This window comes from Kogia breviceps, chromosome 4, assembly GCF_026419965.1.
Source record: "Kogia breviceps isolate mKogBre1 chromosome 4, mKogBre1 haplotype 1, whole genome shotgun sequence".
Taxonomy (NCBI): domain Eukaryota; kingdom Metazoa; phylum Chordata; class Mammalia; order Artiodactyla; family Physeteridae; genus Kogia; species Kogia breviceps.
This window is the reverse complement of record NC_081313.1, coordinates 130,079,868-130,224,046: the sequence shown is the minus strand read 5'-3', so window position 1 is coordinate 130,224,046 and position 144,179 is coordinate 130,079,868. Positions and strand designations below refer to the sequence as shown.

General features: G+C 42.8%; 3 protein-coding genes and 1 pseudogene across 5 annotated transcripts; 1 reads left to right on the top strand and 3 right to left on the bottom strand.

The window, feature by feature from the left end:
• The first annotated feature begins 445 nt into the window (after positions 1-445).
• On the top strand, positions 446-3,685 carry NKX2-5 (NK2 homeobox 5). Its single transcript, XM_059061708.2, has 2 exons — positions 446-995; positions 2,572-3,685. The coding sequence occupies exons 1-2, from the start codon at positions 665-667 to the stop codon at positions 3,210-3,212; spliced, it is 972 nt and encodes a 323-aa protein (XP_058917691.1). The 5' UTR covers positions 446-664; the 3' UTR covers positions 3,213-3,685.
• A 25,035-nt stretch (positions 3,686-28,720) lies between these two features.
• Positions 28,721-47,783, bottom strand: LOC136794062 (small ribosomal subunit protein eS27-like pseudogene; annotated as a pseudogene).
• A 7,356-nt stretch (positions 47,784-55,139) lies between these two features.
• Positions 55,140-73,994, bottom strand: BNIP1 (BCL2 interacting protein 1). Its single transcript, XM_059061721.2, has 6 exons — positions 73,836-73,994; positions 71,023-71,115; positions 66,640-66,731; positions 63,266-63,367; positions 62,350-62,468; positions 55,140-55,781 (listed from the first exon to the last, which is right to left on the bottom strand). Exons 1-6 carry the CDS (start codon positions 73,917-73,919, stop codon positions 55,585-55,587), a joined length of 687 nt encoding a protein of 228 aa, XP_058917704.1. The 5' UTR covers positions 73,920-73,994; the 3' UTR covers positions 55,140-55,584.
• Positions 73,995-74,041: 47 nt separating this feature from the next.
• On the bottom strand, positions 74,042-142,175 carry CREBRF (CREB3 regulatory factor). 3 transcript variants are annotated; one of them, XM_067031887.1, is made up of 10 exons: positions 142,031-142,175; positions 114,137-114,333; positions 112,297-112,422; positions 109,300-110,386; positions 101,395-101,589; positions 99,570-99,759; positions 98,315-98,388; positions 90,926-91,048; positions 83,575-83,710; positions 74,042-74,111 (listed from the first exon to the last, which is right to left on the bottom strand). In XM_067031887.1, the coding sequence occupies exons 2-9, from the start codon at positions 114,143-114,145 to the stop codon at positions 83,595-83,597; spliced, it is 1,920 nt and encodes a 639-aa protein (XP_066887988.1). In that variant the 5' UTR covers positions 114,146-114,333; positions 142,031-142,175; the 3' UTR covers positions 74,042-74,111; positions 83,575-83,594. The 3 variants fall into 3 exon arrangements, with proteins under 3 accessions (XP_066887988.1, XP_058917680.1, XP_066887989.1); XM_059061697.2 differs by lacking the exon at positions 74,042-74,111 and having other exon boundaries at positions 83,507-83,710; XM_067031888.1 differs by lacking the exons at positions 74,042-74,111; positions 114,137-114,333 and having other exon boundaries at positions 83,507-83,710; positions 142,031-142,163.
• Between the last annotated feature and the right edge of the window lie 2,004 nt (positions 142,176-144,179).

The window sequence follows — 144,179 nt, the reverse complement described above, 5'->3', positions numbered from 1 at the left end:
TGACACCCTCCTGCCATTGCCCCAGGGCAAACCCTTTCCTCAATGCTTCTCTTCTTATTCAGACTCTTCCAAGTCGGACAAACCATACCGTTAGTAATAAATAAAGCCTTTCCGACTCCTGGAAATAATCCAGTCCCCCCAGCCCTCACCCAATCCTTCACTTCCCTGTTCTGTTTCAGGTGCTGAGGAACATTTCTTCAAATCCCAGATGCACCCAACCCGGCCTACAGGCCGGATTCGGAGAATAATCGGGTCCTTTCCTGTGCATGCATCCTGGTAGGATTTTCAGGCTAATGTTTTGGACAAATCTCAGGCTGCAGGAGCGAAAGGAGTCTTCCAAACGCGTTGCGGGCCCTTTAAAAAGCTGAGCGGGATTTTTTTTTTTTTTTTTTTTGAGCCGTGTGACTATATTAGGTGACCCGAAAGTGCTCATCGCTCCTGTCAACGAGGCCCCAGGCCCAATGGCAGGCTGAGTCCCCCTCCTCCGGCCTGGTCCCGCCTCTCCTGCCCCTTGCGCCCCGCACTACCTGCAGCCTGGCCACATCCCGAGCTGGAAGGCGGGTGCGCGGGCGCGCGGCGGGCACCATGAAGGGAGGCTGCCGGGGGCCGTGGGCAGCGCTGCTCTCTGACGCCCACCTGGCGCTGTGAGACGCGCGCTGCCACCATGTTCCCCAGCCCCGCGCTCACGCCCACGCCGTTCTCGGTCAAAGACATTCTGAATCTGGAGCAGCAGCAGCGCAGCCTGGCTGCCGGGGATCTCTCCGCGCGCCTGGAGGCCACCCTGGCGCCCGCCTCCTGCATGCTGGCCGCCTTCAAGCCCGAGGCCTACGCTGGGCCGGAGGCGGCAGCGCCCGGCCTCCCCGAGCTGCGCGCCGAGCTGGGCCCCGCGCCCTCGCCCGCAAAGTGCTTGCCTGCCTTCTCAGCCGCCCCCGCCTTCTATCCGCGTGCCTATGGCGACCCCGACCCTGCCAAGGACCCTCGAGCCGATAAGAAAGGTGAGGAAGAAACACAAGCTCCTTCTCCCCTCTGGGGTTGCTTTCGTCCCCAAACCTCGCGGCCAAGAAACTCTGGCTTGGGTAGAGGAGAGGCGAGTGCCTGGGCGGATGGTCGAGCAAAGGGGGTTCCGAATGTGAGAAGCGACGTTGTCGCCAGGGTCCCCCCACTCCCACACACGCTTCCAGTAGGAGGTTTAGAGGAAATGCTGGATCGTGACGATCAGAAACAAGAGACAGGAGAGAAATACATATATACTTTCCTGCGGCCTAACAAAGCCCCAGGCGGCGGCAGCCCTGCTCCTGGATTTGTTATGAAGTTGAAGTTGAGCGATCCGTTTGTGGTAGACAGAACAGAGGGAGAGAGAGAGAGATTCTGTATATCGGGTTTAAAAAAAAAATCTCTTGAGTGTCTTTTTGAGGATCTGACGAAAACCGCTAAACAGAAATCAAAATGCTGCACGCCAGACATACTTTTGCTCACAATTGGAGCAGGTCCAGAACCTTCTATAGCCCACCCGTTACCCGGGGTGTCTGGGGCCTTTCCTCCTTTGTGCCCTGAGAGTGGAATGTTTGAGAACAAGGATCTTTAATTTAAAATGGGATACTCCAGACTCTCAAGAATCTGACTTAGCAGCTTTATTTTTCCATAACAATTTTCCCACGCGGCCAGGGCCGAGAGGTTCTCTCCTGGAAAAAGTCAGAAAATGCCGCGCGACGAAAGGCGTGGGGCAATGGAGGAGATAACTGGGGAAGTCGGCCGGATCGCCGCGCGCATCCCGAGGTCCAGGGGGAGGCTTGCCCGCCGGTGGAAAGGGCGCATCGGGGAGACGGTGGCGCAACGCGGGGTCCGCAAGAACCCGGGGAGGCCGGGGACGCTGACTGAAGGGCCGCGGAGAGCCCAGAGGGGCTTTCTGTGATCCTACAAAAGTTTGTCTAGTTGCAGAGGGAACGCCCCAGGAACAGCTGCCGGAGGGCACGGCAGCTTGAATTGGTCGCTACCGATTCGAATTCAATTGGAATCCAAGGCCGCCTGCCCACCCGCTGCTTTTCGGGCGCTGCACGATCTCCGCAGCAGTTGCACGGGAGCCTTTGATAGATCACCAAACCAACACCTCTTGGCCTTCTGTTTCTTCGGTTCCGTAATTTTGAGATAGAGTGACCGACCCTGGGGTGAGGCCTAGGTCTCCTTCATTTAACTTCTCAAACCAAAGTAGTCCTAATCTAATTCACCCCAGCGCATCACTTGGCTTTATTTTCTTGCAACCTGAAGTCGTTAAGTCACTGTCCATCTCTTTCACCAGAATGTGAACCAACCCGAGGGCAGGGACCTGTCTTGTTTTGTTCTCCTGTGCCTAGAGCCTTGCCTGGCACATAGCAGGCAAACAACAAATGTTGACTGTCGAGCGGAAACCGAGCAGTCGCGGCGCCCAGGGCAGCCGGCAGAGTGAGCCGCAGTCAAGCTGGGGGCTCCGGGCAGGACGGGGTGGCACCCACTGGGGTTCATCTGACCCGGCGGGAGCTCGGGGGGTCGGGTCGCTGTGACCCAGCGTCTCTCTGCCTCTCTGTTCCCCCTCAGAGCTGTGCGCGCTGCAGAAGGCGGTGGAGCTGGAGAAGCCTGAGGCGGACAGTGCCGAGCGACCCCGGGCGCGACGGCGGAGGAAGCCGCGCGTGCTCTTCTCGCAGGCGCAGGTCTACGAGCTGGAGCGGCGCTTCAAGCAGCAGAGGTACCTGTCGGCTCCGGAGCGCGACCAGCTGGCCAGCGTGCTGAAGCTGACATCTACGCAGGTCAAGATCTGGTTCCAGAACCGGCGCTACAAGTGCAAGCGGCAACGGCAGGACCAGACTCTGGAGCTGGTGGGGCTGCCCCCGCCACCGCCGCCGCCAGCGCGCAGGATCGCGGTGCCAGTGTTGGTGCGAGATGGCAAGCCTTGCCTCGGGGACTCGGCGCCCTACGCGCCAGCCTATGGCGTGGGCCTCAACGCCTACGGCTATAACGCCTACCCCGCCTACCCGGGTTACGGTGGCGCGGCCTGCAGCCCCGGCTACAGCTGCACCGCCGCTTACCCCGCCGGGCCGCCCCCGGCGCAGTCGGCTACGGCGGCCGCCAACAACAACTTCGTGAACTTCGGCGTCGGGGACTTGAACGCCGTGCAGAGCCCCGGGATTCCGCAGGGCAACTCAGGAGTGTCCACGCTGCACGGTATCCGAGCCTGGTAGGAAAGGGACCGGTCTGGGACACCCCCCGACCGATCCCACCTCTAAAGAGGGGCACTGACTCTCGAGGAGAGGGAGGGCTCCCGACACGATCCTGCGTCCCTCGGATGTCACATTCACTCCCACGGAGGCCTCGGAGCTTTACCCGCCCCATGCGCCTTTGTCGCCACGCGAGGGAGAGTTTGTGGTAGGGTTAACGGAGCTTGCGGTGAGTGATCCCGCAGCCTGGTGCCTTAGCCGTCGCCCCGGGAGCGCCCTCCGAGAGCCCACGGGCATCCCCAGTCTGCCGAACACCGGCCAATTGGGACCGGGAGCCTGGGCGCGGCAGGCCTAACATCCGGCTGCCTTTTCCTCGAACCTGGGCCGGGCGCCCGGGCCCTTGCTGCCTTGCCGCTGCCCCCACCCCCCGTATTTATGTTTTTACCTGTTTCTGTAAGAAATGAGAATCTCCTTCCCATTAAAGAGAGTGCACTGATCCTCCTGTGTGCTTCATTCAGCTTGCGGCGCTTCAGAAACTGAATTTTGGAGGCCAGAGGCAGCCGGCCTTGAGTTGCAGGGATGGGTATTCACTGAGCAAATTGATAATAATGATAAATAAAAACTAACCTGTGCTGGGTCCCATGTTAGGTGCTTTCTGGGATTGCTCATGTAACCTTCAATAATCCGACAAAGGGAGGTCCTATTTTAAAGTTTAGCAGACTGAGGCCTGGAGAGGTTTAATGACTTGCCTATGAGCAAATAGCCAGTACTGGTAGAAATGAGGTTTGCTTCTGGGTCTCACTTCAGAGACTGAGGACACTGGCCCAGAGGTCCCAACCTCACCTCCTTAACCCTACTATGTACCAGGCACTGTTCCAGGTACTGGGCATTAAATGGAGGGCAAAGGCACCTAGGACCTATGAGACTGGAAGGCACCAGAACTCATCCTGCGTAGAAGAATGCTGCAGCCCATTTTATAGATGGAAAAGCCCAGAACCAAAACCCTTGTCAAGCTCCTCAGAACTCCCCAGCCCAGCGATACTCAGATACTCCAAATGGAAGTGCCACTGGGGTCCTGTGGCCTGGTCTCACCAGCTGCTTGGCTGGGCAGAGTGCAGAGCCTGAACCACAAAGAGGCGTCTGGCAGACCATACTCACCTCCTTCTGTGGCTAGGCCCCATGAATTCACGTAGTCAGGGAACCCTTCTCCCCCATTTGACCGCCTCTCAGCATTTAACGAATCTTGCACTAGTCCTCACCAACGAATGCTGTTGTACAGATTTTACAGATGAGAAAATTGAGGCTCAGGGAAATCCAGCTAAAAACCTGCTCACTGTGGGAGTTTCTTGCTGCCTTCCCCTGTTTTTTCATCAGTAAAATTAAAATAACAAAAATACTCAGGTCCCGCCAGTCCTCAGGGGCTCGGACCTGACTTCCAAAGCTCCTCTACCTCCGGCTCATCTACTGCCAGCCTCCAAAGTCAAGAGGAGCTAATTCAATTCTTTAAAAGGGAGGAAAAAGGGAGGGAGTCAGGGGCTTTGTGTTCCTGTGGAATGTGGGTTTTTCTGAATTTTGCCTGGAAGGTACAGGCCTGGCTGCCTGGTCCCAGAGCTCTTGGTGGAAGGCAAAACATTGATCCTGGCATATCTTAATTCAGTACGCCTCTTAGGCTGTGGGGAAGAGTCCCCAAGCCAGGCCTGGGGCCATCCTTCTGTCGAGCCAGGGACCAGGCAGCTCTGCCAGTGCCTGTACCGTCCTCTATCCCTCAGGCTCACCCCACTGCCTTTGGGGATAGGGGAAGATGCCAGGATATTCTAAGTGCTAAGAGCTGAGCTGGACGCAGCTCGCGATTCAGGGATGCTGGGGTGTATGCAATCGAAAATTGCAGAGTTACGGGCTGTGCTCTGTAAGGAAGTGGGAAAGGCTGCCTCAGAGCTTGGCACGGGGCCCTTGGACTTGAATCTCTCTGCTGTAAAGTCCAAGCCAAGGACTGCGGGCAGGGGAAGTGTTCAGCTCAGCACTTGCATACCGCCTCCTGAGCCTACGACCCTACTTTGAGCTTTCAGAGCTCTCTGCCTCTCTCCGAGATGCACACCACGGTCCCATCTCATGGAAGGGCACCTGGAGGCTGTGCCAGACCACCAGACCAGCTCTGAATTCAGACAGCCCTTTCCTACCAGGCAGCCCCAGCAGGAGGCCTAACTCACACAACCAGGGAATTCTTCGACCTGGAGCTCACCCACATTCTCACCCTTAATTAGTGTACAGCCGCCCCCACCCCCCGGGGTCCTGCATGTCCGTGGGCCTTTCTCATCTTACACTCGTCTACGGTAACATTAGAGAGAAAAAAAATTTTTTTTCACAACGTTATACTGCTACGGTTTTTCTATGATGCCTCCGTCTCCTTCTTTGTCATCCTTCAGGGACCAGCTGAGTGACCCCAAGGTCTCTCACAAACGGATAACAATGGCTGGCTGGCTTTGGGCTCACCGAAAGCCAGGACTCCGGGCTAAATGCTTACCGGGGTTCTCTAATCTAATCCATCTTAATTTGCAAGCCAGGAAGCTGAGGACCAAAGGTTAAGGTAATGGTCAAGGTCATACATTCCCTAAGCGCGGAACTGGGAAACCCACCCGGTAGATACTGAAGGGCGCGGGTGGGGGTGGACGTGTTTAAGAACCGAGAGCCCGTTCACGTCCGTCTTCAAGATGCAGCGGGACGCTGCTCCCCGCGCCGAGCGAGCCTACGCTCTCACCAGTGGGGTGAGGATCTCAGGCTCGGTATCCAGGCTCATTATGGAGTAAACTGTAGTGCGCAGAGCCCTGGGAAGCGGCACACGGCTCCGGGAGCCAGGGGGCGAGGGGTCTCTAAGGGTCATTACTATCTTAAACTAATGACGCCCGCCTTCCCATAGCGATCCCTTCGCAGATCAAATCAGCAGTATTTGTTTTGTTTTTCAAGTATTCTATAAATGGAGAGTGCAGAGTGAGAAAATTCAACCAGGACAGAAAAGTGAGAAATGCTGGGGACCTCCGAGGTGGCAAAGGCCCCGGAGATTCGTGCGGTACAGGCGGACTCTGCATGCTCAGAGTGCCAGGGGGCACCTAGGGAAATAGTTATACTTAATAATTTTTTAAAAAAATATCAGCCAATCGCCGCGGTTAAAAATTAATGAGATGATAAACCGTGACATTAAAAAGAAAGAAGCTGGCTCCGCAGGCTGAGGTGGAGGGGTTCCCTCAAGCCCAGCGCCGCCCTGCACCAGCCGGCCGATGAGAGCCCCGGCTGACGTCCCCAGCACAGAGGCTGGGCCACCACGCCTCTCCCCTTTCCGCCGAGCTCTTGCCCAGAAGTCCTCTCGCTTCCTAGCGTTATTCCCAGCGAACAGACACAGGTTTGGCCAAATCAGAATAGCTCCCATTTTATTTTGTATAGATTCCCCATTAAATCGATGTCATGCGGCGTTTTCAACACTTGTATTTAAACGAACGCACAGAACACGCAGGGTTTCCTGGAACATTACGACTTGACAGGGACCGGGAACCCTGGCTGCTCCTTGGCAGGCACGCCCTTCGTGGGCCTGCCCCTCGCTTCCTCTGGGAGGTATTCCCGGCTCAGGCCGCGCGCGCTCCACTGCGGGAGCCAACAGCCCGGCAGCTCCGGGTCTTGCTGACCTCCCTGCTAGACTGGGCTCCTGGAAAAAGGGGCCAGTGGCTTAGGTTTCATTTATAACTCATGGAGCTTACTGCAGTACTAGCACTCTCCTAGGTCTTTACAATAAACCCGGGACTTCCCTGGTGGCGCAGTGGTTAAGAATCTGCCTGCCAATGCAGGGGACACGGGTTGGATCCCTGGTCCAGGGAGAGCCCACATGCCACAGAGCAAGTAAGCCTCTGGGCTACAACTACTGAAGCCCGCGCGCCTACAGCCCCTGCTCTGCAACAAGAGAAGCCACCCCAATGAGAGCGCACCGCAACAAAGAGGAGCCTCCGCTCCTCTCAACTAGAGCAAGCCCACGAGCAGCAACGAAGACCAAAAAATACAATAAACCCATCTAATCCTATTTTACACCTCTGAGTTCTGCTGAGGAAATAGATGAAGAATGAATCTTAGGCCCAAAGAGGAGGAGTAGCTTGTCCAAGGTCACACAGCTCATTAATGCCAGAGCTTGGTTTCAAACTCAGGCAGTCTGATTCCGGAGCCCAAGAGCAAGGTAACGTCTCATCCCCAGTTCAAAGAGGAGGCACAGAAATGTCTGTCAGCAATCCCACTACTGGGCATATACCGTGAGAAGACCATAATTCAAAAAGAGTCATGAACCACAATGTTCATTGCAGCTCTATTTACAATAGCCAGGACATGGAAACAACCTAAGTGTCCATCAACAGATGAAGGCGTAAAGAAGATGTGGCACATATATACAACGGAATATTACTCAGCCATAAAAAGAAATGAAACTGAGTTATTTGTAGTGAGATGGATGGACCTAGAGTCTGTCATACAGAGTGAAGTAAGTCTGAAAGAGAAAAACAAATACTGTATGCTAACACACATATATGGAATCTATAAATAAATAAATAGAAAATGGTTTTGATGAACTTAGGGACAGGACAGCAACAAAGACACAGAAGTAGAGAATGTACTTGAGGACACAGGGAGGGGGAAGGGGAAGCTGGGATGAAGTGAGAGAATGACATGGACATATACACACTACCAAATGTAAAATAGATAGCTAGTGGGAAGCAGCCGCATAGCACAGGGAGGTCAGCTCAGTGCTTTGTGACCACCTAGAGGCATGGGATAGCAAGGGAGGGAGGGAGATGCAAGAGGGAGGAGATATGGGGATATATGTATATGTATAGCTGATTCACTTTGTTATGAAGCAGAAACTAGCACACCATTGTAAAGCAATTATACTCCAATAGAGATGTTAAAAAACATATCTGTCAATTGATTAAAGGGTACAGTAATAATATTAGCTAACAATTCTTCAAAGATTTCTAGGTGCCAGGCATATCAAGCGTATGAGGCAAGGACGGTTATTTCTCACTGAGGGCAGAAGAGGAGACTGAGGCACATAGAAGTGGCCCCACCCCAGATCTCACAGTGGGGAAGCAGGGCAGCTGGGATTCCAGGGGGCCCATCTGTCCCCCTTGCACCACTCTGCTGCTTCTCAGGAGAGCTTACTGCAGAGGCGGGTAGGAAGTGAACAGGCCTGGTAGGCCGGTCACCCAGAGCCACCATCCACCCTGCTCCAACCCACAGCTGCCGAAGATAAGAGGGGATTATTGCCTAATATCTGTTCTTGCTTCCTTTGTGCCAGGCACAAGGCTAAGTGCTGAACCTGCAAATCTCATTCTGTCATTTCCCAAGGAGGAAATTGAAACTCAAAGGAGTGAAGGACATTGACTACCAAAGGTCACTCTGGTAGTGTGGTCTGGGGAATCCTAGATGAGAATCTAGATGGCTCCACTAGAGCCCTGGCTCTTTTTTTAAAAAAATATTTATTTATTTATTTTTTATTTTTGGTGGCATTGGGTCTTGTGCTGAGGGTGGGCTTTCTATAGTTGTGGCGAGCGGGGCCCACTCTTCATTGTGGTGCACGGGCTTCTCATTGCGGTGGCTTCTCTTGCTCTGGAGCACGGGCTCTAAGTGTGCGGGCTTCAGTAGTTGTGGCACATGGGCTTAGTAGTTGTGGCTTGTGGGCTCTAGAGCACAGGCTCAGAAGTTGTGGTGCATGGGCTTAGTTGCTCCGTGGCATGTGGGATCTTCCTGGACCAGGGCTCAAACCCGTGTCCTCTGCCTTGGCAGGTGGATTCTTAATCACTGCGCCACCAGGGAAGCCCGAGCCCTGGCTCTTTGAACCACTCCCAGCAGTTCTCAAACTTGCCTGAAGGCATAAACTGCTGGAGGATGGGACAAACCCAACCCCCTGCCTGCCCGAGCTCCCTTGAATTGGCCTCCCTGGGGATGTTGCCTGCAAAACTGCATTTGTAAACAGGTGATCCTCATCATCTGGCAAGTTGGAGAACTGCATCTTTCCCAGAGGCCCCAGATCCTTCAGGCTCCTCTCCTGATGGACTGGGAGAAACTGGAGTCAGATTTCCCCTCTCCAGGCCCTGCTTGTCTATTTCAGGGTCTCTGTGTGTTTGCTGGGATCCAGTGGCTACAGCACAAACCCAGCAGCCTGAGGACCCTGGGAGGGGGGAGGGGGACAGAGGGAGGGAAAGAGGAGTGAGGGAGGTTAGGACAGGTACTCTGGGACACACTTGTCTTGGCCCAGACCACAAAACCACCCCTGTGGCTTATGCAGCCCAGTACCTGCCAGCACTGCATAGGAGAGATGATGAATTTGGGGGGACTCTTCAGAGACAGTCTATCTGTTCTGCCCAGATCAGGGAGCCCCACAGGAAGGTGAGTAGGGGCAAACCAGCTTCCATAGGGGTTTACAGGGTGCCAAGCTTTCCATCTGGCCCTCTGTCCACAGGAGGCTTAAAAGGTTTTTGTTATTTACCCTGTTCCACACTTTAGAAGCAGCCAAGCTGAATTCTAAAACCAAACCCTCTTAAGACTTTCCAGCACACCCCAACTAACCCTACCCCACCCAAACTCCAGCCTACAGAAATCTCACTTGCTGCTCTGGTTCACATTAACTCTGCCACTCACCCCAAAGAAGTTTCCTTTGTCCTCAGATTCTTAGGGGAGGTTTGTCACACAAGCCTGGCACGTTCCTGCCTCAGCGTCTTTGCACTGGCTGTTCCCTTTTCTTGGAATGACCTCACCCAGATATCTGCCTGGCTGATGCTTCATCTGTTTCAAGTCTTTACTCAAATGTCACCTTATCATAGGCTTCTATTTAAAATTGCACCCCCTGTGGAGAAAAGGGAACCCTCCTACACCATTGGTGCAAATGGAAATTGGTGCAGCCACTATGGAGAACAGTTATAGAGGTTCCTCAAAAAACTAAAAATAGGGCTTTCCTGGTGGCGCAGTGGTTGAGAGCCCGCCTGCCGATGTGGGGGACATGGGTTCGTGCCTCGGTCAGGGAGGACCCCATATGCCGCGGAGCAGCTGGGCTTGTAAGCCATAGCCGCTGAGCCTGCGCGTCCGGAGCCTGTGCCCCGCAACAGGAGAGGCCACAACAGTGAGAGGCCCGCATACAGCAAAAAACACCCCCAAAAACCAAAAAACTAAAAATAAAGTGGCCATGTGATCCTACAATCCCACTCCTGGGCATATATCCAGAAAAGACAAAAACTCTAAGCCGAAAAGATACATGCACCCCAATGTTTGTAGCAGCACTATTTACAATAGCTAAGACTTGGAAGCAACCTAAATAAATAAATAAATAAATATAGGGCTTCCCTGATGGCGCAGTGGTTGAGAGTCCGCCTGCCAATGCAGGGTACATGGGTTCGTGCCCCGGTCCAGGAAGATCCCACATGCCGCGGAGCGGCTGGGCCCGTGAGCCATGGCCACTGAGTCTGTGCGTCCGGAGGCTGTGCTCCGCAACGGGAGAGGCCACAGCAGTGAGAGGCCCACATACCGCAAAAAAAAAAAAAAAAAAAAAAAAAAAATATATATATATATATATATATAGTGGAATATTATTCAGCCATAAAAAAAGAATGAAATAATACCATTTGCAGCAACGTGGATGGGCCTAGAGATTATCATACTAAGTGAGGTAAGTCAGACAGAGAAAGACAAATACCATATGATATCACTTATATGTGAAATCTAAAAAAAATGATACAAATAAACCTTTTTACAAAACAGAAATAGACTCACAGACACAGAAAACAAACTTATGAACTTATGGTCACCAAAAGGGATAGCTGGGGGGCAGGAAGGGAGAAATAAATTAGGAATTTGGGATTAACATATACACACTACTATATATAAAATAAACAACAAGGACCTACTGTATAGCACAGGGAACTATATTCAAGACCTTGTAATAAACTATAGTGGAAATGAATCTGAAAAAGAATGGATACATGTATATGTATAACAATCACTTTGCTATACGCCTGAAACTAACACAACATTGTAAATCAACTATATTTCAATTAAAAAAGAATTAAAACAACTGTAAATACAACAATATTTATTGACTATAAGATGAATTTATTTTCCTAATTTTCCATTTCATTTTCTTCAAGACAAAGTCCCAAGCTAATTTTTCCTTTTTTTTTTCTATAATTTGTTTTCACATTTTGTACTCTATTTTAAATAGCCTTTTTTTCTGGCATGAGTTTTCTTTAGAAAATGATCATTTTGTCTTAGGACAGAACTTTCTCTTATAGTCTTGTATTTGAAGTTCCTCCTTTCTATCAGGTGAACTCCTACTCATCCATCAAGGTCCATGTCATATGGCCCCCCCTTTCTGAGAGCATCCCCACTGTTAGAGAATTAACTTTATAACTTGGTAATCACCGTTGTATCTGATTCATCTCTATGCCCATAGTGCTTAACAAAGAACATGCTACATAGTAGGTACTTTCATCTGACAAATGAATGATTGAATAAGTGAATGAATAAAGCCTGCAGGTGGGAAGCAGTACACCCACAGATTCATCATCTCCTGTACTTCTTTTCTGTAACAGTCATGGCATTTGTAAGTCCTGTTGTAATTCTCTCTCCACTGCTAAACTGTGGGTTCCATGTGGGAAAGACAGTGTTTGTGTGCTCACCCTGCACAGAGGCTGGTCATAGCAGGCATGTAATAAATGTGCTCTGCCTGAATGAACAGATTTATTTATTTTGATTTTCAAGATAAAGAAATGCACTTCTGGAAACAGAATTTTAAAATATGCCTGTTTGCAATTACTCATCACCTTCTCAAACCCCCCTCCTCCGCTCCTCCTTGGCAGCTGTGAAATTCATTCAATACATACTTATTAAATAGTGTGCAAGGCACTGGGGAACCCACCAGAGAGTAAGATCCCTGCCATGATGATTTTCAGTTCTGGTGGGGGACAGACAATAAACAGATAAATACATATATAAGACCATTTGAGATTGTTATCAGTACTGAGAAGAAAATTCAGCTGGGTGATATGACAGAGGAGGCTGTGAGGGGTAGCTGAGGGGGAGGGGGGAGAGGTGTTTTAAACTTTGTGGTCTGGCAAAGCCACACATTGAAGGCAATGTTTAAGTTTTGAATGTTTAGATGCAGCAGCCATGGGAAGATCTGGTGAAGAGAGTTCAAGGAAGAGGGAGTAGTTTGTGCAAAGGCCCTGAGGTAGGAATGACCTTGGCATGTTTAAGAAACAAGTGTGGTCAGAGCTTAGTGAGCACTTGGGTGGTTAAGTGGGTGGGTGGAGGAATATGACGTGGGGTCGGAGAGGTCAGCTTCATAGGCATGGGACAGATTGATTTATCGGTTATAAGTCTCCACCCCCCTGTATAGTATTTTCACCCATACCCAAACTTCTCTGACTCTTGACTTTGGACTTGCCCATGGGAATTGCTTTGATGAATAGATGTTAGCAGATATGACACAGGCAGAGGCTTGACATGTGCTTTCAGGGTGGGTCTTGCTCTCTTGTGTTTCTGCCATCGCCATGGGAAGAAACTGCTCTGCCAGCCCACTGGTCCAAGGAGGAAGAGAGACACCTGGACGTGACCTATGGGCCAAGCCCCCAACCTCTGCCAGACTCCAGCCTACCCAAAGATGTGTGAACAAGCAAAGCTGATATTTTCAAGCCATTGTATTGGTGGGTAGTGTTGTTTCACAGCATTATTGTGGATGCAGTTAACTAATAGAAGGTCATTGCAGGAGGTAGGAGTGTAGTTCAAGGGTAATGAGAAGCCAGCTGAGGATGCTTCCTTCCACGGCCCATAGATGGCGGCAGGTGGGCAGCCATGAGGGCAGTTCACTCAATTTGTCCTCCTGTGGGGCACAGAACATGACTGCATTTCCCCACTACCTTAAAGTTAGCGTGGCCACGTGACTTGTGAGCAGAAACAATATTAACATGTCACTTTCAGATGAAAAGCTTTAGGAGCCAGAATACTGCTCCATCTGTCATTCTTCCTCTGTCAGGGCAACCAGGAAATCTCGTCTAATTCCCCAGACTTCGCTCCACTTCCACGGCTCCCAGCTTGGTCCGGGCTACCAAATGTCTCACCTGGGTGACCACAGTGGCCTCCAGCTGCTCTCCTCCTTTTCACTCTCGTTCCCTGTGTTAAGCAGAATAATGGCCCCCAACAATGTCCACGTCCTAATCCCCAGAACCTGTGAATGTGCAAAAACAAAACCAAAAAAACGACGACAAAAAGCCAAAACACTTGCAGATGTGATTACATTAAAGGTCTTGAGATGGCAGAGGGTATCCTGGATTCCCTGGGTGGGCCCCATGTAATCACAAGGGTCCTTATAAGAGGCCAAACAGCAAGAGTCAGAGGAGATGTGACGATAGTAGCAGAGGTTGCAGCGATGCAGCCAGGAGCCAACAAATGCAGGCAACCTCTAGAAACTAGATAAAGTAAGGAACAGGTTCTCCCTGGAGTTCCCAGAAGGAATGCAGCTCTGCCAACACCTCGATTTTAGGACATCCGACTCCGTTACTGTGGGATAATAAATTCGTACTGTTTTAAGCCTCTAAGTTTATGGTAATAGAAAACAAATGTACTTCCCTACAGTCTGTTCTCCACTCGGCAGCCAGAGTGATCTATCAAAGACCAGAAATCGGATGCTGTCACTTCCCTGCACAAGGCCCTCCAAGGGTCCATCCCCCTTACTTGTAGGGGATTCTGAACTCCTTGCCTGGGCAACTGGCCTTGCCCACCGCTCCGGTCCTGTCGCTCACTCCTGGTCACCAGCTCCTGCCACGTTGGCGTTTCCTCAGCTCCTTCCTACAGATCTCTTCCTGCTGTCCGTGATATTGCTCGCTTCGCTTGCAGCCTGTGTCTCCTCTGCTTCCCACAGGACTCCACCTGAATGCAGCTTTCCCAGAGAAGAAGTTTCTGAGTCCCAGTCTAAACTGGGTGGTCCCGTGTCCTCTATTTTAGTGGCCTTATTACAGTCTGTTGCTACACGTTTGCAGGTACATTGTGTACAGCCTTCCCTTCTAGACTGTAAACACCACGAGGGCAGGGACTTTGCACTCACAGCCAGTACTTACTGAGCAATTACAAAGTGTCAGGATGCCCTTGCAACATCATATTGAATCCTCACAATAATTCTGTAGCTGGACACCGTCCTTATCTTTGTTTCATAGATAAGGCCCAGAGTCTTAGTGCACAGGACACCAGGAGCAAGGGGCAGAGCCAGCACTGAACTCAAGACCCAGACAGGCTGGTCCACAACTCATTCTTTTTTTTTTTTTTTAATATATTTATTTATTTTTGGCTGTGTTGGGTCTTCGTTTCTGTGCAAGGGCTTTCTCTAGTTGTGGCAAGTGGGGGCCACTCTTCATCGCGGTGTGCGGGCCTCTCACTGTCGCAGCCTCTCTTGTTGCAGAGTGCAGGCTCCAGACGCGCAGGCTCAGTAGTTGTGGCTCATGGGCCCAGTTGCTCCGCGGCATGTGGGATCTTCCCAGACCAGGGCTCGAACCCATGTCCCCTGCATTGGCAGGCAGATTCTCAATCACTGAGCCACCAGGGAAGCCCCACAGCCCATTCTCTAGTTCACTGGACTCTACTACTTCTGTTTGATTCACCACTACCTGACACACAGTTGGTGCCCAATAGATATGTGGCAAACGAATGGCTGTTATCTAGAGGTGCATCCCAGGGCTGAGAATGTATGTGCCCTTATTAAAAGAGTAGGAAAGAGCTGGACAGAACACAGCTGCATTGGTTAAAAGAAAACACACAGGTGAAAAGCAAAAGATGACAACGCCAAACTATTTGGAGGCATCTATGGCCCAAATGCCCTGTGCCACCTTGTCTCTATTAAGTGTAAAGCTCACAAATGTCAAATCACTATGTAGTATACCTGAAACTAACATAATATTGTAAGTCATCTATATTTTAATTTTTTAAAAAGGTACAATCCTGAGATAAACCATAATGGAAAAGAATATTAAAAAGAATATGTATATGTGTATATATGTATAGGTATATACATATACATACATGTATAACTGAATCACTTTGCTGCACAGCAGAAACTAACACAACATTGTAAATCAACTATACCTCAATTAAAAAAAATTTTTTTTACGTGTAAAGCTCAAGGAGTTTCATCTTGTTAGAAGTGAAACCAAGCCCCTCCTTAAAAGTGTTTACAGACAAGGAGAGAGCCACCCAGCCTCACTGGAGAATGATGGCTTTCAAACCTGACAGCGTTCTCCCTCAAGGAAATGCACTGTTTGGTCTTGCAGGAATCATATTCAAAGCCAGAGAACCTGGTTTAAGCACTGCCTTTAGAAGAATCTAATCATGCCCCTGACTCCTGCCAACAGGATGGCTGGGCCATCTTCCCCTCCTCACAGTTGTCCAAGCTGGGGGCTGACATGAAGATGCCGGAATTCATCCTCTCTGCTCTTTCATCCGCAGCCTCTGGGGCCTGTGGTCCGGAGTCAAGTGTGGGGTCAGCCGCAGAGGCTGCAGCAGGTGAGGCCTCACCAGCAATTAGCTCCCATGCCCAGACACCTACTCCTTTTTATGTTCCTAATCTTTTTACCAGAAACACTCCGGATTTTGTTCTGAGCTGTTCTAGGAGCATCACCCTCTTCAGAGGGCACTGGGAAGTCAGGAGCTTGCAACACCAAGATCCCCTTGGAGAACGGCCCCCACTCTGAATTAACAAGTTCCAGAAACAACACCACTAGAGAGAATGGGCGGCGTTAACAGAGGACTCCTAAACAACAAGTTAAGAGAGAATTGTTGCAACAAGGAAAAAAATAGGTAAATTGGACTTCATCCAAATTAAAAACATTTGTACATCAAAGGGCACCATCAAGGACTTCCCTGGTGGAGCAGTGGTTAAGAATCCGCCTGCCAATGCAGGGGACATGGGTTCGAGCCCTGGTCCGGGAAGATCCCACATGCCACGGAACAACTAAGCCCCTGCACCACAACTACTGAAGCCCGCGCACCTAGAGCTCGTACTCCACAACAAGAGAAGCCACCACAATGAGAAGCCCGCGCACCGCAACGAAGAGTAGCCTCCGCTCGCCGGAACTAGAGAAAGCCCACGCGCAGCAACGAAGACCCAACACAACCAAAAATAAAAGAATAAATAAATAAGTTAATTTTTTTTAAGGCACCATCAACAGTGTAAAAAGGCAACCCACAGAACGGGAGAATATATTTGCAAATCATATGTTTAATAAGGAATCGACAATGCAGAATATATTAAAAAAATAAAATTTAAAAAAAAGGGGTTTCCCTGGTAGCGCAGTGGTTGAGAATCTGCCTGCCGATGCAGGGGACACGGGTTCGTGCCCCGGTCAGGGAAGATCCCACATGCCGTGGAGCGGCTGGGCCCGTGAGCCATGGCCGCTGAGCCTGCGCGTCTGGAGACTGTGCTCCACAACGGGAGAGGCCACAACAGTGCGAGGCCCGCATACCGAAAAAAAAAAAAAAAGAAGAATATACAAAGAACTCCTACAACTCAACAACAAAAAACAAACAACTGGATTTTTAAATGGGCAAAGGACTTGAATAGACTTTTCTCCAAAGAAGATATACAAGTAAGCCAATAAGTACATGAAAAGATGCTCAATATCATTAATCATTAGTGAGATGCAAATCAAAACCACACACACATTAGGAGGCCTACCATCTAAAACAAAAAACAGAAAATAAGGGTTGATGAGGATGCAGAGAAACTGGAACATTTGTATGCTGCTGGTGGGGATGTAAAATGATGCAGCCTTTGTGGAAAACAGTATGGCAATCCCTCAGAAAAATGAATCATAGAATAACCATATGATCAGCAATTCCACACCTGGATACACATCCCAATGAAGAGAAAGTAGGAACTCAAATAGATATCTGTGCAATGTTCATAGCAGTGTTATTCACATTAGCCAAAAGGTAGAAACAACCCAAATGTCCATTGATAGATGGATGAATAAATGAAATGTGGAATATACACACAATGAAATATTATTCAGCCTTAAAAAGGAAGGAAATTCTGACATATACTAGAACATGAATGAACTTTGAAGACTTCATGCTAAGTCAAATAAGCCAATCACAAAAGGACAAATATTGTCTGATTCCACTCATATGAAGCACCCTAGAGCAGTCAAATTAATGGAGACAGAAAGTAGAATGATGGTTTCCAGAGATTGCGGGTAGTAGTCATTGGGGAGTTGGTATTTGATGGATACAGAGTTTTAGTTGGAGAAGATGAAAAAGCTCTGGAGAAAGATGGTGTTGATGGTAGCATAACAATATGAATGTACTTAATGCCTCTGAACTGTCCACTTTAAAAATGGTTAAAACGGTAAAGTTTATGTTATGTATATCTTGCCACAATAAAACAAAAAGAAAGAATTGTCCTCCCAACAAATGAACTACAGGATCACCCTTGACATTGTCCTCCTCCTCAGCCCCAGAAGTGAACACATTAAGGATTACAAAGTTCTGTGTTTACATCCTTGATGTCTGTAGTAGAGTGATTGTAAAATAGCCCCAATTATCCACCTCTCCCCACATCCATGTCCCTTACAGTGTGACTTTGCTGCTCCTCCCATCAAGCAGTAGAGTCTATTTCTTTATCCCTAGAATCTGGGCTGGCTTTGTGGCTTGTTTAGAATCTCGTGGAAGTGGCAGTGTGCCAGTTTTGACCTTGTCCTCAGGAGATCTGCTGGCCCTGTTGGAATCCTGTCACTGTCATTAAAGACAGCCAGAGGTAGCCAGCTGAAGGATGAGAGACTCTGTGAAGAGAGCCCATTTATTCAGCTGAGGCCATCCCAAACCATCCCGCAGCCAGCGGGGCCCCAAACATGTGAGCGAGGCTAGCCAAGATTGGCAGAGCTCGTCTAGATGACATGTAGCTGGCTGCATATGCATGAGTAGGCCCTTCCCAGACCAGAAAAACTGCCCAGTTGACCAGTAAACTCAAGAGCATAATACATGTTTATTGTTCATAGCCATTCTTGGGGTTGGGGAGGGATAGTTGTTATGCAGCAACAGCTAACTGGTACATACAGTACAGAGACCTCAGAGATATTGTGGGTTTAGTTCTAGACTATTGCAATAAAATGAATATGGCAATAAAGTGAGTCATTGGAGTGTTTTTGTTTCCCCATGCATAAAAAAAAAAAAAAAGGTTCTGAAGAACCTAGGGGCAGGAGAGGAATAAAGATGCAGACATAGAGAATGGACTTGAGGACATGGGGAGGGGGAAGGGTAAGCTGGGGTGAAGTGAGAGAGTGGCATGGACATATATATACTACCAAATGTAAAATAGATAGCTAGTGGGAAGCAGCTGCATAGCACAGGGAGATCAGCTCGGTGGTTTGTGACCACCTAGAGGGGTGGGATAGGGAGGGTGGGAGGGAGACACAAGAGGGAGGAGGTATGGGGATATATGTATATGTATATCTGATTCACTTTGTTATAAAGCAGAAACTAACACACCACTGTAAAGCAATTATACTCCAATAAAGATTTTTTTTTTTTAAGTTGGGGCTTCCCTGGTGGCGCAGTGGTTGAGAGTCCGCCTGCCGATGCAGGGGACACAGGTTCGTGCCCCGGTCCGGGAAGATCCCACGTGCCGCGGAGCGGCTGGGCCCGTGAGCCATGGCCGCTGAGCCTGCACGTCCGGAGCCTGTGCTCCGCAATGGGAGAGGCCACAACAGTGACAGGCCCTCGTACCGCAAAAAAAAAAGTTATATTTACTCTATACTGTAGTCTATTAAGTGTGCAATAGCATTATGTCTAAAAAAAACTACATACCTTAATTCAAAAATACTTTATTGCTAGAAAATACTAACCATCCTCTGACAATGCAGGGTTGCCACAAATGTTCAATTTGTGAAAAAACAGAATATCTGCAAAGCACAATAAAGCACATGCAATAAAAAAAGGAGTGCCTGTACATTTTTCATCTATTCCCTCTGTCTTTTTTGCTGCTAATAACCTCCTTTGGACTTTGATTAACTTATGTATTTTTTGTTATTAATTTCTACTTCTTACGTGCTTTAAGTTTTTTTTTCTTCTCCTTGAATTGGAAGCATGTAATATTAATTTTTAGCATGTTAACTGTATGACTCAAATCCTCTATATTTTTGGTCTACTTGTTTAGACAACCCCCAAGAAAGTTTTGTTAAAGTCTTTCATGAAAATTGTGATTTTTGCCAAATTCTTGTATTTTTGAGAGTTCTTGTGTTGTATATTTAATGACTTGTTCTTTGGCATACAAAGATTCATAAATGTTACATACTCATATATCTTCACTTCCTATGTGCCACACAATATTCTAATATATTGTTTAATTAATGTCCCAATTTACAAATGAAGGTGCACAGAGAGGTTAAGTAACTGACCATGGTCACACAGGAGAGAAGTAGCAAAGCTGGAATTTGAACCCAAGCAGTTCTGGCTCCAGAGCCTACCACTTAACAACTACACTCTACTGCTCCTCATTGTGATGGGTAGAATTTTTCAACATGAATGAATTTGTACCATGTACTCCTCATTGCCTGAATCTACTTTGTCTGATATTGATGTTGTTTTTCCTTGCATTTACCTCAGGTTTTAGCCTCGTTCCTCAGAAAGCAGAGCTGAGGTCAAAGCTTACTACTTTGCAATGCAATAGGAGACCAGCTGGAGTGGTGCAAAGGAGGTGAGGTCAGGAAGGAGGGTGAGGTCATGGGAAGGTGGTTTCCAAGCTGGTCACCATCTGGTACCCAGCACAGTTGATCAATGGACCTCGTGGGACTGTCTTCCAGAGGTTGTAAGCACAACTGCATCTCCGGACAGCACATGGGGAAGAACGGAAGAGAATGACTTGCCAGCTCTGGTCCCTCGTTGGTGGAGGGTTTGCTCCATAGAGTATCAGCTCCCTGCTTTTCCAGCTTTGCCTGCATGGGGACCAAGTGGTCCTCGAGCATCTCACACCTCAGCAGCAACAGGGAAATCCCAGGACCCGAGGTGAGAGGCACACAGCGTGGGCATGAGGCTGCACTGTCGGGTTGTGCCCACAGGAATTTGAGCTCACAGAGGTGTGACTGGGGTGACCTGAAGACAGGTGAGGCGTATGAGAAGTCTGATACACCTTGTCAGCCATCTCTATTTTCAACTTTCCACATCATTTGATTTTAGATCTGTCATACTGTTTATTATTTATAAGGGGCTGATCTAAAATAAATAGAATGACCCAAATGTTTTTTAACCTAATCTGAATCTCTGCTTTTCTTTAGAGAATCTAAAGAAAAAATTCTGATCAGTCTCTCTGGTGATCTGGAAGTTACACATTATATCCACACTTTGCTAAGCAGGTACATTATATCAAATTCACAAACATGACACAAGAACTTATTTTTCTCTATTAACGCCCAGAATGAAACAGATTTATTGATTCTAATCTATGGAGGGTAAGAAATGGAGTGTACTCTTATTTAGTCCTTTCTTCTCATTATTCAAGAATTACATTTGACACTTGCACTTAACATCAAGATTACATTATCAACAGGTGTTTAGATTTAATTTCAATTTTACTGCTGACTGCCATTTGCTTTATACCATATTTTCCTAGTTTTTCTGTCCTCTATTTTATATACTCATTAAATGACAGAATTAAAAATGGAATATCTCGTGTAATTTTGTTTCAGGAAGAGTATGTAGATGGTATACTTAAATTGGTTTTTAATTATAAAAGCTCTGCCAGCTTGTGAGACATCAAACAGAATATCAATATACAACTCAGACAAAGAGGATACTTTCTGAGTTCCTGCATGTCTGAAAGTGACTTTATGTTGCCCTTGAACTTGAAAAATTGCTTGACTGAATATGGGATTCTTGGGCTATAATATTTTCCTTTCAATGTTCTGTAAACATTGCTCACTATTTTCTAAGGAAGCAGTCTGACACCAACCCTAGTTTTCCCGCCTTTCTGAGAACCAAATTTTTTCAATGACTAATGGGCAGGATCCTTTAAATCTAAAAACTTCACCAGGGTATATTCAGACACTGATTGATTTGCCCTAATTTTTTTTTCATAGTTTTTGACCTTTGATAAGTGAAGTATTTTTCAGGTGAGAATTAGCATTGTTATCTCATTGATTCCTGCTTCTGTTCCAGCTTTTCTTTTATGCTCGCTTCTCCTTCCAGTGCACATAAACTGGTGGATGATGGGTCTCTGGGGGCCTACACCATGTTTCCTGTGCTCTCTCCCGTTCATGTCCTTCCTTCGATCTTTTTCTCTGAGTTTTGGGAGCACTTCTCTTTAATTCGATATTTTGTAGGATCCAAATTCCTGTCACTTCCTCCGTGACATTTTAAATTTCTGATCATCATAATTTTAACCCCCAGGAATATTTTCCTGATTCTCAGATTCTTTTTCATGACTGCTTAGCTTTGTTTTCCAGAGGCTGTATCCTCTCAAATCTTACTAAGAAGATAAATGAGAGTTTGTCTCCCCTGCTCCCCACACCCATTTCTTTCTGTTTTTTCTCATAATTATGTTTGAAGGGAGATAGTTGCTTTAATTTATTAATTTTTTCTTTTTGGTCAGGTTGCACAGCTTGCAGGATCTTAGTTCCGCAACCAGGGATTGAACCCAGGCCACGGCAGTGAAAGTGCTGAAGTGCTGAGTCCTAACCACTGGACTGCCAGCCCAGGAGATATTTGCTTTAATTCCTCCAGGTAGGCCCTTTCTTTTGATCTATTCACTTCTTTCCATATCCAGGTAATTTTGCTGTTTGCTCATTCCTATAGGAATGGTGGTTTTGATAACTGCAGTGGAGTGGTGATGGTGCTGGTGATGATGAGGATGGTGGTGGTGGTAGTGGTGGCGATGGTGGTGGTGGTGCTGGTGGTGGTGATAGTGGTGGTAATGATGGTGGTGGTGGTGGTGATGGTGGTGATAGTGGTGGTGGTGGTGATGGTGGTGGTGGTGGTGATGGTGGTAATGGTGGTGGTGGTGGTGGTGGTGGTGGTGATGGTGGTAATGGTGGTGGTGGTGATGGTGGTAATGGTGGTGGTGGTGGTGGTGGTGATGGTGGTGGTGATGGTGGTGACGGTGGTGGTGGTGGTGGTGGTAGTGATGCTGGTGGTGGTGATGCTGGTGGTGATGGTTGTGGTGATGGTCGTGGTGGTCAGGTAGTGGTGGTGGTGGTGATGGTGTCACCCCAGGGTGTTGTCAATCTTTATTGGTTCTCTGCAGAGCAGCCTTACCTTGAGCCTATAGGAAATGTTCCTGAGGACTGTGGTCATCTGGTCTCTCTCCAGCTGGGCTGGGCCAGCATAGGGTTTATTCCCGTCCCTAAAAGCTGCCCAGCCAGCCCAGCCCAGCAGTGTCCATCCTCTTATCGCCACAGACCCCAGCCGTGGGTGGGAGGCCCAGCCACATCCTATGCTTGCCACAGGCAAGCAGAGCATGTAACTGACCAGTCCCGAAAAAAGAAGTCCTGTGGGACATATAAGGATTTGTCTGGGGAAGCACGAGGGGGGGGTGGGGGAAGGGTAGGGAGGTCTTTTTCTGGAAGGGGCCATGGGATGGTAGAAAAAGCACTGGTTTCAGCACCCACTGACCTACGTTATTATCCCAGCTTTGCCATCACGAAACCTTGGGCAGATTGCTCCACCTCTCTGAGCCTTGATTTTCTTGACTGTAATATGGGACTAACAATGCAGGTTCCCCAAAAATGTTACTTTCCTTCCCCACTGTCCATGAGTCTCTGTCTCAAGCAGGAGGCTGGGCCTAAGGCAGTTTCAGTCTCAGATTCTAAAGCTGAGATTCCCCACAGACAATCCCAGGCCAGTAGGATTGGAGGTGAGGTATAGTGTGGTTAGAACACAGGCTTTGGCCACAGGCGGCCCTGAGCACTGCTTACCAGTTACATGACCTTGGCCAAGACGCTTCACCCCTGCTGCACCTTGGGTTCTTATGCATCATTGGGATAATGCTGTCCTACCTCATGGAGATGCTGTGAGTGGACACTGGGACACGGAAGCACTCACTGAACGGTGGTTGTTAAAGGATTTGGGAACCCTTGAAGTGGATTTTTATAATGTGGTTTGAATGGAAAGACAGTGTTTGCTGTGTCTGCTCACTGGCCAGGAACCAGCTGGTCTGTCTGTTTCTTGCAAGAGGGATTGCCAAGGACACATATCCACTCTGCTGTCACACTGTCCCTGGTCACCTTGGCCCCATTCAGAGTAGGCACGATAGGCCCGGAAAGGGGCGAGTTAACAACCTTCGCTTGGTCATATCTGACCATCACACAGTTAGAAAGTAAGGGGCTGGGGGCACTGCTTTCATGTTGTTCTATATTTACCCCCCATTGGCCTGTCTGTGGGACCGGGTGTGTGCTAATCCCTGCCCAGCGCCTCCCTGGCTCCCTGGGGCACTATTATCATTGGACACAGACACCTTATCTCCTGGAAGGCTCAGGCGGCAATTTGCTTTCAGGTTGAAACCTCCTCAAATCAATATCGGATGCTTTCTGTGTGACAGTCTGTGGTAGCAGTCACCTCCCTGGTCCCCTCTGCTTTGGTCTGTGCCCCTCCAGAGTGGTTCAAAGGAGCTTTTGGAAACCTTTAACCCCTCCAACAAGTCATCGTTCATTCATTCATTCATTCATTCATTCATCCATGTACTCAATGTTTATTGAGACATTGTGTTGGGGGCTGGGGATATAAGCGCTAATAAGAGGTATATAAGGACGCTGCCCCTCCTGGAGCTTACAGTGAATAAAATAATGACAGGGTAATGAGTGCTCCTCTATGAAGAGACAGCAGAAAAATATTAAAAGGGGGATCGCCTTTGGATGGGGTGGTAAGCTCACAATGTAGCTGATACATTGGGGTCCCCCAGAGGCCCACCCGGGGGAGTAGTGTGGGTGCTCCACCAGTAACTTGGTGAATGCCCCCAGTCTTGGTTCTCCACCCCCCTTCCTGCTGGCTCAGAAGTTCTTTTTAAAATTTATTCTTTATTGAAGTATAGTTGATTTACAATGTTATGTTAATTTCTGCTGTACAGCAAAGTGACTCATTAACACATACACACATTCTTTTTTATATTCTTTTCCATTATGGTTTATCACAGGATATTGTATATAGTTCCCTGTGCTATACAGCAGGACCCTGTTGTTTATCCATTCTATATATAATAGTTTGCAACTGCTAACCCCAAACTCCCAGTCCTTCCTCCCCTACCCGCCTCGTCGCTGGTAACCACAAGCCTGATCTCTATGTCTGTGAGTCTGTTTCTGTTTTGTAGATAGGTTCATTTGTGCCATATTTTAGATGCCACACATAAGTGATATCATATGGTATTTGTTTTTCTCTTTCTAACTTACTTCGCTTAGTGTGATCATCTCTAGTTACATCCATGTTGCTGCAAATGGCATTATTTTGTTCTTCTTTATGGCTGAGTAGTATTCCATTGTATATATGTACCACATCTTTATCTGTTCATCTGCTGATGGACATTTAGGTTGTTTCCATGACTTGGCTATTGTGAATAGTGCTGCTATGAACATAGGGGTGCACGTATCTTTTTGAATTAGAGTTTTGTCCAGATATAAGCCCAGGAGTGGGATTGCTGGATCATATGGTAACTCTATTTTTAGCTTTCTGAGGAACCTGTATACTGTTTTCCATAGTGGCTGCACCAACTTATATTCCCACCAACAGTGTAGGAGTGTTCTCTTTTCTCCACACCTTCTCCAGCATTTGTTATTTGTAGAGATTTTTTGTTATTTATTTATTTGTTTGTTTGTTTGTTTATTTATTTTTGGCTGTGTTGGGTCTTCATTGCTGCGCGTGGGCTTTCTCTAGTTGCGGTGAGCAGGGGCTACTCTTCATTGCGGTGCGCGGGCTTCTCACTGCAGTGGCTTTTTTTAAAAATTGTGGAGCACGGGCTCTAGGTGCACGGGCTTCAGTAGTTGTGGCGCACGGGCTTAGTTGCTCCACAGCATGTGGGATCCTCCCGGACCAGCGCTCAAACCCGTGTCCCCTGCATTGGCAGGCGGATTCTTAACCACTGCGCCACCAGGGAAGTCCATTTGTAGAGTTTTTAATGATGGTCATTCTGGTTTATCAGCATCCCAGGAGCAGATCCTTATTTCAGAGGTTGCCTAAGTTGTTATGGGTTGAATTGTGTCCCCATAAAGATATGTCAAAGTCCTAACCCCCAGTACCTCGGAATTTGACCTTGTTTGAAAATAGGCTCATTTCTGATGTATTTAGTTAAGATGGGGTCATTAGAGTGGGCTCCAGTCCAATATGACTGGTGTCCTTATCATCTTCCCCTTATGAGAAGGGGAAATTGGACACAGAGATGGGCGTACACAAGGGAAGATGATGTGAAGACACAGAGGGAGAGGACAGCCATGTAGCAAAATAGGCAAGACTGGAGTGATGCATCTACCAGCCAAGGAATGTCAAAGGTGGCCGGTAACTACCAGAGGCCAGAAGAGGCAAGGAAGGATTCTCCCATAGAGCTGTTAGAGGGAGATGGTCCTGCTGACACCTTGATTTCAGACTTCTAGCCTCCAGAACTTCGAGACAATAATTCTCTGTTGTTTTAAGCCACCTGCTCATGCACCAAGTCCTTATTGAGCAATTATTATGTGCAGACACTGTGTTAGATACTAGGGACACATCAGGAGGCCTGGAGCCCGAGGTGGGAGGTAAGCTGGTGAAGGACCTGGGGCAGACGTGGCAGGACCAGGGCACAGTCATGGAAAGGTGTTTGTGTGTGAGACTGGAGCCAGAGACAGGGGGGGTGAGGACCCATTCTCCCTGATGTGCAGAGCTGGGGGGACTGTGAGATGATTTCTGGGGCAGCCCTTTCCTATCCTCTGGGCTGTGGTGATCACCAGGCTATTTCTCTCGATGGACACAACACAGTAGATGAGCCTTCTGCTTTAAGAACTACAGTCCCATCCAATAGCTAGGCCTCCCTGAGATTGCCCCCAGATGACATTGGTTGGAGTTTGGGGCATTCCCAAAACTCTCCATTCACATTTACGAAGATGTCACTAGTTTAACCCAGATGTCACACAGGGCTCACCCAAGGCCATCACGTTGGCGTTGTGTTTGTAAGACACAGTGTGTTTGCCTCAGTCCCATCACTAGGCCCTATTTTCACATTTTAACTGCATGCCTTGCCCTAGTAAAAGCATCTGAGGTTAAGATCCCTGGCTTCCTCAGATTATCGATAATGTTCCGGTTATCTATTGCTGTGGAACAAACTACCCCACGCTCAGTGGCGTCAAACAACCACTATTTAACTCTTCTGTGGGTCAAGAATTCAGACAAGGCACAGTGTGGATGATTTGTCTCTGCTCCATGATGTCTGGAGCCCCAGCTGGGAGACTGGAATGGCTGGGCTGGAATCATCTGGCGCCTGTGCTGGGGTGACTCAAAGGCTGGGCTCAGCTGGAACTGACAACCCAAGCATCTACACTAGTTTCTCCATGTGGATTGGGCTTCCTCACAGCATGGTGGCCTCAGGGTAGTTGAACTTTTTACATGGCCGCTCACTCTCTCTCTTTTATCACCTAACCTCAGAAGTCATACAGAATCACCTCTGCTGTACTCCATCGGTCAAAGCAGTCCCAAGCCCTCAGAGATTCAAGAGGAAGGACATGGAGCCTGTGGACATAGACACAGACCCCTCCTGGAGAGGACAAGTGTCAGACAATCTGCCGCCATGTTTCAAAACCACCAGTCAATGACATCCACTAGATAGGAAGCCAGACTTCCCTCAGATCAAGGGACACCTCACTTGACTGACAGCTCCTGGCCCTCCCCTCAAGCACAGGATGAGGTCCAAGCCCCTTGGCATGAAAAGCAAGGTCCTTCATAGCCTGTCCCAGCCTGCATTCTAGCATCCTCCTCTGGCCCTCTGAGCTCTCCCTGAACTGGCCAAATGCTCTCACACAAGGGTGCCACCCACTGGCCAGCACGGGCCTGTGGATCCGTGACCCTCAGAGGTGCCATCGAGGCCACGGCTCCTGGGATTATTCTTCCAGAGGCTCCGAGATCCCCAAGGGGACACAGAAACCCACCTGAGCTCTGGATCCTCAGCCTGAAGGTGATGCCCCTCACCCTCCACTACCGACTCAGCCGTCTGTCTTCCTTCCCTGAATTCTGCCCCGCTGGAAGCGGCACAGATCCCCAGCTGGGGCTTCAAAGCCGGGGGGATTGAGTGGCCTTAGGCACGGGAATCGGAGCTGCTTGCGATTCTTTAGAGTTCCCGCCCCAATTCATAACTATTTACAGGACAACTGAGCCCTGTCTGTGCCCTTGAAAGGGCCGCCTTTGAAGCCGGCAGTGGAGGGCTGAATGGCCCCCGAGTGGCCACCACGCCCAGAGAGGGGGAGAGAGGCCACCGGGGCCACACCTGGAAGGGCCACTCTGTTAGAAGCACCCATGGCCACTGGCAGGAGGCGAGAAGAGAGACAGCAGGAATGTACTTCCACTGTCAGTGACCTCTCTGGCCCCCAACAAAATGATGACCGTGGAATCAAAGGGTACTGAGAATCTAGGGACAAAGACACTTCTCATTTCAGTTGACAAGCTGCAGCCTGAACTTTCCCTGGTGGACAGTGATACTAGAAGGAAAAGGACCCTCGCTCTTTGGAAGCGTGAGTTCTTCCCTTCCTCCCCCCTTCATTCACTCACTCGTTCATTTGTTCTTTCCATCATTGAACACATAGTCACTGAGAGCTCACCGTGGACGTAGCCCTGCTGGGCTCAACACTGGAGGTTACCAGGTGGCCAGGACACCCCGCCCACCCCAGCTTCCAGATCATCAGACCAGCCTAAGTTCATGTCCCAGCCCTGCCACTTGCTAGCCGAGTCTCCCTGGGTGTGGTGGGCTGAATGGTGGCCCCTCAAGGATAAGTCCACATCAAATCCCTAGAACCTGTGAATGTGACCTTATTTGGGAAAAGGGCACATGGCAGGGGCTCAGGAAATGTTGGCTGTTTTTTAATTGTTCTGTGCCCCCCACTCCCCTGCCCAGCTATGAAAGTATTTTTGGTCTCCAGTGAATTTCTTACTGGGACTCTGAAAACTAAAGATGCAAGACCAGATTCTGATACCATTTAGATGTTTTAAGAGGGCCTGTTCATGCTACCCGCCACCCTGAATTGCCTGCATTCCGTGGTGTGTTGTGTGAAGGTCCTTGGTGTCCTAGACAAGAATGAATACTAGGGGGATCAGACGAGTCAAATTCACAAGTATATAAACTAAGTGACATTCTGCACTTGGACTCCTGCCTCTGAACAGCACTTAGTGAGTAAAATGAACACCAGAAACCAGTGTGAAGTCTTCTTTCTTGATTTATATTCGCCTGCAGTAACTCCTAATATTTAGACGTTTTTAAAACTTTTTATTGCGAAATCATTATAGACTTACAGGAAGTCGCAAAACTAGTACAGAGGATTCGTGGACCCTTCACCCAGCGTCCCTCAGCGGTGACATCTTACAGAGCAGTAGTCCAACATCTAAAGGAGACCAACCTGAGTGTACTGCTGTGAACCAGACCACCTACATTATTCCATTCTCACCAGTTTTTTACATGTGTTCATTTTTGTGTGTGTTTCTATGTAATTTTATTCCAGGGACAGATTGGTATCACCACCATCGAAATCAAGGCACAGACCAGATCCATTCCCACATAGGGACTTCCTCATGGACTCACGGGTTCCCTTCATAATCACAGGTCCCCACACCCCTGTCCCCTGACAACCTCTAATCTGTTCTCCATCTCACTAATATCATCATTCTGAGAACATTATATAAGTGGACTGACGGAGCATGCAACCTTTTGAGACTGGCTTTCTTCACCGTGCATCGCTCTCCTGAGATCCATGCAGGCGGTTGCATGTATCAATAGTTTGATCTCTTGTGTTGCTGAGTAGTATTCTATTTTAAGGATGTCCTAGATTTTGTTTAGCCCATTGAAGGACATTTGAGCTGTTTCCAGTTTGGGGCTATTAAAACTGCTTTGAGCATTCACCTACAGGTTTCTTTGTGGACGTAAGTTTTCATTTCTCTGAGATAAATGGCCAAGTGAATGTTTAGCTTTAAGCTCCTCTATTATCTAGCACACGTCTGCTAAGGCATTATGATCTGCAAAGACTTTATTTTAGTTATTTATTTATTTTTGGCTGCGTTTGGGTCTTCGTTGCTGCACGCCGGCTTTCTCTAGTTGCGGCGAGCGGGGGCCACTCTTCGTTGCGGTGCGCAGGCTTCTCATTGCAGTGGCTTCTCTTGTTGCAGAGCACAGGCTCTAGGCGCGTGGGCTTCAGTAGTTGTGGCACATGGGCTCAGTAGTGTGGCTCGCGGGATCTAGAGCACAGGCTCAGTAGTTGTGGTGCACGGGCTTAGTTGCTCTGTGGCATGTGGGATCCTCCCAGACCAGGGCTCGAACCTGTGTCCCCTGCATTGGCAGGCAGATTCTTAACCACTGCACCACCAGGGAAGCCTTGCAAAGACTTTAGATTTTGTGTTTTAAAGGACCGGGCAGTTAGTCATTTTTCTAAAGGGAAATCATCTTGTTCTCACACGGGTTTTGTAAATGGGGCTTCTTCTATATAGAATTTGAGTATGAAAGAATATGAATGTGTTCTTTTTATCCAAGAGGTAATCATCTATTCTCATAACCAATTTGAAAAGTAGAGAAGAGACAGGCATTGTACTGCCATTCCACTTATGATGACATTGAAGCCAGTGGTTGATGTGGTTTTGTTTTTCATCCTGCCAGCCCTGAACTGTCCTAATGGACCACCCATGGGTTTAATGGCACTGTTGCCCCTAAAGGGGACACATCAGCCACACTGGCAGAAGTGTCTGTGTAAAGACACGGCCTCAAGCCAGCAGCCTGGGCTGAGCCTGCCCAGGCACCCGCCTCCCTCCTTCCCTCCCAAGCCTGGGGGCCCCACTGTGGCTGTACCTGCTGCTTCTGTGTACTCAGAACATAAGCCCCTCCAGCCCCGTGGCCCTTTCCCATCTGATGCAGTGGGCACTCTGTGGCTGGCTATGGTCTGGCATCCAGGTGGCAGCACCACCTTGGCTGCAGCCAGCATCTAGCCCAGACCAGCATCTAGCTCATCTATGCCACTGAGGCCCACGGTGGCCTCTGGGGCACCACAGGGCCACCATCAGGGCTGCGCACACATCTGGGCTCCCTAAAGCTGACTCACAGACCAGGGGCTCCTGTGGCCCACGAAGAGTGCCAGCCAGAGAAAAAGAACTAGCCAGACGGAAGCCATGATCTTTTGTAACCCATCTCTTTGGCTGTATTCCATCTGTATTCGCAGAAGCTGCCTGCCCCAGAGTAGAACGTATAGGAGGACCTTGTTTCGTTTAAAAAAGAAAACAACTCACCATATCTCATGAAATCTAAGATGCTCTAGATTGTAAGACCACCACTGTTTTATGTACCACAAAGAAAGAAAACGTGCTGCCGTTTAAACTACAACACGTGGTTGACTGTAAGACATCCTGAGCTCAGAGATGCTCACAGTAAAAACCATGTGCATCTTGGAACTGATGGAATTCAGGATACAAAAATTAAGAAGCACTTCCTGGAATGTTAACAGCTCATCCCTCTGCATGGCGCACCCCATGCTCACCTGGGTGACTTCTATCTACTCTCAGAGCTCAGCTCAAGTGTCTCCTCCCCAGGGAAGATGCCCCAGGACATTTTGGACTCTATTCTGGGAGCACAGAAGTCGCAAAATGATGGACTGCGTGTCAGTCTGGTGCAGAGATGTATTCTGTTTGGTCCATGCAGGGGTTTTTTTGTTTGTTTTTGTTTTGCCCATAATCAAAACTTTTTTGAAAAACTGACACCAAAATAGGAGAGTGTTGTTGTGTATACCTTAAAAATTAAACGTAATTATATTATCTTGGTAGATTAACTACAATTATTGAACTGATAAGTCTTTCTGTGACAGAACACAAATCCAGGCAGTTGGTGGTGCTTTCTTCTACATGAACACCCTACTGTGAGTCTGGCCTTTCCTCCTGTCGGCGGGCACACTATTGAACAACCTACACAAAGCACCACCATCTGAGCATGGCTGAAAACCCGTGGTAATCTTGAGCAACCTGGACATTTTTCATCCATAAGGTAAAAACTTGGACTTTGAACCAGCCGCTTCATTTTGTTTTTTCTTCTCCTCTTCCAAGGAAGGATTCAGTAAATCTCTAGCCAAAGGCATGTTGATCCTTTCTCAAGCCCAGCCCGTCCAGATCTTTAAGGCGACACCCCTAGCGAGAAGCATGCAACCCAGAGCACAGCATCAACTTCCGGGATCCCTGCAGGGTGTTTTTGTTTGTCTGTCTTTTGGGTTTTGGCTTGCTTGTTTGATTTTTCTTAATTAGCAGCTAACATCTATAAATCAAGAGAGTTATAAAAAATTCAAGAATCTGGCTTTTCTAGGAAAACCTAAAAATGTGACATCACTGGGCCCAGGTCTCTTGGGCCTGAAGATGTTTGTGTTATGACCCCTGCCATGGGCTTTGAGGGTTTTGAGGAAGGCATGGCATGAGCTTCTGAAAGAGAGGGGCTGATGTGTGGCATTGATTTAATGAGGAGGCCTGAGCCAGGCAGAGGCTGAATGTAGAAGTGGAGGCCTTGGTGTCTGACCAGGAAGAAGAGATGAAGATGAAAGGGACAGGAAACAGGTTGAATTTCTGGCCCAGGCACTGGGGGCCAGGGAGGATGGTGGAGGCTTCCAGGTGGGGATTAAGTTGCAACCCAAGTGGGCTACAATGGGGTTGGTAAAGGTTTTGACACCCAGCTTTTTTATCCTTGGTTACTGGTCCCATTTAAGCAGGCATCCCTCACTCACCTTCTGTGGTCAGGTGGGGTCCAGTGATGAGGCCAAGGATCAGGTTTAATGTCAAGAAGAGACAAATCCCAGGCTTTTGGGCAATGTTAATCCCAGCTCTGGGTAAGACCAGTTCACAGTCAACTGAACAAGTGGTGGTAAGAGGAAAAGTAAGCTGCAAGGGCCAACGGGCTGCGCTGGGGCCTGGGGTCTTTGCAGGGGGAGGTTTTTTGCTTTGGGGCCACACTGATGCGAAGAGCTCTTCTATGAAAGCCTTGCTGGGGAGGGGGTTGGCCTGCCAGTCTCACCCTCTTTTTTTTTTTTTTTTTTTTTTTTTTTTTTGTGGTACGCGGGCCTCTCACTGTTGCGGCCTCTCCCGTTGTGGAGCACAGGCTCCGGATGCGCAGGCTCAGCAGCCATGGCTCACGGGCCCAGCCGCTCCGCAGTATGTGGGATCTTCCCGGACCGGTTCCCTGCATTGGCAGGCGGATTCTCAACCACTGCGCCACCAGGGAAGCCCTTTCTTTTTTTTTTTTTTTTCAGTCTCACCCTCTTAATCTCAGCCACCTCCAATACACAGGGGCTGTACCATTAAGGACACTTGGAGTTGCAAGCGACAGAAACCCAGAGTAGAAGTTAATTTTTGGCTGACCTAAATAGGAAGACCAGAGATATATCCGGTTTCAGGACTGGTTGGATCCAGGGGCTCAAATGATATCAGTAGAATGCTGTCCCTCTGTCTTTCAGCTCTCCTCTTGAACAGGCTCGCCCCAAAGATGTTCACCCTATAGTTTCAGGATCCCTTCCTACAAGCTGATTGATCCCAGATGAAGAAAATGCTTCTATCTGGAGAATTCCAGCAAACATCCCAGGACTGATGCTCAGTGGCCTGGCTTTGGTTATGTGAGCCAATCACTCTGACACTAATTGTCCAGGTCACATCTCCAACCCTGGCATAGGGGGTTGGGTGAGCTCCACCCTGACCAGATAGACTGAGAGTGGGCAAGAGTGTTTCCACAAAGGAAAATCCCCAGATGAAGGCAGACACAGCAGATGCTACCACAGGGCATTTGCCTCTCAACCCTGAGGCCAGAGGAAGGGGGACCTCCCTTCCCTGTCCAAGGGAAAGGAGTGTGGGAATTTCTCCCAGACCATCTCCTACCACAACTAAATAACCTCCTCTGTGCTCAGCTAGACCCACTTTCCCTACCCTTAAAGAAAGGGGGCAAGTATTATACCTCTGGGTAGCCCAGGAGCCCCTCCACCCTTGACTCAGCTCACACCTATTTTATGTCACTGCAAAAAAGAACTAGGGCAGAAAGCAATTTTGAGTGTGTTAAAGTACATAAGGAAAAACATTAACCTTGTGAGTGGAGGCTTGCAAGTCAGAAGGGACTGGATGTACTTAGGTCAGAGGATTGAGAAAATTCTGGATCATTAATGTTATCTGCTCAAAAGTACCTCTGCTATTTGCTTTCCAGAATTTTGGTTTAGAAAATGGTTAGCAATTTGGTTTCAGCTGCTGCCACATTCCTCCTAGGCCCTGGGATTACACAACCACCTTTGTTCCTGAGAATAGCTGATGGCAACACCTATAACTTGCTGGATAGAAGTGTTTGAAGTTAGCACGATATGGAGTAACATGAACAGCAGGACTGAAAGATGGATGTAAATATTATCCCTGAAAGCTCACCTTCCAGTGTAAATCCATTTTCCAGAAGGAAGATGTCTGCAATCTCTTTTCCAACCAGGGGTGAGTCAGTGCCCCAGCTGGGAGGGAGCTGAAGTTTCCATGAAATGCTTTCCTACCTGGGAAAGACACATGTGAAGGGAGAAAACTTTAGAATGGCTTGCCCTGCTTCCACCTTGCTCAGCACAGCAAACTTTAGAAGTCAAGACCCTACCGGTCTAAAAACCTGCAAACCACCTAAATGCCCAAAAAGGAATGGAGGTGGGTCAAACCATCAGGTTCATTTACTTACTCAGTAAATATTTATTGAGTGCCTTTTATGTGCCAGCGATTATCTCCGGGTAGGAAGTTTGCAGGTGATTTTTTTTTTTTCTTCTGTAGAATTTGTCAGTGTTTTCCAAATTTTCTCAAATGAGCCTGTATCGCTTTTATCATCAGAAAAAAATCAGTGATCATTCAATATGAACAAAATCAACAAAAGGAACTCATGCTCTGAGACCAGTCTGGCAGCATGCACCAGTCACCTACTGCTGTGTAACAAATCACTCCAAACGTAGTGGCAAAAACCAACAACATTCATTCATTGTTAAATTCTCTCGTGGTTCTGGGGATTGTTGGGGCTCAGCCAGGCATTTCTTCCTCAGAGACTCACGTGCATTTGCAGTCAGATGGTGGATGGTGCTGGAGTCATTTTGAAGGCTTCCTCATTCACATGTCTTGGCATTGGAGACTGGCTGTTGCTGGGACCTCAGCTGGGCTAGAACACTAGCAAGTGGGGTTCATGTGTGGCCTGGGCTTCCTCACAGCATAGTGGTGGGTTCCAATGGCAAGTGTCCTGAAAGAAAGGGCCAGATGGATTCTACATTGCCTTATGAGCTAGCCTCCGATGTCACACAGTGACACTTCCACTGCAGTCTTATTAGAAGCAAAAGTCACAAAAGTTAGCCCATATTCAAGGCGCGAGGACTCAGACTCCACATTATGATGGAAGGAATGTCAAGAAATATGCAAACATTTTTTAAAGGGATTGCACAGTGTTTTCCTGAACCACAGTTCCCAAGAACCTCTGCAGTCCTCCAACCCTAGCAGCCATCCTACCCATGACCCCGTGAGTCCCTGTCTTACCTGTCTTCTCAGCATCCCTAAACCCCACCTTGGACCCTCTGTTCTCAGCAGAAGACCTGGTCCCCTTATGAAAGGGAAACCAGAGACAGCAGATGTCCCCATACATACCTATTCTTAGGGTTGAATCTGAACCCCCTTCCCAAGGTGACCCCTCTCCCCTCACCTCCTCCATGACCTCACCCAACCTACTGATCCATCCTTTCTCTCCCTTTTCCTTCACATTCTTGGAATGTGCTCAGTTTCTTCACCTTAAATAAGCCAGTCCCTCGGAGCCTGGTGCAGGGAACCATACAGAAAGTTATTGCAATCAGCCAGCCCAGGTCAGATCAGGGCAGTGGGCAAAGGCAGGAAAGGGTCAGCCAAAGGAAAGTCTCCTTTGGAAATAGAATGGCCATCCCCTCAGAGGTGATGGTACAGGGATTTTTTTGAACGTGACTTTGAAGTTTCCAGCTTTGGCGTCCCATGTATCCTGGTATCTTTCCTACTAAATACGTAAGACAGAGTTCTCTCTGTCCTCTTAAATCCCTGAGCAGCAAGTGGGCATGTATCCTGCCATGAGGGGGCTGAAAGACGAAGCCTTTCTTTTTTTAAAAACATCTTTATTGGAGTATAATTGCTTGACAATGGTGTGTTGGTTTCTGCTTTATAACAAAGTGAATCAGCTATACATATACATATATCCCCATTATCTCCTCCCTCTTGAGTCTCCCTCCCACCTGCCCTATTCCCCCCGCCAGGCAGTCACAAAGCACCGAGCTGATCTCCCTGTGCCATGCGGCTGCTTCCCACTAGCTATCTATTTTACATTTGGTAGTGTATATATGTCCATGCCACTCTCTCACTTTGTCTCTCTAGAGAAGCGCAGAGAAGGAAGCGGCAGAAGCAGGGCCCTGGGGCCGAGAGTGCCCTTCTCAGAGGCTGTGTCAGCTTTATCCTCACCTAGAGGAGAAGGAGGATGGCAGCTGTCACTCACTGAAGATCTGCTGTGCTGGCGTGTAAAAATGTGTACCCCAAGCTCCCTAGCTGAGTCAAAACTGGCTCTGATGAACCTGCATGCAGTACCAGCAACAACATCAAAGCTCTGCAGGGACCCAGGAAGAGAATGGAGAGCCTGGAAGTCGTCTTAATGCTTCAGGGTCACAGTTCATGCTCATTTGCCTATCCAACACCCCATCCAACTGAGTGGAAACGACTTCTTAAAAAGCAGAATAGTTTCTGAAGAAACTGTATGCCTAAGAAACCTAGGAGAGAAGTTGTGACAAAGAATAATAAACGAATACCAAAACAAATCAGGAAGGGTCATATGTACTGGATATTGTATGGCATTATTTGGTGTTGAACACAAACATACTCACTTTATGTGTGAAACAGTTGTTTAAATGCCAGATATTATGCCGAAATGTCTGATGATCCCAAAATGCCTGATGAGCTGTGAGGATGGGTACCTACGAGTGCATATTTGCAATGATGTTTGGGGAAATCGGTGGGGATTGGACTGGAGATGCAGGACGGTCTTTCCCATTCAGATCAAGGATGGCACAGCCTGTTGCTCTCTGAAGTCCACAACTCAGGATCCAGATTTCAGGATTGGGGGTAACGAGCAGTGCTTGTCCCCACTTACCCACACCCTCGCCAGCACCCAGTAATCACGGGTCTTCTTCGCTGTTGCCACTCTGGTGGGCGAGACATCGTATGTATCTCATCTCAGTTTCGGACCGTGGATTTCCAGTTGAGGAGGAGCATCTTTTCATCTTTTATTGGCCATTTGTATCTCCTGACTCCCATCAACTTGCCCGGGCACCTTTGGGGCTTTTCAGTCCCCAGACCATCCTGCCTTGTGCAGAGAGAGACACATCTCCTGCCTGAGGCCCGCACTCCCAGCCACGCGCTGCCCACCAGACTAACCTTCAGGGATTCTCAGGGACCCCAACAGGCTCTCCCACAAGCAGCTTCCAGAACGGAGCAGACAACCACATTCTTAGAAGCAGGGCTATCTCAGCTCCCTGGGAAGAAGTCTGACCCAGGCACCAGGCCGTCTCTGGCCTCCACTGCATCCCCCAGCAGCCAAGCTTGGGGTCCTTCTGGGCATGTTCGGAGAAGTGCCCAGTTAAACGCCAGCTGGCATGGCCACGCCAAGTGGACATCATGTGAGGCATGTGACCGAGGGTGCATGCCACTGGGCCTTCGGGAGAGTTTTCCACCCTACAATGCCACTTGTTATTTGGAAATGCCGAAAGGAGCCGAGAGGCACATTCAGCCAGATGGTCCGACTGTCCTCGATGTGCCCCTAAGACCACGTGGCTGCATGCAGCCACAGGTTCCCCGACCTTTAGTGTCACCTTCATCACAGAAGGGCGGTAACCACCGGCATCTGTAAACTCATGGCCCCTGTGAGTTCCAGACAGTTCTGGCCTTCTGTCTTGATCAGGAACAGGTCAGAGAAGATAATGACACCTCAGTGTCTCTTACTCCTTAACTGTTTTGGCATGAGAGCAAGTCCCCAAAACCACAGAACCAATCACACACCGACACTTTAACAACAGAACAAAAATTTTAAAAAAGCAAAAACAACTTTCCCCTAGATTTACTAAACCACTTCTAATTTGCAAAGTGCCCTCATATCCTTTTTTTTTTTCATTTATCTGCCCCCAAACCCTGAGTTTTTAGTTTCTTTTCTTGGCTGAAAGAAGTGGAGCCTCAGCGAAGTCTAGGAACTTGCTCAGGATCAGAAATGTCAGAGCTGGGGAATGTGAAAACAGTCTTTGGAAAACAGTCTGGCAGTCCTTCAAAGATTTAAATCTAGAGTTACCCCATGATCCAGCAATTCCACTCCTAGGTATATATCCAAGAAAAATGAAAGCATGTGTCCACACAAAAACTGTTACACACAAAAAATTTTTTTAATCTCAAGATATATAAAAAAAATTTTTTTTTAAGTATGAACCGGGTCTTTCCTGGTGGTGCAGTGGTTAAGAATCCGCCTGCCAATGCAGGGGACACGGATTCGAGCCCTGGTCCGGGAAAATCCCACATGCTGCGGAGCAACCAAACCCATATGCCACAACTACTGAGCCTGAACTCTAGAGCCCACGAGCCACAACTACTGAAGCCCACGTGCCTAGAGCCCATGCTCTGCCACAAGAGAAGCCACCACAGTGAGAAGCCTGCACACTGCAACGAAGAGTAGCCCCTGCTGCTCTAGAGAAAGCCTGCGTACAGCAATGAAGACCCAACTCAGCCAAAAATAAATAAATAAAATAAAATAAAACATTTTTTTAAAGTATGAACCATGATAATCAATGTTCAATAAATCTTAAAAATAAGAAGAAAAAAACTGTTACACGAACGCTCATAACATATTCATAACAGCCAAGGAGTAGAAACAACCCAAATGTCCATCAACAGACAAAGAGATAAACAAAATGTGGTCGATCTATACACTAGAAAATTATTCAGCCATGAGAGGAATGAAGTTCTGATAATACATGCTACAACAACATGGATGAACCTTGAAAATATTATGCTAAGTAAAAGAAGCCAGTCCTAAAAGACCACATTTTATATGATTCCAATCAAATGAAAGCCTCGAATAGGGAAATCTATAGAGACAGAAACAGATCAGGGGGTGTTTAGGGCTAGGGGTGGGATGGGGGGATGGAGGAGTGATTGCCAACAGGTATTGAGTTTCTTGTTGAGGTGATGAAATGTTTTAAAATTGACTGTGGTGATGGTTGCACATATCTGTGAATTTACTAAAACCCACTGGATTGTACACTTTAAAAGATGAGTTGTACAGTATGTGAATTATATCTAAACAAAGCTGTTAAAAACCAGTCACAGCCAAGACTTACCACATGAGCTTTCAATTATACATTCATCTCCTCCTTCTACATGCTGCACCTCCAAAGTATTAGCACAACAGATAGGGTGCCTGACCATGAGCCCCAGAGGTATTTGATTGGATGGCAAATGTTACCAAGCACCAATGTTAGCAAACAGGCTGATTAAGGGAGGCTGTGAGGAAAGATGTATGCACAAAGATATTAACCAAGCATTATTCAAATAGCAGGGGGAAAGTTAATAACTGATATGCACTTTGAGCTATGGGATTGGTTAAAAGTATCATGGAGTACGATGCAATCATGAAAAAAATGATGTACTAGATATAATCTCAAAGTCCATCAACAGAGAACAGAGTAAATCATTTACAGTGTGTTCCCACAGTGGACTACACAGAACCATTTGAAAGAATGTGGCAGCTCTGTGAAAAATGAAATGGAAAGATCCCAAGATGTACTGATATAGGTGCAAAAGTGCATGCACAGGATTCTTCCACTTGTACAAATTATATATACACACATCTGCACGTATATTATATACATATGTATGTAAACACACACACATATACTTGAATACAGGGGCAATATTCCAAATATTTAGTGATTGGTAGAGCGGGTCACCACTCAGTTAACATGGATGCTGGCAGATATGCCCTGTTGCTGCATCCCAACTGAATGCTAAGCCCGATTTTGTGACTGGATACATTAGAACATTTTTGGAAAGAGATGTAAGAAGCTGATGGCAGTGGTTATGTATTAACTAGGGAGCTTTTGACTAAAAATAAGATCATACCCAGGGGTGCCTTCAAGATGGCAGAGGAATAAGACGTGGAGATCACCTTCCTCCCCACAAATACATCAAAACTACATCTACATATGGAACAACACCTACTGAACGCTGGCAGAAGACCTCAGACTTCTCAAAAGACACCCTCGGGTGACCTACCTGCAGAGGCGGGGCCAAATCCAAAGCTGAACTCCAGGAGCTGTGCAAACAAAGAAGAGAAAGGAAAATCTCTCCCAGCAGCCTCAGGAGCAGTAGATTAAATCTCCACAACCAACCTGATGTACCCTGCATCTGTGGAATACCTGAATAGATAACGAATCATCCCCAAATTGAGGTGGTGGACTTTGGGAGCAACTGTAGACTTGGGGTTTGCTTTTTGCATCTAATTTGTTTCTGGTTTTATGTTTATCTTAGCTTAGTATTTACAGCTTATTATCACTGGTAGATTTGTTTATTGATTTGGTTGCTCTCTTCCTTTATATATATATATATATATATTTTTTTTTTTTCCTTTTTCTCTTTTTGTGAGTGTGTATATGTATGCTTCCTTGTGTGGTTTTGTCTGTATAGCTTTGCTTTTGCCATTTGACTAGGGCTCTAACTGTCCTTTTTTTGGTTTTTGTTTTTTTTCATATAGTTTTTAGCACTTGATATCATTGATGGATTTGTTTTTTGGTTTGGTTGCTCTCTTCTTTCTCTCTTTCTTTTATTTTATTACTTTTTTAGTTTTAATATTTTTTTCTATTTTAATAACTTTATTTTATTATTTCTTTCTTTTGTTTCCTCCTTTTTCTTCTGAGCTGTGTGGCTCACAGGGCCTTGGTGCTCTGGCTGGGTGTCAGGACTGAGCCTCTGAGGTGGGAGAGCCGAGTTCAGGACATTGGTCCACCAAAGACCTCCTGGCCCCACATAATATCAAACGGCGAATGCTCTCCCAGAGATCTCCATCTCAACGCTAAGACTCAGCTCCACTCGATGACCAGCAAGCTCCAATGCTGGACACCCTATGCCAAACAACTAGCAAGACAGGAACACAAACCCACCCATTAGCAGAGAGGCTGCCTAAAATCATAATAAGGTCACAGACACCCCAAAACACACCACTGGAAGCGGTCCTGCCCACCAGAAAGACAAGATCCAGCCTCATCCACCAGAACACAGGCACCAGTCCCCTCCACCAGGAAGCCTACACAACCCACTGAACCAACCTTACCCACTGAAAGCAGACACCAAAAACAATGGGAACTACGAACCTGCAGCATGCAAAAAGGAGACCCCAAACACATTAGGTTAAGCAAAATGAGAGAACAGAGAAATACACAGCAGACAAAGGAGCAAAGTAAAAACCTACCAAACCAAACAAATGAAGAGGAAATAGGCAGGCTACCTGAAAAAGAATTCAGAGTAATGATAGTAAAGATGATCCAAAATCTTGGAAATAGAATGGAGAAAATACGAGAAACATTTAACAAGGACCTAGAAGAACTAAATAGGAAACAAACAATGATGAACAACACAAATGAAATTTAAAATTCTCTAGAAGGAATCAATAGCAGAATAACTGAGGCAGAAGAACAGATAATTCACCTGGAAGGTAAAATAGTGGAAATAACTACCGCAGAGCAAAATAAAGAAAAAAGAATGAAAAGAATTGAGGACAGTCTCAGAGACCTCTGGGACAACATTAAATGCACCAGCATTTGAATTATAGGGGTCCCAGAAGAAGAAGAGAAAAAAAAGGGACTGAGAAAAGATTTGAAGAGATTATATTTGAAAACTTCTATAATATGGGTAAGGAAATAGTCAACCAAGTCCAGGAAGCGCAGAGAGTCCCATACAGGATAAATCCAAGGAGAAACATGCCAAGACAGATATTAATCAAACTATCAAAAATTAAATACAAAGAAAAAATATTAAAAGCAGCAAGGGAAAAACAACAAATAACATACAAGGGAATTCCCATAAGGTTCACAGCTGATCTTTCACCAGAAACTCTGCAAGCCAGAAGAGAGTGGCAGGGCATATTTAATGTTATGAAGGGAAAAACCTACAACCAAGATTACTCTACCCAGCAAAGATCTCATTCAGATTCAACCGAGATATTAAAACCTTTACAGACAAGCAAAAGCTAAAAGAATTCAGCACCACCAAACCATCTTTACAACACATACTAAAGGAACTTCTCTAGGCAGGAAACACAAGAGAAGAAAAAGACTTACAATAACAAACCCAAAACAATTAAGAAAATGGTAATAGGAACATACATATCGATAACTACCTTAAATGTAAATGGATTAGATGCTCCAACCAAAAGACATAGAATGGTTGAATGGATACAAAAACAAGACCCATACATATGCTGTCTACAAGAGACCCACTTCAGACCTAGGGACACATACAGACTGAAAGTGAGGGGATGGAAAAACATATTCTATGCAAATGGAAATCAAAAGAAAGCTGGAGTAGCAATTCTCATATCAGACAAAATAGACTTTAAAATAAAGACTATTACAAGAGAAAAATAAGGACACTACATAATGATCAAGGATCAATCCAAGGATAAGATATAACAATTGTAAATATTTATGCACCCCACATAGGAGCACCTCAATACATAAGGCAAATGCTAACAGCCATAAAAGGGGAAATCGACAGTAACACAATCGTAGTTGGGGACTTTAGCACCCCACTTTCACCAATGGATAGATCATCCAAAATGAAAATAAATAAGGAAACACAAGCTTTAAATGATACATTAAACAAGATGGACTTAATTGATATTTATAGGACATTCCATCCAAAAACAACAGAATACACTTTCTTCTCAAATGTTCATGGAACATTCTCCAGGATATATCATATCATGGGTCACAAATCAAGCCTTGGTAAATTTAAGAAAATTTAAATCATATCAAGTAATTTTCTGACCATAAAACTATGAGACTAGATATCACTTACAGGAAAAAGCTGTAAAAAATACAAACACATGGAGGCTAAACAATACACTACTAAATAACCAAGAGATCACTGAAGAAATCAAAGAGGAAATCAAAAAATACCTAGAAACAAATGACAGTGAAAACACAATGACCCAAAACCTATGGGATGCAGCAAAAGCAGTTCTAAGAGTGAAGTTTATAGCAATACAATCCTACCTCAGGAAACAAGAAACATCTCAAATAAACAACCTAACGTCACACCTAAAGCAATTAGAGAAAGAAGAATCAAAAAAACCCAAAGTTAGCAGAAGGAAAGAAATCATAAAGATCAGATCAGAAATAAGTGAAAAAGAAATGAAGGAAATGATAGCAAAGATCAATAAAACTAAAAGCTGGTTCTTTGAGAAGATAAACCAAATTGATAAACCATTAGCCAGACTCATCAAGAAAAAAAGGGAGAAGACTCAAAGCAATAGAATTAGAAATGAAAAAGGAGAAGTAACAAATGACACTGCAGAAATACAAAGGATCATGAGAGATTACTACAAGCAACTATATGCCAATAAAATGGACAACCTGGAAGAAATAGACAAACTCTTAGAAAAGCAAAACCTTCTGAGACTGAACCACGAAGAAATAGAAAATATGAACAGACCAATCACAAGCACTGAAATTGAAACTGTGATTTTAAATCTTTCAACAGGGGCTTCCCTAGTGGCGCAGTGGTTGAGAGTCCGCTTGCTGACGCAGGGGACACGGGTTCATGCCCCGGTCCGGGAGGATCCTGCATGCCGTGGAGCAGCTTGGCCCGTGAGCCATGGCCACTGAGCCTGTGTGTCCGGAGCCTGTGCTCCACGGCGGGAGAGGCCACAGCAGTGAGAGGCCCGCGTACCACAAAAAAAAAAAAAAAAAAAACTTTCAACAAACAAAAGCCCAGGACCACAGGGCTTCACAGCCAAATTCTATCAAACATTTAGAGAAGAGCTAACACCTATCCTTTTCAAACTCTTCCAAAATATAGCAGAGGAAGGAACACTCCCAACCATCACCCTGGTACCAAAACCAGACAAAGATGCCACAAGAAAAGAAAACTACAGGCCAATATCACTGATGAACATAGATGCAAAAATCCTCAACAACATACTAGCAAACAGAATCCAACAGCACATTAAAAGGATCATACACCATGATCATGCAGAGTTTATCCCAGGAATGCAAGGATTCTTCAATATACTCAAATTAATCAATGTGATACACCATATTAACAAATTGAAGGAGAAAAAGCATATTATCATCCTAATAGATGCAGAAAAAGCTTTTGACAAAATTCAACACCCATTTATGATTTAAAAAAACCCTCCAGAGGGCTTCCCTGGTGGTGCAGTGGTTAAGAATCCACCTGCCAATGCAGGAGACACAGGTTCGAGCCCTGGTCTGGGAAGATCCCACATGTCACAGAGCAGCTAAGCCCGTGTGCCACAGCTACTAAGCCTGTGCTCTAGAGCCCACACGTCACAACTACTGAAGCCCAGGCACCTAGAGCCCAAGCTCTGCAATAAGAGAAGCTACTGCAATGAGAAGCCCATGTGCCACAACGAAGAGTAGACCCCTCTCGCCGCAACTAGAGAAAGCCCGTGCACAGCAACAAAGACCCAACACAGCCAAAAATAAATAAATAAGTAAATTTTTTTAAAAACCTCCAGGAAATAGGCATAGAGGGAACTTACCTCAACATAATAAAGGCCATATATGACAAACCCACAGCCAACATCATTCTCAATGGTGCAAAACTGAAACCATTTCCACTAAGATCAGGAACAAGACAAGGTTACCCACTCTTAACCACTATTATTCAACATAGTTTTGGAAGTTTTAGCTACAGCAATCAGAGAAGAAAAAGAAATAAAAGGAATCCAAATCAGAAAAGAAGATGTAAAACTGTCACTGTTTGTAGATGACATGATATGATACATAGAGAATCCTAAAGACGCTATCAGAAAACTACTAGAGCTAATCAATGAATCTGGTAAAGTTTCAGGATACAAAATTAATGCACAGAAATCTCCTGCATTCCTATATACTAATGATGAAAAATATGAAAGAGAAATTAAGGATACACTCCTGTTTACCACTGCAGCAAAAAGAATAAAATACCTAGGAATAAACCTACCTAAGGAGACAAAAGACCTGTATGCAGAAAAATATAAGACACTGATGAAAGAAATTAAAGATGATACAAACAGATGGAGAGATCAACATTGTGAAAATGACTATACTGCCTAAAGCAATCTACAGATTCAGTGCAATCCCTATCAAACTACCAATGTCATTTTTCACAGAACTAGAACAAAAATTTTCATAATTTGTATGGAAACACAAAAGATCCCGAACAGCCAAAGCTATCTTGAGAAAGAAAAACAGAGGAATCAGGCTCCCTGACTTCAGATTATACTACAAAGCTACAGTCATCAAGACAGTATGGTACTGGCACAAAAACAGAAATATAGATCAATGGAACAGGATAGACAGCCCAGAGAGAAACCCACGCATGCTCACCTTATCTTTGATAAAGGAGGCAAGAATATACAATGGAGAAAAAGACAGCCTCTTCAATAAGTGATCCTGGGAAAACTGGACAGCTACATGGAAAAGAATGAAATTAGAACACTCCCTAACACCATACACAAAAATAAACTCAAAATGGATTAAAGGCCTAAATGTAAGGCCAGATACTATAAAACTCTTAGAGGAAAACACAGGCAGAACACTCCATGACATAAATCACAGCAAGATCCTTTTTGACCCACCTCCTAGAGAAATGGAAATAAAAACAAAAATAAACAAATGGGACCTAATGAAACTTAAAAGATTTTGCACAGCAAAGGAAACCATAAACAAGATGAAAAGACAACCCTCAGAATGGGAGAAAATATTTGCAAACGAAGCAACTGACAAAAGATTAATCTCCAAAATATACAAACAACTCATGCAGCTCAATATCAAAAAACAACCCAATCCAAAAATGGGCAAAAGACCTAAACAGACATTTCTCCAAAGAAGATATATAGATTGCCAACAAACACATGAAAGGATATTCAACATCACTAATCATTAGATATAGGCAAATCAAAACTACAATGAGGTATCACCTCAGAACAGTCAGAATGGCCATCATCAAAAAATCTACAAACAATAAATGCTGGAGAGGGTGTGGAGAAAAGGGAACCCTCTTGCACTGTTGGTGGGAGTGTAAATTGATACAGCCACTATGGAAGACAGTATGGAGGTTCCTCAAAAAACTAAAAATAGGACTACCATATGACCCAGCAATCCCATTACTGGGCATATACCCTGAGAAAACCATAACTCAAAAAGAGTCATGTATCACAATGTTCATTGCAGGTCTATTTACAATAGCCAGGACATGGAAGCAACCTAAGTGTCCATCAACAGATGAATGGATAAAGAAGATGTGGCACATATATACAATGGAATATTACTAAGCCATAAAAAGAAACGAAATTGAGTTATTTGTAGCAAGGTGGATGGACCTAGAGACTGTCATACAGAGTGAAGTAAGTCAGAAAGAGAAAAACAAATACCATATGCTAACACACATATATGGAATCTAAAAAAAAAAAAGGTTCTGAAGAACCTAGCGGCAGGACAGGAATAAAGATGCAGACATAGAGAATAGACTTGAGGACACGGGGAGGGGGGAGGGTAAGCTGGGACAAGTGAGAGAGTGGCATGAACATACATACACTACCAAATGTAAAATAGATAGCTAGTGGGAAGCAGCCACATAGCACAGGGATATCAGCTCTGTGCTTTGTGACCACCTAGAGGCATGGGATAGGGAGGGAGGGAGGGAGATGCAAGAGGGAGGAGATATGTGGATGTATGTATATGTATAGCTGATTCACTTTGTTATGAAGCAGAAACTAACACACCATTGTAAAGCAGTTATACTCCAATAAAGATGTTAAAAAAAAAAGATCATACCCATCTCTTAGAATTCAACAATAAGAAAACAAACAATCCAATTAAAAATGGGCAAAATAGGGACTTCCCTGGCGTTCCAGTGGTTAAGACTCCACACTTCCACTGCAGGGGGCAAGGGATCGATCCCTGGTCAGGTAACTAAGACTCTGCATGCCATGCAGCACGGCCAAAAAAAGGGGGGGGGGGCAATATATTTGAATAAACACTTCGCCAAAGAAGATATACGGGTGGCATATAAGCACATAACATTATTAGTCATTAGGGAAATACAAATTAAAACCACAACAAATACTGTCATACACCGGCCAGAATGGCTCAAATCTAAAAGGTTAAAATGTTGACCATACCAAGCGTTGGTGATGACATAAAATAACTGGAACTCACTCACACTGCTGGTAGGAATGTAAAATGCAGCAAACGCTTTGGAAAACAGTTTGGCAATTTCTTAAAAATGTAAACATACACTTGTATGATCCAACCAATACAGTCCTGGGTATTTTACTTAATACAAATGAAAGCATAAGTTCATAGAGACTTCTACACAAATGTTTATATCAACTTTACTTGTTATAGCAAAAACTGGAAATAACTCTAATGACTATTATTTGGTTCTGATAAACAAACTGATATATTCATATAATGAAATATTACTCAGCAACAAAAAGGAATGGACTATTGATACATTCAACAACACAAATGAATCTCAAAATAATTATGCTGAGTGAAAGAAGCCACTAATTATGCTGAGTGAAAGGACCCACACCCCCAAAATTGTATATACTGTATGATCCATTTATATAAAATGATGAAAAATTTATTAACATCACCATCACCTGCTGAACATAAACATCTCACCAAATATTGCTTTAGGATCTCATTATAATTGCTTACCATTAATTTTATTTAGACTACCATTTGCTTTTTCTAAGCAGTCTAAAGAAGTCACTTCGGGCTCCCAGGGTTTCTGGGGCCCTTTCTAGGACACCCACCACCCTCTAGTCTAACTGTCTGGCTACGGGTCTGTCTTCAACAGAATGCAGTCTCCACAAGGCATGTGGAATCTTACCCCTCTGTCCTCGGCGCCCAGCGCAGTGTGTAGCCAGTGTTCACACTGGCTCATGAGGTCATTCAGGAAGGCAGCCAGGAGCTTGCAGAGTCTAGCAACTCACACCCCCTTCACCCTCTCATCCCCTGATTCACAAACCTGTTCAGGTGGAGGCAGAGACTACCATCTCGTGCAAACCATGAACACCCTTCGGAGAAACTGTGACATTTCCGTCAGAAGCATGCTTGTTTTTCATACCAGTTAATCTGTCAGATTAAAACTGATGGGCCATTTCCTCATTTTTCAGCCCAAATTCCTTTGCTACTTTATGCATTTATTTCATCCTGGAGCACTCTGCCAGCAAACAAAACTATCAGGGGAGGAGGGGAAGAGCGAAGATGTAAGAATAACAAAAAAGAGAACGTTTTACACTGAGCTAATTCTACCCATTTCCTTTTGTTTTTTGGATGGATTGGGAGAGATGACCGATTTGCCCCGGTCTGCTCTGTCCCAATCTCAGACCTTTGCCATTTGCGAAACTCCACTCCATCCTTAGTCCTGATTCCTTACATCCTTTTCTTGGTCTAAGCACCATTTCCCCCAAAATAAGGTCCCAAAGCGAAAGGGGAATGGATGTAGTGGCCATTGGGGTTATGGTGTGAGCTCTTGGCCTGAGTTTTGTCCTTTAATCCTCCCAGTGTCCCTAAGAGGTCAGTGGTGTTGGTTGTCCCTGTGTTCCAGAGGAGGAAACAAAGAGGGGCGATCCCTGCCCAGGACACAGGGCCAGGGAGAGTGCAATTCACCCAAAGGCCGCAATTTTGACCACCATGCACTATGGCCGGTTGAGCAATACCACGGGCCCTGGGGCTTCGCTGTTAGGGGCTGAGGAGAGGGGATTGTTAACATCCAACTCCCCTCACCCCAGCCTGCAGCCCTTCATTCCCGACAGCATGGCTGAGACTCCCGCCTGGTATCTCTTAGATTAGCCCCCAGCTATTTTTATTCTGCCCTTGCTTAGGGAAGAAATACAGTTTGGGCAAACCCTCAGGCCGGGCCCCAGGGGAGACCGCCATTCACCAAGGAAGAAAAGGGAGCTTATTTTACATTTTACTATCTTTTTAAAAAAAATCTTTTTTCCTTAGAAGCATTTTCAAATTGAGTCACCCTGTTAGATCCCCTCCAGCAGGGCCTTTTGGGCCCCTTAAACTCACCCACACAGTGGTGGAGGCAGGACTTGTACCTGTTGAGTGAAGGCCTATCTCCTGGGCTGGAGGGAAGAGGAGTCAAGGGGAGGGGCTTGGTGGAGGGAAAAGGAACCCAGGAAGGGGAAATGAGAGGATGTCAGGGAAGGTAGAGAAGCCTGCAGAAGGCCATGCTGTGTGTGGGAGAGGTCAGGAATGAGCTCAGGTGGAAGGACCTCAGGGAAATCTGAATGGAGATGACAAGGGGGGTCCAGAGCTCACCTGAGTGGATATAAAACTTTGGTATTTTTTTTTCTATTTTTGAATTTTATCTTTTTATTTAAAAAATTTTTTTAGTTTATTTTACTGAAGTATAGTTGATTTACGATGCGTTAATTTCTGCTGTTATACATATATATTCTTTTCCATTGTGGTTTATTACAGGATATTAAATATAGTTCCTGTGTAATGCTATTTTTTTAATTTTTTAAAATTTATTTTATTGAAGTTGAGTTGATTTACAGTGTTGTGTTAATTTCTGCTGTACAAAAAGTAATTCAGTTATACATATATATACATATTCCTTTATACATATTCTAACTTTGAAACTCTTGATGATGGTCCTTTAGATGACGGTGACAGCTCTGGGGACATGGATGGATCACCTTGCCTTTGAGAATATGTAGAGCTAGAGAGGGAAGAAGATCTAAGCCAGCATTTAAGGCTGAATAGAAGATGAAGAAAGGGAATTCCATAGTGGTCCAGCAGTTAAGACTCTGCGCTTCCACTGCAGGGGCTGCGGTTCGATCCCTGGTCGGAAACTAAGTTCCCACATGCCCCGTGGTGCAGCCAGAAAAAAAGAAGAAGATGATGAAGAAAGAAGAGGGGGCAGGAGTTGCCAGAGAAGCAAGAGGAAAACCAAGAAAGGGTGGTGTCACAGAGGTGGGAGGTGTCTGGGAGGAAGCACTGAGCAGCTGGTCAACGGTGAGGAGGTAGGGTGGGGCTAAGTCCTTCAGATCATCAGCCTGGAGGTAACTGATGACCTTAGCAAAGCTTGCTTTGGGAGAATGACAGTAGTAGAAGCCAGATTGAAGGGACCCAGGGAGTGGGAGATGAGGAGAGGGAGATGTGTCACAGAAGTCGGGCAGTAAAGAGGAGAAAAGACGGAGCAGTGGCTCAAGGGGGGAAAAAACTCTTCTGTGTCCTGTCCAGAGGGACGCCCTCTCCCTGCATAGATCCCCTCCTCCCCCGCTCCCTGCACCCAGGGGCACAGACACCACTGTCATTCTGTATTGCAAGGGTCCCTAACCCCCAGTACTGGTCCGTGGCCTGTTAGGAACCGGGCTGCACAGCAGGAGGTGAGCAGCGGGCCAGCAAGCGAAGCTTCATCTGCTGCCCCCCAGCGCTGCCCACCGCTCCCCATCGCTCGCGTTACAGCCTGAACCATTCTCCCCAACCCCAAGGAAAAACTGTCTTCCACGAAACCGGTCCCTGGTGCCAGAAAGGTTGGGGACCGCTGCTGTATTGTACTGAAGGGCAGGGGCCTCCATTTCTGTGCAGTCCTTGGGGGTCTAACACACAGGGGAAGCTCGACAAATACTAGATGCTTTGGATGACACTGACAACAATGGAGACGATGATGAAAATATAAATTCTTGAATATCAGAAAATCTCCTGTTTGGGGGATTAAAAGAACAGTTAGACTCACCGAGAAGTCTAGTCAGGGCACCTCTTCTGTCTCCGGCCATCCCTCTCAGTCCCATTCGCTGGTTCCTCTTTTCTCTTCATCCTTATTTCTTCTCTGTCTATATTCAGGTCTCTGGGTGATCTCATCCAACCTCATGGCTTTAAATTCTATCTGAAAAAAAATAAAAAATAAATAAATTCTATCTGCATGCCAGAGACTTCCAAATGTACATCTCTAGCCCCGACTGCTCTCCCAAACTCCAGACTTACAGAGACACCCGCCTGCCTGTCTTCTTAATTGGGTGTCATCTTAACTCAACATGTCCAAAACCAAACCCCTGATCGCCTTCCTCCTTCAGTTACTTAGGCCAAAAATCTCAGAGTTCTTTGCTCTCCTTCCTTCAAGAATGATATCCATTCCTTCAGGAAACCCTGTCTGGTTGGATTGGTTCTCTCTTCAAAATACATCCAGAATATGACCACCTCTCACCACCTCTACTGCTATCAGCCAGGTGCAAGCCACCATCACCTGCCACCCGGGCGGCTGCCATTGGCCTCCTAACTGGTCTCCCTGCTCTGCCTGTGTCCCCTTCACTTTGTTATCAACATATAAGTCATATGAAGTCATTTCTCTGCTCTAAGTCCCCCTATGGCTCCCTGTGTCCCTCAGAGGCCAATCCGTCCAGTGACGTACAAAGCCATTCACGATTTTGTCCTCCACTGTCTCTCTGACCACCTGCTTTTGTTGTTGTTGTTGTTTTTAATCTATTTATTTGTTATTTTATTTTATTTCTGGCTGCACTGAGTCTTCGTTGCTGCACACAGGCTTTCTCTAGTTGTGGCGAGCAGGGGCTACTCTTTGTTGCAGAGCGCCGGCTTCTCATTGCGGTGGCTTCTCTTGTTGCAGAAGGTGGGCTGTCGGCGTACGGGCTTCAGTAGTTGCAGCACGCAGGCTCAGTAGTTGTGGCTCATGGGCTCTAGAGCACAGGCTCAGTAGTTGTGGCACGTGGGCTTAGTTGCTCCGCAGCATGTGGGATTTTCCCGGACCAGGGCTCCAACCCGTGTCCCCTGTGTTGGCAGGCGGATCTTAACCACTGCGCCACCAGGGAAGCCCTCTCTGACCACCTGTTATTCCTCTCCCGCTCACACTCTGTTCTAGCCACGCTGGCTTCCTTGCTATTCCCCACATATGCCAGTCATGCTCTGATTCTGAGGTTTTTTTCCCCCCACACCACGCAATTTTCCAGCACCAGCTGGGTGTCCTCCAATTCAAGTGAATTCTGACACCACCTACCTGGAGAGAGCGTCAGATCCCACAGGTAAGGGCTCAGTCCCACAAGACCGTCCTCCCACCCCCCACTTCAGACTCCAATCACAAGTCCAGGTTGTCACTTGTGCTTCTGACCAACAGGCTATAGATGGAAGGTTCCCACAAACCCCTCCTCCTTGCATTCAATTAATTTGCTAGAGTGGCTCACAGAACTCAGAGAAACATTTCGTTTACTAGAGCACCAGTTTATTATAAAAGGATATAACTCAGGAACATCCAGATGGAAGAGATGCATAGGGCAAAGTATGGGGAAAAGGGGTGGAACTTCCATGCTCTCCCAAAGTGCACTACTCTCCCCAGTCTCCAGGTGCTCACCAACGTGGAAGCTCTCCGAACCCCATCCTTTTGGGGTTTTATGGAGGCTTCATTACATAGGCAGGATGGGTTAGATCACTGGCCATCGATGATTGAACTCATGATGGATAGACTGAATCTCCATCCCCTTGCCCCTCCTTGGAGGTTGGGAGGTAGGACTGTTAAGCTCCAATCCACTAATCATGTGGTTGGTTCCCCTGGCAACAAACCCCCATCCTTTGTGCTTTCCAAAATTCTCCTCCTGAACATAACAAAGGACAAATCTATCATTCCTTTATCGTAGGAAATTCCAATGGTTTTAGGACCTCTGTGCCAGGAACACAACGAAGACCAAATATATATTTCTTATTATGAATCACAATATCACAGATGCTCCCACCGTAGTCCTTTGCTCTAGCTGGTCCCTGTGTGGAACCCTATTCCCTCCGCCGTCCACTCTGCTCAAATCTTGCCTCTCAACGTGGCCAACTGTGACCTCCCAACTTAACACTGCAAACCTGCCCTCCCCCCATTCCAAATCTCCATTAGCTGGGGCCACATTTCCCAAAACACTTATTTTCTAACATAATGAATGACTTATTTAGTATGTTAATTTTTTAATTGAAGTATATTCAAGTATTATTGATTAATAATATTAGTTTCAGATATACAGCATAGTGATACAGTATTTTTGCAGCTGATACTCCATTTTAAGTTATTACAAGATAATGGCTATAATTTTCTGTGCTGTACAATATATCCTGTTGTTTATCTATTTTACACATAGTAGTCTGTATATGTTAATCCCATACCCCTAATTTGTCCCTCCTCCCTTCCCACTCCACTTTGGTAACCACAAGTTTGTTTTCTAGTCCGTTAATTACCATCTGCCCACCCTCCCCCCACTACAAGTTCCAAGACAGCAGGGAATCTTTGTTTTGTTCACTGAGTATCCCTAACATAGTGCCTGGCACAAAGTAAGTGTTCCGTAAATACTTGAATGAATGACCCCTTGAAGACTGTTCTAATACTTTTTAATTCCTTGACTGTTGGCTCAGCAAAATGGAGAATATAAGCTTGCCTTACTGCTTAACAGTGAAAATTAAGGTGATTCATGAAATGTCTTCCAAAAACTATACAGGTAAACTTTGTACATTTGCATGTTTTTTTAATATCTGGTATCTTTTAAAAAAGAAAAAATCCATGAGAGCATTTCACGCGGACGGATGGAAATAGTCTACACATAGCAAGACCACAGAGTGAATGTGAGTACTGCCCCCTCCTGGTTGAACATGGAGGTGTGGCTTTCTGCACCACCAGCCCCACTGGGGACGACTTGAGAACCTGGCAGGGTTGTGAGATATGCTATCTACGACATTTCAAAATGGGTCACATTCAACCCTATTTTCAGATGGAGGCAAGGAAAAGAGGAATAAAGTGTCAAAAGGAGAATTTCTAGGGAGTACAGAGCCCACACATTTCCATATTGTGAGGAGGATGTTGACAATTAGTGGGAAGCAGTAAAGAAAAATGTTAAGCAAGAAAATCCTAACATGATCACATCCATCTGCTGCACTTACAGCTGGAATCTGAGTGGGAATTTCCCATCTGTGCTTTAGTCTCAGCTTTAATTTGACTATAAATAAGACACACACATGCACAACTTGCACTGAGCGCCTTTTGGGGCCAGAAGTTGTTAAGGATGATATATATACATATATATATAAACTGTGTATGTATACTTTAACTCAGAACCTACTCATTAAACTAGTCAGTCTGAGGTGTGCAGCCAGTCTCTTCTAACTTGGTCCCAGGACGATGTGACACTTCATAACTGAGGCCTTAACTGTTGACATCCTCTGCTCAAACAGATCTAAACAGAACTTCTGATGCCCAGGCCAGCGTCCCCTGGAGAACCCGGCTGTTTGCTTCAGGAAACCTTGGGGCCCAGAGGCCTGAAGGTGGCTGGATTTGGGAAGCCCATGGCTCAGTCAGACAGAAGCTGCACTTGCTACTTTACATTCTTGTGTGATTCTCAGATGGACTCTACAAGCATCTATATGGACTATCACCCCCACTTTACAGGTGGGGAAGTTGAGGCTTAGTGACATAACGTAACTTGCCTGGGGTCATGTGGTTCCTTAGTGGTAGAGCCAAGACTCAAAACCAAGTCTTTGAAGCAAGGTTCAAATCCACATGTTCTTTCCACTTTCCCCTCTGCCCCCACATTACCCTCCCAGGGCCTCTGGGGCTATAAATAGTGGGGAAGGCTGGGATTTTGTGTGTGAGGTCAGCCAGGCCTTTAGCACAAGGAGACACTACTGGCCTAGCCTGGGCCCTGCTATCCCCCAGGCCTCAACAGAACTCTGGCCCAGACAGGCCCCAGTTTATCACTAGCTTCACTCTCTTGGTTATATTTAGCTCTGGACCTCAAAGAGAAAGGTGTGGGCCAGCCCCTGAGACAGCGCACACCCCCAGGCCAGGCCAGGCCACTGTGTGTAGAAAGAGGGTGTCTGCCTCATCCTCTTCAGACACTGGTGTGAGCCTCCTCCAGGGGAGGCTGGGTGCACCCTCCTTCCTGAGAGACTGCAGGATCTTGTTCGTCTTGCTCCTTGAGGGAGGGACTACGGCAGTGTCTGTAACACCCTGCATGTGGCTGTTGATCAATCACTTCTTTGTTGAGTGAACAAATCAATGATCCAAATTCATGTTCTAGAAATCTGGACAAGACAGGCACACGAATTCCCAGAGGGATACCTTAGAAAACCGAATGCATTTCATGCTGTTAAACAGTCAACTTGGGACTTCCCTCGTGGTGCAGTGGTTAAGAATCTGCCTGCCAATGTAGGGGACAAGGGTTCGAGCCACGGTCCAGGAAGATTCCACATGCCGTGGAGCAACTAAGCTCGTGCGCCACAACTACTGAGCCTGCGCTCTAGAGCCCACGAGCCACAACTACTGAAGCCACATGCCTAGAGCCTGTGCTCTGCAACAAGAGTAGCCACCGCCATGAAGAGTAGCCCCCGCTCGCCACAACTAGAGAAAGCCCGCGTGCAGCAACGAAGACCCGACGCAGCCAAAAATAAATAAATAAATAAATAAATTTTAGTCAACTTTATTCAAGGAATGGACATGAGTTTCCATCCTCCTCTTTCTCCCCCTTTTCTCTTCCCTCCTCCAGATCTGGCATTAAGGCTGCAGTAGGGGACGGGGACCCAAGAGGGACATCAAATCCTGGAGGCCGGCCCGAGTGCCTCAAGTGGCAGCCACCCACAGTGTGGGACAGCTCTTGGACTCTTGGAGTCCCTGTGTCTCTGCAGGTGTCCCGATGACAGGCCTCCCTCCCCTTCCTCTGTTTGCCCCTTACACGCCAGCCACATGCAGAAGCTCCGGGAGGCGGGGCTGTGTCTCCATCTGACCTGCTGAGCGACTGGAGCAGACTGCAGGGTGTGGATCAGTCTGGCGGCCCGGGGCCAGAGCTCAGGAGCGTGGCTGGATCCTGACACTGGAACTCAAAGGGCAAAAAGCTGGCAGCTCTCAGATCTTACAAAAACGGAAAGAGCCGCTTTTTCACAATATAGAGAACCGTAGCAAGAAAGAGGGCGAGCGCAAGGAAAATGAGAAGCTTGTCAGTCAGCTCTCGGCGATTATATTTTGTGATGAGCTTCCGTCCCAACTGGATGGTCCCCGACATGGACTTGAATTCTTCATTTGCATCCAGGATAGTCCGTGAAGAATTAACTGAAACACAAGAGGGAGGGAGCCTGACTAAGAGACTGTACAACACCGAATCCAAAGACTCTGCTCTGCCAGCTGGGTTCCCAGTAATTAACACTGTGCTCTGAAGCAAGTTCCTCTGAGCCAGGGCAAAGGATGTGAACAGAGGCAACGCAGAGGAGCACAGAACAAGGACAGGGCAAGAAGAGGCACTTCCCTGGGTCCCATCCAGCTCAGGGAAGGATGAGATTTGTTTACATACAGTCACAGGGCCATAACTAGGAGTCCTCCCAACATGGACATCACCAGGGTAAAGGGCAGAGGACGGTTCCTTTCCTCACCACCAATCTCCGCTTTCTGGAGGAGGCAGGCGCTGCTGAGAAGAACCCCTGGCCGCAAAACTAATGCGGGTGACCGTGGACAGGCACTGTGAGGTCTCTGTGGGGGCAGGGCTGGGGGCAGGACTTGCCGCCTGTGAGGTGCACCCGCGGGGACGCCTGGTGGTCAGATCTGATCTTTGTGGGATCCTGAAGGGGCAAGGATGTCCTGGGCCCTGCCACATGCCCTCACACACACCAGTCCTGCAGTCCTGGGACACTGGCTGTAGCTTTAAACACATGACACCTGTGCCCCAGCCTCTGTGTGAAACCTACAAGGAGGCACAATGTCCCTTAAGGCTCGTTGTGCTCACATGTCAAACTAACTGGAGTGGGGGTTTCTGGACCTGACACTTGAGGAAGAAGGTTTCCCTGGCAAGATTCCTCTACAAAGCATAACAAGGCATCATCAGAACATCCACAGAATGAAACATGTTGTCAGGTGAGAAGGTGAGGCGTGAAGGACAACATGTGAAATGTTTCCATTTATGTAAGAAAGAAGGGGATAGGTAACATTTAATTTGCTTGTACTCTGCATGCTGGAGGGTCTCAGAAGGCTATGAAAGAAACTGGTAACAGTGCGCCCCTCTGGCAGCAGACCTGGAGGTCAGGGGCAGGGGAGGTCAGAAGGGAAAGCAGTCTTTCTGTTTCCCTCCTGTACTGTCCAGGGCTGTGCAGCCTGGAATGACGGCCACTAAACACATGTCACACCTGAGTGTGTAAAATGTGTCCAATCCAAATTGCCATGTCTCTGTGAGTAAAATACCCACACGATTTCAGAGCTCTAGTGTGGAGAAAAAAAAAAAGGAATGTCAAATATCTCAATAATTTTCACTATGAATTGCATATTGAAATGGTTAAATATACAATTACAATTAATTTCATATGTTTGTTTTTACTTTTTTTAATGTGTCTAATGAAAAAATTTAAGTGAATGTATGTGGCTCCCATTATGTTTCCATGGGACAGTGCTGGCCTGGAGGTTTTTTCCTTAACCATGTAATTTATATTACCTTTTCACAAAATTACAAGTTAATTAACAAATAAAAGAAATTACCAGAGGAAACAGAGTAGCATTTTGAAAAATACAGATTAGAGAAGAGCTAAAACCAATCCTTCTCAAACTCTTCCAAAAAATTGCAGAGGGAGAAACACTCCCAAATTCATTCTACGAAGCCACCATCACCCTGATACCAAAACCAGAAAAAGATAACACAAAAAAAGAAAATTATAGACCAATATCACTGATAAACATAGATACAAAACTCCTGAACAAAATACTAGCAAGCAGAATCCAACAGCACATTAAAAGGATCATACACCATGATCAAGTGGGATTTATCCCAGGGATGCAAGGATTCTTCAATATACGCAAATCAATCAATGTGATACACCTCACTAACAAATTAAGGAATAAAAACTATATGATCATCTCAAGAGATGCAGAAAAAGCTTTTGACACAGTTCAACACCTATTTATGATAAAAACTCCAGAAAATGCGCACAGAGGGAATCTACCTCAACATAATAAAGGCCATATATGACAAATCCACAGCAAGCATCATACTCAGTGGTGAAAAACTGAAAGCATTTCCTCTAAGATCAGGAACAAGACAAGGATGTCCACTCTCGCCACTCTTATTCAACATAGTTTTGGAAGTCCTAGCCACGGCAATCAGAGAAGAAAAAGAAATAAAAGGACTCCAAATCGGAAAAGAAGAAGTAAAACTGTCACTGTTTGCCAATGACATCATACTATACATAGAAAATCCTAAAGATGCCACCAGAAAACTACTAGAACTAATCAATGACTTTGGTAAGGTTGCAGGATACAAAATTAATGCACAGAAATCTCTGTCTTTCCTATACACCAACAAAGAAAAATCAGAAAGAGAAATTAAGGAAACACTCGCATTTACCATTGCAACAAAAAAAAAAGAATACCTAGGATTAAACCTGCCTAAGGAGGCGAAAGACCTGTACTCAGAAAACTATAAAACACTGATGAAAGAAATCAAAGATGACATAAACAGATGGAGAAATATACCATGTTCTTGGATTGGAAGAATCAATATTGTGAAAATGACTATACTGCCCAAAGCAATCTACAGATTCAATGCAATCCCTATCAAACTACCAATGTCATTTTTCACAGAACTAGAACAAAAAATTTCATAATTTGTATGGAAACAAAAAAGGCCCCGAATAGCCAAAGCTATCTTGAGAAAGAAAAACGGAGTTGGAGGAATCAGGCTCCCTGACTTCAAACTATACCACAAAGCTACAGTAATCAAGACAGTACGGTACTGGTACAAAAACAGAAATATAGATCAATGGTACAGGACAGAATGCCCAGAGATAAACCCACACACATATGGGCACGTAATTTACGACAAAGGAGGCAAGAATGTACAATGGAGAAAAGACAGCCTCTTCAATTAAGTGGCACTGGGGAAACTGGACAGCTACATGTAAAAGAATGAAATTAGAACATTACCTAACATCATACACAAAAATAAACTCCAAATGGATTAAAGACTTAAATGTAAGACCAGACACTATAAAGCTCTTAGAGAAAAACATAGGAAAAGCACTCTTTGACATAAACTACAGCAAGATCTTTTTTGACCCACCTCTTAGAGTAACAGAAATAAAAACAAAGATAAACAACTGGGACTTAATTAAACTTCAAAGCTTTTGCACAGCAAAGGAAACCATAAACAAGACAAAAAGACAACATTCAGAATGGGAGAAAATATTTGCAAACGAAACAACAGACAAAGGATTTATCGCCAAAATATACAAACAGCTCATGGGGCTCAATATCAAAAGAACAAACAATCCAGTTAAAAAATGGGCAGAAGACCTAAATAGACATTTCACCAAGGAAGACATACAGATGGCCAAGAGGCACATGAAAAGATGCTCAACATCACTAATTATTAGAGAAATGCAACTCAAAACTACAATGGGGTATCACCTCATATCGGTCAGAATAGCCATCATCAAAAAAATCTAGAAACAATAAATGCTGGAAAGGGGGCTGTGAAAAGGGAACCCTCCTGCACTGTTGGTGGGAATGTAAATTGATACAACCACTATGGAGAACAGTATGGATGTTCCTTAAAAAACTAAAAATAGAACTACCTTATGACCCAGCAATCCCACTACTGGGCATACACCCTGAGAAAACCATAATTCAAAAAGAGACATGTACCACAGTGTTCATCACAGCACTATTTACAAGAGCCAGGACATGGAACCAACCTAAATGTCCATCGACAAGTGAATGGATAAAGAAGATGTGGCACATATATACAATGGAATATTACTCAGCCAGCCATAAAAAGAAATGAAACTGAGTTATTTGTAGTGAGGTGGATGGAGCTAGAGTCTGTCATACAGAGTGAAGTCAGAAAGAGAAAAACAAATACCATATGCTAACGCATATATATGGAATAAAAAAAAAAAAAACTGGTACTGATGAACCTAGTTGAAGGGCAGGAATAAAGATGTAGACATAGAGAATGGACTTGAGGACATGGGGTGGGAGGGGGAAACTGGGGTGAAGTGAGAGTAGCATCGACATATATACACTACCGAATGTAAAATAGTTGGCTGGTGGGAAGCAGCCACATAGCACAGGGAGGTCAGCTCAGTGCTTTGCGATCACCTACAGGGGTGGGATAGGGAGGATGGGAGAGAGGCTCAAGAGAGAGGGGATATGGGGACATGTGTATGCATATGGCTGATATGCTTTGTTGTGCAACAGAAACTAACACAGTATTGTGAAGCAATTATACTCCAATAAAGATCTATTTAAAAAAAAAACACAGAGAAGGGGTAGAAACAAACACTCATGTAACAAAAATCCCTCTCAGCCCTCCTTCTCCACACCTGCTGCCATTTTGAAAAGCTAAGTAAGAACCTGTTAAGTAAAAACCTAAAGGCCTTTCTTTTTTAAACTTTCTTTACAGAGAATTTTAACCATCACAAAAGTAGATAGAATAATATCATGAAGTGCCATGTGTCATCACCCATACACATGAACCACCAACTCCCTGGCAGTCCTGTCCCCTCATGACCCCCCATTCAATTCCCCCCACCTACAATTTTGCAGCAAATACCAGACATCATGTCCTTAATGGGCTTTAAAAAAAAAATTGTGGTCCTAAAAGACTTTTGAATTAGTGAGTCATAAAGAAAGGATTAAGAACTGCATTCTTTGATTTCCCTGGTGGCGCAGTGGTTAGGAATCCTCCTGCCAATGCAGGGGAAACAGGTTCAAGCCCTAGTCCGGGAAGATCCCACATGCCATGCAGCAACTAAGCCCATGTGCCACAGCTATTGAGCCTGCGCTCTAGAGCCCATGGGCCACAACTACTGAGCCCGAGAGCCACAACTATTGAAGCCCGCGTGCCTAGAGCCCATGCTCCACAACAAAGAGAAGCCACCGTGATGAGAAACCCACACACCGCAACGAAGAGTAGCCCCCGCTTGCCGCAACTAGAGAAAGCCTGGTGCATCAATGAAAACCCAACACAGCCAAAAATAAATAAGAAAAAAAAAAAAAAAGTAAGAACTGCATTCTTCTTTTTTCAATGGCTATCTCTCCTACAAAATGTACCCCAAGAACGACCCTCAACACCCCAGAAACCATCAGGATCTGTGCAGCCTTCTCACCACTTAAATATATGGTCTGTTTCTGATATACGTGTTGGGTGTGGGTGTCCTGTCACTTGCACCAGAGGCAGAAAAGCCCTCAATTCCAAGGCCAAGCCGGCTCCTCCCTCTCACGTTCTCCAAGGCCTCTCGCCAGGCTCAGGCCATGACCCCGGTGCATACTCAGAGGTGACCAGCTGGTTCCGAGCCTAAATGCCCAGAAAATTTTCAAACACAGGGAGTGACCTTGGGGACAAGCTGCTTGCTTTCCTTTTGCTTCTGCCTGTTTTGACAGTACACTGAAAAAAACAAGAGTGGTTCAAAATTACAGATAATTTTTAGGGGTGGTAATGGTATTGTGGTTTTGTTTTGTTTGTTTTTTGTTTCAAGAGTTTCTTATCTTTTAGAGAGACATACTGAAATATTTATATGGATGATGTCTGAGATTTGCTTCAAAGTAATCCAGATGGGAGCATAGTGAGGACAGAGTTGAAACAAGACTGGCCAGGAGTTGACAACTGCTGGAGCTGGGTGATGGGTTCCTGGGACTCAAGCACCAGGCCCTCTACTTTTGTCTCTGTGTAAAATCTTCCAAAAGTCTTTCAAAGAGTAAACTCTATTCCTGTTTTCCTACACGGAGGATCCTGGGCAGGGCAGATTCTCTTCTGTGTTATAAGGGAGACATCATGGAAAAGCTGTTGGGGAGATCCAGATGGTCTCCGGAAGCTTCTTCTGGGGCCTCTGACTGCATCTTTTAAAAGGAGTTCACAGGACTTCCCTGGCAATCCAGTGATTAGGACTCTGTGCTTCCACTGCAGGGGGCACGGGTTCGATCCCTGGTCAGGGAATTAGGATCCCGCATGTCGCATGGTGCAGCCCAAAAATAAAGAAATAAAAGGAGCTCACAGTAAAAATAACATTGGGGAGTACAACTGTAAGCTGATGAAATCCTAGCAGATTAGCTGGCAGCCAATAACTAATCATCTCTCTGCCTGGCCGGGGGGGTCCCCAGAGCCCTAGATGAGAAATACTCCCAGGCCCCTTCTCTAGCCTTGCTGGCACCCACTCTCCAGGAGAGAGCCCCAGGGAGTGCTTCTGCACATTTTGATGGGGGTGTGTGGATCTTGTAGTACAACTATAAAAACTGAAAAGGGAAATGAGAGCAGCGAATCCCACTCTGGGTAAGACCAGGCTATCAAAGAAGTGAGAAGCGGGCTTCCCTGGTGGCACAGTGGTTGAGAGCCCGCCTGCCGATTCAGGGGACACGGGTTCGTGCCCCGGTCCGGGAGGATCCCACACGCCGCGGAGCGGCTGGGCCCATGAGCCATGGCCGCTAAGCCTGCGCGTCGGGAGCCTATGCTCCGCAACGGGAGAGGCCGCAACAGTGAGAGGCCTGCGTAGCGCAAAAAAAAAAAAAAAAAAAAAAAGAAGTGAGAAGCCACACAGATCAGTAAGCTTGGGGGCGGATGGGGGCAGAGGTAGAGGAGCCCGGGAGCAAGGGCTCTGGAGCCCGTATCTCTGGGAGCAGCTTCCCATTGCAGGCCCGGCTTTACCCAGCGTCTGCATGGCTTCCTCGCTCTGCTGGACCTGCTGGGACATCATCCTGCTGATCCCCATGAGGCTCTCTGTGATGGCACTGGACGTCTGGGCCAGGCTCTCTTTGGCGGTTTTCCTAGAAGTCCAGAGTGGGAGGAGGAATGTCAACAAAAGCCCAGCTGCAGGAAAGCCCCAGATTCAAATGAGATCCCATTTTTTAATCTATCGAATTAGTACACATTTTTAAATGATCATAGTCAGTGGTGACAAAGGCGTATAGAGAGCATTCTCTTGAAGACTGCTGATAGGAATGTAAACTGGTGCTACCTCTGAAAGCCATCTGGCGATATGTATTAGGAGCCTTAGAAATGTTCACGCCTTTGAACCAATAATCTCATCTGGGAATCTCTCCAAAGGAAACATCCAGAATGTGGACAAAGCCTTATGTACTGACATGTGCCCTGGTGTGTTATTTATAATACTGACAAACTAGAAATATAAACACACACAAACAGGGGATTAGTTAATATAAGGAAATACTATGTACTATTACCATTTTGTTTAAAGAGCTTTTTAATAAAACATGTCTTTGTGCAATGATACTAAGTGAAGGAGAGTAGGAGACTAAATTTTATGTATGGTATGATATTGACTTTATAAAAAATATGGAAGAAAAAATGAGAGGAGGCAATATATCAAATCATTTGTGAGTAGTACGATTATGACTTACTTTCCGTTTGTTATTCATATTTTTATTTTACTAATTTACTACAAATAAGAATATATTTCTTTCACATTAAAAAAAAATTACTTATAAAATTAAATACTAATTTTATGCTGAAAACAAGAAGGGGTTCCCCACAGTGGGTTTTGCACCTTGCTGATTGCTCTTTATTCTGTCACCAGAGCCCAGAAAGACAAAAAGACAGGTACCTTTGCCTGAAGAGGTCTCCTCCCTGGAGAAGTTCTGCTTTCTCTAGGTTGTCAATAGCCATTTTGCAAGTGAGATTTGCCTTCCTCCATGAGGTCTGATTGCTGGAATTAGAAGGGTCATGTGTGAGTTTCTGCTGATGCCACCAGGTTGTCAGTTCAAGTCACAGCAGGTCTTCCTTCCAGCCAGGGAGTGATGGGAAGGCCACCCGAGTTTGGCCCAGGGTCCGTCCCCACCTCCCACCACTTCCTCCTCTTGGTTGCCCCAGCAACGGCTCCAGCTCAGGCTCCAACACCTCTTGTCTGGATCCTTGAGGCTGTCTCTGGGTTGTTTTCCTACCGCCCATTAACTGTCCCTCTCCCCCCAAGGACAGCCACAGGGAGCAACCTGGCCATAGCATGCCTCTGTTTACAGCCCACAATGGCTCCAGACTTCAGGGTAACACCCAAACTTCCCAGCGGGGCACATGAGGCTCCGTTCAAAGTTATTTCTTACACATTACTGCCTTGCCTTGTGTGTGGCTTGGTTCTGTTCCTCGAGAACCATGCCTCGCTCATCTTTGTATCACCAGTACCCAGAACAACAGTTACTGGCCCATTAGCTGCTCAATCAATATGTGTAATAGGAAGTAGAAAAATCATTATAAGACAGTCTTCTTCAGTATTTCTTCAAGATTTGCTGTTCTTTACATACCACAGACCAATCATGGACAACACAAACACACTGTATTAGAAGAGTCCAGTCTGACATGATTTATTTACATTTTTTACCTGATCTCCTTGTGAGAAACAACTTAAATTTGGTGAACAGTTCCCTGGAGTTCGAGTAGGGTCTTTTTTTAAAAAAATATTTTATTGAAGTTGATATATAATGTTGATATAGTTGATATATATTGTGTTAATTTCTGCTCAATAGCAAAGTGACTCAGTTATACATATATATATATTTTTTCATATTCTTTTCCATTATGGTTTATCACAGGATATTGAATATAGTCCCCTGTACTATACAGTAGGACCTTGTTGTTTATCCATCTTATACATACTAGTTTGCATCTACTAATCCCAAACTCCCAGTCCTTCCCTCCCCCACTCCCCCTTGGCAACCACAAGTCTGTTCTCTCTGTCTGTCTGTCTATCTGTTTCATAGATACGTTCATTTGTGTCCTTTTTCTTTTTTTTCTTTTTTTTTTTTTTGCGGTTCACGGGCCTCACTGTTGTGGCCTCTCCCGTTGCAGAGCACAGGCTCCAGACATGCAGGCTCAGCAGCCATGGCCCACGGGCCCAGCCGCTCCACGGCATGTGGGATCCTCCCAGACCAGGGCACGAACCCACGTCCCCTGCATCGGCAGGCAGACTCTCAACCACTGCACCACCAGGGAAGCCCCTGTACCACATCTTCTTTATCCATTCATCTATCAATGGACATTTAGGTTGTTTCCATGTCTTGGCTATTGTGAATAGTGCTGCTATTTACATCAACATAGGGGTGCATGTATCTTTTCGAATTATAGTTTTGTCTGGGTATATGCCCAGAAGTGGGATTGCTGAATCATATGGTAAGTCTATTTTTAGTTTTCTGAGGAACCTCCATACTGTTTTCCATAGTGGCTGCACCAATTTACATTAGAGTGAGACTTCTGTTTGATGGACTATAAAAAAGTTAACTGGGCTCCTCAGAGAATCAAACTCATGCACTACAACTTACGCAGCTGGCTCAAATCAATTGTGCTAACCCCCGGAATATTTAAAGAGGCAAATGAGAGTACACGAACTGATAGGGTGGTTTTGAATAGCACCTCTATGTAGAAAGTGTTCAAATGAGCTCTCTGATGCCTGACCAGCATCTGCTATGCCAGAATCAATTACATTTTCAACTGTTTACAAGGGAGTTCTGCTGGGCCCTACAGAGCAGAGATAAATGAACAATAGTACTTGCCCTCAGGGATTCACATTTACTGGGGAGAAAGACAAGCAAAAATATTTACTGTATAGTGTGACAAGCACGATAACCCAGGTAAGCACAAGTACTGTTTCAACACAAAATCGCCAAAGTATTAATTTACTGCTTTCTCTCCTCTACCCTGAAATACCACATCCTGGATGGCCACTCTCAACTTTAAACCCATGCTGAGGTGATTTTGTTGGTGTAACTTGCTAGATTTTACTCAAGGGTCCTCTTTACTCAATGTTTATAATCTGAGTCCCCATGGTGGCCTAGGGAAAGGAAAGCCATCATGACACAAAGTCTCACTGGTCCCCACTCACACATCCCTCCCTCCTCACAGGAGCCTCTACCATGCCCATGTCTTTGTCAGTCCCTAACCTCCTGACGGCTGAGCGTGTTATAAACAGAGCTGCTGTCAGCAAGGATGATGCTGGAGAATTACTCAAATCAGAAGCAAAGCCATAGACAAATACAGATGTGACAGAGTTAGTCCAATTAACAAGGATGAAGAGAAAACCTACAAGGATGGTGACATTGATAGGGACTTCAAAAGAGAAGGATCTGGCTACCAGAGGCTTGGAAAAGTTGATAGGGCCCTCAAGTATTTTTGCAATAACAACCTTCTTTTTGATTGTAGTGCAAACATCAAATGTGAAGGGTCAGGTACAGTTTCAAGCTATCAGACAATTTTGCTGTATAAGTCCCCCAATTTCAATACCAAGAAATAGCAAATACCTTCAGTTATATAATCAAGGATTAGCATATAGCTGCAATGAAAATTAGCATATAGCTGCAATGAAAATATATCAATTTTATTTAACATAAGCTTCTTTACATTTTTTTGTTTCATTTTTTAAGATAAAGTCCAATTCAAAACTTTCTACATTTTGGTCTGTCTTAAGTAGATTCACTTTCAATGGACTTTTTAAGATATCAATTCTCTTTAGATTAAAAAGGACCTTGTATTACTGGGACTTCCCTGGTGGTCCAGTGGTTAAGACTCCCTGCTCCCAATGCAAGGGACCCGGGCTCAATCCCCTGGTCAGAGAACTAGAGCTCACATGTCGCAACTAAAGATTCTGCACGCAACAATGAAGATTCCGCGTGCTGCAACTAAGACCTGGTACAGCCAAATAAATAAATATTTTTTTTAAAAAAAAGGATCTTATATTACAAAAGCAACCATTTTTTGGCTTTTAAAAAAATATAAAATACAGTATAATGTTAAATACGCTTTTGTAAACTATGCACAGTCTCACTTACCCAACAGCCCCTACTTGCCCCCCAGCTTTGAGAATTACATCCAGTCTGTGTATAAATGGCACAATTGAGTCATTAAGCTAGGTTTATTAGGCAAACCCTGGCACAAGCCTCACAGGGAGCAAGGAACCCAGCCAAGGTCACTAGCAGGAGGCCAGACCCTACCTACCTGAGCATCTGCTTTTTGTGATTCTCTACTTCCTGGAGCAGAACTTGCTTCTCCGATTCTTTGTCTTGCTCTTTAGCCGACTGCTCAAGCTCCTGTGGGGGGAAAACAGCTCTAAATTAAAATGACTTTAAAAGCTAATACAAAACTGGAAAGCACTTCTATTTCTACCAGTTATGCAACAGCACTTGAAAACCCCCCTAGGGACTTCCCTGGTGGTCCACTGGTTAAGAATCTGCCTTCCAATGCAGGGGACGGGGTTTGATCCCTGGTCAGGGAACTAAGATCCCACATGCCACGGGGCAACTAAGCCCGCATGCTCTACAGCCTGCGCGACACAACTAGAGAGCCCATGTGCTGCAACTACTGAGCCCGTGCTCCGCAACTAGAGAGAAGCCCACATGCCTCAACTACTAAGCCCACACACTCTGGAGCCTGCGGAACGCAATGAAGGGCCCGCGTGCTGCAACGAGAGATCCCACGTGCCACAACTAAGACCTGATGCAGCCAAATAAATAAATATTAGAAAAAAGAAAACCCTCCTAGAACAGAAGACTTAGGAATGCCAGTTCACATACAACAAACATCCTTTTACATAGATAGCTCAGTCTGCAGGAAAGTAAGGAGCATCTCCAGGACCACAAAACGAGAAGGGAACTAAGAGCCAGAGCAGTCTTCCTGTGAGGGATGTGCGGCTGCCCTGGAGCAGGTGATACGCTTCTCTAATCTAGGGCATGCCTGAAAAGAAAAGGAAAAAAATACAACTATATAGGAGCCTACTGATTCCACTCTGAAATATGATGGAAATACCACTGCTGTTGCTACATGCTTACTCTCACTCTCTGTACATATTTCATTTTAGACTGGCGGCAAAGAGGGTTTTAAAGTTCATGTGGGGGGACGTCCCTGGTGGCGCAGTGGTTAAGACTCCATGCTCCCAATGCAGGGGGCCTATGTTCAATTTCTGGCCAGGAAACTAGATCCTACACGCGTGCCGCAACTAAGAGTTCACATGCCACAATTAAGGAGCCAGCGAGCAGCAACTAAGGAACCCACCTGCCACAACTAAGGAGCCCGCCTGCTGCAACAAAGACCCAGCACAACCAAATAAATATTTTTTAAAAAACAAACAGGGGCTTCCCTGGTGGCACAGTGGTTCGGAGTCTGCCTGCTTATGCAGGGGACGCAGGTTCGGGCCCTGGTCTGGGGGGATCCCACATACCACGGAGCAGCTGGGCCTGTGAGCCACAACTACTGAGCCTGCACGTCTGGAGCCTGTGCTCCATGGCGGGAGGGGCCGCGACGGTGAGAGGCCCGCACACCGCGATGAAGAGTGGCCCCCGCTTGCCACAACTAGAGAAAGCCCTTGCGCAGAAATGAAGACCAAACACAGCCAAAAATTAATTAATTAATTAATTTAAATAAATAAATAAATAAAGTCTATGTGGGGACAGAAAATGAAGCCTTGGCCATTTGAGGCCGGGAATTGGAACGGAGAACACCACAAAACCAGGACCACAAAGGGATACAACCTCAGTGAAAAGGTGAACTAGGAAAATGTCTGTCAACCAGCACAGAGAAAATGTGGAAGCTTGTCCTTTTTTTTTTTATTTTTTTATTTTTTTTTGCGGTACGCAGGCCTCTCACTGCCGTGGCCTCTCCCGTCGCGGAGCACAGGCTCCGGACGCGCAGGCCCAGCGGCCATGGCCCACAGGCCAAGTCGCTCCGCAGCATGTGGGATCCTCCCAGACCGGGGCACGAACCCGTGTCCCCTGCATCGGCAGGCGAACTCCCAACCACTGCGCCACCAGGGAAGCCCAGCTTGTCCTTTTTTGCTGTGGGGTGTGGCTAGAGGGATACAAAATATCTTCCCTGAGAATATATAACCATGGAGCTACCCTCACACTGATCTAGGATTCAAATTCATACTCCCTGAGTGGTTTCAGAAACTCCACGAGGAGAAATGAACATAAAAGTGCTCCCAGACTTGTGATAATCCCAGGAGACCTGGCAAAAGCAAATGCAAAAACCTTTGAAGAGACTTGCCTTCAACTGAGGCCACACAAAAGTCCCACCAAGAAGGGCTTCTGAAGAGGAGTACTCAGAGCCCAAAATAACCAAACACCAGGACCCAACTGTCCACCACAGTGAGGGACAGCAGACCTAACAACCAGCTGTCTGAGACCCCCAAGAACTTCAGATGATGGAACTATCAGACAGACTATAATTAAAGATGTCAATATACCTTGAGTCTCATGTCATATTTTTTTAACTGAAGTATAGTTGATTTACAATATTGTGTTAGTTTCAGGTATATAGCAAAGTGATTCAGTTATATATATATATATATAGATAGATAGATAGATAGATATTCCAATTCTTTTCCATTATAGGTTATTATAAGATTTGAATATAGTTCTGTGTTATACAGTAAATCCTTGTTGTTTATCTATTTGCTATATAGTGGTGTGTATCTGTTAATCCCAAACTCCTAATTTATCCCTCCACCACCCTTTCCCCTTTGTTAACCATAAGTTTGTTTTCTATGTCTGTGAGTCTATTTCTGTTTTTGTAAATAAGTTCATTTGTATTATTCTTTAGATTCCATGTGTAAGTGATATCATATGATATTTGTCCTTTCCTGTCTGGTCATGTCATACTTTTGGCTTTCAAATTAAAACAAGTTCCAGTTTTAATCAAGCTATTGATGCAAAAACATAAACTATTAGCTCATTTATATACTAATTTATTTATTTATATGCTTGTTTATACACTAATAAATGTTTGGAGATGCAGATTAAAACTGGGATGGAGTCAATATTCATTGACCATGTGCAAAATTATTAGGGGCCTTACTAGGTGCCAGGGGTACACTGGTGCTTGAAGAGCTGATGATCGGGAGGGAGGGACATAACAAATGTGTAAATGTATTGAGGTTATCTTACTTAGTGAAGGACATAAACACTGGGTGAGCACACAGAAACTTAAACAGAAAGAACAAGGAAATACTTATACTTAAGGTGGTGAGTATGCTTAGAGAGCTGAAGTCATATGAGTTGAAAAAAGGTCTTTTATGGAATAAATTTGCTTTAAAAAGCAAAAAAACAGTCCAAATAAATGCCCTTTGACAGAGACCAGGCCAAAAATAAATTATGGCTATAAAAAAAGAATGAGGACGCTTCCCAATACTGACATAGAAAGATTTCCAATACATATTAAGTTTAAAAATGGTATTTTAGTCTGCTACCTTTTAGATGGGAAAGAAATAAGAAAACATTTGTCTTTTTTAGTATCTGAGTAGAGAAACTATGGAAAGATACATAAGTAACATATAAGAGTGGTTACCTATTTGGAGGAGGGGAACAGAGAACAAATAAGGAGGCACACCTAAGATTTTCACTGCACTTTTTCCTGCCTGCCAATATTTACACACATATATGCATATATAAAAACATGTGAAAGTAACAGCCTTCTTAAATTAAAAAATTAAAATGATTAAATCAGCACTAGAGATGGAGGTGGAAAGAGATCAGCCAGGTTCAGTGACATTGCTGAAATCTTAAAGTGAACTCCTTTGACAAAAACTGCATATTGCCAAAATTGCCCCTGAAAATCCCTTAGGAAGCAACGCACAGGACACAGACATCCTGTTTTTCAGGGTCCAAACTGCCAGTTTTTCTATCATCTTTGGTACAGACTGTCTTCTTCTGGTAAGCAAAAACAGGGTTATTGGCTGGCATTTGGGGCCATGTCATAAAAAAAGCACAAGTCTTTAAATCCAAGAACCATATGCAGCGAGACCAGGTGCCCCAAGACCCAGAAAGGAATGGTCAGATCCATGCCACCCATCTTACCCTCAACTCAGGGCACAGCACAGAAACACCTATGCTATTCACACTGCTACTTTTCTCACTCTGTTGTTTTTGGAGACAGTACATATACCCTAGTCGAATTCAGGACTGTTACATATGCATATGATGTAACTGGAGACTACAGAAACAGAGAGGAAGAGGTTGGGCAAAGTGACAGCACGAAAAAAAAAAAACAGGGGACACTGGTAATGGATTGAGGTGGATGGGTTGGAGAGAGTGGTAGAGAAAAGAAAGTAATGCAAGTGACCTCAGAGTTTTCAAGTTGAAAAATTCCCAGGACAATGGTGTCCCTACTATCTACCTGTAACACAGCTGGCAGTGCTGTGCATTCAGAAGTCCCTCATCTTTACCTGGATAGCAGGTTAGTACAGTTACCTCCACTGTCTAAACGTTTACTTCTCCCATCTGAACATTTACTGAAGGACCTGGACAGCTCTCGAGCAGAGGTTAGTCCCAGTTCCGAGCCCCATTCACCGTTACCCAGTTTCAGCATCCCAGCTCTGCAGACACTCACCTGTATTCTGTACCGCAACTGTTGAAACTTCTCTTTCACTTTAGTATTCAGTTCGGTAAGTGCACTTAATGGTCCTGAACAATCTCCAATATCCTAGGAGACATTGAAGAGATGAAGAGGTCTTTCTCAAGACAATGCAATGAAATGACACCAGCTGTACAGTGAGAGAGCTGGTTTACAGCACAACTAAGTTTGGCCTACTGACTGTAATTCATCCTGATCTTTGCTATTTACCTCTGCAACACAAGCAAAAACATAATTTACATTTTCTCATCGCTCTTTAGGTTAATTCTGAGCAAGCAACATAAAAGCATAGATAGAAACAAAACTGTCTTGACTTATTAGTTCCTGAAGCTTAACAAAATGCCACCCAGCCATTATGAAAGACTTAAAGCAGCTTATACATCTGACAAAAATAAACATCTGAAAGAGATACTAAAACTTTAGATCTTTCCAACTTGAAAATCAGGATGCTAAATTCCTGGCATCATATGACAAGATTAACTTCTCGATCTAATTTTACAAACCATCTATTATAAATCACACTGTTTATAGACATGTTTGAAGGTAGATTTAGAATTTGTTTCTGGACATTTAAAATTCCCGGGCCAGGTTTTTTGTTTTTGTTTTTGTTTTGTTTTTTTGCAAAAGGGTGGAGTTGGTTTTATTCAAGTCTCATTACAAAAATAACCAAAATGTGTGCAGCAGCGGAATTTGGAAGGACCCTGCCTGACTTCTGCAAGAGTGGGAAGCCCCCTTTTCCCCACAGCCCTGCAGGGGCAGTCAGCTAGCGCAGGGAGCCTCAGGGCAAGGTAGTGGGCAGAGCTCTGCATGGGGGCCTGGCCTTGGCTAGTACTGTCCACTCTGAGCACTTCCATCCTCCCCGCCATTGTAAATACCATGCTCAGGTCAGGTCTCCCAATGCTGGGCATCAACCCTGCCCCACTGTTAGGTCCTCAACAGGACAAACTATCCTGGAAACTTCCTTCCAGCCAGCCAGCCAGGAAGGTAGCAAATAAGGGGTGATGATTCAAGGAAGGATGGGCCACCCCAGCATGGCTGGGGGCACTGCTTTCCCCCAACACTCTTGGGTGGGCTGTCCCTGGGCTGAAACAGTTCCCAAAGAGGCCACAGCAGCTCCCCAAGGCTGAAGGGAGTTGAGGCTGTGGTGGGCCCAGAGGGGAGCACTGGATTTCATTCCTAAGACCCTAGAGGCCCAAAGAGGGGAGCCCTGGGAGGCTCAGGCGTGCTTCGTGGGGCTGGGGCCACCAGCATGGGAGTGGGCAGGGGCTGCAGCATGCAGGGCGCCAGCACTGGGCTCTGGGGACGCCGGCAGAGGGGCTGAGAGGCCATCAGTGGAGTCTGTGTTGAGGTCCAGCCTCCAGTAAGCTTCACACAGAGGCAGACCATTAGCTTCGCAAAGACTTGAGCTAGACGAGTAATACCTCTCCTCCAGCTTGTAGAGGTCTATGGAGACCTCATCCCAGGGCCAGGTTTTAAAGCAGGCCCTAGAGCCAGATTATGTGGATTCAAATTCTGGTTGTAGCAGTTTATTAGCTGTGTAACCTTGAAAGTTACTGAGTCCTCTGTGCCTCAGTGTCCTCATCACAACATACCCACTTCACAGACCAGGTACCTATGTAAAGGGCTTAGCAGAGGAGCTGGAACACAGTAAGAGTATGCTAAATCTAGCTATAATCAATTGTTCTCATCATGAGAATGCAAATGTTGGACAGTGCAAAAGGGCGCTTAAGCAATTTAGATTATGTGAAAAGGCAATTTCATTTGTTCTGAATCTTTATTTTTCTAGAATTGGCCCAGATGTTTTGTAGTTTACACATGGGAAACGTGAAGTTTAAGAAGTTTAAATGTTTGCATCAAGTTGCCTCACTTGTTCTCTGGATTACTCGTTAAATCACAGTCCTTGCAACATATAATAAGCTATGAATTTGGTTTTTTTGCATCTGATTTCTGTGGGTAGCCTTACTTTCCTTCACCTTTTACGACAGCTAGTTGCAAACTCTGAGTCTACATCGAACGTTTAGTAACATTTGTTGGAAATGGAAACGATCTGCCTAAAAGGAAGGTTTTAAACGTTTGGTTTCTTTTTGCTAAACTCAAGGAACCATTTCTACATTCCTAACTCTTGCCTATGCCAATTGGTTTACTGCAATACTACCTTCTACCCTTAAAATTGGCTTAAGGCAAAGGACCTCAATTACCCCATATGTTAAACGAAAGAGTAGACTCTTAAGTCTTTTCTACAGACTGACTTTCCCTGTCCGGGTCCCAGTTTTGCCAGTATCTGCTTTCTGATCCAGGCAGACTCGATTTCCTCATTTACAACAATCTCAACTACGGTCCAGGTGACGTTCGTTTCACGTAACGAACAGTGCCTCCCATGCCCTGTGGCCTTTGGTGCCATGGGGCATCGGACCCAGGGAGCTGGCCAGCAGGGGGCGAGGCTAATGGCTGCCAGGACGCTACCAAAAGACGGTGAGGACGGTGTCAGAAGGCGGGGCCAAGCAGGACGACAGGTAAGCTTTGAGGCTGTCGGGGGGGGGGGGGGGGCGCGAGGCGACGGCCAGAGGTATGTAGGGGAGGGGCCACAAAGGGGAAGGCTGCTCGGGGCTGAGGTGGAGGGGGTGTCCCGGAAGAGGGCGAGCCAACGGCGTATCAAGGCCAATGGTCAAGGGGACGAAGGGGACGGGACCAAGGGGGAAAAGCTCGGGAGTGAGACCGCCGAGCTCACAGGCCAGTGGAGCTTGGGTTTAGGGCTTCTGGACCCCGCCGGGGGTCCCGGGCATTAGTACCTGGATAAGCGCCTTCACCTCCAGGTCGAATTTGACAATCTCCTGGTTACAGATCCTGACGTGGACGTCTTGGGGAGCCGCCATGTTGGGAAAGCCGGCTACGGGCTGCCGCGGTGCCCAAGTTCCAACGCGTTTTCTCACCGGCTTCCTTCTTCCCCGTCGGTCTTGCGGCAGCGCCCCCTAGAGACCAGCCTGCGGCGAGCGAGGGCGGTAGCGCCGAGTCGTGTGGACTTTGCCGGACTCGTGGGAAAAATCAGTCGGCCTCTTGGTGTGGACCTAGTAAGACGGAGAGAAAGAGAGGAGGAAGTTATCAGCAACGCTTTAACAGGGGGCCTCTCCCCATCTCCCGCCCATCAGTCATTCTAATGACTGCATATTTTTTGCACAGAGGGGGGAAAAAGACTGGAGGAAAAGTATCAATTGGGATGTCTCTGGAAGGTGGAATTAACAGTTTTTAATATTTCTTTAAACTTTCTTGTATTTTTCATATTTTCTACAGTGAATATAAATTGTGCAGTGAAAGAAAAAAATGACAAATCTTGTTATTACTTTTTTAAATGTATGGAATTCAAGGCAGATTGCTATGGTACTTCCTGTCAGTCCAGCCCACGGTCCAAGGGATCTTTCTAAAACGCACAACTGATCAAGTCACATTCCAGCTTACACCCCTTCACAGGCTCCTGGTGGTTGCCTTTTGTGTACAATTGGATTTAATAAATTTACCTCACTGGCGTAGTTTTGATGGAAATAATTAAGAACAGACCCTCAACAGATGGAGTCTCTTTCATTGTATTTTTCTTATTAACTAGTCCAAGTTTCTTAGCTAGACCTCAAGGGCATCAGGTACCCCACACAGCCCTGTCTCCTTCCTGGATTCTTCAAGCTCTTTTTGGATCTGTAGCCTTGGAGGGAACACCCTCCCTTAAGGTGTTCATCACCCCACTGCACCTAATAAAAAGGCTGTATATTGCAGGTTTGGGCATCTGCCCTGGTTTGAATCCTGCTTGACAACGCACTTCACATCTCTGCTTCAGAGGCTAAACGCTGGTGATCACAGCATTGACTGAAAGATTAAAAGAGGTAATACATAAAAAGCACCAAGCACAATGTAATAATGTGGTACATGGTAAGAATGCAATGCACATGACTGCTATTATATTACTGACATTTGTGGAGCACTTCCCTTGTGCCAGGTACTTTGTACTGAGTGCTTTATGTGTATCATTCTAACTTAACTCTCACAACAACCCTGTGAGGTAGAGTTATCCACTTTTTACAGATGAGGAAACAGGCACAGAGAGATAATGACTTGCCCAGAGCAAATGGAATTGCTAGGTCAAAGGATATATGCAATTAAAAATTCTGATACATGCTACCGAATTGCTCTTCATAGAAGTTATATCAATTTACACTCCCACCAGCAATGTGGTACAAATGCCTGCTTTCTCACGGCCTCGTACACATGGTGTGTTAACACTGGGATTTTTGCCAATCTGATTAAGTGAAAAATGCCATCTTTAAATTTTCATTTCTCTTATCATGAATGAAATTGAGAACTACTTGTATTTATTTTACTATCTGCTCATTTTTCTATTAGGTTGTCAGTCTTTTTCATATCAGCTCCCAGAGTTCTTTAGATATTAGGAGGATTTTCCCTTAGAAATGAGCTTTGTCTCTTAGTCTACAGATTTTGACTTGGATTTTATGGTGTTTGGGGCCTTAAAAAAGTTTTATTTGAAATTTTATTTTTACATTTAGATCTTTACCCATTTTGAAATATGTATTGGCTTATGGTGGGAGATACAGAGCCAAGTTTACTTTCTCCAGAGGGTTACCCAGTTGTTCCAACACTATTTTCTGAACAATCCATCTTTTTCTCACTGGTTTCAGATGCCACACTTACCATATAAATTAAATATAAATAATATATAAATAATTTATATATTTATAATATATAAATTAAATATAAATACATCTGAATCTATTTCTATACTTTCCATTCTATTCTGTTGGCCTATTCATTCATTCACCAAAATGACACTGTTTTAATATTAGTTTTATGTGTTTTAATATCTGTTAGGATTGAACATCCCATTTTTTTCCCCATGTGAACTTTAGTTTTTTGAAATCGTATTGGTATGTCTTATCGGGATGGCACTGAATTGTTCATTTAAGTTAGGACGACTGACAGGTTTATGCCGTTGACTGTTCCTATTCAAGAACTTGGTCTATCTTTCCACTTGTTCAAGTCTTCTTCTGTATCCTTCATAGTATTTTAATGTTTTCTTCAGAGCTTGTACATTTTCTGTTAAGTTCATTCCTGGAGACATTTTAAGATTAAAACCTTTTAAAGAAACTGAGGTTTACATTTTTCAGGTCAAACGTTTTGGATCCTCAAGTAGAAGCTCCCTGTTCAGGACATTGAAGAAACCCAAACTCTGCACACGGTAGATCGGCCCACGTGACTTTGAGCCCCTTTCCCATCATGCTTCTTGCTGGAAATTCCTCTGCAACCAAGAGTCGCCAATTGCATCTCCATGAGGCAATTAGAGAAAACATAGTTCCTCTTTTCTCCACCCTCCAACATACTCCATCCTAACAAAAAAAACTCAACTCTAAGGCCTTCAGCTAGAGGCCATCTTTGAGGGATAGATATACAATTTGGTGACCCGCACTCCCCATCACTGACTACTGCCAATGCTGTTTTGCTTCTGTGACCTTTACCTACTGATCCTGAGACTAGCTTTTGTTTACTGCATCTACTAGGTTCTGGCTTTAGTTCTTTCTGGTTTACAGACCTTAAGCCCATTATCTCCCTCTTACACAGACATCCATCCAAATATTACCAGTGACTTGGCCAGGTCCCTTACAGAGGAGTATGGATTGTCTCTGAGTGCTGCAAGCAGATTGCCATTTGAATTGGAGTTCTGTATCATCTAAGCTGGGTCTGGGGTGAGTCCCTGCATCTGGGTCTAGTCTCTTTTGTAAAATGGACATGATCACCCACCTCACTGGGCCACAGAGAGCAGCAGGTGAGTTCCCTAATAGGAAAGCACCTAGCAAGGGCTTAATGAATGCCACCCTAGCCTTCTAGGACTTTCTAATGCCTTCTTCCTATTCTGAACCTTTCAGCTGGGATATTAAAGTATTTCCCAATTAATGTTTTTCTCTCTAAGGTGCTCTCCTGGTTCTGAAATCAATGTGGGCAACGAGGGACAATTGGACAGCCCATCTCACTGGGTGCTACCTAACAGAAGGGTTAGTTTCCTAAGAGCTATACTGGAAGGGCTGGCTCACTCAGCTCCTTAAAGTGCCTAGACTCTGATAGAGGCTCCTGTGACATTAAGTCCTGAAGCAGAACCAGTCCATGAGAGGCTAGGCCCACTTAGCTTCCTCACAGCCTCAGTGTCACTCAAATGAAGCAAAAAGGGCTTCTTCAAGGGACCAGGGATGTCACACACACAGCCTGTCAATTCTCTTAACATACCCCACTTGATGTGGTACCAGTGTCCTTGCAAATGACTCTGTGGTAACGTACCTAGAACCCTTTGCGTGTTTAACAGCTCTTGTGTTGTTTTGTGGCCCTGTTCACACGTGGCCTCCCTCAGCAGACTAAACGTTACTGGCGGTCTCTTTAGTCTCCTGGCCAGTACGCAGCACAAGTCTTGGCAGAGAAAAGTGCTAAACAAATGTTTGTTGGCCGAAGGAACACACTGCTACGGTGGTGTTTACTCGGGTCCCCTGATTTAACAGTTCTATGTATATGCCCAGCCTAGCTTGGGGACCTACTTAGAATTATGAAACACACAAACATATACAAAGGCTTAAGTCAGGAGAGACTCAAAATACCTTCTTTCCCTCAGGGAAATCGCTTGGCCAAAGAATCAAGGAGGAGAAATCAGGATAAACTAAACTATGCTCTAAACTATAAAGAACGTAAATGTTTTTGTCAATGAATAATTCTACGTAATAGCTAAATTTAACTAAAGTATTGAAAAAGCAGCCCAAAGTGTTAAAAAAAAAAATGTTAGCTGTTTGCACACTACACCAAGAGAGGGGCAGCGTGGTCAAGAGTTCACTGCTGTCTCTAGTTTGGAATTTTGTTGCAGTGGGTTATTCTGAAGGGTGGATGATCACCTCGGAAAGCAACAGAAAAGCAACAGAAAAAGGAAGGACGAAAGCATGAGGCAAACAATTCAAAACCTTTTCTTTTCATCTTTTTTTATTTTAAATTACAAAGGATGTTGCATACACTGATGAATCTGTATCTGACTAGAAGTGCTGAGGGGTTGGAAGGTGACAGAAAACAAAGGCAATGTTTGAATTGCCTTTTCTTCTGAAAAGAAAAACTGCACAACTATTAACCAACATTTAATAGAATAATTTTTAAACAGCTCATGCGTCAACGAGATAAAATTCTTTCTAGACAACAGACAAGACTGAATCCAATAAAAAGTTTCATAGCTCCAGTTAGGGGAGGGGGAAACAAAACTACAGAATATTTATGATAGCATTACAAACAGGATCCTACGCAACTATGCAAAAGAGGTCGCCACATTGTATGAACAAACACTTTGAATTCTTGCCCTTCCGCTCTTCTCTTGTGACGTCTTATGTGCAGTCAGCCCTAGTATCACTGTTAACCACAAATGCTAAGTTATAGGACAAATCCTAGGGAAAGAAGGTTAAAAAAAAAAAAAAAAAGCAGGCAGTGGAATACAGTGTCATAAAAATGTGGTGAAAAGGCAGATACAGTACACACATATACATTTCTGTTATTTGGTTCTGAAAAAAACAAAGGGCGAAGGGCAAGACACAGTAATCAGTCCCGCTCACATTCACCCATAATTTAATTAACTACACCATTGTGTTTACATTGTTATGAAAGAGGCAAACTCAGTTCACCCGAACTTGGCACATTGAAATACCCAACTCTGACGTTCCTCACTAGTCACCAAGTCATCAATTCCAAAATACTATTTGGAAGTAGTTTTAAGGTTCTATTCCCTCACCACTACCCCCAAATCTCTCTTTTCTAAAGGAAAATGGCAATTTGGCATAATTCAGTCCCTAGGTTTAATTTCTACAATTTCAGTCAGTTTACTAAGCACAAGGATTATGCTTCAACACATAATCCCACTTGTCTATGGAAGTGTAAAACTGTCAGTAGTACATTTTCATCATCTTCCCCCAACATGCTTATTCCTTAAAACGAAACAACCATTCCTACAGTTGACATTCATGGTTACATCCCAATGTGTTTGAAATATTAAAAAAACATGGAGTCATCTTCTCATAATGCCCTTATTAAGATTACAAAGATTACAAAAGAATCCACAAGTATTACGGCACTGTGTGAGGCTTATTTGTCATGATCCGAGGGAAGAACAAGACTGCAGTTCTGTGCAAAGTTGTGGAAATGGCCTTAGTTCCATGGGAAATGGTATTCCACAAAAGACTTCACTAGAAGGATAATTTGAAACTTTAACACTGAAAGCATAATTCAATGCGTTCTCAAAATTCAAGTTTCAAGATTTGGAGAGATGCTAACATTCTGTTACATAATTAACTAGAAAATACTTGAACAGAATTTTAGGAAGACTATATAAAGAAAGGGAACATAAGTTTTTGTTAATTCCTGCTGAAGGCAACTTGATTTCGTTTCTTAGAAAGTTAACTAACTCTTAGCAGCTAAAATATTTTTAAATGTATGGAATAAAGAAAAGCACATCCATTCTTGACATTTTGGTGAATAAACTAACAGCTTTATTAATGAAGGCAAACATCAGATAATTGTATGAATATTATATATAAAAAAAGAAATCCAAACTAACAGCATTGTATTTCAAAAGTACTGTACTTCTGTTTCTTTTAAAGAGACTTGTCATCTGTTTTATAAAACAAACAAAATGAGTACTCTTCTCCTAAAAAATTCTGGAAAAATGAAAATAGTCAATTTCAAGCTGATGAACTGAACATACCTTTCTTTAAATGCAGACTATTGCTAAGGAGCAAATGAAGTCAAGCATCAGAAAGAAGATGTATGACAAATTCATGAAAGTTAGGAAAAAGGGATGTAGTGAAATTACTGCTAATCTCTCCCCCTCATATTCAAAGACCATTCAAAACTGGTCTTTCATACAAATATAAAATAACAATAAAGAGAGGGAATTTGAAACCATACCCATCTGAAATCCTTCATGATGTTTTTATAATAGCTCTGATTCTCTTACCAAAAAGGTCAAAGTGAAAGATTTAGGAAGTGAAAGGGAATGAAGATGTTTTGTTTTAAATGTACAAGTAAGGCACAATATAAAGCCACATCATAATCTGTCATGAAGGATATAGGAGAGGACAAGAATCGTACATGGTACAGTAGAACAAGCAATCATATTGACTGAAAAAGTGTGGCACCCAATTCAAAACTCAGACAAGATCTTAACAAGAACAACTGGACAGCATGCTTTCATATGGAGACAAACTCTATAAAGAATCCAGTGTATCTGAAAAGAGGAAGAACGTTTTTTGTTGTTTTAAATCATAGTAGTACTAGAGTCAAAGTTTATAATTGCTTTGGGAACAATGGGTTTATTTGAGGTGAATTCACAATGCCTTCACTTAAAGTAAGATTCTGGACTTCATTATGAGCTTCTGTATACCATGTATGAACACAGAAAACCTTTAGAGAGCTCTTCTCTAATGATCTTCACCCAAAAATACATGCCACAATTTTCAAAAACAGAACACGTACAATTGTTGGGGTTTTTATGTTACCCTTATAAGATTTGTTTGTGTGATACACTAAACGTATATATTTTAATGACAATAGAGGAAGCAGATTATTACTGGCATTAAAGTACAACCATTTCTAGACGGTTTTAAATGCCACAGAGTCCCCTGGTTAAAATGTAAAGCTGCACAGCTTGCCTATGTCATCTTTATGATAAAGTTAAAACAGCAAGAGGATTTAACTTTCACTCTACATTTTACTGCCAGGTTTTTATTTAGATCAAGTATCGCTGCAGCATTCTGACCAGCCCAGATTTAGCAGCAAATGGCAGGAATCATATAAAATGCAATTTTTTTTTTAACAAAGTGCTTTTCTAAGATATACATACATATATAAATAGGTACAAAATAAAGTGTCAACATTAAAAAGCTCAACTATTTAAAAGCTTTTACCTATTTAACTTAAGTAGTACATATAAAACACTGAAATGCAAGGATATGGAATCTACTAAACAGATTCAAAGTCTTTTTTTGAAATGCAAGACCAAAAAATCAAATTCTGGTTTGCAGACAAGAAAAAGGTATAAAAAACCAGAATTCCTAACAGAGCAGCTAAAAAGGGGCAATTTTATAAACCTCATCAGCTGAATCTCTATCATGAAGTGATTTTTCACCTGATTGCAAAACTGCCATATTTTGGAACATGTTTCAATTTCCCAGACACATTCTGTCAAAACTTCATATACCGCCAAGTTACAAACCTGTGCTTTGCCTTCTCCCACCTAAAAATGAAAAACTTTAAACAATAAACTTACATTCTATTAAACCATTAGAACTAAGCTTATCTGTTTAGTGTGAATGCACTAACCAGGTACATTTCCACCAAGCACACAGGGTAATCTTGTGCATCACAGTTCAGCTAAGGTGTTAAGACAATCCTTCTTGGAGTTTCTTTTTCATAATGTCAAAGAAGCATGAAAGCAACATTGCTCACTTGTTACTGTGTGTTTTAGAATCAAACAAACCTTTATAAGCTATAGCTTCATGTGCTATCACTTACAAATGGGAAAGTGTGGTGGGGAGGGAGAAAATAACAGGAAAGGAAACACACTGTATAGACAAAATATAATTAAAAATAAATTCTCCAAGGGGTAATGGAGAAATAGTTAGAGAAATAGATACTTTCCCAGCAGCTAGGTCGGAAATTTTTGGTATTTTTTTCTGGCTAAATAGGATTTTTTTTAAGGTATAACTTTTAAGCTATCAGTTTTCATTGTTCAAAACACAAGATATGAAAATAAAACAGTAAGAGAGACAGGACGGAAAGATCTGTAGGGAAGGTTTATAACGTTGCCTTGACATAAGAAATTTCTCATCAAGAGGTAAAGCTTTAACATAGTTAAAACACTGACTAATGAAGCTGTTTTATGTGAACAAAAAAGAGCACCTAAAAACTAAATGTGTTAATATTTCTCAGTTCTAGAAACTATAGAAGAAGAATAAGTCACATGTTAAGTTTGAAGAAGCTAGTTTGAAAATACCTGTACAAAAATATAAAAATCTATAAATCTTTTTGTTTTTGTTTTAAGCTTGTGTTGATCTTTGAAAATATTACATGCACAATAATACATCAATTGGAAAAGTGGCAACTAAAGAATTAGATATTTTTAGCTTTTTTCTGTCTTTACATATATATACATAATACAATAAAAATAATCTGTATTTTGGTTGTTTGGTGGAAGTATACTACAATAAGCTAAATAAACTTTAATTTTCAAGGTCAAAAACTATTTTACCAATAGCTTACTAAAATGAAATATATTAAAATTTCCTACAATAAGTGCAGAAATAAAAAGACTATTATAGACACCTAAATGGCCACCAACTTATCTACTATGGAAGCGAACTAGAGGAACAGCAAAATAATATCTGTATGTGTGGATGCTCCTTCTGTAGATAATTGGACCCAAACAGAAATAAAATTCACAGTTCAGTAAGATCCCTAACCCTGACCTTTTCAGTTTTTTTTCTCCTTTTTTTTCATACATTCATACAGTATCATGTAAGCTGTGCAAAACTTTACTTAGACTGGCAGTATGCCATATCAGTTGCATTTGTCTTTGGTACAAAAAATAAAACAATCGCAATAATGTGCAAGTATTTGTCTTCTTCCGGTCAAGTACCGAAATATGAGTTTTCTAGAGCCATCTTTTTTTTGTTTGTTTTTTTGTTTTGTTTTTTATACAATACACAGACTCTGTGGCATATATCTACATTTCAACATAGTCCTATATACATTCAAAAAATTTGAAAAAGAGTTGGAACAAAAAAACATTTAAACCCCATAATTTTTCCATCTATATATCTTGTTTTTCCTCATTAGGGTTTTCATCATACAAAATATTACCAGTTTTATAGTTTCCCCAAAATACAAGGCACAAAGAATATGCTTTTTTTTCTTACTTGCACAGACATTATATATATATATATTTATATATATATTTATATATACCATATTGAGCTCGGAAAATGAACATCTAATATGGCACGTGGGCATGAGTGCTGGGTTGTGCCATGTACAAGTGAGATTAATGGTTGTGGAAAATTAGAACAAAAAGCAATAATTCTAAAAACAATCTAAACTGACTGTTTAAAAAAATGCTTCCTCAATTTTTTTGTGTGGTTCAGAGCATAAACCTGCCACAATATTTGGCATTTACAATTATCTTCACTCTTCCAAAATGTTTTGCTTTAACAGATTTTGTAATCTGTATCTAAACATCTACTTAAATGTAGGAGGAGTTTCAATTCTGATGCCAGTAGCAGTTTTAACCAACGGTTTATGCTCTGAAAATGTAATAATCAAGTATTTTGGATCATGCTTCACTTATGCTACTCAGTTCTTAAAACAATGTAACCTAATTGTAAAGGTTTACATAATGCTAAACTGACATGCAAAACAGAATGAAAATTTACAGTGAATAACGTGACAAACACAGACATTTCTGACCAGTGGTCCAATGAGGCTGATTACACTTTTGATGTTGGTATCCTTAGTCCTACAAGGCCTCCGGTGGGATTGCCTTCCGCAGTCTTCTCTAACACTTGGTTAACAAATTCTGAGGTTTGCCCAGCAACTGGGAGACCTGAAGAAAAGAATAATAGGCACACTTAAGACACATATGAAGGTGAGGAGTAGGAAAATCTGAGTGTCAGGGGTGACTCTCAGCTAGACACTGGTCCCAGATAAGTGTTCTGCCATTTGCTACTGCAGCCCAGAAAATAATTCTACCCACCATAATCAGAGCCTACAAGATTAGAAGGATCAAACCAGCAGTCTCTTCCAACTGCTCCAACCTCACTACATCTCATGGATGGGCTTCACCCACATGAAGAAAATATAAACCTGAAGGATGTTTTCATTCATTTTTATAATGACTGGATCAATTTTACATTCCTTTTTCTTCATTTTAAAGAAAAGTAGATAAATAAGCAAACTTGGAAGAGAAGAAGGAAAGGTGGGAGACACTGCAGGTATGTTGATTTTTTTCGTCTTCCTCATCCTCTATAGCTGAGGTCAAAGATATTTGATATATTGATTTTACGTAACAGAGGTATATGTGTTTTAAATGTAATACAAAAATGAGCAATTAAAGGAGATGGAAGCAGAAAAATACTATGCAGTAATTGCTCATTAGAAGTCAAAAGATACTGTAAAAAACAGAATTGACACCACCTTAATCATGTGATCAAAATCAGCCTGACCGGGCTTCCCTGGTGGTGCAGTGGTTGAGAATATGCCTCGCGATGCAGGGGACACGGGTTCGTGCCCCGGTCCGGGAAGATCCCACATGCCACGGAGCGGCTGGGCCTGTGAGCCATGGCCAATGAGCCTGCGCATCTGGGGCCTGTGCTCCGCAACACGAGAGGCCACAACAGTGAGAGGTCCGCGTACCACAAAAAAAAAAAAAAAAAAATCAGCCTGACCAATAATGGGACAAACTGATACTGTTTCTTGATTGACATAATGAGAAGGATATATAACCTACAATGTATTCTTGCCAAGAAAACTTAACTGTAATTAATCATGGGCAAACAGATGAATTCAAATATTGGGACATTTTACAAGATCAACTACCTGGATTTTTTTATGGAAGAAAAAAAGCCTGGGAGACTGATCTAGATTAAAGGAGACAAAAAAAAAAAAAGACACAACTAAATGCAACTCATGATTCTTAATTGGATCAAAAACAAACAAAAAGGTTATAAAGGACATTACTGAAAAAACTGGGGAAATTTAAATATGGACTCCATATAGATGTCACATCAACAGAAGTTATACCAGTATTGTGTCTAAGTAAGAAAGTGTCCTTGTTCTTGAGAAATACATGCTGAAGTAGTAGTTATGGATGAAGAATCATATGTTTATAAGTTACCTCCAAATATATAGGGAAAAAAATGTACACAGAGGCAGAAATAAAGCAAATGCAGCAAAATATTAACAGCTGCTGAATCTAGCAGAATGACACGCAGGTGTTCACTGGACTATTTCTTTCTACTTTTCTTACAGGATTAATATCTTAAATGAAAAGTTGAGAAAAAATTAAGTATACATGTTATTAACTAAAAAGTGAGCCTGCAAGACAAAAATGTAGAGCTTGAAAATAATCAGAGGACACATACAAAATGAAACTATAATAATAATGGATCATATAGTGAATGACATAAAAAGGCAAGAAAGCCATATGAACAAATCCTAACAGCTCTTTTGATAACAGAAATAAAACCAAACATATACCAATAAATAAAAATGAGCTGGGACTTCCCTGGTGGCACGGTGGTTAAAAAGCCACCTGCCGGGTTTCCCTGGTGGCACAGTGGTTGAGAGTCCGCTTGCCAATGCAGGGGACACGGGTTCGTGCCCTGGTCCGGGAGGATCCCACATGCCGCAGAGCGGCTGGGCCCGTGAGCCATGGCCGCTGAGCCTGCGCGTCCGGAGCCTGTGCTCCGCAACGGGAGAGGCCACAACAGTGAGAGGCCCGCGTACCACAAAATAATTAAATAAATAAATAAATAAAAAATAAAATAAAAATAAAAAGCCACCTGCTGGGCTTCCCTGGTGGCACAGTGGTTGAGAGTCCGCCTGACAACGTAGGGGACATGGGTTCGAGCCCTGATCCAGGAAGATCCCACATGCTGCGGAGCAACTAAGTCCGTGCACCACAACTACTGAACCTGCACTTTAGAGCCCACGAGCCATAACTACTGAAGCCCATGAGCCTACAGCCTGTGCTCTGCAGCAAGAGAAGCCACCACAATGAGAAGCACGCCCCCACTCACTGCAACTAGAGAAAGCCCGTGCGCAGCAACAAAGACCCAACACAGCCATAAATGAATGAATGAATGAATGGATGGATGAATGAATGAATGAATCTACCTGCCAGTGTGGGGGACACGGATTCAATCCCTAGTCCAGGAAGATCCCACATGCCGCAGAGCAGCTAAGCCCATGCACCACAACTACTGAGCCTGCACTCTAGAGCCCGCAGGCCACACCTACCAAGCCCACGAGCCACAGCTACTAAAGCCCACACACCCTAGAGCCTGTGCACCACAACTACTGAGCCTGAGCTCTAGAGCCTGCGAGCCACAACTACTGAGCCCATGCACCACAACTGCTGAAGCCCATGAGCCTAGAGCCCATGCTCCGCAGCAAGAGAAGCCACCGCAAATGGAGAAAGCCCGCACACAGTAATGAAGACCCAAAGCAGCCAAAAAAAAAATAAAATAAAAATGAGCTAGGGCTTCCCTGGTGGTGCAATGGTTGAGAGTCTGCCTGCCGATGCAGGGGACAGGGGTTCGTGCCCCGGTCCGGGAGTATCCCACATGCCGCAGAGCGGCTGGGCCCGTGAGCCATGGCCGCTAAGCCTGTGCGTCCAGAGCCTGTGCTCCGCAACGGGAGAAGCCACAACAGTGAGGAACCCGTGTACCACAAAAAAAAAAAAAAAAGACCTAAACTCATCCATTAAAGAAAAACTCCTAGACTGGCTAATAAAGAAAATCAAACTACAAGTTACATATAAAAATCTAGGAGTGCATTTTATGGTATGCAAATCGAAATTAAATTTTAATTTTAATCTAATTAAGATCTTTTAAAAAGAGATGTATCTCATATAAAGTAATTCAGAAAAGACTGAAAATAAAAGGGAAGGCTACCAAGCAAAGATAAATAATAAGAAAGCTACATTCATGATCGTAAGATCAGACAAGATTGAATTCAGGGAAAAAGCTGTAAGCAACACAAAAGATGTGTGCTTCTTGATGATAAACACTATAATCCATAATGAAGGGGATGTAACGTACAGCATGGTAAACTGTAGTTAATAATACTGTACTGCATATTTGAAAGTAGGTAGGAGAGAGGATCTTAAAAGGTCTCATCACAAGAAAAAAATATTTTGTAACTATGTATATTGATGGATGCTAACTGGACTTACTGTGGTGATCATTTTGCAATATATACCAGTATCAAATCAGTACATTATACACCTGAAACTAAAATAGTGTTATGTCAATCACACCTCAAAAAAAATTAGAAACAAAATGAAAAAATTAACTCCTGAAATTAAAACAAAACTAAAAGGAATATAAGAGCCGCAAATAAACACAACAGATAATGCATTTAAGAGAAACAGAAGTGAAAAGGGAAAGAATTTTAAAATAAGAAAGAAATTAAGAGTTTTTTTTAATTTGAGAAAAAGTGAATATACTTCAGAAAACACTGAAGATAGGCAAAGAAGATCCAACCCACAAATAGTAAGAGTCCCCAAAGAAGAAAACCAAAGCAAGGGAACAAATCAAATATTAAAAACATATGGGCTTCCCTGGTGGCACAGTGGTTAAGAATCTGCCTGCCAATGCAGGGGACACGGGTTCAAGCCCTGGTCTGGGAATATTCCACATGCTGCAGACCAACTAAGCCATGCGCCACAACTACTGAGCCTGCGCTCTACAGCCTAGGAGCCACAAATCCCGAAGCCCAGGCGCCTAGAGCCTGTGCTCTGCAACAAGAGAAGCCACCACAATGAGAAGCCCACACACCGCAACAAAGAGTAGCCGCCGCTCACTGCAACTAGAGAAAGCTCGTGCACAGCAACAAAGACCCAACGCAGCCAAAAATAAATCAATTAAATAAAGAAAATTTTTAAATAAATAAATAAATAAAAATTATAAAGATCTGAAGCTACTTACTGAAAGAGCACAGTGTATATGAGAATATCAACCTAAAATGACCAACTCCAAGACATGGTCTAGTAAAATTACTAGGATTTAAAGAAAAAGAAAAAAATCCTGTTGACATCTGGGCAAAAATAGCAAATGGCATAAGGGAAAAAAATGAGGCAATTATTAGCTTTTCAACAGCAACACTTTATGCCAGAATAAAAATGGAGAAACATATTTAAAATACTCAAGGCAGGAAAATGTGAGTCAAGGATTGTATCTGGTAAAACTGACAATCAGATACAAAGGGAAAACACAAACTTACCAATATATAAGACCTTTAAGTTAAAAAATAAAAAGGCAGGAAGAATTTTTTTCTTATAACATTAAATTCCTCTCTCTACCTAACAAAGGCAGTCAATGTAGAAATAAAATTCTTTTAAGGAAAAAAATTCAAATGTTTACGATGTGGGCTTTCCTGGTGACGCAGTGGTTGAGAGTCTGCCTGCCAATGCAGGGGACACGGGTTCGAGCCCTGGTCTGGGAAGATCCCACATGCTGTGGAGCAACTAGGCCTGTGAGCCTCAACTACTGAGCCTGCACATCTGGAGCCTGAGAGGCCGCAATAGTGAGAGGCCCCCACACCATGATGAAGAGTGGGCCCCGCTTGCCACAACTAGAGAGAGCCCTCACACAGAAACAAAGACCCGACACAGCCAAAAATAAATTAATTAATTAATTAATTAATGTTTACGATGTAATATGGTAACATCAACAACTAATACTAAGTATTGAGAATTTGTGTTCAGCAGTATGCTAAGTGCTTTACACACACTCCTTCCATTTAATCCACACAACTGTCCACACTTTATATTATAGATGAATAAAATTAGGTTGAGGGAAGTGAAGTTAACTTCCCTAGGGTCCTCAGGTAGTAAGTGGCAGGGCCAGGACTTGAATCTAGAACTGATTTCAAATATTCTGATTTTAACCATTATGCTAAATGAGCTTTTGTTTTTTGAAAACATATCTTAATTTCTGCATATGACCAGTGGGTATTGCTAGAGCCACAGAGAAACCCAAGCATTTTGTGTGTAAAAAGATAGGAAACAAGGCATGCAGAACCTAAAGTACCTTAAGATAAAGAAAATGTTTTAAGAATGAAGAGAAATGCTCAAAAGAATCAAATGTTACACAGAATGTCAAGAAAAATAAATTCTCAAGTAAGTCTACTGGATGAGGCAATTAGTGGGCCACTTGGGAACTATACAGTTCAGAAACTATAGATGAGTGTCAGATGACAGGGTCAAGTTATGATACATGGGTATAGTGCAAGCACTTGCAACTAGGAGAACTTACTTCTAGATCCTAGTCCTGCCACTTGGCTGTAGGACTTGTGGCAAGTTACTTAATACCTTGTTGGGCTTCCAATTCCTCATCTGTAAAACCAGGATAATAATACCTCCTTCACAGAACTGTGGAAGTAAATCACTAAACAATCTGAGTAGATAGATCCTGGATCATAGTAAGTACTATATAAATGCTAGCTGTTTACCCCTTCCTAGACTAAGGAATTCTTTTTTCTCATCTCTTAATCTCTCTTTTAGATCTTCTCCTTTGGCCTTTAAACATGAAAGTTGTCAAATTTCATGAAATTGTTGGGTTAAAATCTATATGCCTTGCTAATTTTACTAATGATTCCAAATTGCCCTACAGAAAGAGTAGTATATTTTACGTTCAGTATGAACACAACGCTGACAAGAGAAATTAATAAAACATTTCAAAAACCATAAGGAACTTACTAAGTGCATGGAAGCATTAAATGTGTATTTATTTTCAATTAAAGAAAATGCAATGATTTGGGTAGCAGATTTTCTATACAAGGAGCATTTCTGTATAAGTAGAAATAAAATATTCTTGCTTACTCTACTGCATCTAAGCATCGTGATTTCTTCATAGCAGTTACCACAAAGTTATTATTATTATTTTTGGTTTTCTATTATTTGCCTTCCATTTTTAGATTACAAGCATCTAAGAAGAGTATCAACCAAGTCTCTACTTAATCCCTGTATCTCCCAACACCTGGCAACATAGTGGGCATTGAAAAAGTTTTGTGGAATGAATGAATTTATAATAACTGGAAGTCAGAAAAATTGTCTTAACAAATTCTAAGATAATTACAATTAAAAAAAATTTTTTTAATTATAGTGTTTGGCACTCTAAAATTCAGGTAAATAACTAATTAATGATTGAAAAGTAAGTTCTAATTCTTTTAAGTGACCTGATTCAATATACAGTCAGCATCCTGGGGAAAAATGAACTGGAAGAAAATTCTTAGGTAAGTGAAATTTACTACTCTACGCAACGACTATGTAAGAACCAGTTTTTAAGAGACAGTCCTAGAATAAAAACTGTTAAACAAAGAACATATAATATAGCTGAAGCAATTTTATGATGCTTCAGGGTTTTCATGGCTTGTGTTATGCTGTAATGCCCTTGGGATGCTACTGATCATAGGGTGATTTGCTCCTGTGGCAGCCAAGCTCCTGGGGCCTCTTGGGTTTGCATGTCTTTATATCTACATTAGCTACCTCGACCCTCCCTGTCAGGTACCACTCTGCCTGACTTCTGGATGCCCGCCTCTCTGTTCTTCCCCATGTGGTATAATCTGTTCAGGGATAATCAAGTCTGTTAGAATCCTGTGAAAGAGTAAAACAAATAGGTAAGAACCTCTATTGAAGTATATACTGCAGGCTTGACAAGGTCAGGGATCTTTATTTTCCCCACAGAAGGTTAAAGTTGCTAGAAGTTTATCTTTCCTAAGTGTTAAAATAGTTCAGTGATGAAGTCTAAATAATAAATTGTGGGGCAGCGCAACGCTCACCTGCCCACTTGTAAGCCTAGTAAGCATCCTTATTAATCACTTCTTGTCTATCAATCAATCAGTCAATCAATCGTGGTAACCAGCAGAACGTGTTTATGAATGCTAACTCTAAAAAGACAAATCTTCTCATAAAGGGAGGTAACTACAATGAGAGCACTTGAGTTTTTCCTTAAAAGAATTCTGAATATTCCCTTGAATCATATACCTTACACTATACGTTATTATTTGTTATTAGTTTATCCAGTATTCTTCTTACCAAGAGTATCTTTAATGAGGATTTCAAGCTTCTGTCCCATGTTGGGTCCTCTCTCCTCTCTTGGATTCTGTACTCGGTTTACAATCTCTTGCTTGATGGAGTTGATTACAAACAATAAATTATCTGTAAGATGTAACAGGACAGTTGGAGCATGTCATTAACATGAAGAATTTACTTTTAATTATATAATAACAGATACTCAACATATAAGAAAACATTAAGCAGTGACGGTTGTAAGCTTTCTTATCCAAAGAGACTAATAATTAAACGATGTGCCACTTTTGATAACAGATTGTAGACATGTATCAATGTCCACTATCCTGTAAGCAATTTGCCCTACTTGTCTTCACAACTATGACAGTGCCTGGTATATTGACTCATAGGGTCTTAGTAAATGTTCAGTAAATAAATAGAACAAAGCCCTTCAAAGATAAAGCTTTAAAAACAAATTTCCCAGGCTTCCCCAGTGGTGCAGTGGTTAAGAATCCCCCTGCCAATGCAGGGGACATGGGTTCGAGCCTTGGTCCGGGAAGATCTCACATGCCGTGGAGCAGCTAAGCCCGTGTTCCACAACTACTGAGCCTGTGCTCTAGAGCCCGCGTGCCTAGAGCCCGTGCTCCGCAACAAGAGAAGCCACCGCAATGAGAAGCCCGCACACCACAACGAAGTGTAGCCCCCCCTCACCGCAACTAGAGAAAGCGTGCGCACAGCAACAAAGACCCAATGCAGCCAAAAATAAAATAAATAAATTAAAAACAACAACAACAAATTTCCCCACCTTAAGAAGCCTTAAAAACAAAACAGCAAAGTTAACCAAAAGTAAATAAGGAGGGAAATAATAAAGATAAGAGCAGAAATTAATAAAACAGAACACAAACACACAACAGAGAAAGTTAACAAAGCCAAAAGCTGGTTCTTTGAAAATATCAACAAAATTGATACCACTCCCACCCTCATCCCCATCCCCAGCTAGAGGGCTTGCTCACCTCTACCTAGAATGAAAAAGGGGTTGTGACTTCTGAATACAGCCATTAAAAGGATAATAAGAAAATGCTATGCTAACAAATTCAAAAACTTGGATGAAATGGACAAATTTATTGAAAATGCCACTTAACAAGAAGAAATGGAAAATCTGAACAGCTCATTTCTAATAAAGAATTGAATTTATCAAAAAGTATTCCCCAAAGAAAACGCAGAGGGCTTTAATGGAAAATTCTATCAAATGCACAATGAAGAAATAAAATTAATTTCATCAAACTGTCAAAAACAAGGAAGAAAGATCATGGCTGAATTCATTCTCTAAGGCTAGTATCCTCAAATACCAAAACCTGACAAAGACATTACAAAAAAAGAAAATCACAGACTAATAACCCTCTTGAATACAGATATAAAAATCCTTGCTAACAACAGAATCCAATTTAAAATATCATTATAGAATCTTACAAAATATTTTCAACAGACTCTAATATAAAAAGGAAAATACATCATAGCCAAATAGAGTTTATTCCAAGAATGCAAGGTTGGTTTAATAAAAAATTAGTTAATATAATTCACCATATCAACAGGGGAATATGTGATACATTACCAGAAGGAAAACAATGTGATTGTTCCAATAAATGCAAAAAAAAAAAAAAAGGAAAGAAAATGACAGTATTCAATATCTATTCATGATAAATGAAACTAGGAAAAGAAAGAAACTTACTCAAAATAATAGAGAGCATCTCATCTACAAAAAAGCCTACAGCCAATATCAACTTAAAGGTCAAAGTTTCCCCTGCAAACAAGGCAGTCACCACTTCTATTCAATGTCTTAGACATTGCAACAAGGCCAGAAAAAGAGTTAAAAGGCATAAAGATCAGAAGGGAATAAATAAATCCATTTCTATTTGCAGATGATGATTGCTTAAATAGAAAATTCCAGGGCATCTACTGGAATATCTACTACTGGAACTAATAAATTTAGCAAGAAAATAAGGTATAAGGGTAATACACAGGTCTATCCACCTCATTACAAATAACTCAGTTTCATTTCTTTTTATGGCTGAGTAATATTCCATTGTATATATGTGCCACATCTTCCTTATCCATTCATCTGTTGACGGACACTTAGGTTGCTTCCATGTCCTGGCTATCGTAAATAGAGCTGCAATAAACATTTTGGTACATGACTCTTTTTGAATTATAGACCTGGAGTCTGTCATACAGAGTGAAGTAAGTCAGAAGGAGAAAAACAAATACCGTATGCTAACACATATATATGGAATCTAAGAAAAAAAAATGTCATGAAGAGATTAGTGGTAGGATGGGAATAAAACACAGACCTACTAGAGCATGGACTTGAGGATATGGGGAGGGGGAAAGGTAAGCTGTGACGAAGTGAGAGAGTGGCAGGGACATATACACACTACCAAATGTAAATTAGATAGCTAGTGGGAAGCTGCCGCATGGCACAGGGAGTTCACCTCTGTGCTTTGTGACCACCTAGAGGGGTGGGATGGGGAGGGTGGGAGGGAGGGAGACGCAGGAGGGAAGAGATATGGGAACATATGTATATGTATAACTGATTCACTTTGTTGTAAAGGAGAAACTAACACACCATTGTAAAAGTTATACTCAAAGATGTTTAAAAAAAAAGAGTAATACACAAAAATTCATTTTATATACTACCAAGAAAGAATTTGAAATTTCAGAAATGAATCCATTTACAACAGCACCAAAAAATATAAAATACTTAGGAATAAATCTAACAAAAGATGGTCAAGCACTCTACATTGAAAACTATAAAACAAGTCAGAGAGAAATTAAAGAAGACCTAACTAGATGGAAAGAGAAACGAAGTTCATGGATAGGAAGCCTCCATTTTGTTAAGATGATAATTCTCTCCAAATTGATCTACAGATTCAAAGCAATTCCAATCAAAACTTCAAGAAACTTTTTTTATAAATAGTGATAAACTGATTCCAAAATTTATATGGTCATGCAAAGGACCTAGAATAGCCAAAACAACTTTGAAAGAACAAAATTAGTAGACTAACAAGGACTAACACTGCCTGACTTTCACAATCTACTATACAACTACAGTAAGACACTGTATATTCACATAAAGATAGACAAATAGATCAATGGAACAGAATACAGAGTCCCGAAGTAGACCCATACATATAGGATCAACTCATCTGATAAAGGTACAAAAATAATTCAATGAGGAAAGGAAAGTTCTTTCAATGACTGGTGCTTGATCAACTGGATATTCATATGGGGAAAGAAAATCAACTCTTAGCCTACAGAAAAATTAACCTGAAAAAGATCTCATAAACTTAACTGTAAAACCTAAAACTATATAAATCCTAGGAGAAAATATACAAGAAAATACAATTTTTGGAGTTGGCAAAGTTTCTAATTAGAACACACAAAAATGTAAAATATAAAAGGAAAGACTGACAAATTGGACTTCATCAAAATTGAAAATTTTTGCTCTTTGGAAGATGTCAGTGAGAAAACAAAAAGGAAATCTAAAGACTAGTATAAAATACTTTCAATACATATATCAGACAAAGAGCCTGTATCTAGAATACAGAGCTTTTAGAAGACAAAATTTTTAAATGGCAAAATATTTTAATAGATACTTCACATATACACACAAAGTATATGCATAGCCAGTAAGTACAGTAAAGATGTTCAACATCATTAATCAAAGAAATACAAATTAAGACCACAATGAGATACTGCCACATACCACCCATTAGGTTATTTAAAAGTAAGAAGATTGACCTTGCCAAGCGTTGGCAAGGATATGGACCAACTAGAACCCTCATACACTGTTTTGGAGAATGTAAAATGGTACAGCTACTTGGAAAACAGTTTGGTGGTTTCCTATACAGTTACTCGTAGGTATTTAACCAAGAGAGATTAAAATATATGTCCACCCAAACACTTGTACAGAAATATTCACAGCAGCTCTGTTACAGCAAAAGCAAACAACCCAAGTATCCATCAATAAGTGAATGGATAAAGAAACTGTAATATATCTAACACAATGGAATACTACTCAGCAACGAAAAGGATTTAACTATTGATATAGATGACATGAAGAAATTTTAAAATAATTATTCAGAGTGAAAGTAGCCAGGCAGAAAAAGAGAATGTATGGTAGGATTCCATTAATATAAAATTTTGAAAATGTAAACTAATCTGCAGTGACAGAAAGCAGATCGGGGCTACTAAGGGAGAGGAATGGAGGGAGGGTTAGCTTACAAAGGGGCACTATGAAACTTTTGGAGGTGATCAAAGTGTTCATTATCTTGATTGGTTTCACATGTATATATACATGTGTCCAAACTAACCAAATAATACTCTTTAAATATGTAGAGTTATTGTACTTCAATTATACCTCAATAAAGTTGCAGGGGGGAACACACCTCCAATTTCAACACACAGGATTCCTATGGTCTGAACTAAAATCTCTACTACTTCAGACACTGTTTTGAAATCAGTGATGTGCTATTCCTAACCTTGTGATACTTAGAAGAGACCAATCTAGACTAATATTGAAGAGGGAAGTCAGAAATAACTGGGGGGCTTCCCTGGTGGCACAGTGGTTGAGAGTCCGCCTGCCGATGCAGGGGACACGGGTTCGTGCCCCGGTCCGGGAAGATCCCACATGCCGCAGAGCGACTGGGCCCGTGAGCCATGGCCGCTGAGCCTGCGCGTCCGGAGCCTGTGCTCCGCAACAGGAGAGGCTACAACAGTGAGAGGCCCACGTACCACAAAAAAAAAAAAAAAAAAAGACAGAAGTGGAAGAGAAATAAATGAAAGAGAAGATCCTTTTCCTCCATGCTAATTGAGAAGAAAATGCTACCTTTTAAAGACAGGCCTTCAAATGTAAAATACACAGCTAGTAGGAAGCAGCCACATAGCACAGGGAGATCAGCTAGGTACTTTGTGACCACCTAGAGGAGTGGGATAGGGAGGGTGGGAGGAAGACGCCAGAGGGAGGGGATATGGGGATATATGTATATATATATAGCTGATTCACTTTGTTGTAAAGCAGAAACTGACACACCATTGTGAAGCAATTATACTCCAATAGAGATGTTAAATAAATTTAAAAATAAAGACAGGCCTTTTCCTACATGAAAGTATCTAGAGGCTTTAAGCTAGCTTTGGAAACAAGAAACATTTAAGGCCATCAAAAACTCAATTTGAGATAGAACAACACATTCAGAAATACACATATTCCTGGCCCTTACCAATTCCCCAATTGTTCCACACCCCAGAATATATTTACATCACAGACAGAAAGCATGTGTGCATGGGCATGCATGTACATATATACAAATGCAAAAATATATGGCCACACAGATGTACATCATTATGGATAAATTTATTAACTGAATAACACACAGATATATGCCTACATGTGTCCAGAGAAAAAAAGACCAGAAGGCTCCCAGGAGCTCACCACATTTCCCTGCAGTGTGAGTCAGCTGGCTTCTAAAATGAAGTATGAACATCCATGACATTGCAATCATATATACTCACAGAGCTCAAGGTCAAAATGCTTCAGTAAGCAAGAACGAATAATAGGAAAATGGGTAGATCTCCATTCCAACAAACCAACTATTGCTTTACCTAATTCATTTACCTTGATTAGAATTCCTGTGCGGTCATTAATAAATAAAACCATCAGTTCCTTTCACAAGTTGTAAACATCACAGTTGGAAATCCTCTTTCTGTCCTCACAAATGGAAACAAGATAACCAAGATAAAGGATTAAGAAAAAACTCCACAACATTTATTGAGCACTTATGTGCCAGACATCATGCTGGGCTTAAGAAAACCTCTGGAAACAAATAATAATCGATCATTTAGCCACTGTTCCACTTTCAGATACAATTTAGCCCAAAAAAACCTCTGGAAACAAATAATAATCGATCATTTAGCCACTGTTCCACTTTCAGATACAATTTAGCCCAAGAGCAACACAGTGAAGAGGACAATTTTAGAGGCAAAGGAACATATGAGCTCTTATGCTACCAGGCTTAAGGAAGAGTAACAGAGCAAGGGGGAAAGAAGGGGTGGTTCTTATTACAGAAGATCAAAAGCAGAGCTTTCCAACCAGCTAGTTCGCTATAGAAGGGTTCCAGGTGTATGAGATAATGATCTTCTCAGCCCAAAAGGGCCTCCTCCCATCAGCAGCCTACTCTGTTATACTCCAGGATGCCTTAGAGATGATAGTTTTCTGCATGTGTCATGATGTGAAAGATTGGGAAGCACTGATCTAAGCCAATGGTTCCCAAATATGTACTAGGATGGTTACATAAGAGTAACCTAGGGTAGGGGCCTCCCTGGTGGCACAGTGGTTAAGAATCTGTCTGCCAATGCAGGGGACACAGGTCCAAGCCCTGGTCTAGGAAGATCCCACATGCTGTGGAGCAGCTAAGCCCGTGCACCACAACTACTGAGCCTGCGCTCTACAGCCCGCGAGCCACAACTACTATGTCTGCATGCTACAACTACTGAAGCCCACATACCTAGAGCCGGTGCTCCGCAACAAGAGAAGCCACCGCAATGAGAAGCCCGCACACCGCAAAAAAGAGTGGCCCCTGCTTGCTGCAACTAGAGAAAGCCCATGCACAGCAATGAAGACCCAAAACATAGCCAAAAATAAATTAATTAAATTTAAAAAACAAAAGGGTAATCTGGGGGTAATGTTAAAAATATGGGTTCCTGGGTTCTACTTGCATAGATTACAGTTCAGCGTATCTGGGAAGAAGCCTAGAAATTTACAGTTTAACATGTACACACAAATGATTCTAATGAACAATCACATTTATAAAACATGTTTCTAAACTATCCACTCCAAGGTTAAAATATACATTAGTTAATAAAATTGGCTAACCCAGCACACAACTGTAAAATGGAAGTCAGAGATTACCATGGTCACAAGAGGTGAGCTCTTTAGGATAGAGGTGAGATTTGGCTTGGCGAGCCACAGATAGACATACTAAGAGAAGGACGTGAATGAGTAAGAGTGAGTATATAGCTTACTGAATGGATGAACAAAAACTAGGCTGGCCTAAAGCTGGGCAGAATACAGGGAAAGCAAAAAACAAAACCAAAGAAAAAGAGAGTAGTCAGCAAGGTAAAAGGAAGTTAATCAAATTGTTAAAAGTGTAGGTTTGGGGCTTCCCTGGTGGTGCGGTGGTTGAGAGTCTGCTTGCAGATGCAGGGGACATGGGTTCGTGCCCCGGTCCAGGAAGATCCCACATGCCGTGGAGCGGCTAGGCCCGTGAGCCATGGCCACTGAGCCTGCACGTCTGGAGCCCGTGTTCCGCAACGGGAGAGGCCCGCGTACCGTAAAAAAAAAAAAAAAAAGTGTAGGTTTACCATATTCTGTGTTGAGGCCCCATAATTTCACTTTATTAGCTTCATACTGCGCTTTTTTCTTTAACCGACAAGCCCTGTGAAAGGAAGGAGCAATTAGTTCACTTTTTTTTTTAAGGGAACATTCAGAATATACTTTATTTTGCTGCTATCAGACATTTTCTAATAGTAATCAAAAATCACTGCCTACTGATGTTTGTATCAAGGGCCTCAATCATCACCCCAAAACATACAATATCATCATTTATCCAAACTGATTTTTTAAAGTTTCAGCACAGATTCAAAAATAAAGCTATGGCTAGTATACCAAAATAAACAAACAAAAACTAACAATACCAAGTGGTGTAGAAGATGTGAAATAAGTGTAACCCTCATATATTGCTGGAGGGGATGTAAAACAGTACATACAACTACTTTGGAAAACAGTAAATATTGTTTTAATTTACTTCATTACCTTGGAAATAGCTACTTTGGCAGTTTCTTATACAGTTAAACACACACTCCTGGGAATTTACCCAAGAGAAATGCAAAGTTATGGTGACTTTATTCATAATTGCACAAAATTCGAAACCACTCAACTATCCCTCAACTGGTGAACAGATGCACTGTAGTGTATCACTTCAAAGGACTACTACTATCAATACTCCTCCATACAACATGATGAATCTCAAATTCGTCCTGTGTGATATCAAAGCCAGACTCAAAAGGCTGCATATAATATGATTCCATCTATATTCTAGAAAAGGTGCAACTGTAGGAACAGAAAACAGATCGGTGGTTGTGAGGAGTTAGGGGTGAGAGAGGGAGTTCACTTTTACAAAGAGGCATAAGGAAATTTTTTAAGGTGATAAAAATGTTCAATATCTTGACTGTGGTTGTGGTTACATAATTGGATACGTTTGTCAAAACTCACAGAAGGATACACTGAAAGTAAAGAATTTATCAAGTAAATTAAAGCTCAATTTAAAAAGTGACTTACTGCAAAACAAACAAAAAATAAAGAGCTATGATAATGTTTTTCATTTTTATACTATAACGCACTTGAGTTCATTCACCTCTCCCCTTTAAAAACTTCTTCCATGAAGCATAAATACCATCATTTACTTTCAAAGGAATAATTTAAATACTCTCATTGTAGTATTTATAAAAGTATATTTCCGAAAAAAGGGCCGAGGGCCATCTCCTCTATGAAAGCTCACTGAAGGCTAACCTCACCTCCTAGACTTCAATCACATGAGTAAACATGATTACCATTTACCTGGAAGCCAGCTTATTTTTTTCCTTCCTTGACCTTGGCCGGGCTGTTAAGGGAAGCTCACTGACTGGAGTCAGATCACTAATCACCTTATTCAGTTTCCGTAGTTCATTGCCTATCTGGAGTAGTTTTTTAGGATTTGGAGTCAGGTCTTCCACATCCGTTCTCCTTGACTTCTTTACTGCATATTTTCCTATAGATGGTTTAAAAGAAGTTTAAGTGAGATCATTTTATTTAACAAGAGATACATTTTATATAGCCATATTAAAAAACCCATCTCTCCCCTCCCCCCTTTTTTCAGAGGTCTCAGCATGTGAACAACCTACGCTAGAAGGGCTGGCCTCCTCTCCTTCCCACTTGTGATGGCAAGAAATGGGGGTAATAGAGCACAACTCCAGCCTTTTCCCAATCCTTCTCCACCTTAAGGTTTCTAGCCCTGGTATGATGGATTCTTAATTATCTGCATGGAAGTTGTAAGTATCTCAAACCTCAGGACTGGAGTCCAAGTTCACCTGCGCACAAAAATCAGGACTAGGGTACACTATATGGTCAGGAACGAATTTGGAAATTTTACCCAAACCAAGACATTTATGCTGCTATGACTGAAAATTTGTCAGACATATATATTCCTGTGTTGGACCCGAAAATCCAACAAATAAGGATTGCCTTTTCAGAAACCACATCTTCAGTTAGTTTGATAAATAACATTACAGAAGACTCAAGAAGACTTTCCCTACCACTGCAGGCAAGAGGAATGGCTCTGTCCTCTGAACTACAATACCCTGAACAACTTTTCTAGTACTCACTACATGCTACCTGGGACCTATTTTTTGGACCCATCTTTTCATTTCTGGTAGAAAATTAATGTGAAGTCAAAAACTAGGCCTTTATTCACTGAAAGATAATAGAGTACAGACCTGGGTGCCAGTGGAAAGGGAAAATGAGGCACAAATATACTTCTGATACAATTTCTGTGTCAAAAATGCGTAGCAACTTATAGCTGTAGCATGAGCGACTACTAAACTGTTTACTGAACTCCAAGCCTACTAGTGCCCCTCACCTTCTCAGTACAGACTTTGGATTAAGGTAAAAACATCTGTGCTGCAGAAATTCTACTCAATTACATCCTCCTGGGTTCACAGTTCAAAATCTGGCCTACCTAAGATTATAAGCCTCTCCTGACTCTTACTATTCAATTCTTCCTGCTCCATTCCTTTTCTCCACAATTGTTCTTCCTTTCTTTTTCTTTCTCTCCTCTTTTCTCTCCACCACCGTTTTGATTCCAATCTCCCTGTTTATATTTAGGCCTGGAGATTGGGCAAAAATGAAAGACAGAGATGCTAGAGCCCATTCTCTTCTTCCCCAACCCTTCTTGTGTATGGCAACTGTGACAGGTCAGGAATCAGCAGGCTCTTGGGTCATTTCCTGGGTAGGATATATAGAACAAGAAGTGACTAGAAATCATTTTTACACAAGCTTTCCTCCCTGTTTAGGTGATGGCTCTCAATACTGATAAAAGCTATTTGTGAATGAAGAGCAGTCATAGCAAATACAGCAGTTCTACTGTCCTACTCTCCAATTTGCTAGGAAGGGTTGAATACCTACATATAATGTATAATGATTAAGCAATATGATTTACTATCTCTATTTAAAAGTGACATGAAATATCCAGGACTGATGATTACCAAGACTTATCATGGTGATCATGGTGCATGCAAATGTCAGATCACTATGTAATACACCTGAAACTGACATAGTATTGCACAACAACTAACAAGAGAAAGGAAGGGAAGAAGGGAGGGAACATATGATCACAATCCCCTCTTACCATGATGTAAGCCATTTTTCTGATACATGTTACTTGGCAAGGTATCTCTGTTCCATTCAGATGGCCTTAGCATCCTCTCTTGCTGTGATGGTGTGAGTTGTTCACTATACTCCCAGAAGTACCTTCTTTTACCTCTCTTCCGAGAGGTAATTGAAGTCATCTCCTTCAAGTCTTCCACAGAATCATTTTCATAGCCTTAAAAAAAGAAAGCCCCCCCCGAATTTTTTAAGTTCCATAAATTTCAATAAACCAATCAGGAGAAACAAAAAGATCCCCTCTATTTACCACTTGACACATTTCCTTTCATCAAAAAACAGTATTAACATGTCAAAGATAATAAACCAAATCTATAAAATAACTTTTAATATAGAAATCTCTAATTCAAAATATTTAGAGATTAATAAACAGAGATAACTACACTATTTATCTTCCTTAGGTTTCTCTTTGGTTAGTATATGACACTTTTTTTGTATCTTCACATGAGATTGAGAGAATAATGAAATACAGCCACAGGAAAACAAACAACCCAATCAAAAAATGGGCAGAAGACTGGGCTTCCCTGGTGGCGCAGTGGTTGAGAGTCCACCTGCCGATGCAGGGGACACGGGTTTGTGCCCTGGTCCGGGAAGATCCCACATGCCGCAGAGCAACCAAGCCTGTGAGCCACAGTTACTGAGCCTGCACGTCTGGAGCCAGTGCTCCGCAACAAGAGAGGCCGTGATAGTGAGAGGCCTGCGCACCGCAATGAAGAGTGGCCCCCACTTGCCACAACTAGAGAAAACCCTTGCCCAGAAAAGAAGACCCAACACAGCCAAAAATTAATTAATTAATAAAAAAAAAATGGGCAGAAGACCTAAATAGACATTTCTCCAAAGAAGACATACAGATAGCCAACAGGCACATGAAAAGATGCTCAATATTGCTAATTATCAGAGAAATGCAAATCAAAACCACAATGAGGAATCACCTCGCACCAGTCAGAATGGCCATCATTAAAAAGTCCACAAACAATAAATACTGGAGAGGGTGTGGACAAAAGGGAACCCTCCTACACTGTTGGTGGGAATGTAAATTGGTGCAGCCAACTATGGAGAACAGTACGGAGGTTCCTTAAAAAACTAAATATAGAGTTGCCATAGGATCCAGCAATCCCACTCCTGGGCATATACGTGGAGAAAACTCTAATTCAAAAAGACACACGCACCCCAATGTTCATAGCAGCACTATTTACAACAGCCAAGACTTGGAAGCAACCTAAATGTCCATGGACAGATGAATGGATTAAGAAGATGTGGTGTGTGTGTGTGTGTGTGTGTGTGTGTGTGTGTGTGTGTGTGTATATATATACACACACACACACACACACACACACACACACATACATACACACACACACACCAGAATACTACTCAGCCATAAAAAAGAATGAAATAATGCCATTTGCAGCAACATGGATGGACCTAGAGATTATCGTATTAAGTGAAGTCAGACAGAGAAAGAAAAATAAGTATCATATGATATCACTTATATGTGGAGTCTAAAATATGACACAAATGAAGTTATTTATAAAATAGAAAACAGACTCAGACATAGAAAACAAACCTATGCTTACCAAAGGGGAACGTGGGAGGAGGGATAAATTAGGAGTTTGGGATTAGCAGATACAAACTACTATATATAAAATAGATAAACAACAAGTTCCTACTGTATAGCACAAGGAACTATATACAATATCTTATAATAACCTATAATGAAAAAGAATATATATATGTATAACTGAATCACTTTGCTGTACACCAGAAACTAACACAACATTGTATAAATCAACTATATTTCAATTTAAAAAGAAATACAGCCACAGGAATGTTAAAAGTACCATTAGTTAATGGTACTTAGACACTATACAATTATGTTTAATGTCTTCCATCTAATATTTATGCATCTGAAACATCCCCAGACAGAAAGCTGTGTGCATTTCTGGGATGGTATCTTATGAGGCAGAATGCTGTGAAGCAGCAGTGGTTTTCTTCCTACTTCCCACAATACCCTTTTTGTAAAAGTACAAAAATGACAGTTCTCACACAGGCTATTCAAATAAAAACTTATATGCCTATTCTAACTAATATTTTATTGGAAGCAATCTGCATTTACTTCACTTTTTAAGAAGTTATTTTCCCTGCCAATAGGAAGTTTCAGAAAATACTTAATTCTGAACTGCTAGAACTACTGGTCAGACCCAACACAGAATAACCTATAAATCTAAAACACCCTCAGAGCATGCCCATCTTAGAGGTACTCCACCTAATTAGTACTAGGTACCTGGGGCAATGGAGATGGGTTGTGCACCGGGTGTATACAGCCCTAAACCTAAGGTAGCAAGGAAAAACTGGATGGCAATGGCCAAGCAAAATGACCACTCTCCCTCCTAAAAACATGACTCCTCTGGAAATGACACTAAGAAAACAATGACATCTGCACATTTTGGAAATAAAATCGAATTTTAGAATTTTGCCAGGTTTTCTTCACATTAAGAGTTAATTAGGAACATGATTCCATTTATTCGACATTGTGGGAAAGGCAAAGTACAGGGACAAAGTGGTTGCCATGAGTTGGGGGTGGAGGGAGAGGCTGACTATAAAGGAATGGGAGGGAAATCTGGGGAGTGATCAAACTATTCCATATCTTGATTGTGGTGGTGGTGGTTTCATGATTACGTGCACTCGTCAAAACTCAAAGAAGTGTACACTTAAAGAGGGGTAAATTTTACTGTTATACCTCGATAAACATGACCTTTGAAAAAAGAATCAATTCAGAGAGCAGAATGATTTCGAGGCAACAGTAAAGACAAGCTTTTGTAGTACTGCTGGCTTAACAGCATTATAATGCTCATGTAGTACTTTAAAACAAATTAAAAAACACAAACAAACAAAACAACAACATGGCAAGCAATGTGACAGAGAACCTTAGTTCTTCTTAAGAAATGAGGCACAGGGCTTCCCTGGTGGCACAGTGGTTAAGAATCCGACTGCCAATGCAGGGGACAAGGGTTCGAGCCCTGGTCCAGGAAGATCCCACATGCCGCCGGAGCAACTAAGCCCGTGCGCCAGAACTACTGAGCCTGCACTCTAGAGCCCTCAAGCCACAACTACTGAAGCCCGCGAGCCTAGAGACCATGCTCCACAGCGAGAAGCCACTACAAAGAGAAGCCTGCGCACCACAACTAGAGAAAGCCTGTGTGCAGCAACAAAGACCCAACGCAGCCAAAAATAAATAAATTTAAAAAAAAAAAAAAAAGAAAAGAAATGAGGCACAGACTTCCCTGGTGGCACAGTGGTTGAGAATCTGCCTGCCAATGCAGGGGACACAGGTTTGACCCCTGGTCCAGGAAGATCCCACATGCCGTGGAGCAACTAAGCCTGCAAGCCACAACTACTGAGCCTGTGTGCCACAACTACTGAAGCCCATGCACACTAGAGCCTGCATGCTGCAACTACTGAGCCCACACACACACCTAGAGCCTGTGCTCCACAACAAGAGAAACCACTGCATGAGAAGCCCGCACACCTCAACAAAGAGTAGCCCCTGCTCGCTGCAACTAAAGAAAAGCCCACGTACAGCAACGAAGACCCAACGCAGCCAAAAATAAAATTTAAATAAATAAATAAAATAAATAAGAAATGAGGCAAAAGTTAAGTGACACAATCATTTTCGGAAATCTGATTTTTGAAAATTCTGTTAGATAACATAAACTAATAATTTTTTGTTTACTTGTGTTAATGTATCACTTTAAATTAAAGGATTTTATCTTATTCCAGTTATCAACCTAGCTTTGGAAAAGGTGCAAGGGCTACATGCTTCCTCCAGAAATGGAATTTTTAAAAAGGCCTTTGCTCCATGAGGCCAAGCTAAAATTACTGGCTCACAGAGACTACCTAGTATGGCTGGGAACACCTCAACACAGGCAGCACCAACCAAAACACTCCCATCTTCCTATCAATGTCAAGAACTGGTGTCCCACATTTAAGTCTACCCCAGCCCAAAGTATAAGGGAAACATTTTCACATATAGCTTCCTTAGGCAACCCATCCCCTGATACTTTATTTGATATGCTCCCTCAGGTGGCCTAGATTTCTGGCAAAACACTGTCTCTCATTTAACGTACTCACGCATTTCACTCACAGATGTTTCATTTGAAGCTTCTAAGAACTGGGTAGGAAGAGGTTATTAACCCTATTTACACAAAGAAACATGCTCAATGGAGGGTTTAAGTGATTTGGCAGAGCTGGGACTGGCTCAGGCCCCATGACTCCAGCTCCAAATGGGCTTCCTGCTTTGCCTGTGTCTATCTAGTTAAATGGTCTAAACAGATTTTTTTTCCCCACATATATTCCACGTTAAATCCAAAGAGTCATTAGGATTTGGATTTCTTCTCTCCCACCCAAATTAATAACCAGTTTTATTTACTTACATATGTTCAGCATTTTCCCCAAAAAAGTACTTAAGGGTTATCAGTTTTCTTTGACCTAATATTTTAATATTTTCTAATAGCATACACCATGAACTCACAATAACACACACACACACACACACCATGGATTTGTTAAAGTCATCTGCCTTTCAATACAGAGACTACTGTGATCAAGTAGAATGCAGGAAAATTATATTCCCAGATCACTGGTTTTGCATTTAAGGTGATTAAATATTTCTCGAAGTGTGTTCCGAGGAACACTATTACTATAAAATATGTCTTCAATCCCAAATGAGTTCTGTGGTCAAATAAATTTTAGGAAACTCTTGTCCTGAATCTTTCTCTTGCCAAGTCACAGTACACATAAGATCAGAAGTCCGAAAAATCATGACAGTAAATAAACCCACTCGGGCTTCCCTGGTGGCGCAGTGGTTGAGAATCCGCCTGCCGATGCAGGGGACACGGGTTCGTGCCCCGGTCCAGGAAGATCCCACATACTGCGGAGCGGCTGGGCCCGTGAGCCGTGGCCGCTGAGCTTGTGCATCCGGAGCCTGTGCTCCGCAACGGGAGAGGCCACAACAGTGAGAGGCCCGCGTACCACAAAAAAAAAATAAAATAAAATAAACCCACTCAACTCTAAATTGAAGATAAGGATCATGTCTATTTTGTGCATCTCTGCATAGCCAAAAATCTAGTACACACAGTGCCTAACATAAAAATAGGCACCCCCCACACAATTTTTTTAAAATAAATCAATGATTTGTTTAATGTAACATTTCCCATGGAGTCTTTTCCATTTTTTTTTCATTTGATGGATCACCATATTGATCTAACTCATTCCTTCCTGACACAGTTACCAAAACGTAGTCAAAAAGGCCTAAAATTCTGATCACACATCTTTGGTTAGTGCAGATTACTGCCATTAAGCTGGTAATGTCAATCATGAAAATCCTTAGTAGGGATTACAAAATAAACTCTCATTCTGGGGGCCTAATTCTTAGCCTTACAACCATGTAATTCCATGACCCCAAACAGTTGTAGCCTGTCCACAGAATAGGCTCTATTAAAACTTGGGAGCAAGTCCAGAGTAGGGACTGAAACTCCATTTTACACCTTTCCTGGAGCTTTGTAGGCTCAGGCACTGTGGTAGCCAACTGCCAAGAAACAGCATCAAGGGAGCTAGTCATCACAAAAGGGCCTTTGTAAACTGCTGCAAATTAAACCAATCAACCCACTCTAAAACTAGCACTCTGAAGAAACTATAACTATCCCACTTTTCTGCTTCAAAGAATTTCTTCTTGCCTCTCACCAATAACTCACATTTGTATTCTTAAAGTCACTTGTTTAGCTCTTTATTGCAAGAAGAAGGGAAATTTTCATTAGCAAATGTGAATAAGCCCCCAAAATACCATAAAATATCATTGATTTGTGGATAAAAAGCATGTCATTTGTTGACATTTGTGAGAAGTGTCCAAGTAATACTAACCAAAGAGGTTTTACTTCAAGTCAACTGGAAGTGAGTGAATTAAATGCCATCCAAACATTTAGCATTGTTAAATAGTGCCAAGAAGAGGGCTTCACCCTGCCAAATGCCAGCTAACACATCTCTGTTTAAAGCACTGTTCGTTGCTTAACACCAACAAACTCACAAATCAGGGCTCTCCCCCACCACTCCCGACGAGAGTCAAAAGGCTGAGAAAATGGAAATGAGGGTCAACTTATCAAGTGGACCTTGATAGGGACCTACTCATCTCTCATCACATTTATCCACATGAAATCAAGTCAAAAGATCAAGGATGAACTTAAACTGGAATTAAAAGTCAAAGAAAAGCAGCAATTCCCTGGCAATTCAGTGGTTAGGACTCTATGCTCTCATGGTCCAGGCCCAGGTTCAATCCATGGTCAGGGAACTAAGATCCCACCAAAAAAAAAAAAAGTCAAAGAAAAGCAAAACTACCACCAGAAGTGGAATAAACAGTATAGTCCTTGCCTGCCTTGCTTGGTGATAGTGGGATTTAACAACTCCCTCAGATTTATATATTCCTTTTAGCACCAGCCGGTAAAGGCATTTTCTTCCCCACACTTTCCACTTCCTGGTTATCACCCTAGTTATCACTCCTTGTCTCAATCCTTACCCTCCCTCCTACCCTAATTCTAAATATGGGACTCAAAACAATAGGACTGACCTGTCAGGTTTTCACTCATGGAGAGCACTCTGGCCTCCCTATGGGAGGGAGCTATATAACTTACTGCGAACTGCAAAGACAATTTGAAACACCTCAAAGCAGATTTCATTAACTTGTTGAGAGAAAAGTTTTCCTGCTAAGTAGAAAAGACAATTGTTCTGTCTAGACTATACTGAGTGCTAAAGTAAACCAAAGAAAAGGCATAAACCCTTTTCCTCCACCTTTTCCTTACTGGAAAATCCACTCAAGTCAAACAACTTAATTGTATCAAATGCATAAATCTAAGCATTTGTGCAAAAGAAAGACTTCACTAAGAGGACAGTCTCTGGGCAATAATATGCTTCACTGGCTACAATATAGCTACTATGGCTGAAAAACCTTTCTGATAATTAAATACCAATATTTATACTGCCCGAAATTCCAACAATGAAAGGGCTCTCTTTGACAATTTATATTTTTCTTAATAACTTGGTCTTTTATGTAGAAGTTATAGTACCAACATTATTTTTGAAGAAAATAACTTTCGCTTAAATGTGAAGATCTTCACTTCCTTGTACATTTAACTGTGTGCCACTTGGCAACACCATTTTTATAAATAAACTGTACAAGCCAACAGTGGCAAGAGCCCAACCATGTACATGCTGAAGTGAACCAGTTCCCCACAGGTTTCACTTTCTTTCTCCCTTTTTTTTTATATGCACTGTATACAAATAGAGCAGAGACTCCTTCATGCTCATTAAACTATAGCATGTATTTTTCTTCAGTGGAAAAATACTGTGCAAATGAAAGATGCAGCAGACACAAAGAAAAAGCTCTCTTTTACATTATTCATTAAGTAGGCTTTGTTGGTTATTAGGGATGAGTAATATAAACCATCATTGCTTGGTTCACCATTCTAGGGACTCCAAACATACCTCAGTTATAACAGAGGGACACATGCAGAAATAGGAATATTTTTTAAACCAATCAATTTTGGTATCTTTGCACAGCTGCTCAAGAGAGTGACAAATCAGATCACTTAACATAAGATAAATTAAGAAGAAGCCCTCGAGGAATCAGCATATGAACTACACATGAGCAAGAGTGATTATTTTAGAGCTGTTTGAATAGATAAAAGCAATTATATATCCAAGTCAAGATACTAAGTCATTTAATCCCCAAACTAAGACAAAGAAAGCATCCACAGTAAAACTTTCTATTTCAAGAGAGTAGCAAAAAGTCAATTCAGTAAGCCTCCAAGCACTACAATACCTGGTTCAGAGAAAGTGTCACTGATGTCATCATCCTTGTCATCTTCATAATCCTCTTCCTCTTCTTCCTCTTCCTCGTTTTCAGAAAGTTCGTGTTCGCTGCCAAATCCTTCATCATGGTCCTCATCGTCAACATCTTCCTCGTCCTCCTCATCTTCTTCAGGACTGCATTTAGTTGGCTGTTCACCCAAGTTGTCAGAGACAAAAAGGGAATAATTGTGCTCTTCTTTTTTCTGGGATGAATCTGAGACCGATGTGCTGGCAGAAAGGCTGCTACTCTCTCCTGCTGCAATAGACACAGGCCCCTCCTGGGGCAGGGGACTGAGTAATAGTTCCTGGGCTTCTTTAAAAGGCAAAGCTGGAGTGGCATGGCCCTGCAGAGGCTCCGTCCCTTTTTTCTCTGGTCTTTTGGCTACGGCACCACAGTAGCAGGTGTTCTCCTTTGCTGCATCTGCATGAACCTGGCTCAATAGAGGCCGGCTCTGCTGCACTGGGTTGATCTTTACCTTTGCCTTTTTCACATAGTCTTTACATTCAACATGAAAGTTCACTTTTTCATTATGATACATGTTGGTCTTCACCATGATTTGTGTGCTTGAAGTGGGTTTACTTGCTTTTTGGACACAGTCTGACAAAGGGACCTCAGCCTGAAGAGTCTTAGAAGAACACACAGGAGCAGCTGCTCTACTTGCGATCTTTTTACCAGGGAATGATGAGGGCAAGGGATTTTGTTTGACACTGAAAAGTGAATCAGGGTAGTAAAGGGAATCAGAAACAGACTGAGAGTCCTCGCTATTAAGCTGGGCCAAAGTTGGAGTTTTACTTATGACCTCTTCATCTTGGTAAGGGCTAGAAAAGTCATCAAGACCCAAGTAATCCACTTCTTTTGTTCCCCAGATGTCACAGCTGGTTAGTTTGGTGTACTTCGTTAAGTCTTCACAGTATGTATCCCACTGTTCCCAGTTTGAGGTTAAAGCACCCTCATTATCCAGGACATCTGTGAAAGACTCCAGATTTTCAATGTCTTTGCAGTCCTCCAAAGAAAGGAAGTTGTCTCTAGGATTTTGCTGGTAGTTCATCTCTCTATCCTGAGAGAGGTTTAAAAAAAAAAATCACATACCGTAATTGAGGAAAGAATTATTTACCTCCATTCTCACTTTCATGTATCAAATTGATAAATCAGTACTCAACCTCTGGTCTGCTTTTACAATAAAGACTACTTACATGACACTCTACCATTCCATTTAATATCATTTCCTCAGGCAAGAAAAAAAAATAGGGAAAATATGTCCCCTGAGAAACTTAGGTATGGTTCAGGGCTCTTGAACTTCACTGTGAACACTCTTCCCCAAAAAAGGTTTACATTTCCTGATCTTTAACAAGCTTCAGTTATAAAGCAAATAACGAAGGCTTTACCTTCATCACAGAATATGTCTTCTTAAGTGAGAATTTAAACATAGAGGTAAAGAGCAATCCAAAGAGAGGTGCAACTCAGCCACAGAAAGATAAGATCTTTGGTAAGACCTTGTAACAACTCTTGGGCATGGGAAAGTACTTTAACTCCTCATGAGTATGATACTCCTCATGAGTAGAGAGATGATTTTTTAAATGTCAGTAAGACTATGCAGCCATTAAAAGGAATGCAGTTAAGCTCTAATGTACTAGGATAAAAGGCTACTTACCACGTTTTTATGTTAAAAAGAGTTAAGTTACAGACTACTGTATCAATGTCATCCAATTTAAAATATTCATATATTTATATATGCATAGAAAAACTCTGTTAGTGGTAATTATCTCTGGGGAGAAGGTTTGGTGGGTGGAGGCTCAGGAAGAAAATGAGGAAATTTTGTTTTCCAGTTTGTTTTTTGTTTTTGTTCTGTTTTGATTTCTCCATTTGTTTGTGGGGTTTTGGATTTTTTTTTTTTTTTTTTGGTTGCACGTATGTCTCTGTGTGTTTTAACACCTTTATTGAAGTACAGTTTACATACCACAAAATTCACCTCTATTAAGCATAAAACTCAATAATTTTTAGCAAATTAACGGATTTGTGTTAGTTTTCCAGTTTTTATATACCTCCGTGTTTCTTAAGTTGCATGTAATTCAAATTATTCTTAAAGTCTTTTTCTTAAGAATCTTAAGTGTCTATTTACCTCGAGAATAAATGATTAGTGTATTCAGACTTTGCTTGGAATTGCTACCTTTGTCTCACATTCTCTGTGTCATCTGCCTTGCTCAATGTTATCATTCCTAAATATCCCAGCTGAAAAGTCCTTTAGCAGTTAGGCATATTAAAAAGACAGCTTCTACCTTCATCATCAAAAACTAGACTTAAGGATATTTAGATAACCTTTCCTCTTACTATATTCAATGGGTTCATACACCCTTCTAAAATACCAGACTGGGGCTTCCCTGGCAGCACAGTGGTTCAGAATCCACCTGCCGATGCAGGGGTCACGGGTTCGTGCCCCGGTCTGGGAAGATCCCACATGCCGTGGAGCGGCTGGGCCCGTGAGCTATGGTCGCTGAGCCTGCGCATCCGGAGCCTGAGCTCCGCAACAGGAGAGGCCACAACAGTGAGAGGGCCGCATACCAAAAAAATAAAATAAAAATTTTAAAAAAATAATAAGGGGCTTCCCTGGTAGCACAGTGGTTGAGAGTTCGCCTGCCGATGCAGGGGACGCGAGTTCGTTCCCTGGTCCGGGAAGATCCCACATGCCGTGGAGCGGCTGGGCCCATGAGCCATGGCCGCTGAGCCTGGGCGTCCGGAGCCTGTGCCCCGCAACGGGAGAGGCCACAACAGTGAGAGGCCCGCGTACCGCCAAAAAAATAAAAAATAAAAAAATAATAAAAAAATAATAAAATACCAGACTGATAGTGACAAGAATAAAATTTGGCCTGATCACATTATTTTTTCTTTTCAGACATTTATAAATAAAAAAACAATACAACACCTTTGCCTCAAATAGATTAAAGCAGAATCCAAGAAAATGTTACTTACCAGTTCATACATGAAATCTGGATCTGAACTGTTTGCTAAGAGATCTGTGCTCATCAGAGTCTGTTCTGAAAAGGTGTGGCTTCGAAAGGCATCCCCAAAAGGTGGATCCATTCCGCTTACACTAGGCTACAACAGAGTGATTTTAATTTTAGAAAGTTAATGACTGCTTTGAGACCAGTTTACTAGTATGAATTTGATTTAACAGATTCATTGATCAGTTTATTATAAGCCCCACCCTCACACCTACTAAATAATTATCTTTAAAACAATTATGTATTTTTTCCTGCTTTTTAATTTTAGTACATTTAAAATGCAGAAGACCATTTGGGTATCTCTAGTCCAACAAATGCCTCCAGGAACGTGATGGAGACAGGATCAGCCAAATATCAAAAAATCTGCTGAGTGAAGCCAGTAACTGGGGCATGAACTCAGTAGCCTTAATCGTGATCCCTGAGAAGGGTATAATTTCTATGATAAATAAGAAAGGGAGAAAAAAAGACTTGGCACCCAGAGTTGATGCTCCTTCTTTTCTCTTTATCCCCCCTTTACCATTTCAAGGTCTAAACAAATCACTTCAGAGTGAAGTTTGGGCTAAGACTACTAAAGTGGCCCAAACAAGTCAAAGTCCTCACTTTGAAATCTAACTTGGATAAAGGAAGAAGATGGGAAAGAATACAAATTCCCTGTTTGCCTTTTTGTTGTTCTCTTGCAAGTTTCTGTCAAAACTTTTAAAATTATATTAGTCTACTTGCTTATATTTCTCTATTCATATACCTTCTACCTACCACAGACTGACTCCTTTTCACACACTCTTTCACCATGTTTTCCTTCATGGGTAGTTCCCATCCCATTCTTTTCTTTCTCTAATTTTCCACAAGCTTGTCAGGTTGCAAGCTCAAAATAAGTGTTTTACAGACCTAAATTCAAGTATTCAATAAATAGCGAATGAAACCTTGAATGGGAAAGAACACAAAATGGGTATCTGCAGTCCACTTGGTATAGTGGTTGGGGTGGAGGGAGGCAACTGGTCTTTTTACTATCAGCTAGCAAACCCCCTTTCTTTGCCTCTGCTGCCTGCCTCCAAATCACTTGACCATCTCGGCAAGTTGCTGATTTCCCATGCTCGAGGCACAGTTCTGCCTGGCCCCACATAAAGCCACCTCAGAGTCCCTGCCCTTTCATTATTTCTAGGCTTCTCCCCAGCATAAAAAGGGAAGGGATAAGACCTAACCACTGGAAGGGGAAGGGAAGAAGTTTGGATATGCAGAATAGGGACTAACAGGACTTCATTTATTGTTTCAGTGATTGCCTCAAACCAGAACCCAGCAACTCAAACTAGTTACCATGATATAAAGAGATAGAGTCATTCTCAGACATGTTTTGTGGGAGGTATAGGTATATATGTATATACGTGTGTGTGTGTGTGTGTGTGTGTGTGTGTGTGAGAAAAGAGAGAAAGGTTGAAGTCGCTCACCATTTCCTCCTAACTGAATTCAATGGGCATGAAGGGAAAGGAACAATTAGGAAACTAGAAGAAGATAGAGGGGATGGAAATGGGCGTTCTCTGGCAGATTAATTTTCAGGGGAGTTGGTTTAGCCCCCATAAAAGCCAGCACCTCTGCTACCTTCTAACCAACTTTTCCTTCACATTGTTCCCTGTGTCAACCTCATTAAATTTCAAAGCTATAGCAAAGGAAGGACATGTATTCAAAACCAGTTGAGATCAGAAGCAAAATGTCTTTAAAAGATAGCATAGCAAGTTGTGTTAAGATTCAGAGAACTTACTGAACCAACTGCAGTGGGAAAATATAAAACTTTGCACCTACTCTGTATGATTTACCTGAGGCATTTCCAAGCCCAGATCCTGTGAGTCCGATCCCAAACTTCTTTTTTTTCTCGTTTGTAAATTCCTTTCCAGCTTTACTTTTAATTTCAAGATCAAAGATAATTTTCACGATAAACAGTAGATTTCCCAGAACACTTTCAATTCAACTGCTTGGATCACTGTTGTTGTTGTTTTAATAATTCTGTGCAAATCTGTCAACAACACAAAGTAACTTCACTGAAAGCCACTAAAAACAAGTTGACCTTTCAAAAATAACATTAACAAAGAACACTTTAAAGGAATAAGTACTGTGATTGTACTATCAAGAATTTAGGCCATATTTTAGTACCAATTATTCTGAAATTCACCATCCCTCCCTTTATTTGTTTCTACAATAGGACTGGTCAATAAACAACTGGAACCATTAAAAAAAAAAAAAAACGCTGACAAAATTAACATAGGCCCGGGACTTCCCTGACAGTCCAGTGGTTAAGACTCCATGCTTCCAATGCAGGAGGCGCAGGTTCGATTCTCTGGTTGGGGAACTAAGATCCCACATGCCCCGTGGCACGGCCAAAAGGAAAAAAGAAAATTATTAACATAGGCCCATCATTCCTGTGATCTAAAAATGTATTTTACTTAATGTTAAAATAAACCTCCCGGGCTTCCCTGGTGGCGCAGTGGTTGACAGTCCGCCTGCCGATGCAGGGGACATGAGTTCGTGCCCCGGTCCGGGAAGATCCCACATGCTGCGGAGCGGCTGGGCCCTTGAGCCATGGCCGCTGAGCCTGCACGTCCGGAGCCTGTGCTCCGCAACGGGAGAGGCCACAGCAGTGAGAGGCCCGCGTACCGCAAAAATAAATAAATAAATAAATAAATAAATAAATAAATAAATAAATAAATAAATAAACCTCCCATTCTCTTCATGTTTTGTATGAGAAAACATAATGTCTCAGCATTTCCATCTACTGTATAATCATTACTGCTAAGTGAACCTACATTTTATACCTCTCATAAATCTACAAGAGCAATGAAAATGCATCACCAATAACAGAATTTAATATATCCTCTACATTACATAAAATCATGTTCATAATGGTATATGCAACATTATTCTTTGAGTTATAAGTGAAAGCTGTCCTTGAAGTAAGAATTATTCCAGCTCTGAACGTGTATGTTGAGAGGGGAAACAGGGATAAGGACTACTTTGCAGAGTGGTTTCAAGGGTTAAATTAAATGACTGCAAGTCACCTGGCACGGGGTCTTGACTGTGGTAGAAACTGACAGGTTACTTCCCCTTTCCTTCCTCTGTGAAGGCTTTAATCAAGAACTAAACAGCTATACCCACTACATCATCTCTTCCTAGATGAGGGGTCTTCAAAGTGTGATCCCAGGACCAGCAGCATCAGCATCAACCTGGAAATCTGTTACTAATGCAATTCTTGGGCTCCAGCCCAGACCTACTAAAGCAGAAATTCTGAGAGTAGGACCCAGCAATGTGTTTTAACAAGCCCTCAGGGTGATTCTGCTTCTCTAAAATCTGAGAACCTCTGCTTTAAACTGAACTCCTTGTTCTTATTCATTCTAGATGCAGTATCATTTCTTAGACTGATGTAAAGAGCCAATTTAAGCTAGGCTGCCCTCTGTAGTTAACACATTCTCTGGCCTAAAGCTTTAGAGTGATACATTACATCAATTTCAGAGACCTCTTGCTGAACAAATAAGAGATAGTCAACAAGGATGCAATAACTGTTCTACTCAATTAGATTAATAAATTGACTATCATCTGCATTTCCTAGATCTTTGCTGGGTTTTTCCCACTAGTGGGCTGTCATTCTCAGTGCACTGTTCTAGCCTAGGAAACACCCTCAAGTGCCCAACCTGGGCCCAGAAACAGAATTAACTATGGGTCTCAATCCAGTGCTACAGTTTAAATGGACTGATGCCTGCCCAAAGGCTAGTTCTGGCCCAATTCCTCCTTGGATATACTGCTGACACGTACTCTCGGTCCTAACTCTTCCCATGATTCCTGTGAGAAACAAGGTCAGTTGCCTTTTTCAGACCTATTACTTAGACCTCCCCCCAAAACCAAATTATGCAAGTGATTCATTCAACAAAGTGGACTAGTATAATCCTGGTCTATAACCTTGGATCTGGCAGAAAAATCTGATACTCTCTAAAACCTGAAACTTATCCTTTCTAGCAACAGGGCTGAAGAATCAAGAAGAGATTGAGTTCTCTTCAACATGTATATTTTGGCATATATTTATTGGCAACCACTATAGACACCATGTACCAACAGCTTAGTTTATCGGGAAAACACTGGACAAAAAAAGGGCTAAGTTCTAGTCACTGCTGTCACTTGCAAACTCTATAATATTGGGTAGGTCAATCTTTCTAAGACTCATTTTTCTCATCTATATAAAGAAAATAATATTACTCCTAGCTACCAAATTTTCTAAGCCATAAAACTTCCATACAAATACAAATATTTATGTAAAACGTTATTTTAAACACTTGGCATTGAAACAAATTTGTCAATGCAGTTAGCAAAAAGATGACTTGTTTGGAAGACAAGAGACCTGGATTCCAGTTTTGATTCCATAATTTAAACTAAATAGGAGAGTGGCCAAGATGGCGGAGTAGAAGGACCTTAAGCTCATCAACTCTCACAAGCACACCAAAATCACAACAATCTGCAGAACAATCATTGTTGAAAAAGACTGAAACCTACCAGAAAAGATCCTCTACAGCTAAAGACATAAAGACAGAACCATGAGACTGGCAGGAGGCATGGACTTACAATATAATCAAATCCCATATCCCCCAGGTAGGTGAACCCCAAACTGGAGAATAATTATGTTATAGAGGTTTCCCCACAGGAGCAAGAGTTCTCAGCCCCATATCAGGGCCCCCAGCCTGGGGGTCTGGCAACAGGAAGAGGAGCCCCTAGAGCATTTAGCTTTGAGGGCCAGTGAGGCTTGATTGCAGAAGCTCCACAGGATTGGAGGAAATAAGACTTCATTCTTAAAGGGTGCACACAAAAACTCACGCACACCAGGACCAAAGACAAAAGCAGTAATTTCACAGGAGCCTGGGCCAGACCTACCTGTTGGTCTTGCAGGGTCTCCTGGGAAGGTGGGGGGCAGCTGTGGCCCACCCTGGGGACACAGACACTGGTGGCAGATACATGGGGGAGGCTGATATATTGGCACCAAGACCTGGTCGCACCCAACAGCCTGTAGGCTCCAGTGCTGGGATACCTCAGGTCAAGCAACAAACTGGGTGTGGACACAGCCCCACCTGTCAGCAGATAGGTTGCCTAAAAACTTCCTATCCACAGCTGGCTCTAAACACAGCCCTAAACATGGCCCTGCCCACCAGAAAACCAAGACCCAGTTCCACCTACCAGGAGGCAGGCATGGGCCCCTCCCACCAGGAAGCCTGCACAAGCCCCTGGACCAACCTCACCCACCAGGGAAACAAACAAAATTAAAGAATACAATAACTGAAATGAAAAACACACTAAAAGGAACCAACAGTAGACTAAATGAAGGAGAAGAATGGATCTGTGAGCTGGAATACAGAGTAGTGGAAATCACTGCTGCCAAACCAAAAAAAGAAAAAAAGAATGAAAAGAAATGAGGACAGTTTAAGACCTCTGGGACAACGTCAAGCATGCTAATATTCACATTATAGAGGTCCCAGGAGGAGAAGAGAGAGAGAAAGGACCTGAGAAAATATTTCAAGAGATAATAGCTGAAAACTTCCCTAACCTGGGAAAGGAAATAGTCGCCCAAGTCCAGGAAGTGCAGAGTCCCATACAGAATTAACCCACAGGGGAATACACCATGACACACTGTAATCAAAAGGACAAAAATTAAATATAAAGAGAGAATATTAAAAGCAACAGGGGAAAAGCAACAAATAACAAACAGGAGAACTCCCATAAGGCTATCAGCTGATTTTTCAGCAGAAACTCTGCAGGCCAGAAGGGAGTGGCACAATACTTAAAGTGATGAAAGAGAAAAACCTACAACCAAGAATACTCTACCTAGCAAGGCTCTCTTTCAATTTTGATAGAGAAGTCAAAAGCTTTACAGATAAGCAAAAGCTAAAAGATTTCAGCACCACCAAACCAGCTTTACAACAAATGCTAAAGGGACTGCTCTAGGTGGAAAAGAAAAGGCCACAACTAGAAACAAGAAAATTACAAAATAAAAAATCTCACTGGGAAAGGCAAACATACAATAAAAGTAGGAAATCATCCACACACAAAGCTAGTAGGGAGGTTAAAAGATAAAAGTAGTAAAATCTGGACTTCCCTAGTGGTGCAGTGGTTAAGAATCCACCTGCCAATGCAGGGGACACAGGTTCGAGCCCTGGTCCAGGAAGATCCCATGTGCCACAGAGCAACTAAGCCCGTGCGCCACAACTACTGAAGCCTGTGCACCTAGAGCCCATGCTCTGCAACAAGAGAAGCCACCGCAGTGAGAAGGCTGTGCACCACAACGAAGAGTAGCCCCTGCTCGCCACAACTACAGAAAGCCCATAAACAGCAACAAAGATCCAATGCAATAGTTCTGGAAGTTTCAGCCACAGCAATCAGAGAAGAAAAAGAAATAAAAGGGATCCAAATCAGAAAAGAAGAATAAAGCTGTCATTGTTTGCAGATGACATGACACTATACATAGAGAATCCTAAGGATGCTACCAGAAAACTACTAGAGCTAATCAATGAATTTGGTAAAGTAGCAGGATATAAAATTAATGCACAGAAATCTCTGGCATTCTCATATACTAATGATGAAAAATCTGAGAGTGAAATTAAGAAAACACTCCCATTTACCACTGCAACAAAAAGAATAAAATATCTAGGAATAAACCTACCTAAGGAGACAAAAGACCCATATGCAGAAAATTATAAGACACTAATGAAAAAAGTTAAAGATGATACAAATAGATGGAGATATACCATGTTCTTGGATTGGAAGAATCAACATTGTGAAAATGACTCTACTACCCAAAGCTATCTACAGATTCAATGCAATCCCTATCAAACTACCACTGGCATTTTTTACAGAACTAGAACAAAAAATTTCACAATTTGTATGGAAACACAAAAGACCCCGAATAGCCAAAGCAATCTTGAGAAAGAAAAATGGAGCTGGAGCAATCAGGCTCCCTGACTTCAGACTATACTACAAAGCTACAGTCATCAAGACAGTATGGTACTGGCACAAAAACAGAAATATAGATCAATGGAACAGGATAGAAAGCCCAGGGATAAACCCATGCACATATAATCACCTTATCTTTGATAAAGGAGGCAAGAATATACAGTGGAGAAAAGACAGCCTCTTCAATAAGTGGTGCTGGGAAAACTGGACAGCTACATGTAAAAGTATGAGATTAGAACACTCCCTAACACCACACACAAAAATAAACTCAAAATGGGTTAAAGACCTAAATGCAAGGCCAGACACTATCAAACTCTTAGAGGAAACCATAGGCAGAACACTCTATGACATAAATCACAGCAAGTTCCTTTTTGACCCACCGCCTAGAGAAATGGAAATAAAAACAAAAATAAACAAATAGGACCTAATGAAACTTAAAAGCTTTTGCACAGCAAAGGATACCATAAACAAGACCAAAAGACAATCCTCAGAATGGGAGAAAATAGTTGAAAATGAAGCAACTAACAAAGGATTAATCTCCAAAATTTATAAGCAACTCATGCAGCTCAATAACAAAAAAAACAAACAACCCAATCCAAAAATGGGCAGAAGACCTAAACAGGCATTTCTCCAAAGAAGATATACAATATACAGATTGCCAACAAACACATGAAAGAATGCTCAACATCATTAATCATTAGAGTGGGAATTAATCATTAGTGCTGGTGGGAATGTAAATTGATACAGCCACTATGGAGAACAGTATGGAGGTTCCTTAAAAAACTAGAAATAGAACTACCATAGGACCCAGCAATCCCACTACTGGGCATATACCATGAGAAAACCATAATTCAAAAAGAGTCATGTACCACAATGTTCACTGCAGCTCTATTTACAATAGCCAGGACATGGAAGCAACCTAAGTGTCCATCAACAGATGAATGGATAAAGAAGATGTGGCACATATATACAATGGAATATTACTCAGCCATAAAAAGAAATGAAACTGAGTTATTTGTAGTGAGGTGGATGGACCTGGATTCTGTCATACAGAGTGAAGTAAGTCAGAAGAAGAAAAACAAATACCGTACGCTAACACATATATATGGAATCTAAGAAAAAATATGTCATGAAGACACTAGGGGTAGGACGGGAATAAAACACAGACCTACTAGAGCATGGACTTGAGGATATGGGGAGGGGGAAGGGTAAGCTGTGACGAAGTGAGAGAGTGGCATGGACATATATACACTACCAAACGTAGGGTGGATAGCTAGTGGGAAGCAGCCGCATGGCACAGGGAGATCAGCTAGGTGGTTTGTGCCCACCTAGAGGGGTAGGATAGGGAGGGTGGGAGGGAGGGAGATGCAAGAGAGAAGAGATATGGGAACATATGTATATGTATAACTGATTCACTTTGTTGTAAAGCAGAAACTAACACACCAGTGTAAAGCAATTATACTCCAATAAAGATGTTTAAAAAAAAAAGACCCAATGCAGCCAAAAATAAATAAATAAATTTTTTTTAAGTAGTAAAATCATTTGTATCCAACAATAAGCAGTTAAGGGATACACAAAACAATTAGATGTAAAATAGAAAATCAAAAACAGTAATCATCAGAGGAGGAGAATACAAATTCAGGGTATCTAAAATGCGTTTGAAATTAAGAGATCAGCAACTAAAATAAACACGTATAAATATAGACTCCTATAAAAAAAAACTTCATGGTAACCGCAAAACAAAAACGCATAATAGATATACACGCAAAACAGAAAAAGAAATCCAAACATAACACTAAAGTTAGTCACCAAATCACAACAAGAAAACAAAGAATGGGTGGGGAAATCTACAAAAACAAATCCAAAACAATTAACAAAATGGCAATAGGAACGTACATATCGATAATTATCTTAAATGTAAATGAACTAAATGCTCCAACCAAAAGACACATACTGGCTGAATGGATACAAAAACAAGACCCATATATTTGCTGCCTACAAGAGACTCACTTCATATCTAGAGACACATACAGACTGAAAGTGAGGGGACAGAAAAAGGTATTCCACGCTAATGGAAATCAAAAGAAAGCCAAAATTGCAATACTTACATCTGGCAAAATAGACTTTAAAATAAAGACTGTTATAAGAGACAAAGATGGACACTACATAATGATCAAAGGATCAATCCAAGAATATACAACAATTGTAAATATATATGCACCCTACATAGGAGCACCTCAATATTTAAGGCAAATGTTAACAGACATAAAAGAAGAAATTGACAGTAAAAAAACAGTGGGGGACTTTAACATCCCACTTACATCAATGGATAGATCATCCAGACAGAAAAGCAATAAGGAAACACAGGCCTTAAATGGCACATCAGACCAGATGGACTTAGTTGATATTTATAGGGCATTCCATCCAAAAGCATCAGGATACACATTCTTCTCAAGTGCACATAGAACATTCTCCAGGACAGATCACACGCTGGGCAACAAGGCAAGCCTCTGTAAATTTAAGAAAACTGAAACTGTATCAAGCATCTTTTCTGACCACGACACTACGAGGCCAGAAATCAACTACATGAAAAAAACTGCAAAAAACACAAACATGTGGAGGTTAAACAATTCACTACTAAACAACCAATGGATCACTGAAGAAACCAAAGAGGAAATAAAAATATACCTAGAGACAAATGAAAATGAAAACATAACAATCCAAAACATATGAGATGCAGCAAAAGTAATACTAAGAGGGAAGTTTATAGCAATAAAGTTTACCTCAGGAAACAAGAAAAATCTCAAATAAACAACCTAACTTTATGTCTAAAGCAACTAGAGAAGAACAAACAAAACCCAAACTTGGTAGAAGGAAAGAACTCATAAAGATCAGAAGAAGAAATAAATGAAATAGAGATTTAAAAAAACAATAGAAAAGACCAACAAACTAAAAGCTGGTTCTTTGGCAACATGAACAAAATTGATAAACCTTTGCCCAGACTCAGCAAGAAAAAAGAGAGGGACTTCCCTGAAAGCGCAGTGGTTAAAAATCCACCTGCCAACTCAGGGGACATGGGTTCAAGCTCTGGTCTGGGAAGATCCCACATGCTGTGGAGCACCTAAGCCCGTGCACCACAACTACTGAGCCTGTGCTCCAGAGCCCGTGAGCCACAACTACTGAGCCCATGTGTCATAACTACTGAAGCCTGCACACCTAGACCCCATGCTCCACAACAAGAGAAGCTACCACACTGAGAAGTCTGCACACTGCAACGAAGAGTAGCCCCTGCCCGAGGCAACTAGAGCAAGTCCGCACGCAGCAACAAAGACCCAAAGCAACCATAAATTAATTAATTTTTAAAAAGAAAAAGAAAAAGAAAAAAAGGGAGAGGGCCCAAATCAATAAAATCAGAAATGAAAAAGGAAAAGTTACAACCAACACCACAGAAATACAAAGGATCATAAGAGACGACTATGAGCAACTGTACACCAATAGAATGGACAACCTAAAAGAAATATACAAATTCTTAGAAAGGTACAATTTCCCAAAACTGAACCAGGCAGAAATAGAAAATACGAACTGAACTTGAATCACTAGTTTAAAAACTCCCAACCAGTACTGAACTTGAATCACTACTTTAAAAACTCCCAACAAGCAAAAGTCCAGGACCAGATGGCTTCACAGGCAAATTCTACCAAACATTAAGAGAAGAGTTAACACTTACCCTCCTGAAACTATTCCAAAAAATTGCAGAGGAAGGAACACTTCCAAACTCATTCTATGAGGCCACTACTACCCTGATACCAAAACCAGACAAAGATATCACAAAAAAAATTACAGGCCAGTATCACCAATGAACATAGATGCAAAAATCCTCAACAAAATAGTAGCAAACTAAGTCCAACAATACATTAAAAGGATCATACACCATGATCAATGGGACTTATCCCAGGGATGCAAGGATTTTTCAATATCCACAAATTAATTCAGTGTGATACACCACATTAACAAACTGAATAAAAACTATATGATCATCTCACTAGATGCAGAAAAAGCTATTGATAAAATTCAACATCCATTTATGATAAGAACTCTTCAGAAAGTGGGCATAGTGGGAACACACCTCAACATAATAAAGGCCATATATGACAAACCCACATCTAACATCATACTCAATGGTGAAAAGTTGAAAGAATTTCCTCTAAGATCAGGAATAAGACAAGGATGCTCACCCTTACCACTTTTTTTTTTTTTTTGTGGTACGCGGGCCTCTCACTGTTGTGGCCTCTCCCATTGTGGAGCACAGGCTCCGGACGCGCAGGCTCAGTGGCCATGGCTCACGGGCCCAGCCGCTCCGCGGCACGTGGGATCCTCCCAGACCGGGGCACGAACCCGTGTCCCCTGCATCGGCAGGCGGACTCTCAACCACTGCGCCACCAGGGAAGCCCATCACCCTTACCACTTTTATTCAACATAGTTTTGGAAGCCCTAGCCACAGTAATGAGGAAGAAAAAAAAAAGAAAAGAAATAAAAGGAATCCAAATTGGAAAAGAAGTAAAACTTTCACTGTCTGCAGATGACATGAAGATGATATGCAGATACATAGAAAATCCTAAAGATGCTACCAGAAAACTACTACAGCTCATCAGTGAATTTGGTAAAGTTGCTGGATACAAAATTAATATACAGAAATCTGTTGCATTTCTATATACTAACAAAGAAAGAGAAATTAAGGAAACAATCCCATTTACCATCACATCAAAAAGAATAAAATACCTAGGAATAAACCTACCCAAGGAGGCAAAAGACCTGTACTCCAAAAACTATAAGACACTGATGAAAGAAATTGAAGATGATACAAAGAGATGAAAACATATACAGTGTTCTTGTATTGGAAGCATCAGTTTGTTAAAATGACCATAGTACCTAAGCAATCTACAGAATTCAATGCAGTCCCTATCAAATTACCAATGGCATTTTTCACAGAACTGGAACAAATGTTGTTTTAATTTGTATGGACACAGAGAAGACCCCAAATAGCCAAGACAATCTTGAGAAAGCAGAATGGAGCTGGAGGAATCATGCTCCCTGACTTCACACTATACTACAAAGCTACAGTAATCAAACAGTATGGTACTCACAAAAAACCAGATACATAGATCAATGGAACAGGACAGAAAGCCCAGAAATGGCTTATGGTCAATTAATCCATGACAAAGGAGGCAAGAATATACAATGGAGAAAAGACAGTCTCGTCAATAAGTGGTGCTGGGAAAACTGGACAGCTACATGTAAAAGAATGGAATTAGAACATTCTCTAACACCATGCACAAAAATAAACTCAAAATGGATTAAGGACCTAAATGTATGACTGGATACTATAACACCCCTAGAGGAAAACATAGGCAGAACACTGTTTGACATAAATTGCAGTGATATTTTTTTGGATCTGTCTCCTAGAGTAATGGAAATGAAAACAAAAATAAACGAATGGGACCTAATTAAATTTAGAAGCTTTTGCACAGCAAAGGAAAACCATAAACAAAACGAAAAGACAACCTATGAACTGGAAGAAAATATTTGCAAATGATGCCATCAACAAAGGATTAATTTCCAAAATATACAAACAGCTCATACAACTTAATATCCAAAAAACAAACAACCCAGTGAAAAAATAGGCAGAAGATCTAAACAGACATTTCTCCAAAGAAGACAAATGGCCAAGAGGCACATGAAAAGATGCTCCATATCACTGATTATTAGAGAAATGCATTCTAAAACTACAATAAGGTGTTAACCTCACACCAGTCAGAATGACTATCATTAAAAAGTCTACAAATAATAAATGCTGGAGAGAGTGTGGAGAAAAAGGAACACTCCTACACTGTTGGTGGGAGTGTAAATAGGTGCAACCACTATGGAGAACAGCATGGAGGTTCCTTAAAAAACTAAAAATAGAATTACTATATGATCCAGAATCCCACTCCTGGGCATGTATCTGGAGAAGACTCTAATTTGAAAAGATACATGCACCCCAATGTCCACTGAGCACTATTTACAGTAGCCAAGACATGAAGGCAACCTAAATGTCCACTGACAGAGGAATGGATAAAGATGTGGGGTGTGTGTGTGTGTGTGTGTGTGTATGTATACACACACACACACACACACACACACACACACACACACACACACACACACACTGGAATAGTACTCAGCCATAAAAAAGAATGAAATAGGGCTTCCCTGGTGGTGCAGTGGTTGTCCCCCTGCCGATGCAGGGGACACGGGTTCATGCCCCTGTCCGGGAAGCTCCCACATGCTGCAGAGCGGCTAGGCCTGTGAGCCATGGCCGCTGAGCCTGCGCGTCCAGAGCCTGTGCTCTGCAACGGGAGAGGCCACAACAGTGAGAGGCCCGCGTACAGCAAAAAAAAAAAAAAAAAAAAGAATGAAATAATGCCATTTGCAGCATCATGGATGAACCTAGAGATTATCATATTAAGTGAAGTAAGTCAGACAGAGAAAGAAAAATACCATATGATAATCACTTATTTGTGGAATCTAAAAAAATGACACAAATGAACTTATTTACAAAACAGAAATAAACTCAGACAGAAAACAAACTTATGGTCATGAAAGGGGATAGCAGGGGGTGGGGGAGATGAATTAGGAGTTTGTGATTAACATTTACACTATTACATATAAAGGAGATAACCAACAAGGACCTACTGTATAGCACAGGGAACGATGCTCAATATCTTGTAATAACCTATAAGGGAAAAGAATCTGAAAAAGAATATTATATATACATGTATAACTGAATCACTTTGCTGTACACTTGAAACTAACACAACATTGTAGATTAACTATACTTGAATTTAAAAAAACAAAAAACACTAAATGGCCTTATGAATTAGAGCAAGTTAGTTAAATGTATGCTTTAGCTCCCAGACTGAGGAATTACAATTATTATCCCTTAACTATGTAATAGAGGTGTTATGAGAAATGAATGAGATATTAAATTAGGATGTAGCAATGAACTAAATCTGAAAGGTGATTATTATCAATAGGTATATTTTGCCAACACATTCTTTTCTCCCACAGCTATTCCAGCTCAACAACTCAACATCTGTGATAGCTGTTGGCAACAAAGCTGTATATTTTAAAGACACCAATTCCCAAAAAGAGGGTATCCACCATATAGAAGGTTGAGCTCGTTCTCCTGTGATAAAGGTCCTTAGTTGCTTCTCCTAGTCTCTTAGGTGGCAGCAAACAGGATGCGGGAGGGCCAATTCTACCCCAAGCAGTAGAAACTCTTTTCAGTGATAAACTCTCCCAGTCTCTAAAACTAATGACTAAAGGTCACAACACCAACTATCCTCATCCCCAACATTTTGCACCCATTTTCCAGAAACGCTTGGTACTGTTCCAAACATTTATTGTGAAACAACCAAGAAGAGCAAAATTCCCCACCCAAAAGTGGAAGGGAAAAAGAAGAATAAGGACTTTTACAGCAGTTACCATTACACAGAATCTTCCATAATGACACACTGCTCCAAAACTACCTCCTAGGGCTTCCCTGGAAGTGCAGTGGTTAAGAATCCGCCTGCCAATGCAGGGCACATGGGTTCGAGCCCTGCTCCGGGAAGATCCCACATGCCGAGGAGCAACTAAGCCCGTGTGCCACAGCTGCTGAGCTTGCGCTCTAGAGCCAGCATGGCACAACTACTGAAGCCCGCACGCCTAGAGCCCGTGCTCCACAACAGGAGAAGCCACTGCAATGAGAAGCCCATCACTGCAATGAAGAGTAGCCCCTGCTCACTGCAACCAGAGAAAGCCCACGTGCAGCAATGAAGACCAAATACAGTCAAAAATAAATAAATAAAATAAATAAATTTATTAAAACAAACAAACAAACAAAAACTACCTCCTCAGGGAGCCATATACAAAAGGCACATTAATACTTAGATGGCCAAGTGACACTGAGGAGGAAGGTATAACAACATGCTTTCTGGGGATGCCTTCACACTTCTGTGGGCTCAAGAATATCCATATTTTATTCAGTTTTCGATATTAAAGTACATAAAAAGTTAATGATATAATTTCCCAATGTGTGACCTGAGTTATATTTGTCCCTAGGAATGTTAAATGGTTACTCAACAAAAGGGTTGTGAGGTTAGGAAAACACCACATTAACCAAACAGTTATACTGCCTTTATGCAGAATTTCTTGGAAACTTTAAGATGCTAGGTGCTAACGTGCATTATAAATCCCCAATAGGTGAACAGAGCAGATCTCATTTCTCAAACTTATTTGATCAAAAAATCCTCCACCCTGCCCTCAAGCTGACCTCAAGGACTGGTAGTTATTCCAAAAAAACAAAAACCCAACAATGACAACTAGGGGAAAGGCTAAATTAATTCCCCTAGTTACTACTTTCTTATTCACAGCTCTGGCTCACCAGTCCCAATACAGTTTTGAGAGCCTTTCAAGGGAGAGAAGACTGTGGTCCATCAGAAACAATATTTACCAATAGATTTTCTGTACCTGGGCTCATTCAAAACTATTCAACAACAGCTCCTAGGGGCAGGAAGACACTGCAGTAACAGAGAACTACCTCTAAAGCAATGAGATGGGGCAAATGATTTATTTATGAGCAGCTATGGTACCACCTGAAGAGAGCCACAGCTTTAATCTCTTTCATAGCCCTTTCTACCAGGTCGTACCCTACGTTTTTTTGGTTCTCCATTTGAAAATATGTTGAGGCTTACTATGTACATTAGGCAAGGCAAAAGGTCAAGTAAAATGATAGGAAAGGTCAAAGGACTTCTTACAAAGGTTCATCCCCAGGACCACTCACAACACTAATCCAAACTTTAAAAGCCAAATCCAAGAGTTGACTGGTGTGGCCCAGCTCACACATATCCAAGGGCTCCTAGATTGTGCCCCTTCCAAATCTGAGGGTTTCAGCTGATCCCTAAGAGTCCACATATTTTACAAAAAAAAAAAAAGGTTGACATCAAGAAAAATATAAACCCCTTTATAAATAAAAATGTCTATGAATAAGCAGATACTGCATATGATCGCTAGAATCCCTGCAGCTCCTCTTTTATATGTCACTGCCTTAGGCTACTGCTCCCTTTTACTATCTTGAGGGAACTGGTTCCCACAATAGTAAGGAGCACTTCTGAATCATCAGGGTAGATGTTAAAAATTTTTGACATACCCATCAGGATGGCTATCATCCAAATGAGAGAAAAAAATAAGTGTTGGTGAGGATATGGAAAAATCTGAAACCTTATGCATTGCTGGTGGGAATGTAAAACAATACAGCTGAGAAACAGTTTAGTAGTTCCTCAAAAAGTTAAACATAGAATTACTATATGATGTAGCAATTCCACTTCTGGATATATACCCGAAGGAATCGAAAGCAGGAACTCAAACAGATATGTGTACACCCATGTTCAGAGCAGCATTATTCACAATAGCCAAAAGGTGGAAACAACCCTAGTGGTCATTGACAGATGAAAAGATAAACAAAATGTGGTATATACACACATTGGAACATTATCCAGTAATAAAAAGGAATGAAATTCTGATACATGCTACAACATGGATGAACCTTGAAAACATTATGCTAAATGAAATAAATCAGATAGAAAAGACAAATAATATACAATTCCACTTATATGAAGTACCAGAATAGGCAAATTCATGGAGACAGAAAGAGAAGAGAGGTTACCAGAGGCTGGGAGAGCATAGTTTCTGTTTGGGGTGATGAAAATATTCTGGATATTTCAGAACAGTGGTGATGGTTATACAAAACTGTCAGTGCACTTAATGCCACTGAATTGTACACAATATGGTTTAAATGGCAAATTTTATGTTTATTTTACCACAAGAAAAATTTTTATTATTATTATTTTTTTTTGGCTACACCGTGCATGGCTTGCAGGATCTTTGTTTTTGTTCCCTGACCAGGAATTGAACCCGTGCCCCCTGCAGTGGAAGCACAGAGTCCTAACCACTGGACCACCAAGGAATTCACCACAAGGAAATTAAAAAAAGAAAAATGTTTGTGGTAAGACAGGCCAACACATTTATACTGTTATATATCATGGTTTATTTTGATCTTTTCTAAACTCTGCTAGTTCACGTTCATCATTTCTTTCAGGTGGCAGAGTTCTTGGGTTCTCTCTCTGTAGGTGGTAATTGTCCTGACCCCTAATTTAAATCAGTCATTTCTCCTGAGATTTAATCCCCAAGATGAAAGAAAGGGAAGAGGGGGAGGGAAGGAGGAAGGACCCCCACACACTCCATCCAAACTGCTATACTTCAAATGTCCCACTCAACAATTCCTTTCCTTTTGAAAACTACTTAGCAAGAGTTGAACAAAACAAACCTTCAGATGTTTACTAAATCAAGCCACTACCTGTTTCATGGTACAGTAGAAATCAGAGATCCCCAATCTCCAAACCACTGAGGAGGAAGAGGCTGACTATGCAAGGAACGCATTGAAGAAAAGGCGGGGGCTGCGTTCTCCCTTCATCATGTAATATAAATCCTGTGAACATGACTGCAGACAAATTGCTACTCTCTGCCCTTCAACAGCAGTTCTCTAGACTCCAAAATTTGAAAAACAAGTAAATTTCAATCTAGATGGTTATCCTAATTAGATGTTAATACAATCGGGATATGGATCCTTCTGCCATAACACCTTGTGAACTCTTTATCCCTGGGTCAACCCAATAGTATCCTTTTATCCTCACACTCAGAGTTTAAAAAATAAGGGGGGGTAAATTAGGTTGGCCACAATATTTTAATTAAATAATTAAAACCACATTTTCCTGAGGATCCTGAGGAGCTAAGAAAATATACTAAATCTCAAAAGTGATCTCTCCTTGGAATGCTGTCTTAGATAAAGACACAAGCCCTCTCAGAGAATTTTATTCAATTCTTTTCCAAAGGCTTTGGCCCAACGTTAATCTTTGGGCTACAGAGACAACACACAAGAGCTTATTTAAACCACTTTGGGAACCAATAAGAAAGATCATTAAAGCAGGTTTCTAGATCAGCATGAGGTGAATGGGAAGAGTTTTTATTTCTGAAAACTACTGATGGTTAAGATACTAGTAGGGTCTTGCTGCAGCCTTGATACCTGCCAATTAAGTTGTTCAAAGCACAAGAATAAGAGCATGAGACAGTTTTAGATAGAACCAAAGAATACATTTCTAACCCCAGCCACCTTTGATTACTCCTGGCAACAAATATTCACAGTTTACATTTGACGTAACTGTTTACAGATTACAGAAACACTGCTATACCTTGTCATTTAACAAAACCTGGTGAAGTAATTAGGGTTAGTATTAGCACCCCCCACCCTCTGTCTAACCACTTGTACATTAATTTAGAAAGTTCGGCAAGGACGAGAGTTGTCCAAGGTCTTCCAGTAAATGGATGCCTCTGTACAAACCTATCATCACAAAGACCATCTCTACTCTCAGTGCCTCAAAAGTCATGTCTAGAGGACTCCCGAATCTACCTCTTCATCCTAAACACACCAGTGCACCATCCCTACCATCTGAGATCCAGGTATTTCCCTGGATCGCTCACATACCATGACCTCCGACACAACATACCACCTCCCCAGCCAAACATTCCTATTCTGCCAATAGTATCATCACTCTCAGACATCCAGGCATGTAACACTGATCTCAGCCTTGACTCTTTCCTTCCTCCTCCCCACTTGCTTTGTTATTAAATCATGCCAGTCTCCTTATTGAAAATAAACTGACGACTTACCTTGTACAGAGCATGCATGTACCTGTCTGACTTTGCCCTTCCTACCTTCTCAACCCTTGCTTGGACCTCATCATTCTATTTACCATCCCAGTATTTGCCCTGCATATCTTCTTGCTTCCAGCCTCTCCCTCTCTCCAGTTCTTATGCCCCATAATACAATTATTTTCCCTAAACTACCACATCATATTAGCACTGTGCTCAGAAGTTTTTAGAAACTCCCGTTACTTCTTGGATAATATTCAAAATACTCAGACACAAGGAAACTATCTTTCCAACCCCATCTTCCACTACTCTTTGATAAATATAACATTAGTATTAGTTTGGTCTTACAATTTTCCCCAAAATCCTTGAAGTACTTACAATCCCACCGCACTCCACTAAGGATGTCCAGCAGTGAGACTCCAGCTTTTCATGCCTTTGCCCATAACGTTTTTCCTCTTGCTCCTCCCCAACCCCCTGCCTCTTGTACCAGAGATTGTAAAATTTTGGGGAATGACCATTACATCTCATGTCTGTTTCACTACAGTGACAAAAGCAATGCTATGCCCAGAACAGGCATGCAGACAAGAGTTGACTGACAGCAAACAGAAAATCTCGTAAGACCATAGGTCATTCTGGATAAGGAGTCAAGAGGTACAATGTTCTTCATGTAGAAAGAGTACATTACAAAGAAGTCAGTCATTCAGTATATATTTATTAAGTATCTTTTAAGTGCTCCAAAGTATCTTGTATAAGCTTGTTCATTTGAGTCCTGAACCACTGTAATATCATACAGTAAAAATATTTAACACTGTACTCCTGAATTTTCTTTTAAATTTCCAGGAACAGCAGTGCTTGAATTTCAGTCAATTTTAAAGACCTGAAATAATTTTTGTCTACGAAGGAGAGGACAGAGGAAAGAGTAGGATTAAAACTTATTTAAGGGCTTCCCTGGTGGCGCAGTGGTTGGGAGTCCGCCTGCCGATGCAGGGGAAACGGGTTCGTGCCCCGGTCCGAGGGGATCCCACATGCCACGGAGCAGCTGGGCCCGTGAGCCATGGCTGCTGGGCCTGCGCGTCCGGAGCCTGTGCTCTGCAACGGGAGAGGCCGCAGCAGTGAGAGGCTGCGTGCCACAAAAAAAAACCAAAACTTATTTAAACCAACTGAATCCAGGCACTGGACTAATACATGTTCTTTTTTTTTTTAATTTTAATTTAATTTTAATTTTATTTGGCCACGGCACACATTATGCGGGATCTTAGTTCCCTGACCAAGGATCAAACCCCGTCTCCTGCATTGGGAGCACGAAGTCTTAACCACTGGACTGCCAGGGAAGCCCCTGGACTAATACATGTTGCACCATTCTCTCTCTTTCGCTCTCTCTCTCTCTTATACACACACATTTTTAACTAAGACAAAGTACTTTATCCAGGTTAAACACTGGAGTTTTAAAGAATCATTTCGTTTTTTGAGCTGTTCTGCAAAAATCTACAAGATGTAAAAAGGGAACAGTACAATTAAAGGTAGCAGCATAAAAACAGCAGTGCACGTGAGATCACACTTGAGCTGTCCAGCAAGATTCCAGGGAAACATCCATCAGAGAGGACACTGGGGACATACCCTAACAACTTCAGCGCTCTTGTTATCAGGGATCTGGACCCTTCCTCAAAATTTATTGTCTCTTCCCTCCCTTCTCAGAGTTGATGCTTTTCACAAGTAGCATGAATGTATACTAGAGACAATTTTGAAATTCCCCTCAAATTCCTTCCTAGTGTGAAATGGACTATATAAACCACCAGCTCAGGACTATAGAGGTACAGAGTTTGTGGCGCAGGGCTACAAAGAGGTTGTGAATACAGTTTTGCAGTCATTTCTTTCAAAACTGAGAAAGGCTGGCTGCCTCTTTGGCTCCAATACTCCTAAAGACTTGCTCTTTGAGAAACAAACTCTAGATTCAAGATAAAAGGTTCTGCTTTAAAATTGAGTAATTGTAATTTCATTCCATATTCTCACTTGCCTTCTTTTATTTGTAAATACAAGAATTCCCCCTCTTACTTTGCAGGGATATTGTGATTCATGATAATATGTAAGGAATCTAGCCCTGGCACAAAACAGACAATAGCTGGTGGCTATTTTTTGTTTCCTGATTCCTTCATCAGTGTAAGATGTTCCTGGGATGTGGCTGCTATTGAATGTATGAACCTAAACTCAACTCAGAATCCTAGATTGTCTGAATTCCACACTTAATTATCACAAAAACCCAACTGCCTGGAACTCGGGTGAATAAAGGATATGCAGGCAACACAGGTCATTTAACACCCTCACTTCAGCTCTATGAGGGTGAAATGTTCAACCTGCTGGTTTAATCAGCAAAAGAATCTTTGGAGTCACAAAGTAATTCATAAAGTTGCAAACCAGTCATCTCTATACACAGTAAAGAATAGGTGGATAAATTACAAGGGGAAAGGCTTCTTCAGAGAAATTACTGCTCTTATTGTTCAAAAAATTACATACAATTTATCTCTTTTTTGTAGTATTTATACTGGCTTCACCAAAGAGGCTGAGCAACTCGAGGGAATGGATTTATACAAAATTTATCTTTGTACTCATAATGCCTTACACAGTTTCTAACGAACACACACACATACAAACACACAGTTTAATCTATACTATACTTGTCTCAACAGGGTTCAGAATAAATCAAAGGAGGCAGACTATCCCAACTGCTGGGAAAATATATCTTTGAATAGAATCAGCAGCTCTCAGGAGAGAAATACAATGAGTAAAAACAATCTGGTGCCACCCTTCCATTAGACACTCATAATTCTTATATCCCCCTACAATCAGAAAACAGAATAAAATTCATTTACAGTAATTCATTAGTTTTTAACTTGGGAGATAGAAAATCAGCAAGTTATTATTCTAAGCTATAAAACAAATGTAACAAGGTCCTAATAAGTTCACTCTACCAAGAGTATGTACATTTTAAAACAAGAGACAAAAAACTGAAGGCTTTGTGTTTTTGGCCATGTTGCATGGCTTGCAGGATTTTAGTTCCCCAACCAGGGATTGAACCTTGGCCCCAGCAGTGAAAGCACCGAGTCCTAACCACTGGACCGCCAGGGAATTCCCGAAAAACTGAAGATTTAAAGCAAAGATCTCAAACTGGATTGCAAAGATCTCAAACTGGATTGCAGCCACAAATCAATGCCTACATGAGTTTTGTTCAGCCCACACATTAGTGTTTTGAAAAAATTAAATTTTAACTGCCAGCACTTAAGTTGGAAATTTCATATAAAGTTTCTGTATCCTGTTATCGAATGCCATTCCCTTGGGGGAAAAAAATCAGACCTGACAACATTGGGTACATATTCTTAGGAAGATCACTTGAATTGAAGTGAGAGTTATCACTTGAAATGGGCCTGTGCTTTCCAGCTTGCTCCAATCTCCAACCAGTCCCATTTTACAAGTAGGGAATCTTAAAGATTCTCAAAACCACGGAATTAGCGATAAGCTTGTTTGTGAACACAGCTACCTCGAGGACTGTCATTCTTAACCATTTTGCAACTCGACCTCCAAATGAAAGGGAATGTGAAAACAGGTATTTAAAAGAACTGTACATGAATGTCTATTGCAGCTTAATTCACAGTAGCCTAAAATCTGGAAGCAACCCAAATATTCATCGATTGGTAAATGGATAGACAAATCATAGTACATCCATATAATAACAAGTACTCAATTGATAACTCAAAACAACATGAATCTCAAAAGCATTATGTTAAGTAAAAGCAATCAGACTCGAAAGACACCACATTCTATGATTGCATTTATATGAAATTCTGGAAAAGAAAAAACTACAGTGACAGAAAGTAAATCAGTAATTGGGGCTGGGGTGAAGGGGGGCATGAGGGAACTTTTTGTGGTGATGGAAACGTTCTATATCATGACTGCAGAGGAGGTTAAATAATTGCATACATTTGTCAAAACTAAAAATTGTGTGAATTTATGTAAATTATACCTCAATAAAGCTAGTTCTAAAAAGAGGTGTTCAGAAAATAATATAAAACTAGAGAGAAGAGTACTGCCATCTCTACCTGGGAAAGTTTGGGAAAGTTTCAGGAAAAGGTGAGATTTGAATTGGGTTTCACCACAGAAGAAGTTTAAGGCACATAAGAAGTAAAAAACACAAGCTATAACTAGTAATATTCTGCACTGTAGCCTATGAAAAGTGACATCTCTGAATACAAAGGAAAATGCTTCGAAAAAGGAAATTCATAGAGATGGATAATTAGTACCTAGATAGGTATCAAAGACAAGTTAATCTCACAAGATTTCCCAAGAGGGAATCAATTCAGACATATATTGCTGTTCATATGCAAAATAAACAGTAATGTAAGAGAATTTTTGTTTTTTTTTTTTTAAATAGAGCAAAATGAAAAGTAAGACTCAAAAAAGGTAAAGGAAACCTAAAGAGAGTAAAGGAAGGGATGGCGGCAAGGAGATGAAGTAAAGGTAAGGGACACACTGGGTCAGAATCAAAGGTACCTGGTGACCACAGATGAGAAGACAGAAGGAGGGAGGCGTGTCAGACCTTGATGAGGGGCTAAAAGAAAAGCTAAAAACTAGGGGGAAAGAGACCAAAGTCAGAGCTACAGAGACCTGACAGTGCAAAGCAGGCTCAAGAGAATTAAAGGACAAGGGAAAGCAAAAATGTTCTTTCCTCCTAAATCTCACAAAGTAGTCCCTTCCTCTTCCATCGCCACCTCTGCCTTAGTTGAAGCCTTCTCATACCTAACCCCACCCTACACATCTTGTACACCTTTTAGACTTCCCTGACTTCCTTCACTAGTCTTCAAACCCAGTTCAAATGCCATCTTTTCTGGGAAGCTTCTCCAACTTGCCCAGGCAGTTAGTAGTCCATCTTCCATATTCTCAGGACATGTTGTTCTAAATACTATAATGTTGAACTCAATGTCTGTCTCCTCTACTCGTCTATGGGCAACTCCAGCAGAGGATTCAGTAGTTAAGGATGTAAAACCTTACTAAAAAGCAGTTCAAAAAGCTATAAAGTCTACCTCATCTTTTACAACACAAGTAGGATGTTTGAAGCCTTGCTGTTTAAAGGGTATAGTGAGGGAATTCCCTGGTGGTCCAGTGGTTAGGACTCGGTGCTTTCACTGCCAAGGGTCCAGGTTCAATCCTTGGTTGGGGAACTAAGATCCTGCAAGCTAAGCAGTGAGGCCAGGAAAAAAAAAAAAAGTACAGTGAATCTTCCAAACAAGAGTATATCCATCCTGCCCCTTGTTTCTCCCTATAACATCAAGGACACTTTAAGTTTTGTTTTCATAATGCTTTAAATTTCTTGGTGAATGGCAAACATATAATAGGGAAGAAGGCAAACTGTACCAGGAATGGTGTGTAGCAGTCAAAGGAACTTCCTCTACAAAACAAAAGGGGCAGCTTAAATTTGCCAAGACAAAACATTATCCGGAAGAAAGTAAGTGTCAACAAAGAATCTGAAGAAAACTGAAGGACAAAAAAATCAGCAAGCCCATGACACTTTTGTCAGAAACTTGTCAACGTCAACGTCAACAATACCCAAAGATAAATAAGTGAAAACATGACTTTGTAACAAAAAATGTAAAAGTGGTTTTGGCGTTAAAAGGACAGAATGACAGGATGATCAGAGTTGCTGGGAATTAGTTGGGGAGATGAGTAGTTTAGAAAGCTGTTGGGGGAGGAGAGTTCCAGTATAGATTTTGGAAGGAATGTCATGAACTGGCATTGAAAAGGTATACTGTCATGAAAAGGCACACAAGGCTTGGCTGGCAATGGAATGGGACTGCAGTCACAAAGTACCATTTTCTCTCTCCCTCTCTTTTCTCTTTCAAATCAAAACGGCAAGTCCTGAGACTGACAACCTGCAACAGTGACTAAGCTTCACCTACTGACAGGGCTGGGGCCTGGAGGCCCCTGGAGGGGGTGGCCTTGGCGGGAAGATGGTCTCTCCCCGCCACCCTGAGGCCAGGCTGGCTCCTCTGGGCTTCCAGGGAAGTTCCATCCATCCATTTTCAAAGACGTCAAACCACCCTTCTTCCTATGGGGCCTCCTGTCAGGGCCAGACCAGGGAAGGCTATTTTCTATTCTGGGGACTGTTGTAATTTAAATGATTGTTTTAATAAAAATTCTAAGTTGTAAAAAAAAAAAAAGGCATACTGTCATAAAAAGGCATACAAGGCTTGGCTGGCAGTGGAATGGGACTGCAGTCACAAAGTACCACTGCAGTCCCCTGCATCAAAATCCCTCCACATCTAGCCTTCCCCATTGGGGTAAATCAGACTTATTAGCCAGAATGATTGTACAGTGCTTCTCCCCCAAAGGGACCCTGCTACATAGATGAATAATTATTCCAAACAGCTAAGAAATAAGAGGTTTCACTCACATTTGCTAAACACCCAAAGACCAAGTGTGCCAAGAGCTAATGACAAATCCAAGGACAAAGCACAAGGTCTTTTTGTTGTTGTTGTTGTTGTTGTTTTGTGTGTGTACGTGCGCGCACGGGCGTGCACCTGGAAGGAACATTCAATGAGTCTAACTAATGGAATGTACCTGAAAAAAATTAACAAAAGAATTCAAGGGGTTTTTAGACATCATCAAAACAGCTTCTCTGTAAACTTTCTTACAAGGGTCAATTTTAACATGAAGACTCATTGTATGAGCAGATGGTGATTAATTACTCCCTTCCAACTCAGAAAGCCCAACATCTCTACTAATAGACTGACTTCATTGCCTTCCAGATAAGCAGTTTTTAGCGATTCACTCATTTATTTAAGTAGTTCAGAAGCACTAAAAGGTGTGAGGCACTGGAGATATAGAAATAAGAGGCAGACTCAGACCTCAAGTTGCTCGCTGTTAAGTGGGTAGAGAAATGCTGTAGGGTGGGGAAAGTCCTAATAAAGAGAAACTAAGAGGCAATCACTAAGGAAAAGAAAATTGAATCCAGATTTGGGAGGTGGTTTCAAGCCGCCTGAAGCATTAGCATATTCAAAGTACAAGAGTTTGAGAACACAATAACTAACAATTTCCCAATATCCCTCTGTGAGATAGAAAAACATCCCCACTATTAACAAATTAATAAATTGAATTACTCATAGTCACCCAGGCAAACACAGGTGAACTAGAAACAAGACTGAAGGCCACATGATGCTTTTCAGCTTTAAGAGGTCAATATATTCTCTTTCCTGAACTTTCATGCTCACACTTGAAATCCAGTTCAAATCAACAAGACTGGTGAAATATTACATTAAAACAAAACAAAAAACTACACATGAAAAAGTATTTGCCTGTGTAATATTTTTAGTTACAGCATCTCTGCTTCATTGGGCACTTAGCACCACCTGACATTTTCCAAGGAAGGGGAGGGGCGGCAACCTAAAATTTTGGGGGTCTTGTTTGAAAAAGCACCCCACCTTATTTAGGTAATTCTAGAAACATCTCAGGCAACAACACAATCAATGTGGCTTCCAAATTAAGTGTATGCATGTGTGTATATATATATATATATATATATATATAAAAGAGCTAAATGTGTTGTCTATTCACTTGACCAACTTCTCTTCAAACAGCTGTACAGTTTTGTTATGAATGATGCGTTAAATGCACTTTAAACCTCAATAGGACCATACCCTTGAATATACTAAGGTTCTTAGATACATCTTAAAGCCAAAATTTTTTTCAATCACAATGCATCTCTAAAATAAATAGGACTTAATAGTCCAACATTTGCTTTAAATGGTTTTTCAGGAAAACACCTATTTGCAAATAAAATAAAAATATAGAATACAATGTTGCCATGTGCTCTTACTCTAAAAATTCTTCAAGGCAGGAGATATGTACATTCTGCAAGTGCTCAAATACTACTCGAAGTTCATGTTTATATATGCTGTAATAAGTTAACATCTAAGTACTTAAAACCCAGAGACTGATGTCTTGGTACATGGGTTGACAAACAAATTACAGCCTTCAAATACAGCCTGTTCTTACAAATAAAGTTTTACTGGATTATAGCCCCAAACATATTGTCTATGGCTGTTTTCATGCTACAATTTGCAGACCTCAGTAGCTGTGACAGACACTACATGGCCCACAAAGCCTAAATATTTACTACTTGACCCTGTACAGGAAGTCTGTACAGGTTACCCTATCTTAGAATCATTAGCATCAATGATCTGACAAATTTATGTCCAGTCTAAGAGTTTATCTCCCCTGAAAGACAAACTACTGAATACGGTGAAAGAGGATTCGTCCCCAAAACATCCAAGTACAAACCCACATGGAGACAATCCTCTGCTGAATCAATGAAAATCACGTAGTTGTCAATCTTGACTAAAAACCAAACTTTAAAAGCGAACAGTGAATTTAGTTCTCTTAATCTTCTAAAACTGTGCTACATTAATAGAATCAATATGCAAACTCACTGTATTTTCACTGTCACTTGTATTTAGTTAACCACCACAAGGAGCCATAATTATTCCTTTATTCCTTACACTGGCATCCAAGAACCCACACATGTTAAACTAGTAAACCAGATGAGACATAATTTTTCTAAAAGTTTGTTTCCCCCTTTCATGACAGACAGAAAATGGAAAAGTAAGTGGAGGATCCCAAATCTCTTCTTCTGGATATATTTAGCCTCTTCTATGCTTACTAGTCTAAAAATTCCAAAGATGCTTTATCAATCATATAAAAGAATTACATCCAAATAAGTCTTGTTGGATCTATTTACCATTCTTAGAATAAGAGAAACAATAAGGTAATATTTTTATTTATCATAAAAATTATATTTAATAGCTGAAGTCTATCAAATAATCAGGGATTATATTTTTATACATCATTCTTAAAAGAACTGTGAGTCAATCATATCAAATACAAAAATCGATAAATCATTTATTTACCAATTATTTTTCCCCAATTAACAAAATAGGAGATAATGCAAATTCCTAAATAAAAACAGTCAACTCTTGAATAGCCCCTGCACGATATACCTAAGGCATGTTCCTAACCGTAAGTGTTTAACCAAAGATGCATCAACAGCCTGGTACCCTTGACAATACCATTGCAGTCACAGATTGTAAGTTTATGTTAACATGAAACTAAATTAAGCATCTAATACGGCGGACAAGATGCCAAAATAATCGTGAAGCAAATAAAGTAAAGTAAGTGATTTTCTAATTACTCATACCATTTCCTCTTTCATCTTTGGTGTTTCTCCTAGCTATTGTGGATTACAAGAAAATGGGGAAAAAATATTTAAAAGTACAACCAAGTGACAAACAGTTTACCACAAATCACAAGATTAACAAAATCTTATTTTCTGCCTTTTTTAAAAGAAATAAGTCAGATCTTGATCCTATTTCTCACCTGCAGGGTATTCGCAAAACAGAGTCCTAGGACCTTCAAACCTAAATAATTTTCTCATGGCTCAGTTTTCTCATGAAGCTAATTTAAGTGAGCTACCAATTTATGTAAGCAGGAGGGGCAAATTACTACTAAGCTACGGCAAACACGAGGGGCCTGATCTTTAGAAGGTATCCTGATGAAAAAACGGAGACCCCGCCCAGCCCTTAACTTTCTCGGCTTTTCTAGTCCTGGCTTCCTCTGTGCAAAATCCAGAAAAACATAACTTCCTCCTCACTGCTTCCATCTGAGGCCTGGTGCAGAAATTTAGACCGCTAGTTATCCAAGTACCTTCTTAAGGCTCAAGCTCGCTCAGAAACAGCAAAAAGGTTTGCCTTCTTGGGTTAAAGGAGGGCAATTACAAGGTTTGGCGGCCGGGTTTGTCAGGAAGCGTAAGGCCGAGAAAAAGGGCGAATCCAGAGACTGAGCTCCATCTAGTCCCAGGAACCACCCCCAAGGGGCGGCTAGACTGCCCTCGGTACTTCCCTGCCTCCTCTGCTCGGGTGGGGAGAGCGGTGGGTCGGGGTCAGGCTCCCCTGAGCTACTTCATCGTCCGATATGACTCGCCTTCGGACACCCGAAATGCCCCCGGCCCGGCTCCCTTGCCCTTTGCCCTGTCTCCTCCCCTCTCAGTGACCCACCACCACCGGTCCCCTCCCATCTAACATGGCCGCCCCACCCTGCCCACCCCGGCACAGCCTAACAGCTTGGGGGCCCCGCGGCACCGCCTCCCCCACTCTCATTGGTTTGGCAGCCTTCGTCCGGCTACTCCATTGGATAGCAGGCCCTGCCACTCTGCGCAGAAAGCTCCGCCTCCAAGCCGCTTCAAGCTGCTTTGAGAAGACATATAAACAAATCCCGGGAGGGAGGCCCCCTTTCGCCAGTCGCTGGGGCGGGGACGGGAAGGGGAGCGGCCACCCCCGAGACACCCCTGCCTGGAGCCCCCTAACCCCCAGCCCGCGCCTCCTCGTCTCCTGTCAGCCTGGTTCCAACCTTCGTGGCCCCGGCCCTTCCTCACACGCCCCTCTCTCTCTCTCGTCCTCCCCCGCCAGCCTCAACTCCCCTCCCTTCCCCGGCCCCTCCCACCCTCTCGCTTCTCTGACAGGCCGGTTGCCGGCAGCCACGGCCCCGGGCTCCGAGGCAGCGGTAAAGGGCCGGGCGGCCTGGCAGGGCGGACGCCCGGCACTGCCCACCCCTGGCCTAGCCTGCCTCCCGCCCGTAGCTCCCTCTACCGCCGCCCCGCGCTTTTATATAACCGTCCCGGGCCGGGGGTGGGGGAGGGGAGCCAGAACCCCCGTGACCGGCAGGCAGCAGCCTGCGGCCCGCGCGCCCCCAGACTCTACCCTGATCCTGGCCCCCGCCCCGCGCCGGCCCGGCCCAAAGCCCCGGCGCTGCCACCTCCTAGGCCAGCGGCCCTCCTCCGCCCCCCGCCCGGCTCGTCCCCTAGTCCTGGCCCCTGCGGGCTCCGGGTGGCGGGCAGCGGAGCTCACCTGTGGGTGTGGGGGTGGCTCAGGGGCTGGGTCCGGTTCCGCTGCAGGGGCCGCGGCCCCTCTCCATGCTTCCTCGGGTTTGTTTTGTTTATGTCCTTCCTGACGGGTTCCCGGAAATCGCGTGACTCGCCCCCCTCACGTGGGCCGAGGCGAGGAGGAGGAGGGAGGCGGGGGCCCGCCGGCCTCGGGCCAATCGCAAGGCGTTCTGCAGCCCGGCCAATCAGGAGCTCGGCCCGGTGAAGCACCCCTATCACATGACGCGGGAGGGGCGGGTGGCCGGGAAAAACCAGGAAGAGGGGGCGGAGCGGGGGCTCGGCGCCTGCAGCTGCATTGGGGGCGTGGGCCGTCTCTGATAGCCAGCTACCCTCACGTTTCTCGGCGCTGTTCGTTTACAAATGCTTTCACGTCTTGCATTCTATCTAATCTTAGAACTACGCTGTGAGGCCGGAAGTGCCCGTATGCCCATTTTACAGTTTAAGTTCACTGAAACTTGAAGGAATCTACGAACAGAGGGCATTAACTTAGGAGGGGGATTGCATCCACTTTCTGTTTTATGAATGTCCTTCCCATCTGAACCTCTCAATTCACTGAGAAACTGACCTTGCCTTCAGTCGTTCGATCATTCTTTCAACTAATACTTATTGCGCACGTTTGCTCCAGACGCTGGAATCAACCAGATTTCGTGCACCTTTGAGACAGCGATCTGTACACAACCGTACAAACAGAATGCTACCAGAAGCGCCTAGACAAACAAGCCTTCATAACACATGGACCTGAGTGTGTGTGTTTCCTAATTCTATTAATAGTAACACGCAGTGCTAATATACCAATTTTTCAGACGGGGAAATTAAGGCTCAGAGAGGTTAAGTTACTTGCTCAAGGTCAGGCAGTTTGTAAATGACCCAACTAGGACTAGAACCCAGTTCTGTCATCACAGCCTGCGCTTGCAGACTGCTCTTTATTCTCCTTAAGGGCACAGAATTCACCTTCTGAGCACAGAAATCTAATTTTAGTAAGCATAGGGAAAGGAGGATTGGGGAACATAAGTGCTTTAGATTCCTTTAGGATGCCAGTTTCCTCTTAGGAGTAATTTGCCTTTGAAAAGGTGGCTCCTCTTTGCACACATATAGAGAAGTAGTAATGTCAATGTCAAAACCATGGACTTTTGAATCAGAGAGTTTTATAGGTCATAAGCTTCAAGAGGACAAGGACCAGCCGGTATTGTTTATCCTCTACCTTTCATGCCTGCCACATAGTCATTAAATACTGGTTGAATAGCAACCTGGATTTGAAACCTTGCTCTACCGTGCGTGAATCAGCACAAATTATTTAACCTCGTGAGGCTCCACTGTAAGTAGCTCATGGGGTTGATGTGAGAACTAAGTGAAAATAATTCGTATAAAGCACTTACCATAGTGCTTCAAATGTAGTGAGCACTTAATGAATGATAGTATGATTAGATTGTTTCAAGGACATTATTTAGAAGATCCACAGCAGACTAAATACAAGTAAGGATAACTCTAGACTTCAGCAGTTAAAACAGCTACTAAAATAATACTTTTGTACACCATATTAATAGATAAGTATATGTAGATACCAAAGAGGACAGTAAATCTCACCTCTGTATCCTTCAAAATGCCTTAGGGTCTCAATACCCAATGAAGGAATAAGTATTTTCCCTATTGCACAGGAAGTAGCAGGACTATAATTTTTTTCCTAAGTCTAACATACCACCTTCTAATTTTCCACATGAACTGGAGTTTAAAAATGAAACTCCAATAGAAAAACTAGCTTGGGAAGTTTGGGCCAGGTTCCTCTCACTCATTCATGAGATTCATGCATTAAATCTCTGTAGGTCACAGATAATCCTCTCTCATACTATATTTGGAAAAACTCCAGCAGATGGTTAGCTTTTCCACTGTTACTGCCCTTTGAACATAGATTTTCACCTCCTCTACTGGGCAACAGTTTCTTGGGCTCAAGGACCACCCAGATTCTTCTCCCAGCACGAGACTCTGCCCACTGAAAGCACTTACTAGTGAATTAGTTGTATTCCCGCCTTTGCATCTTCTGTTGTCTTGGAAAGGACAGACTTTTGGCTAACAGAGACCTTTCCATCAAGGTTTATTAATGACTATATCCTGCTCTG

Coding starts and splice junctions, on each gene's coding strand:
- NKX2-5 (XM_059061708.2), top strand. CDS start 665: ATGTTCCCCAGCCCCGCGCTCACGCCCACGCCGTTCTCGGTCAAAGAC. Junction 996..2,571: donor CCCTCGAGCCGATAAGAAAG/GTGAGGAAGAAA, acceptor GTTCCCCCTCAG/AGCTGTGCGCGCTGCAGAAG.
- BNIP1 (XM_059061721.2), bottom strand. CDS start 73,919: ATGGCGGCTCCCCAAGACGTCCACGTCAGGATCTGTAACCAGGAGATT. Junction 71,116..73,835: donor AGGTGAAGGCGCTTATCCAG/GTACTAATGCCC, acceptor AATGTCTCCTAG/GATATTGGAGATTGTTCAGG. Junction 55,782..62,349: donor GGAAGCCATGCAGACGCTGG/GTAAAGCCGGGC, acceptor CTTGTGTTTCAG/TTAATTCTTCACGGACTATC.
- CREBRF (XM_067031887.1), bottom strand. Junction 99,760..101,394: donor GAAAAATGGCTTACATCATG/GTAAGAGGGGAT, acceptor AACCATCTATAG/GAAAATATGCAGTAAAGAAG. Junction 98,389..99,569: donor AAAAATAAGCTGGCTTCCAG/GTAAATGGTAAT, acceptor TTCCTTTCACAG/GGCTTGTCGGTTAAAGAAAA.